We start from the raw sequence: 121,896 nt of genomic DNA on the forward strand, positions 1-121,896 counted from the left end.
TTGTAAAGCCGGGGCCTTTTGATGTCTGGAGCAGGCAGCCAGGCTGCTGGGATTTATGGCTTCCAAGGAGCAGGGGGAAAGGGAGAAATTTATGTTAGGAAAATGTGACTGTCATCTTCGTTTATCTCCCCAGTTTTGTAATGGAAAACAGGCATTTCACAAACACATCCCCACAGAACCCAGCGTGAAACGGTTCGGGGAGGCGAGCGCGTTAACTCCATAAATATTGATATTATTAATAATAATAATGTCAATAAAAACACCGCAATAAATCACACAGCAGCTGGGACATCCCATCCCCATGCACCTGGCAGGCTTGGAAAACAAACTGCAGCATCTCTTCCCATCCTTCCTGGTGTCTAGATCAATCAGAAAATCCTTGGATACTCCAGAGAACAAAGCCCCCCACTCAGTGCAGGAGCATCCCACAGGCAGCAAAGAAAGTGTGGAGCTCCACCAGGATGCTCCAGAGTTCAGGAGAGCCCATCCTGAAGGCAGGGATTACCTGGAATCCTGCAGCTGGAGCAGGCAGATAAGGAGAGCAGCTCAAGCTGAAGGAGTTAAGCCACAAAAATCAAAACGCTCCCATTTTGAGATGAAATCCACACAAATTTGCATTCCCACTCCATGAGTTTGTTTGCAGTGCTTGGCAGCTCATGGGGAATTTTGGATTTACAGCAGGACAGAGCAGAGATTCAGCTCCAGCCCCCCCAGCTCGGGAAAACCTGAATTAAGAGATCACCTACTGCAGCTGGTATCAAACAATCCCAATTCACCTCTGCTCCTGACCTTCCCACCCAGCCATTCCCAATATTCCCAGCATTTTCCAGGAGTTCCGATGGGAAGTTTTCCCCTACTCACCCTGGAGGAGGTGGTGGCACTGCTGCTCCGTGTCCTGCCCTGCACCCTGGGCAGGTTTTGATGTGCTTTTCCTGTGACAGGGAGCTGATTGCAGAGCTCTGGGATTACGTCTGCATCTCCAAATCTTTCTTTCTCAGCTGGAAAGTCTCAAGTTCCAAGCTGGGATTCCCTCTCCACCCCCTTTCTCCAGGAGTTAACCCTCCTTTTGCTGGAAGGGTCTGTCTGGTCAGCACCCACCAAAAGATCAGGGACAAAAGGAAGAGGGAAAGGGGGCATTTTAAGAGAAAAATCAGTGTTTTCTTGGGTGTTCTCTGCTTATTAACTCTGTGCTGTAGGAAAGCTCTTTTTAATTATGATATTTTTAATTCTGGACTTTCAGAAACCAGCCCCAAAAGATTAAAGGTTTCGAGGCTTTTTAAAATTGCTTTTATCTCAATTTTTTTTATTACACTGTTGATCAGTCCGTGGTTTTCCAGACAGAAATTTGCTGTCCCCCACAAACTAGGGGGACAAGAACCCATTGTTCCTCTGGTCAGAACCCAGTAAAAAGCACTTTTAGCCCAACTCAACCCTCCTACTTCATGTCAGCAAGACATTTATTTCCTCAATATTAGGAACAATTTCTTCCCCAGAAGGGTTGTCCAGCCCTGGCCTTGGCAGTGCTGGGGGGTGGTTGGACTTGATGGCCCTGAAGGTCTTTTCCATCCTGAATGATCCCTGATTCTCTAAATTTAGGATATTTCCTCCATTATTGGGTGATGATTTTTGGGACAGGGAGGGAACAGAGGGACAGAGCCTGCAAATGGATCCAGGGACTCTGGACTGTGTGGATCCAGGGGCATCCCTTGGGATCAGCCTTGCACACCCATCCCAGGCTGCCACACACACTATTCCTATTCCTATTCCTATTCCTATTCCTATTCCTATTCCTATTCCTATTCCTATTCCTATTCCTATTCCTATTCCCATTCCCATTCCTATTCCTATTCCTATTCCCATTCCTATTCCTATTCCCATTCCCATTCCTATTTCCATTCCTCTCCCAAGGCACCTGATGGCACCATGGGGCTGCATTTGGTGACACTTGGCAGTGGCAGAAGGGCCCTGAAGATGAGGAATTCTCCACTCCAGAGTTGTTTGGCCATTGCTGCTCCTCCTCCTCCTCCTCCTCCTCCTCCTCCTCCTCCTCCTCGTCCCCACACTGCCAATCCCTCTGCCTCAATTCCCACCTGGATCTCCCCTGCAGTTCCTTCCCTTCAGCCCAAACTGAGAAGCTTTTCCCCAGTTTTTCTTCCCAACAGCAAAACTCCACTAATGAGATTTTCAATTTAATTTTAACTGATGAATTTTCACATGGATTAAAGCTGCCCAGACCTGGACTTGGAGCCCAGAGCCTGAGGGACCTCAAATCCCAGGACACCTGGGCAGCACAGAGCTGGGATTGCAGCGGGATCGGAGCAGGGAATGACACAGGTGAATCCCAAAATAAAACCACAACCAGACACAAAAACCCCACCTCAAAATGTCCAACCACTTCCTATCAACGGATTTTATCAGTGCCAAGAGTGTTGTGTCTGCTCAAAGAAAGGATCAGCGTGGAAAACTGTCAATCCATGCAAAGATATTCCGAAGATTTTAAGGGAATATTCCTATAAACTCAATTTTCTGGCAGGAAAATTAAGACATTCCACTTTTTACAATATAAAAAATAAAAGGGAATCTTTCTTGTCGCTGAACTCTAGGTTTGCCGAGCTCTTTGCCACACAAGAAAACTTCCATGAAAACTCAGGGAAGTGTCAGAGGGGGACGTGTGGGGATGCAGAGTTTATTTTTGGAAAATCCTGAGGCAGAACCTGCCAGAGGAGCTGCTGCTTTCGTTCTAACGCTCAACTGAACGAAACTCCCAGGAATTTCAGGCAGAACCCAAACCAGATGTAATCCCCCCAGATGTTTACAGACTCCTTCAAAACCCAGCAAGGGATAAACAAAATGGGGAAGGGAAAAAAGATGGAAAATGCCCCGCAAGCCGCTCCCCTCCGCCTCGCCCCTGCCTACCTCCAGCGCTGCTGCTCCCGGGGTGAAGGAGGAAATTTGGGGAACTGTTTCGTGCCAGAAAAGGAGGAATTTCCCAGGAACCCCCTCCCTGGGCTGCAGAGAGGAGGGAAAGGCAACCTGAGCATGGAAAAGGAGGGAGGGATCCAACCAAAGCACCAAAGTGCTCCTCGCTTTTTTTGCCTCGCTTTTCCCTGGATTCCTCCCTCCTCCTCTTTTCTGAACATTTGGATTTTTTTTTTCTTTAATTTCTCCGCTGGTTTTGCTGAGGAGAGCAGGGAGCCCATTAGAGCAGGGGGATTAAGAGAGTTGAGGGAGGATTGAGTCATGCAGTGGCTGTAAAATCCCAGGAATTGTGCAAGGCAGATGGCCCCGAGGAGAGCGCGGGTTCCCGGACAAACCCCGGAACCCCCGAGGAGCTGGGAGCAGGAATTTGGGGAGAAAAGGCTCCAAAGCCGGACTTTGCTGTTCCACCCAAACTGGGACCAGCAGAATTCCCGGTGCCATCACCTGGGGGCTCCCAAAGGGAGGTTGGGTTCACTGCCACGTGGGAACTGCAGGGACAAATCTGGATTTTGGCTGAAAATGTTCCTAATTAGCATCAAAGCTGGGATCTCCAACTGGGGGACTTGGGGAGTGTTAAATCAGCCCAGTAAAACCATCTTTCCTGGGCATGAAATGAAGGGCTGAAATTGCTTTAGTTTTTCCTGATTAATGGAATTCAGAATGCAGCAGAGCATGGGGTTTATAAAAATAAATATTATAATAATATATATTAATATTGTTATTGATAACATTATTATATATTTATTATTATAAATATACAAAAAAGAAATAGCAATAGAAATATAAATAGAAATAGCAATAGAGCAATAGAAATAGAAATAGCAATAGAAATAGAAATAGCAATAGAATATAATAAATATAATAATAAAAATAAAACAAAAATGTAATAAAAATTAAAAGAAAACTATAAACATAAACATAAACATAACATAAACATAAACATAAACATAAACATAAACATAAATATAAATATAAATATAAATATAAATATAAATATAAATATAAATATAAATATGGTGCATATAAATATAAATATATGTTGTCTATACGGTGTATTAATATATAAATAAATATATATAGTATCCATGCTGCATATATAAAAATTAATATAGATATTGCATACATGGTGTGTATATATAAATTCTATACTATATATTATATATTGTACATATTTATATATAGAAATAAAGTTATATTTTATAGATGGTGCATATGAAAATAAATATACTTATATTTAATATGTAGTGTATATATTAAAATATTTTAAACATGAATCTATAGAAATAAATAGATAAATACATAGAGTTATGAAAAGAAATATAAATAAATATATATATATTTTATATATATTTATCTGAAGCATACCTTTCAGCCACCCAAGCAGAGCTGGACACCTCCCAGGTTTCTTCCTGCTTTTCCCAGCAAGGCAATGGCAAATGGAGAGTCCATCACCACCCAGGTTTTTGGTGTGTTTCAGCACCACTTTAACTTACAGAAAAAACCTGGAATAATCAACTTACTGGAAAATTGTATAAATCAAATAAATTATAATAGTTATATAAAATAAAAGGTCATCATAAACCTGATGGAGAGCTGGAACTGGGCAGTTTAATTAAACAACCAAAACACAGATTAAACAGAGGGACCAGATCTGCAGAACGTTTCCTGTTTGTTGATTAATTAAAAAATCCATATGATGAATAAAATAGGTAAAATATATAAAAGATATATTTTCTGCCCAAAAGATAAAATTTTATTATTTTTCACTATAAGACTTCTTTTCCTTTGCACAAAAAGGGAAAATTGAAAGGAAACAAAGAGGAGAAAACTCAGACAAGCAGAATTTTAAAAAGGAAAAAAAAGTTCACAAATGGGGAAAACCAGGTTTTTATCCATTTCCATAGATTTGTCACGATAAGGAACAAGATTTGATTGAAAATCACCTGGAGAAAGAGGAGAGTTGAGTTATCCCTGACAATGGCAAACAGCTCCTGCCCCATTGCAGCTCCAGCTCCAAATCTGCAGCGCTGGGATAATTGGGAATTCGGCAGGAGAACGGATTGCTAACAGGAGTTTGAGACCCCACAGTGGTTCAGGGTTGGGGTTTTTTGTAGGGATTGGTTTTCTCCCGGTGTTTTTCTACCATGGAATTGGGTAATAAAATCCAGGGCCACCAGAGGATCTCCACACAGCAGGAGCTCCACCACGGAGACGAGCACCAGAGCAGCTTTTTTATTTTTGGATGGAATTCTTTGCTTTACAGGCAAAGTGTCAATGCTGAAATGCCAGAAAATGCAGCTCACAAAGACATTCTCGTTTATTTGGGTCACAGGAGGGTGATGGTTTTTATAGATTTGTTTTGCAAGACAAAATACATAAAACTAACAGGGAAGAAAAAGCAGGAAAGAAATTCCCCACATCCCTCACTTTTCTCAGACTGATTTCTTGCTGTACAATCCATCAAACCAGAATATTTTGGCTTTAATCATGAAACCCTTAAGGATTCTTCTTTTCAGGCAGGATTCAAGATTAAATGATCTGAAGGGTCTTAATAATGGTCCACTGAGAGAATTTTAGTAAAAATCAGGATAAATGGTCGTGGCTTTAGTGAACTGAATATTAAAAATAACCACCAGGGCCAAGTGGAGCAACCAGAGGCTCTTTCCTCCCTCCAAAACCTGAACACCAAAATATTGCTCTCACCAAAACCATCCCAGGAAAACTGGGTTCTGCAAGGCATGAGATGAATTCCAGTAAAACAAGCAGCTGATCCAAGTGTAACCCCACAAGAAATGTCCTCTGGACAATCCTGGTCTCCATCTCTCCTGGACAGAAGCAGTGTGAGGAGGTAAAAACAGTGAAAATGAGGATGTTGGAAGGTTTGCTGAGGGAAAAAGAATGTTATTGGAAGAAAAGCAGAGACTGGGAGTAAGAGGAGATGTAAATTGAGTGTTTCTTGGGGATTTACTGAAAATTGTCTTCAAGGATGAACCACATCCGTGGTGAACCAACACCAACCCTCCCAAACTCAGAGCCAGGCAGGCCCTCAGGGCCCCCAGGAGCTCCTGCTTCCTTGTCTTCCAAAACTTCCAGCATTTCTTCCTGGTTTGTGGATGGTTTTGGTACCACCTCGAGGTGAAGGTGCCTTCACCCTGCTCAGAACCTCAGAGACATTCCCAGGAGGGAATCCATCCCTGAATTCTCATGTGGGCAATGATTTATTTGTAGGTGGCACAGCCTGGAAAACATATCCAGCATTCCTGGAGACATTTCCTGCCTGGACAGGGAGAGAAATCCAACATTCCTGGAGACATTTCCTGCTGGACAAGGAGATCAATCCAACATTCCTGGAGACATTTCCTGCCTGGACAGGGAGATCAGTCCAGCATTCCTGGAGACATTTCTTGCTGGACAAGGAGATCAGTCCAACATTCCTGGAGACATTTCCTGCCTGGACAGGGAGCTCCAACCCCCAGAGAGGGAGCAGGGACAGGGAATACTCACCAGAATCCCTCTCTCAGTGCTGAAGCCTCCTGAGCTCAACCTCCTCCTGAAGTTCAGCTGGAAAATGCAAAGAGGACAAAATTCTGAGTTCACAAACCAGAGGAATGGAGGGGAATTCCCAACTCTACCTGACAGGACACAGGGAATGGATTCCCACTGGGGGCAGGAATGGATATTGGGAGGAATGGGGAGGCCCTGGAATGGATTTCCCAGAGAAGCTGTGGCTGCTCCACCCCTGGAAGTGTCCAAGGCCAGGTTGGAATAACCTGGGATAGTGGAAGGTGTCCCTGCCTGTGGCAGGGGGTGGATTTGGATGATCCTTAAGGTCCCTTCCCACCCAAAGCATTCCATGCTTCCATGATTATTAAAATGTCCAGGCCTGAGTTTATTTTTAGGCCTCTCTTTGGGTGCCAAGCTCTTCAAAGTTCCCCCAGGCTGAGGAGCAGCACTGAAAAAGGAGCTGAAGAGCAGCCAAATTCCTGGCCTGCTGCAGACCCCGAGCTCCACAAGCTGTGGTTGTCTGCATTGTGCTTCTGTGGCAAGAAATATCCTAAAGAGAAGGAGGAATTTATAGAAAGTGTAACACTTACCAGGGACAACATTCCCAGAAGCTGGAGGTGCTTAACCCTTCCTTTGGTAACAAAAAAATAAAAATTCAAATTATCCTGGATTCCAACACGTGGGATTTGTGGCCATACCTCATTTATGGATTCATTAAATGCATTATGAGCCATATATTGGGAATGACTCTGTGGGAAATCAGCTGGAAATCAAATACAAAGCAACACGTCCCTCTCTTATTTTCCAAACTCTATTTTCCAAACCCTATTTTGCAAAACTTGCATCATTAAAATAACCAGGTGACAGCAAACAGGTTTCCTTTGCACTCAGGATTAGCAAACAGGACAATGGTGTTTTGTCAAAATCCATATTAAATTTCCCAGAACTTTCAGAGGAAAGGGGATTTCACCTGGATCTTGGATGTTGGGTTCAGATGGATGGATCCCACTCTGGGGAATTGCTGGACAAAGAAGGCAGGAGGAAGTGAAAGGGAGAGAGCTCGGAATTGTTCACATTACACAAAATTATTTCATAAATTCATTACATTTTGCACACTCAAAAACTCAAGTATCCCGTTTTTCTTGCACTGGGAATTTAGATAATAAAATGTTCTGGAATTTAGAAAATCAAATGTCAGAGATTGTGTTCTTCCTTAGAGGCTGAATGTGGATCCATCCCCAGCCCCTCCAGGACTCCTTTCCTGCCCAGCCAACCCAGACTCATTCCCAAGGCAGAGCAACTTAGAGCTGCACTATTCATAAATACACATTTATTTTTCATTAGAAATGCGTAATTACAGCATTTTTAAAGCATTTTCCCCTAGAAAAGTAGTTAAGCAACAGTACAAACAAAAGTGTTAGTCTTCTGCAAATACAGTTTTCATGACACTGAACAGAAAACACCAGCAAAAGGCCAAGACTTGCTGTCAAGGAATTTTTCCTTTTTTTAAATATTTTCCTTTTTTTTTGTTATAAACACCATAGCAAATTAAAAAAAAAGGCTGTTCCAACAGTGAAAAATATCTGAGCTCTGGAACTTTCCCTACGTGGCAAAGCAGGTACTGCAGGGCAGCAATACCCCAAACATCTGCAGACATTCCATTTTCACAGGAGGGACCAACGGGGTGGGCAGGGATGGAGTCTCACAGTTTGGATGCAGGAGAGTTCTTCCTCTCCCCACGAAAAATTTGTTTTGTCCTCTCTGAGTGGATTTAAGTGCAGCCCACGGGGTTTTGTTTGAAGGCCAGGACTTGGATTGGTGTCGCGATGCAGCTCTGACTGAAGTTGGAATTATCCCAGGTGTGGGTGAGCAGGGCAAGGCTGGAGGGTCTGAGGTCTGGGAGGTTTTTCCAGCCTTTCCCACTCCATTTCTGGCTGGAGTTCATTGCCAGCTCCCCAACATTCCACAATCCTCTCACTGGATTTGGATGGCTCCGTGTTCTATCTGCATTTCTGGCTGGATTGCTGATTGAAGGGAATCAGTGCCCTGCAAAGGGGAATGGGACAGCAGGAAATCAATCCAAAAGTGCTTTTTATTGGTGTAACCGAGAGAATAAAGTTCTTGTGAACACCAGTGGAAAAAATTCCAGAGCAAAATCCGCATGGATGTGGGCTCTGTGACAGTGGGAATGGGAACACACTCACAAAGGCACCAAAAATAACATCAAGAGTCTCCATGAAGCCTAATGAGGAAGCTGAAATAATGCAATTATGATAAACATCTACAAAACCATGAGTGGCACCAAGGCAATTATTCCCTCTCTCTTCTCAGGGAAAGAACCAGCTCCAAATAAAGGAAATAAATACAGAGTCTGGCACCAAAGTGAAGCTGTGGAAGGCTCATCCCACCAGAGAGGCTTTGGGAACAGGGAGCTGGAAAGGGCACCAAGGATGAGCATGGAAAAGACAGGAGGGAGTTCTGCAGTGCCAGAGCTGCTGGGGGTAAGGGCAGTGGTGGCTTTGTCCTTGGAATTTCCCAGCTGGAGCAGGATAGGGTCTAAAAATGCTGATTTTCCCCACTGCAGCCTTTCCCTGTTTAGGGTGAAGTCAGACCAGCAGGACTACAGCAGCTTTTCCTCAGGAAATTCTTCCTGCAGACCTGATTCCCCTCACTTCCCAAGGAAAACCAGGAAGAATTACGAGTGAGCACAACTGATTGAAACCTCCAAAGGAAAAATCCCTTTACAAACAAACTCACTGCCTACCAGGAACAACTGGGGAGGAAAAAATCCAAATTCCTGGGAGTCAGGAAAGCACCTGCAGAGCTGTGAGAGGAGCAGCATCCAGAACAGCTGCACTGGCCTGCACAGAGCCCCTCACACCCAAAAAAAATTCCCCTGCCAGCAGCCAACACAGCACGGATAGAATTCCAAGCCCAGGGCAAGGATTTCAGGATTTTTTCCCTCTGAACTCCCTCTCATTGCAGAGATCTGCCCTTGCTGGATTTTCCCTCACAAACACGTCTAAAGGATGCTCTGTGCAACAGCCTGGCCACAGAATTCTCTCTCTGACAGGATTTTGGTGATAAAAAAGCCTCATTTGAGGTCCTGCTTTGTGCTCCAGCCTTGAACCTGCCAAAAGATCCACAAGGGGGGAAAATCCACCAGAATTCCCAGCTTTTAGGTTTTGTTGCACAGTCCCAGCTTATTTATTATTCAAATTAAAACACCAGAAGTTCAAAATCCTAAAGTGCTGCTCCTAAATTCATTTATTTCCCTCTGCCTTGTTGCCAGTGATTGCATTTGGCTACAGGAATGTTTTCCCTGTTTAATTTGAAGGGTATTTTGTGTTTGCTTAAAAGTTCAATAAATTCATGCCAAGGAGCTGAATAAATCTGTGAGATTGCTAAATTGGATAGCACAAAAAATTTTAAATAATCCTCAAAGTTTTCTTTCCCATTTAGAGGAAAAGTGTGCTGAGTAAATAGAATTATCAAATATCAGCACAACAGCAACACCAAATATTGATCCAACCTCAGACCTGAAGGGATTGCAAGAATTTATATTTGGAATGATGGTGGGTTTTTTCCAAATCTAACAAAATTTACCACCAGCATTGCATCTGAGCACAGCATTTTAATCCAAATATTCTGTATTTCTAGACTTTGCAAACTGCTGTCAAAACATGAAAAGAAGCCAAGCAAAAATCATTCATGAATAGACTGAAAATACAAAATTGAAGTGGATTTTGCTCTGCTCCAGCTGAACTCAGAGCAGGAATTCATTTCAGGAAAAAAAAAAGGGCAGAAAACTGGTACCTTGTAGTGAGACATGAAATAAATCCACATTTGTGCCGTTTCTAACAGGGAATTGGCACAGAATCCAACCCAGGTGGAAAATAAATTCCGCTTTAATGAGCTTCGATTGATAAAGAGCTGCAAAATCCTTGGGAACCTCTCAGCACCTTGACAAAGAATCAGGTGGAAGTGTCAGTGCAGCCTCACTTGGATTTTCCCTTCCCTCAGAAAAGACTTTTCCTTTCAGATGAGAGATCCCTCTCCACAGGAAAATTCCATATTTTTATCCACAAAAAAAGCTCCTGAACGATGGATAAACTCAGAGCAGTGCAAACACCAAGTTGGTTTCTCCAGCTGCTTTCCAGATCCTCAGTTTTCACTTGGTGCAAAGCGAGGAAATATTTATGGCTGATTTGTTTTGGGGCTTGCCTGCTTTTCCTTTCCTGCCCTTTTGCTGTCCCATTCCTGCCCTGCTTTCCCTGGAAAGCTCTGGGCTTCACCACAGCCCAAAACCAACACGGTGCCAAGTGTCCCTGCAGAGGGAGCTCCTGGGGGCTGCTGCTCTTGAATTCTGCTCCAGAATTCCTTCCTGAGGAGGAATGATGAGGATGAGGAGGATGCACGAGGGGAAAGCCCATGGAGGGGAATCTGGGAATTCCCCGGGTTTGGAGAGGGGACAGCAGCATGAGGAACAGCTCTCACTGCCTGCTGTGCTCATCTGGGGTCATGGTCCTCGTGGGTCCTTCCCAGCTCAGGGTATCCCTGTTGTTCCTGGATTTATTAAATCAGTGATTTAATGGTGGATCCATCAAAACCAAGGCACAATCCCTGCAGAACACCCTCAGTGTCCAGAGCACTGTTAAAAATAAAATATTGACAAGGGCAGTGCCGAGGCAAAAAGAATTCCACAACCACTTGGAGAAGCCCACAGAGTGGGATTTTCAAAACCATGTGTGACCAAATTCAGAAAAACGTGTTCCAACTGTTTTAAATCAACTTTGTGGTGCTGTCACCAAAGCTTCAAGCTGATGACAGACTTTTTCTAGCCTCAGATTCACGGCTGTTCAAACTGATTAAAAACGACCAAAAAAACCCCAATAATTCCTCCTCAAGCAGAGAGGATCAAGTGTTCACTTCCAACTGGACTTTCTGTTGATCAAAACAACTGGAAAACTGCTGTCAGAACAGGAAGGACTTTTCTGAGGGAAACCTCAGCCTGAAAATACTTTCTGGCTGATTGCAGCCACGTTTTTGGTGCTGTCCTTTGTGAGGCTCTCAGCATTCAAGGACACACCAGTGACCAAAATAACTTCTCCAGAGGCACTGAGCAAGGACAGCAAAGCAGGAGCAGTCAAGGATCATTTCTACCTCCAAAAAAAAGATGTTTCTTATTATAGATGATGGGGTTTATGGTGTGGGAAGAGGGTGATGAGCTGCTTGTATTTGTGGGTAGATATAAAACCGAGAGGAGGAGGAGGAGGAGGAGGAGGAGGAGGAGGAGGAGGAGAAGGAGAAGGAGAAGGAGAAGGAGAAGGAGAAGGAGAAGGAGAAGGAGAAGGAGAAGGAGAAGGAGAAGGAGAAGGAGAAGGAGAAGGAGAAGGAGAAGGAGAAGGAGAAGGAGAAGGAGAAGGAGAAGGAGAAGGAGAAGGAGAAGGAGAAGGAGAAGGAGAAGGAGAAGGAGAAGGAGAAGGAGAAGGAGAAGGAGAAGGAGGAGAAGGAGAGGAAGGGCTGGCTCATACTTGGCTGGTGGCAGCGTGGTCTGTCACGGGGGTCAGCTGCACGTACTGCACCTGGATGTCGCTGCCCTGCAGCGGGGAGCCGTCCACGCCGCCGGCCGCGGGCTCGGCCGAGGCCACGGCGATCAGCTGAGCCCCCTGCAGCACCTGTGGGAGGGCAAGAGAGAGGTGAGAGCTGGAATGCCACCAAGGCAGGCTGGCAGAGATGTTTAAGTTTTAGTTTTTGTATTTTCAGACTCTGGACTGCATTGATACCTCACTCTAAACTCATATAAAGTGTCAGAGCTCTCCTCACAGCTCAGGCACACACAACAATCCTTTTCCAGCCCAGAACCAAGGACATCACTGCAGCTTCAGGCCAAAAAGTGCAAACAAAAAGGCCCAAAAAGTGCAAACAACAGGGAATGGAGGGGAGCAAACTGGGAGGATGGGACTGCATCAGCTGGAGCTGTGATTGGAGAATGACCCCCACATGGAAATGGACCAAATCTTATGAAAGTGTGAGAACTCATGACCCGCTGTCCATCTGGGTCCATCTTGGGTGCTGCCCTGGCTGGGCTGTTGTACTGCCCAAGATGTATTCTTTGAAGACCTTTTAATAAATATCTATTTTATTCCTTTAACTCTGTCCAGCTCCTATTCTAGGCATCAGAAGGAGCACAGAGGGCAACGGGTCCCAGCTCCCTGCCCAGCAGGGCTGGTGCCTTACGATTTTAGTTTTTGTACTTTTCAAATCCTGTACTGCATTAGTGCATGGCTCTGAATTCCGTATAAAATGTAGTTATTTGGGTCAGACCATCTCCCAGACCAGGAATACCCCATGAACCATCCAAACAAATCCAACCAGGAACACCCCATGAACCTCCAAACAAACAGAACCAGGAACACCCCATGAACCTCCAAACAAACAGAACCAGGAACACCCCATGAACCTCCAAATAAATCCAACCAGGAATCTCCAAACAAATCCAACCAGGAATCTCCAAACAAATCCAACCAGGAACACCCCATGAACCTCCAAACAAATCCAACCAGGAATCTCCAAACAAATCCAACCAGGAATCTCCAAACAAATCCAACCAGGAACACCCCATGAACCTCCAAACAAATCCAGATCCAACACCAAATCCCACTCAAGGAACCACAAGAGAAGCTGTCCCTCAGTCCCAGCTGCTCCCAGCAGGGTTTCCCACAAAACACGGAGCAGATGGATTCCCATACTGGATGCTCAGTGCATTTGGTCTTGTGGGATTGATAATTGTGTTAATTATGGAAAGTTAATTGGCACAGAGTGACAGATCCTGCTGTGAGTGTGATTCCATCAGGAATCACTGAGCAAGGTTTTCCTGCATGAACACCCAAATCCAAGCTATTCCTTCCCACAGCCAAGGCATTCATTACAGCAATGTTTATATCCCTATCAATAGGAAGGTGTAGATTTAGGAATTCCTAATTAACGCTGATGTTTATCCCATCTGCATTTGACTGGAGAAGACAACAAGTCCCTCACAGGCTTCAAACCCACAGAAAAACTGATCCATCTCAAAGCACTTAAAAACGGGCTTGGGATAAACTCATTTTAATTCCCTTCTTGAAACAAAAATCAGAATGAAATAAATGTATATAAAAAATAACAAGTCCCCCTTGCATTTCTTAAACCAGCCCCACATCCAGGTTTAATTTTTATGAGCCACAAATGAGGGATTTCTAAACATTTGAACACAATGAACAAAAGGAATCTTTCAAACCAAAAGAAGAGAACAAAGAGCAAAAAATAACATTGTTCACAAAGGTTCTGCTGACCAAAGGATGATTTCTCAGCTGATCTGAGGGTGGGTGGCCGTGGATGAGGGGGTGGACCTGAATTTCCCAGGGGAGCGTGGGAGGAAGAGGAGGTGACCTCCAGGAATGACCTCCAGGGTGTTGTCAGGATTTTATTGGGATCTTGGGTGTTCTGAGACATCACCAGCACCAAGCTGCTCCAGGATGCCCCAGGATGCTTTGAAGGGATAAGCAGAATTCTCTCATCCCACAGTATTAGTTTTGGAAGCACCTGAAGCTGTCAGGAACACCCCTTGTCCCACTGATCCCCTGCAGGTTTGAAATTAGGGTTTTTTTTCTCATTTATTTCTCAACTGGAAAATTCAGAAGGGTTGGGAGTGACTGAACAACCCCACGAGCAGAGTCCTGGAATAGTTTGGGTTGGAGCACGTGGGAGAGTGGAGGTGTCCCTGGCCATGACATGGGGTGACCCCAAGGTCCCTTCCAACCCAACCATTCCAGGACTCTGGGGTTCTCCCTGTGTCATCCCCCTGACCTGAATTTCTGCCTTTCTCTTCAGGTTCTTCCCTCTCCTCTCCCCCTTTTCCTCCCCTCTGTCATACTCTCTTCAAAGTCTTGGTGATTTGGGACATGAAAACAATTGATCTCCCAAATTTTTCTATTTTGACTCTTTTTCAGTGAGATATTTACCACAGAAAACATAATAAAATTAATATTAATAATGAAAACCAGCTACTTTCTCTGCTCTCTTTCTTTCCATGTCAAGTCCATTTTATCCCATAAAAATAATTCCCATTTAACACTGAACTGCCAAGGCATGAAAGGGAATTTTTCAAAAAATAATAAAAGAGAAGGAATTTTCTTTCAACTTCTTCCAAAATTATTCAAACATGGTTGAGATCCTATAACATTTTTCAAACCTGCTAAACCCCATTTTGAACCTTCTAAACCCCCTTTCTGAACCTTCTAAAATACATTTTAAACTTTCTAAACCCCATTTTTGAACCATTCTTGCTACTGTTGTGCACTCTTTTATTAATCTCATCAAGCACATATGTTTGTCTACCCATAAAAAGCTCAAAAGATATTTTGGGATTTTGGTGCCTTTTTTCCATTTATTTCCCCCATTTCTACAGCAGGAATGCAGTAAAAGGTGCTGTTTCTTTAAACCAAAGTGAGGTTTGGAATCCCAGAAGGAGTGGATGTTTCTGGAAGCTGAAAATGCTGGGACACTGATGGCCAAACACATTCAAATGACAAACACAGCTCCTCCAAATGATAAGAAGCTCTGCTGATAAGAGTTCTCTTCAAAAAGATAACTCCCTGTCCCTGATTCCTTTCAGTCTGAAACTTTTGGAGCCTTAAACTAAAACCATCTCCTGCATTTAATGCCAGCAAAACATTCATTTAGTGGCTCACATCCTCAAACATTCCACTCTGAAGGAAATGCAGGGTGGTGGGAGAAGGGCAGTGCAGAAAATCCCACTGCAAGAGCTTTCAGGTGCTTTATTCCCATTAATATCCCAATTAATTGCTCTGGCAATAAAAGTGTGTTGGGTTAAAGTAAAACAAAATAAAAAGCATCCACTGCTCTTAAAGTGAGGGAATTTCCTGAGCTGCTTCCTTGGAGACCTTCCCTTCCCCAACAACAGCTTGTACCTAAATTTGTTATTTCTTTCTGACATGAAATGTGCCGATATGAAAATAAATTCAGCATAAATCAAAGCAGTTGAGAGTGGAGGAACTGTCCCTGCTGTGCATTTCTGGGAGTGCTGAGTGGAACCCTGCAAAAAGTGACCTTAAATCTGTCAAAGCTTCATCAGGGAGCCCCCAGCAGAGCCATAGAACAGGGAGCACCTCCTGGAAATTCCCCAAAATCACAGGCATGGAAAAGGAAACTGATTTCAGCTCCACAGAGAGGGGAGAAACCAAAAGGAGAATCCCAGAGTGTGTTTTTAGCAGGGCATTATTGAATTGTGTAAGAAGAATAAACCATCCCAGCTCTGAGATTCCCTTCCTGTGCTGGAGAAACGTGGGAACACAACCTGCAGCCACCTAAATGTCCCCAAAATGTCCCTTTTCCTGCCTGCCATGGTCGGGGGAGTGAGAGGAGTGATGGCAAAGTGTGGCTTTGCTCTGATTTCTGGCAGGGATGGTTCAGGCCCTGAACAATGATGTCAAATGCATCAAATCCAAAGAGATTTCCACTGAAAATCCTCTTGAAACCAGCACACGTGCAAAGGTTAATTATAATTATAATTAATTGGCAGTTTGAGTGCAGATGGAATTTCAGTAGAAATGACTGGTTATGGAAACAGGAGTTACCTCATCTCATTCCCTGTATCAAATTCAAGGGGATTTTGGGAAGAGAGGAAATCTGGATGGTTCCTCTGACTCATCTCCTGCTCCGAGATCCTCCCAGGGAATTGTGCTCCAAGGGAAGCTCCTCAGGATGGCTCTGGAGTTACCTGAGGGCTCTTCCCAAACCAACCTGTGCTTCAGAGGGATGGAGCACCCTCTGACAAAGGGAAAGCCTGGGAGAACTGGGATTGTTCAGCTCGGAGAAGATTCAGGGTGACCAAACTGTGACCTTGCAGTGCCTGAAGGGGCCCCAAGAAAGATGGGGAGAGATCTGGATAAGGGATGGAGGGACAGGACACAGGGAATGGCTCCCAGTGTCACAGAATGGATGGGATATTGGGAAGGAATTCCTCCCTGTGAGGGTGGGGAGGTGCTGCAATGGAATTCCGAGAGAATTCCTGACTTCCCCATCCCTGGAAGCGTCCCCTGGACAGGGCTTGGAGCAACCTGGGATAGTGGAAGGTGTCCCATGGCAGGGGTGGATCTGGGTGAGCTTTAAGATCCCTCAGGAGTCTCCAAATCCACACAATTACAAGAATTTGTGAAGAAATGGGTCAGTGCCAGCAGCAAGCACAGCAAAACCCATGGAACTGCCTCCCAAAGGAAGAGTTTTCAGGAGTGGGCAGTTCCAGATCTCTAGGATAATTCACTGTTCTGAGCAACACTAAAGAAGCCTTTGGCTTAAATGTTTTTTGGGTTTTTTTTTTCCAGCAGAATGTTATTGTTGGGTTTTATTCAATGCACAACTGAGTAATGGCTGGATAATCCAGAGAAAAATACTCCAGAGTCAGGGAAATCTTCCTAAACTGGAGCTGCTGAGTGCAAGAGCTCAGGGAAGGAGTCAAAGACAAAGGGTGATGCAGACTCCTGCAAGGACCAGACTGGGAGAGGAGAGGTCATTCCAAGGAATAACTGAGGGTGACTCAAGCAGCATCTGCCTGGTGGGAAATGTGTGAGTGCCCCAGCCAAGAGGGAGAGGATCCCTCCTTCCTGAAGGAATGGCTCCCTTTCCATCCCAATGTGGCAAATCCCTGCTCATCTGAAAAATACAAACCTGGCTTGAAATGGCACCCTGCTCCCAAAGTCCTGCTGGGATTGGTTCTGCTAAAAACAAAAGGTCAGGAGAAATGCCGGGGTATTTTCAGCACTTCCCATGACATTCTGCTGAAGGCTTCAGGCAATTGCAGAAGGAAGAGCATCCAATCTTTTCCTAAATAAATTCAGGGGAGGATTTGGCCTCTCAGTGCTGCTGAGAAGCTCCATCCCCTCCAATGAGGCTGGCAGTAAATATGCCACTTAAGAAGAGTCTGAGCAGATCACCGAGGATCTCCCCAAATCCCACACAGCTGGGAGATGTCTGCTCCAATCCCTCACTCTGCCCTCAGAAGGGTCATTTCACTTCAATTCCAGAAACAAAAGAGATTTAGGGGGAGCTGCAAATGTTTACATCATAACTGGCAGTGGGGTTTTTTAAATAGAAGCAAAATAACATCTGAAAGTTTGGCTCTTGTTGCCAGAGTAACGAAACACTGCTCCTACTGTCCCCGACAGGATCCCATTAACCAGGAGAAATATGGATGGGGAAAACGAGCACGGAGACACAGAGAAGTTCTAGGATTGCACAGCTCAGGAAAAGGCCTGAGAAAATGAATTTTCTCCCTCCTCCACTTGAATTCGGGAATGATGTCACCAGCTGGAGTTCCATCCATCAGGATCAGAAGTTCGTGGTGGCTTCAAAGGAAAAGCAGGAGGAGGATGGAGGGAAAAACCAGAGTGAGGAGCCTGAGCTATAAATCAGGAGCTGGAGAAAGTTCTAAGCCGGTGCTTGTCAATTAAAGAGCACTTAAAGGAGCAAACAGTGCTCTGGAGAATTACCTGAATTACAATAATGAGTTTCTAACAGAAACTTGCACCAAAAAAAACCTGCTCTGGATATAATTAATGGAAAAAAATTCCCAAGGACAAGGAAAAGTGGAAACTTGACCCCAGTTAAAGAGCAGAGTCGGTCCCTCAGGGATTGTTCTCTTTAACAGCCCCACTCCTTGGGGAAGATGCTCCCTGGTTTCCTGCACAGGGAAGGAATGCAGGACCTGGAGCTGTCTGTTGTCTTTGGTTTTCCTTCCCCACCCAAATCTCGTGACAGGAGTGACAGAGCTCTACTGAACACGAGGAGTTCTCCGTGTTATGGAGGTATTTCCATGTGGAAGGGGAATATGAATCCCAGAGTTTCAGCTAAAAACAAACATATGGGGTTTGGAATGAAAACCATATGAGAGAACACCTGCACTTCTCCAAAGGCTCCTACAAAAGCTACAGGATAATGGTAGAAAAGGAATTAAAACACTCAACTCCAGCTCCAATCCTGGCTTTTATCTCCTAGGAAAGTTCATGTCCAAGGAGTCCAAAGGAACAGAAGTTTTATCTATTTTATTTCAATTACTGCACTGGGCAAGGTGAGTGTGGCTCTGGCAGTGACCAGAACTCGGAGCACATGGGCTGGATATTAAAAGTGATCCATCATCTCCCACCCCAGAAAAAATCATCTCTGATGTCCAAAGGCTTTTCCTGAAGAAAAGCAATTAGGAAAACTGATGGATTTCCTCCATGGAGGTGGATGTTGTTCCACGCAGCCGCTGCAGTTTTTAAAATATTGGGTTTTGATGGATTCAATAAGCTCAGAATCAGCACAAATCAGCACCCTCAGATTCCCAGCAGGGCTCACAGATAAGCCATGAATTATCTCTGTTTTCTCCACCTGAGGCCACATCATTTCTGCTGGAATTCCACAGGTGCTTTCCTTTTGCCAAGGCACTAAGTGGACAAATGTTTCCAATCCCCTGGACAAAAGCTTGGGAACTGGTGCTCTTTTCAGACCAAGCATTTGCAATGATGCAAATGTTCTTTTTCTAATTTCCAGCCATAAAACAGAAATGACTCCTCAGAGAGTGTCAGTTTGTTTGACTAAGTCATGTACTACAAGTTCTGAGGCTGCACATGATGCTCTCCCAATTTTGCAAATGAATTTGTGATTCCTTGAATTAATTTCCTCCTTTATGGACTCGTCTCAAGTTGAAGCCAGTAGCCTGACATGTAAGAATTGTACAAATCCTTCAAAAATGGGATTTGCCAATTACATTCCACATTGAGCCTGCAAATAAAATCCTTTTTCTGGAAGGGATTTTTTAAATTTAATTTTTTTTTTCTGCTTGCATGGAAAGCACTCCCAGAGAAATTTGGATTTTAAATTTGGATTTTAAATTTGGATTTTAAAGCTCTGTTTCAAACGGGAACAAAGAGGAATAAGAAGAGATTTGTTTATCCACTGCACTTCCTGCATCGCTTCGAAAACTGCATCGAGTCATTCTAAAGCCATTAGGTAACACATCCACCCTGTTCTGCTATAAATCATTAAAATCTCTTTGCTTTGGGGGTGGAAAACAATTGGCACGGGCGTGGAGTGCCTGTTCTCCCCCGTGGATTAAACTCCAACCATATGTGAGTTGTCAGGGCAGTTTTACCCTTGCCGGGGCTCTCGAGGTTCTGTGCTCTCCTCGCCCCTCTGTTTTTACCCTTTGTGTTCATTTTCCTCTCCAGCCACATCCAGGGGATGCAATTACAGGAACCAGAACATCTCTGAAGCCCTGGCTTTGCTGTAGAGCTCCAAGTTTCACCTACGTGGAGCTCCCAGCCATCCCTGGCCTGTGCTTGAACCTCACTCTCCCATCCAGCAAGAAATTTCTATTTTGCTACCAGCTGAGCCTCCAGGCCAGCCAAAGGTCTTTAATTCCCCTCTCCAGATTATATTTGCATACATGTTAAACTTTCCCAGCGTCATTTGCATGTTTGAAAAGGCATTTTGGAAGGCCCCTCCATTTGATTTTATTTTTCTTTCCTGGAGTGTGAGTTTGAAGCAGACATCAAGGAGAGCTCTGGACCCAGAAGTGTTGTTTGCTCCGAGTCCACATCTGCTTTTCCCCAAGCCATTGCCAGTTCTGGAGCTCACTTTAATACCCAGCTGGGATACTGTAAAACGAGGATAGAACCTCAAATAAAGGCTGGGAGCACATACTTGTGCTCAGGAATAGCTGTGTGCAGCCAGTTCAGCTTCACTCGTGTTCTACCCACTGAAATTTGGTCTCAGTGGAGGGAAAAGATGGGAAAATCCCACCCCAAAGCAGGTCCTGTGTGTGTGGTCACACGAGTGGAAGTGGAACTAAAGCTCACCAGAGCTGCATAAAATCCATTTTTAGAAGGTTAAAGTACTTATTTTTTACAATCAACCCCTCAGTTCTGAAAGCAAAAATGTGGTTTTATCCAAGCAGCGAACACAGAATGTTCCCTGGGCTGCTGGGAATCTTCTCCCTCCACAACTCCAAACTTTCCTCTAACCCGTGGGAAGTCTGGTAGGAAATTTTTTTAATTCTTAGACCACTCCAGCTATTGGAGTAGAGAGGGAAATGCTGGACAAAGAGAGCTGAATAAATGGATTAATTCTATATAAACCATCATTTCTGGCAGCTTTGGCGGCGCAAACATCCATCAGGAGTCGGGCAGCAATAAAAGTGATAACCTGATAAGGTTATCCCAAAAGCTGTGCAGAGGGAAGGAGCACAAGCTGTGGCTGACAGGGATTTGTGGGATGGGGAAGGAGTTTTGAGAGTGTCAGGGAAAGTTCTTCCTCCTCCCAGCCCATTAAGGGATGAATTATTTTGATTTAGATGAGCAGATTTTTCTTCACACATCCTCCAGTCTGAGCCTGACTGCGTCTGGCTGTTTGTGGAGATGAGGAAGGGCTCAAAATGGGTTCAGCATTGGAGGAAAAATCAAAACCCACCCACATTTGGCCTTGCTCGAGTCTGGGGCTGATACAAGCGAGAGAATTTCCAGCCCTCACATGGATCCAGACGCTCCCTGGGAGTGCAAAATGCCAAGATCCCATTAATGTAAGATTCCATCGAGCTCGTGCTCATAAAAAGCACTTTTTCATATCTAACACAGAACATGCTGGGGTCTTTTTTTCCTTAAAAATGCTGCAAAAAGTGTGGAAGTTCAGCAAAAGCAGCTCATGGGGAGACCCAGAATGACCCTGGGTCACTGAGCCCCCTCATGCTGAATTCCTCCAGGCAGCCCCCAATTCCCAGCTAAAAACAGCTAAGGAAATTCTGGGAATATTTCCCCCCTGAATTCCCAGCTCCTAAGGAAATTCTGGGAATATTTCCCCCCTGAATTCACAGCATCTAAGGAAATTCTGGGACTATTTCCCCACTAAATTCCCTAAGGAAATTCTGGGATTATTTCCCCCCTGAATTCACAGCTCCTAAGGAAATTCTGGGATTATTTCCCCCCTGAATGCTCAACTCCTAAGGAAATTCTGGGAATATTTCCCCCCTGAATTCACAGCTCCTAAGGAAATTCTGGGATTATTTCCCCCCTGAATACTCAACTCCTAAGGAAATTCTGGGAATATTTTCCCCCTGAATTCCCAGCTCCTAAGGAAATTCTGGGACCATTTCCCCCATAAATTCACAATTTCTGGCTAAACACGAGGTGTTTTTGCAGCCTGTTCTCCTCCTGGTACCAACATTTTCCTCTGGAGCAACCTGGGGCTGGATCCTGCCAGGATGGAACAGCCCCAACAACTCCAAACTCCATCCCTCAAAAATCACTCCCCAACGTCCCTCAAATCCAAGTTTCACACTTTTTAGGAGAAAGGAGAAATGGGATTTAAGGAGAAGGAGGCAATAAGTGCTATTTAAGCTTTTGTCATAACAAGGAGATAAAAGCACAGGAAAGAAAGGGATAAAAGACTCTCCAAGGAGATTTGCAGCTGACCAAGAATTCCCTCTGATCCTTTTATTTACCTACTTGGAGCTTTTTCCTGAATATATCGCTTAGCAATTGGATCACACAAAGCACAAAGAAAGCCACTGTACAGTAAATAAGCCACAGAGGAGATAAGGCATGAAACAGCACTGAAAAAGATCAATTTCAATTTTTTTTCTCTTTTTTTTATGCACAGTCAGATTAAAAATCTGCAGGAATTATCCATCCTAAAACTGGAAATAAATATTAAAGCACTGGACATGCCAGAGGATGGTTGGGCAGTGTTATAAGAAGAGCAATAAGAGTAGATAATTGGATTTCAAATGAGATTTTAAAATTCAAATGGTGGCACCCAGAACGGAGCAAAGAGCAAACAGGGGAACTTTTAAAAGGTTTGAGAGTCTCTGTGAGAAATTTCATGCTCCAAATCCATGGGAATAAAAATTTCTGCCTATTTTCAGCCTGGATGTGACTGATCAGGGGTTAATTCCAGTGCTGGAGTGTCCAGAGATGGAGCAGGAGCTGCTGGGATCCTGTCCCACCCTCCCGGAGCTGCTGCAGATCCCCCAAATCCACATTCCCACTGATCTGATGGGAACGATCCCCTGCCCCACCGGCAATCCCAAATCTGCGTTTGAGGGATCACTGAGCCTTTTCCCAAATCTGTATTTGAGGGATCACTGAGCCTTTTCCCAAATCTGTATTTGAGGGATCACTGATCCTTTTCCCAAATCTGTATTTGAGGGATCACTGATCCTTTTCCCAAATCTGTATTTGAGGGATCACTGATCCTTTTCCCAAATCTGTATTTGAGGGATCACTGAGCCTTTTCCCAAATCTGTATTTGAGGGATCACTGAGCCTTTTCCCAAATCTGTGTTTGAGGGATCACTGAGCCTTTTCCCAAATCTGTACTTGAGGGATCACTGAGCCTTTTCCCAAATCTGTATTTGAGGGATCACTGAACCTTTTCCCAAATCTGTATTTGAGGGATCACTGAGCCTTTTCCTTCTCTCAGGTAATTCTGAGGAGCTGATCAGACCCCAGGGAGTGGAGCTTGGTTTGCCCTGTGGAACAATCCCATTCCCAGTGTTCCCCCTGTGCTTTTCCCTGGTTTCCCTGCTGGAATTCCTGCAAATCCCGCTGGATGCACCCCCGGACTCTGCTGAACGCTGCGTTAACACATCCCAAATGTCAGGGGGCAATTCCAGGGAAAGCTCAGCGCTGTGGGGTGAGCTCGGTGCCACTCACAATGGGAATGATTTCATCTGAACCTCCTGACATTTCCCCTCTTTGTGCAGAATTTTCCATTTCTGCCATGCCCAGACCTGGGGACATTCCCAGGGTCCCCCCAGGGCCATTCCCACCTCGTTTACAAAGAGCTCCTTTGAGAGCTGGGGATGGATGCAGGCTTCGAACATTCCACATCCCACTCCATGCAAAAGCTGCTGCTGCTGACATTCCTGAAGGCATTTCTCAAGTGTTGGGCCACAGGGAAATGGTTATTGTACAAAATATATATTATTATGTAATACAAAAAGATGATTATTCTATTGTTATATATTACATATAATTTTATTTTTATTTTATATAGTATATATGTAATAATATAATATCTAGTACCTTAATATTAATTCTTAATTAATTCTGTTATGATTCTATATTCATAAATAATGAATTTATATTACTAAAATATAAAACAATAATATAATTTATTGTATAATATACCTGATAGAATAATATTCATTTCCTATAGAAATAATAGATAACAATGTTATATATAGGAGGATATGAATTTTTTTCTATGATGTAAGAAATTATAAGATATAATTTAATATACCATCTATATTATACAATAGAATGTTATTGTATGGATTTTATGGGAATTTTAATTAATAAGAAACCAGGAGAGAAAAACAGAGGGGTCTCTTTGCTCCTTCTGTACCTGACCCTGTGTTGGGAAGGAGTAAATCAGGAGTAAATTCCACCTGAGGTTTGCACCAATAATTAGCAAAGCTATAAATTAACAAGCTTATTATTACTAATAAACATTCCTTCTTCAGACCAATAAGTGCGAGGATTAAATTATAAAAAATCAATTTGACCTTGGAAAAACCCATCTGGAATTTCTGGATGTTTTTTACCAACAAGGGAAGTTTGGAATTATTTGGATGCTGCAAACAAAAGCCTGAAGGGCTCAGCTCTGAAGGGGAGGAAGGTGCACGTGGAAATACTTAATGTGGAGAAATCCCTACTAATTCTGCTCATGGCACAGGGAGAAATCTGGGAATGTTTCCACACAACACGTGGGAAGAGCGGAGCCCGGTGCTCACACGGATTGAAACTTCCCCGAGGAATCCAAGAGCGAGGATGAGAGCAGGGACAGAGACTCCACAAAAGGGATTAAGGGAGAAAATGAAAAGTTTGAAGGCGATCTTCAGGATAAAAATTCCAGTGGAATACAGAGCGCTCCAGGAAAAATAAAAATAAAACCTTGGAGACTGCACTGCCAAGCGCTGCCGTTCTGCAAACCCGGCACCCAAACCTCTTATTCCATGGCAAGGTAAATCCAGGCTTTCTAGCCAGGGGATGGGATTTCTGTCCTGATAAACAGCTGGGGAAATCCACAGATGTGATGTGCAGGAAAGATCAGTGTAAGATAATTCTGCAGGAGGGAGAATTCCAATTTATTTTTGGTGTGCCGGAGTCATTAAGGCTTAAAACAGAGGGGGGAAAGTTCTGTAGTGAGAAACAATTAAAATAATTGCAATAATTAAAAATGTGAGGAATTGCACTTAGCGCTAAAAGGAAATTATTAAGAAAAATAATTCATTTAAAAATTAAAATCCTTATTCCTGCACAAACTTAAATCACTTGAGCAGCAGCCAATAGTGCAGGGAAAGCAACGCTCTCCTTCCAAAGCTTCCACTGGAATAGCTGAGATATCCCGAGAAAATTCAAAATAAATCATATTTATCACCAGAGGGGCAAAAAAAGAAAGCAAACATCCATTTTATTGTTTTTCCTGCGGCTGGAAATGAGATTTGAGCCTGAAAAGAACAAACAATTGCGGGTTTTCTGTCTAAATCTGTTTGTTCGCTGCTTGGGAACTGGGGAAGGATTTTATCCAAGGAAAATAAAACCCTACCAAGCCAAAGGGTGAGGGAGCCTCGAGCCTGGGTGATGCTGAGGGTACAAATCATGTGCAATTCCCTGGAAATAAAGAAATTATTTCTTTTACAGGCCAACATTTCTCACGCTTATCCCACATTTTCAACATTTCTGGCCCCGATCCCGCTCCGAGCCGGAGCACAAGTGGATTTTGGCCACCAAGGAGTCAAGGGGAGCAGTGCCAGGCACCCTGGAGAGCCAAGGCAGGGTTAAAATCCTGATTTAGGATATTTGGGAAGGGTGGGCGATGTTGTTTTCAAGTTGAATTCGATAAAATCTCTCGTAGACCTCAAAAGCAGGAAGAAAAATGAGTAATAAGCTGTTAATTCCCTCGGTTTTTCCAAGTTTTCACTCTCTCAGTGTTAACAAAAGGGAATGGTTCCCAAATTTCTTTACTAAATTATTGGGAGTGTTGGTAACTTATGACTTTAAGTGCTAAAAAGATCAGATTAACAATTTTAGGGGATTTTTTTCCAACTGTGAAAGTCCTGTTTTCAAATCCCTTCCCAGCACTATTGGCAGGTTTTATCAAAAGCCAGGAATTTCCAACAAGGAATATTTCAGGGATTTTATCTCCCACCGCTGCCGTTATTTTTTTTATTTATGGGGTGGCAAAACGACCCCAAAATTTGTTGAAAACCGACAGGATTTTGAGATATCTGCCTAATGAGTGACTTAATTATTGAGTAATTCCATGGCTCCCACCCCTGCAATCCCAGGTAAATAAGAGGAACTGCCCAGACACGGAATGTTCCCGGGAAATGTCCAAGATTTGGGAAGCTGGCTCAGGATGAGCCGCGTGTTTGTGGAGACACGAGGCCGAGCAAGGACTTGGGGAAGGATCCCTCCGGGAGAAGCTGAGCTCAAGGAATGCTCAAAGGTTATGAAAGATTCCTTATGTAACGAATCCACCTGGATTTTTTAGGGAAAACGCTGAATTTTAAACGAATCTAAATGAGGGTGGTGGGGTTTTGTTTTCCTGAGCGATCCCGTGGAAATAAAGAATTTTGTGGGAAGCTGAGGAAACACCACAATGACAAATGCAAAGCAAATAAAACGAGAGGGGATTTCAAAGCCTTGAGCAGATATTCCAAAGGAAAGGAAAGACACTGAATCCCACTCCCAGAATTCCTTACAGGCAAAAATGAAGAGAAAGCTTTGAGGGGGAAATCTTCACACTGAAATTCCCTGTAAAACACTTGTTTCACTCAACCCCAGCAGCAGCAGGAGCAGGTTTGGCCAGTAATTGTCAGATAATTCTGATTCCCTGCATTCCTTGCACTTCCCTGTCAGGAAGGATCTGGCTCCGTTTAACCCAGACCTAACAAAGCCGAGTTTGCTTAACCCCGAAAGAGTTTAACCCTGACCTTTGGCCACCTGCTCCTTAAACTCCAAAGGTTTCCCTGTCCTTACTCCCTGGTTTTTTTTTAACCTCACCTCACACCTCACTAAACACTGCCAAGGTTTTACAGACTCTGTAATTCCCTAATTCCCTGCTCACGGGGCTTTATTGGGATTGTAACCTTTTCATGAGCTTGTAAATCCCGGCTGTGACAGAGCGAACAAAATCCGAGGATGAAGATATTCCATAGCTGTCGTGGAGATTTTTTTTTATAAAAACATTTTGAAGCATTTCTTTTTTAGCTGGAAACAAATTCCCCTTTTTTTTTTTTCTTTTCCATGCAGCTGTCAGCAACTGCTCAGTGTATTAAATATTCTGCTTTCAAGAAGCAAATGTTTCGAGTTGAGATATTGAGATTAAACCCAAAACTCATTAAAAGACACCCAGAGCTGACCTGGGGCTATCCCTGCTCTCATTTGGTTCTCACTTCAGAAGAGCTGCCAAGAATCCATGAAATATTTTTCAAAATCTTTGGACTTGGGTTGATCACGAAAGAGTTTTTCTCGAGGAGGTTCGAGCTCGCTGCAGCTTTAAGGAATTTGCACATCAAAAATCAATAGTAAAACCTCATCCATTAAAAGGGTACAAGGGGCATAAAAATCTGATTATTCAGCGTGGAAATTAAACACAGAAATCGTAAAACGCCAAATTTTCCACCACAAAAACCAAATCTGTTTGTTGTGTCAATTAAATTAAAAAGTTAAAATGGAGAAGTTAAAATTCAATTAGAAGTTTCCTGTTCGTTTTCACCAGAACAAAGGAGAATTTGTTCAGCTGAAATGGAACAGAGAAATCAAATCCATCCCAAAGATTTTGAGGGAAAAACTGTCACAAATACATCAAAATCCTTTGAGTGCCAAGTATTTGAACAGAGCCTGGAAAAGAGGAGCTGCCCTGGGAGCAGAGAGCTCCGAACCGAGGAAAGCTGAAAATCCCAAATTTCCCTGTAACTGACAGCTCGGGGATTTTGGAATTCTTTTTCCTGATCATTCCCTGCAAAGCAAAGTTTTTTCCTGATCATTCCCTGCTAATTGAAGAGAGGGGGGAAATGGGCACAGGGTTCAGAGCTCACTCTGTTCCTCAGGGAACGTGGGATCAGCAGTTGCCCCCAAAAGGGATCAGCAGTTTCCCCCAAAAGCAGAAACCTCCTGTGGCTCCTCCCTTGGGAAGAGCAGGATAAAACCCATTCAAAATCAGAGAAAACACCCAAAAACGTGGACAAAAAAAATCCAGAATTTCTCATTTCTTATCTTAGTTCCCCACTCCAGGGATTTTTATCCAGGATGAGTTTTTATGTCCTGGAATATTTCCTGTCCCCAGATTTTGCAGGATCCTGTGAACCTGAGTGCATCCAAATTTGGCAATTTTTGGGGAAAATAATCATTGTTCCCCCTACAAATCCAGATTTACAGTCACAGAACTGCATCAGGAAGCAACTTTAATTAAACAATTCCTCATTAATTGATTCACCCCTGGAATTATAATATTAGAATCTCACTTTAATGAGGAATATCTGTGATAATTCCTCAAGATTTTTTCCTTGAGGTTTGTTAAAATGCAAAAGGTGGAGTTAAAATCAGTAATGGAGTAAAAAAACATTCAGGGAGTAAAAATCATTAATGGAATAAAAATATCATTAATGGGATACACTCTAATTACTGTCTAACTGCAGATTTATGGATTTTAAATCCTGCAGCACTGAGCGAAAATAGTTCTGCTTTAAAACTGGCAATTTTATACTCCTTACACTGCACCTCAAATGCTCTTATTAAAAAGTTCCATAAAATGTAAATTTTCCATTCAGCTGAAAGCAAATCAATTTTGATCTGCTAATTATGATTATTTAATTTTTACCTGTAATGAATTTAAAAAAAACAAAACAAAAACCCAAAATCTGGGTTTGACACCAAAAATTTGACCCACAAGCCACAAGCTGTTCTCCTCTTTCAGATGCTCTTAAATTCTGTATATTTGGGAATATTATGTGACAAATCAGCACATGCACACCGCAATAGTTATTTAAATTAATCCTAAATGTTCCTGAAAAGCACAAAACTTTTACCTTAATGGAATTAATTCCACAGGAAAAAAAATAAATCACATTTTTAAAGCCAAAAGATCAGTTTTGCTTGCGGAATCCTTGCTTAATTATATTATTGTTGTTCAAACTTCATTTTTTATCCTCCTTGCCCTGCTCACAGCACCTGGTCTGTAAGAATTGCTATTATCTGTATTTGTAAAATGTTTACTATAATTTTTCCACAGTTTTTTTCCACTTTTTTTTCCACAAAATCCCTCCGGGAGCCAACACAGGAAGGTTTATCCAGCACTTTTCCATGTACTCCACAGCTTGATGAACAAAAACCCTTGTAAGAATAAAAGGGGTTTTTCTTTTGCTTGATTTGTCTCGTGGATTCTTCCCCCTTTTTAGAGGAGATTTGTAGGAAAAGCAAAAAAAGGGGGAAAAACTCCAAGCAGAGCCGATCTTCCCGTGCCAAGAAATCCCCTCCTCTCCCTCCCGGGGCTCTCCCAGCCTCGGGAGCTCTGTTTAGATAGGGAAAAATGAGCAACAAATGGTTCCATTTGTCAGAAAGGGGAAATATTTCCAATCCTCCACTTTTTCTATGGATAATGTGCATCCATATGGATTTCACTGGCTCGGCCAATTAGGACAAGTGGTTCAAGATGCTCCTTAATTTCTCTTTTGAAGAAAAACAATAATAAATTTGGGAGCCCTGATGTTGTCATATGAGCACATTTTGCCAATTTGAAGGATTTTCTCCCTCCTCCCAAATCCCAGGGAATTTCCCAGGGGTTTCATTCCTCTGGCTCCTGAGAGAAGGACAGAAGGGTTTTCAGGGAATATTTGGGGATGCTTGAAGGTTGAACTGATAAGGCAGCACGAGCTTGGCCTGGAGGGGGATTGAGGGATCCTGGCAGCTCCAGAGGGAAGCACAGGAAGGTGATCCCATCAAAACCCCATGGAAATCCCATGGAAATAAGGGCTGTGCTGCTCCAAATGCCGAACAAAAATTCCAGTGAAACACAATCCAGGGATTTGGACCTTGGAAAATGCAACCCCGATCTGACATGGAATCACAGAACTGCCAAGGCTGGAAAAGCCCTCCAAGATCATCAAATCCAACCATTCCCAGAGCTGCCAAGGGAATGGATGCACGACCCCAAATGCCACATCCACATGGCTTTAGATCCCTGCAGCAGTGGGGATCCCACCACTGCCCTGGGCAGGAATTTCCCCAATATCCAGCCTAAACATCCCCTCCAAGTTCCTCTCACCGTGTCCTCGTTCCCTGGGAGCAGAGCCCGATTCCCACCCGGCTCCAGGGAATTCAGGTCCCTCCTGAGCCTCCCTTTTCCCCAGGCTGAGCCCCCCCAGCTGCTCCTGGTGCTCCAAACCCTTCCCAGCTCTGTTCCCTCCACATCACACAACAAATACTGGATCTGACAATCAGTGACTCTGGAGCCCCTAAAGCAGAAAATACCAAGCAACTCAAATAATCCCCAAATCCTAAATTGGTTTAGTTTGGAAAAGCCCCTCCAAAGCCACGGAGTCCAACATTCCCAGCACTGCCAAGTCCCCAAGCTCTGCATCCACTTTGAAATCCCTGCAGGGATGAGCTTTGGAGCTGGAGCTGAAAACTCCAAGGTCTGATCCAGGTCCTGTCAAACTGATGGCAAAATTCCCGATTGTTTGAAAGGGAACAACACAAAATGAAAGCGTGGAGAGTGTGAGGAGCTGAAGTTCACCCCAAAAAAATAATTCAGCTGAGAAAATGAGGAGCAGGCACATGAGATAAGGCAGGGAAACACAAGATGCCCTTCCCAAAAGTTCTGTGGGAGTTCTGGAATTAAGGTAAAGATGGAAAGTTGTGCCCTGTCCAAGCCCTGAGCAGCTTTTGCAGCTTTTCCTGCAAATGTGCAACTCCATAGTCCTTAATTCTTTCATTCCTCCTCTGCCTCCTGGATCCCCAACTGCAGAGAACATTACTGGGAAAGCTGCAGTTAGAGATGAGTAAAGATAAAATACAGATACAAAATATCCACACAAAATCCTGGATATTTCCTTTTCCAGCTGCACTCCTGCAAAGAGTGAGCATCTATGGAATATTTGGTTGATTTTATACGGACTGAGCAAACGAAAGAATTGTGTGGTCCTTCTGATCTGCTGGAATTATAGTCAGAGATCCAAAAAATCCTGGGATACATATACATATACATAGGGATAAAATACAGAAATATGTATATATTTTTCCCTGTAAATGATATGTATATATATAAAAATACAAGAATAAAATATAGAGATAGATATAATTTTTTTCCCTATAAAATACAGGGGTATTTGTAAAAATATAGGGATAAACTCCATTAAAACCTTCAGCACTCTCACTCATAATTCAAGCGATTTTATTAAATGCAATCTAATCAGGTTCAAAAGTGAATTAAGAACTATAAATTAAATCCTCTGGGTTCTGTCAAATAGTGACCACACAGGGGTTTATTTGGTTTAAAATAACCCATAGAACTTTGTTAATATAGAGAAGTTTTTGGGAATATCCTTGCAGAGAGCAGCCCAAAAGAATCTCTGAAGGAGGGGTTTAGGAGAATTATGGAAGTTATTCCTGTTATTATTTACAATTTTTGGACTATGCTTTTAAAACATCACACAAATTTAATGTGTTCACATTTTCATGCATTTTTAACCTGCTCCAGTTTGTGCTGAGTGCTGGCAATGATAATTCAGTTTTTTGGATGTAACGCCCACCCAAATGCTCTGCACACACTTTCACTCTTTGCCCGTTATCCTTCACTCTCCCACATCACCAAAGGAGTCCCAACATCCTGAAAATTATACAAAACCCCACCTTTTTTTGTAATAAATCTGCCCTTCAGAGCATAACCCTAAAGGTTATTATAATCAATATCCTCTACTGATATTTTCCTCTCTAACTCAATTACATTCCCCTTTTAATTAGAAGCTTTATTGACTGGGTAGAGCAATGCCCTCTAATCCTCACTTCGGCTCTGTCCTTCTCTGGAATTTCCACAGAAAACTACTCCCAAGCTTTGGGAACACCCAAATCTCACTCTCAGTCTCAGGTCTGACTCTGTTCATGCCGCACATTCCCAACATCCAAACAGAACTCCTTGGTTATTCCCCTGGCTCTGGGGGAACGTTCCGGAATGTGGGGCTGATGCCAAAAACAGATCCAGGTCTGGACCCTCTGCTTGGGGAGAAATAATGGAAAATGTTCCCCAGACCCCGCTGGGACACCCTCGTTCCCTGCCTCATCTCTCACACCTCTGACATGTCAGGTTTAATAAAGGAGAAGGGAAAGGCAGGAGGGATTCTGGAAAGATTATAATTATAACTTAAATTTGTGATGTTTCCCCTTCATAACCAGAGAATTTGGTCACGTGCATTGTTATAAACCACAAATATCATCCCTCAGCTCCATAAATCATCATTAACAGAAAAGCACAATATACAGCAATAAATTAGCCCATGAATCCCAAATCCACTTTTTATTTAGCACAGGACAGCTTTTCAGGTGTTAAAGACAAAGCCAACCACGAGCCCCTGCAGCTCCTGTAGGAGCACAGCCTCTGCGTGGAGTTTGTGTTGGATTTTCCATTAATCCCCCTAAAATCCCTTCTCAAACACAGCTAAAGCCAAATGGGAGCCCCCTCTCCCTCACCTGGAAGCTTCCCGGAGTGAGTACCCCCAAATATCCATCATGTGCATCTCCACACTTTCAACAGGCTGAGAAATCACTGAAAATTTAATTAACAGAGGCATCGAGTGGTTCAGGTTTTCTTTTCTCTGTGGAAGCTGCTGCCTGTCCCCGATGAAGAATTGTTTTCAAGGAGATTCCTGAGCTCTGTTTCTTGTTTTAAGTACTTGTAGCTAAAGGCAGCAAGAAATAACTTAGGGAAATAAAATATTTACAGGAAAAGCTCACTGAAATATTGGTTTTATGGTTTCTATAAAGAAACATTTGGGTTTCGTTTCAATGGAAATTGGAATAAAACCTGCTGAAGTTTCTAATGCCTTGACCTACAGAAATAAACACCAATTAAAGTCACATGGCTAAAAAACCAGGAGCGAGTTATATATTTCACGGGGGTTTTAATTTAAATGTTTTTATCTAAATTCAAAATAAAAAGCCGAACATTCCCATTTCTCCCCCTCTTTGTTATCCGCATTTTCCAAAGAATCACTCAGTGGAAAAGATGAACGTTCTTCCAATGTCTCTCTTTTTTTCTGGTTAAACAAATTTTAAAGAACACAAGGTTAAAGTTGAAAGATGCCCCTGCTATTGCTGGCTGTGTGTTTGTGAGCTGTCTGAAAATACAGATCTGAAGTCTCGCTGTAAAAATGACCTTTCCTTTGGATAACTGCAAGAAAGATTTCCTTGGCAAGTCTTCTCACAGGGAAAAAAGCTTCACATATATGATTTTTTTCCATAAAAAGACCCAAATGAAATCAGAGATAACAGTATAGAAGTCTGTGTGCAGAAAAAATACAAGAATTTTGAAAATTAGAGACTGAAGGAAGAAAAATCACCACAGAAAAATTCAAGTTCCTTTAGGTCCCACATTTGCCTTTGTAGCAAGGTCTTATTCAAAGGCTGAACCCAGGGTCTTGGAAAAAAAAGAAAATAAACTACTTTGAAAAAAAAGGCAAAAAAACTACATAGAAAAAAACCTACTTAGCAACTTTGAAAACAGAAGATTTAAGGAAAAATAAAATCCCCACAGATAAATTGGAGTTCCTTTAGGTCCCACGTAGGCCCTTTTAGCAAGGCCTTGTTCAAAGACTGAACCCAAGACCTTCAAATAAAAGGAAAAAAACTATTTGGGGAGAAAAAAGAAAAAAAAAACTACATAGAAGAAGAAACCTACTCAACAATTTTGGGGGAAAAAAGGGTTAAGGAAAAAAAAATCAGCACAGATATATTGAAGTTCCTTTAGGTCCCACAAAGACCCTTTTAGCAAGGCCTTGTTTAAAGGGTGAATCCAGCACCTTTAAAAAAAAAAGGAAAAAAAAACTATTCTGAAAAAAACCACTCAACAATTTTGAAAACAAAAGATTTAAGGAAAAATAAAATCCCCACAGATAAATTGGAGTTCCTTTAGGTCCCACGTAGGCCCTTTGAGCAAAGTCTTGTTCAAAGACTGAACCCAAGACCTTCAAATAAAAGGGAAAAAAATATTTGGGGAGAAAAAAAAGAAAAAAAAAACTACATAGAAGAAGAAACCTACTCAACAATTTTTGGGGAAAAAAGGGTTAAGGAAAAAAAAATCAGCACAGATATATTGAAGTTCCTTTAGGTCCCACAAAGACCCTTTTAGCAAGGCCTTGTTTAAAGGGTGAATACAGCACCTTAAAAAAAAAAAAAGAAGGAAAAAATATTCTGAAAAAAACCACTGAACAATTTTGAAAACAGAAGATTTAAGGAAAAATAAAATCCCCACAGATAAATTGGAGTTCCTTTAGGTCCCACGTAGGCCCTTTGAGCAAAGCCTTGTTCAAAGGCTGAGCACAAGGCCTTGGTGACTCTGGATAAACTCCAAAGTTCATCTTTTCATTTGGTGCCAAGTTTGGAACCGTCAGTTCAGCAGAGCAGCCACACAAAGCCACAAAAATAAATCTTTAGCAGTTCTTTAGCACCCTGCTACTGTTATTCTGCCCTTGGAAATCCAGCTGCAAGCAAAGGATCTGAAACCCCCTGCGGCCATTACTTAATTAGGCCTTGAAATTTGGACATGAAACCAGGGCGGTTTTGGAGTATTTTGGATTTTGTCTCTGCACTGATGGTTCAGGCAAACAGGGATTTACATTGGGAACTTCCTTGGAGCTGGAAATGCAGGATTTTAAATGGAAAACTCACTGGCAAAACTTCTAACTCCCCAAATCCTTCCCTCTCACCAGAGTTCAAGCACAGGTTGAAAATCAGCCTGAAACTGCTGGGGCAAAGCTAGAGTTTGATTTATACAATATACATCATTTTTTTTAGCAAGTTCCTTGTTTTTAATCATCAATGCAAGACATTTTGAAGAGATTCAGTCCTAATTCTGTCTCAAAAGACCCTCAGCTGGTTCAGCTGGGGCCCAAAAATCAATTTTAGTTCAACTCCGTGTTTTATATTAACTGAATGAGGCAGAAAGTATCTATATCTTTTTAAATTCCTGTTTCAGTAAGTGCATGGGAGTAATTACAGACATGAGCTGAACTTAGGTCTCTTTCCTTGGAGTTCTGTGTCTCCTCACTTGGAATTCTGTCTCCGGCTCTGAGCTTGCACATCATCTGTCCATAGCTGCACTCATTATTTTACACACATCATTAAAATGTATTAATTACCCATTTTTATCTGCAAGGAAATAAAAGGCACTTCCAAAAACAATCCTCTTCCTCCAAAAGCTCACAGCCAGTGCTACAAAAACACACCCCAGCTCACAGCACGAGCATCTCTCGAGTCAAACAATGACTCCTTTTTCTTTTCTTGTGGAAGTGAATTTTGAAAAGCTGAACTCTCTGAGCAGATGGACCTAATTCCCCTCGAGTGATTTCACAAAATTAATTTCTATGGGGTGTTTTGAGTGATTTCCCTCCCCACTAAATAAGAAATGCCAGAAATCCGAATTTACACACAATTTAGCAGGCACAGAGTGTATCTGTTTAACAACTTAAAGGGGGGAAACAGTCATTGTTTCAGCTGTATCATATTTACTGGTGAAAAAGAGAATATGGTGAAGTAATTCACAATATTTTCACTTAAAATATACTGTTTGCAGAATGTTTTTCTTTGTGAATATAACTTAATACCAGTATAACTACAAGTTCTGCTGAGGATGGGAGTTAGATTTTCTGTGAGACAGCAAATCTTTAGTCCAAAACTCTGCATCAAAAATGTGAGGAGAAACACTTCAAGATTTTTAAATTGTCAGGAATTTTTTTAACCTTAACCCTCAGAAAAGCAGATCCCAGTGCAAGGCGATGCTGAACCCAAACCAATGCAGGAACATTAAAAAACATCCCAAAGGCAGGTGAAATTCATCCCCAACCAGCACAAGTGAATGTCACAACGATTTCCAAACTAATTCTGTAAATTCGTGGAAAAGAAACCAAGACCAGGTTTGTAATGTCAGCCTAAACCGATGTGAAAGGCTTGGGAAACAAGGAAATGCCATTTTGGAAAACAGAATTTAGTGTTATGCATATAAATAAATACGTGTCCAACTTTCAGCTTCTCAACCTTAGAAACAAACCAAAGAAAATAGAGGAATTGGCCCGGAGAAAAGCAGTGAAATAGATGAGAGACCTGCAAGCTCTCTCCTATGGAAGGGAGGTTGGGAATTTGAGGGGTTCCCGGGACAAGCAGGCACAGCGGGGCTGCAGTTGCTGCACGGCGGTGCCGAATAAAAACATCTCCTCACACCTCCCTGATTTAATTCAGCGTCGCAAGACACTTTTGAGCTTTGCTGCTTTGTTTGTGCAGCATGGGAAGCCTTTCCCAAATGCAAGGGGACATTTCTCAGCTCTGGCAGCACAGCTGGTTCGTGTATCCCCCAGAACTGCTCCGCTCTCAGATCCCAATTTCCACCGTGGCTCTCGCGCTCGCCCGAGCTACAAAAATCCCCTGGCTCCAAAATCCACAGCAGGAACCACCTGAGCAAGGTGGGCAGCTCAGGATGCAGGGGATGACAGAGCCAAACGGGAAAAACATGGATAAAGAGTGGAATATTCTTTAAATGAAGGCATTGAAACGACTGGAAAAGGCTCCCGGAACACTCAACTGTTCTGCGTTGCTGTTGCAAATTAAGAAAAATTCCAAAAGGAATTCGAGCAGCACGAAGATGAGTTTGGAAGTGAAAGGTTCCATTGTAGGATGGAAACCCACATCTAAGCACTGCCACTCAGTATTATTTAGAAGTGACCAAACCCCTGACGCTGATGCCACGGCGCTCTTCAGCACATGATGTCTGCTGACAGCTGAAGGGACTGACAGGAATATTAATGATAACCCACTAAAACCCAAATTAATCAACAAAAAGAACCCCCAAATTATTCATTTTGGTAAATGCTGAGGCTATTAAAAACTGCTAATATAGATTTCACAGCCTGCCAGATGAATTTATTGCCCCCGCAGCAAAAAACAACTGGGAGAACTGAGACTAAACCACAATTATTAAATATTAAAAAATAAACTCTTACCCCTTTCATGCTCTCCTCTATCTCAGGGTGTGATGCAGGAGCTAAACTAAGTGTAAGGAGGATTCCTCACTCTAAAATGGCTCATCCTGAACATTCCCCCTGAAATGTGAGCACCCTCTTCACGGCAATTCTCTATCTGCTGCTCAAATTTTCAGGCTGCTCCTTCCAAATCCATATTTCTCCCTGCATTACTGAGCAGAGCTGAACATTGTCACTGAAATAAAGCAGACCCAGCTGGAAACGCAGCTCCCACACAACTGAGACATTAAAGATTTAAACTTTCAGTCTTCAAAGCTGTTACACCAAGAGGACTCTCCTTGCAAAGTGGCTACAGGGGAAAATCTAATTTTCTAATCATTCTCTAAAAGAGAAAAAGATTAGAAAAATTACATCAAATTGAATAAAAATATTTCATTCCTCCTCTGTATTATGATTTTTTTTGCAGAAATATCTAAATAACACCTTTTCAAAGCCCATAACCCCCATATCTGACAAGTATCGATATCAGATAAAATCACAAAGTTCAATCTATGGGAAAAAAATCCCCTCTATTAGTAAAATCCATATAAAAAATAATAGAAAAATATTTTTAACACATCTGTTTGACATCAAGAAAAGAAAATTTCTCTTTCAAAATCCATTTACTGCTTAGACACAGCAGTAAAAGCCTGGTAGTAAATTAGAGAGTTTTTTTACGTAAGTCCATGGATTTTACCAATACACTCAAATCCTATTTCCACCCACGTGGGTTTAAAAACTTTTATGCACGATATTAATAAACAGGCAAATCCAAACAGAGACCATGTATTCAGTAAGGTATTTCTGCAAATTTCCTTTCATCTATTAACTTCTGGCTTGGTTTGGGATCATTCTTCAAAATAAAAAATGTAGTTATCAATGAAGAATGTTACCCAGAGAATGAATTACTTCAGGGATCAGGGAAACATTTGTTATTTTCTCATTTCTTAACAATAAAAAGCATCCAACCTGCTCTCTTCTTTGGCAGGAATTCATTGAAGCTTTGCAAAAATCAGCTTTAATAAGGGTATTGCCAAGGGTTCCTTTTTTTCCACGTAGGCTGTGGGATATTATTTTCCCCAAATAAAGGTTAACATGAAAAATCAGCTGTTTGGTAGATTTGGGGTTTAATGATGGACTGAACTCCAGCAATCTCTTTTTCCAGAATTCTGGAACAGGAGAATTCTCAGTTTTTCCATTCATGGGACAGGATGCTCTTTGCCCAGCTCGAGGGGGAGGTGGGGGGCTCTGCTGGGATCCATCACCCCCACATCTCATGGAACCCTTTACGGAATGCTTTGGCTTTGGGACCCCAAAGCTCAGCTCCTTCCAACCAGGACCTGCCTCATGTCTCACCAAGGGCTTGGCCACTCCTGACCTGAAACCACTGCTCCCAAACCCTCTGCTTATTATTAATTAACAGTGAATGGAATCAACTTCTTCAAGAGTCCTTCTGCAAAGACTGGGTCCTTCAATTAAGCCAAAATGAAGATTATGTTTATTGCTTTCTTAGCACCACCCCCACTTTTTTTTTCCATCTATATCAAGACCAATTTTAAATAAAAAACACAGAAAATATTGGTTAAAGCAAATTGTGTGGAATCATTCATGATTAAAACACAAGCACAGAAAAATCATGTATAAAAACAGCTTTTCTAGAAACCTTACAATTATTTTTGCCTTTTTTTCCCCTTTTCCTCCCCGATACTTTTCAGAAAACCTTTTCTGACACACCTGGTGTGTCCCAGTCCGTGGCAGTGAGTGCTGGAGAGTCAAGGGCCCGAGGATGGGAGCTGCAGTTGCTGGGGGAGCTGAACTCCGTGCCCTGCTGTGGGTGCCAGGTTTGCTGCCTGTGTTTGCTCTGTCCCACTGGATGCTTTCCTTGGCATCCCCACAGGTGAAGCTTTGGCAGCCAAACTCCATCCGGCTGCAAAAGCCTGAGCAGGCATTTGGATGTGGAAGAGAAGAGCTCTGAGTGCAGCTTTGGCTGGGATATTAAATTCAAAATCCTAAGAACCTCATAAAAGCCGAAAATAGCCTTATAAATATTTATAATTTATTCTTATTACACTTTATTTATTACTTCAGCAAGTCTGAAGCATGGAAAATTACACTGAAGCCATCGAGCTTAGCATTGACTGAAAGACTGTTTTTAACAGATAAACAAAAGGGCTCCTAAATAAATCCTGCAAAGTTCCCAATCCAAGACAAACAGGATCATTCTGATTTTAGGATGCTCCTGCAGAGCATTGTTGGGTGCTTTCATTGTTTTATGGGGTAGGAATAAATCTCTGCTGATGGGTTGTGGTTAAAAGCTGGGGCACTTCTGGGGAATCCACACACCAATCCTAAAAACATCCTTGTCCAGACGTGTAAAAACCTGGGAAGCCAACTGATTTTCCTGCTTTTGGAACTCCTGCTGGAGCTCCTGGGCTGTGCCACTGGTTTTCCAGTGGCAGCAAGGGTTTTCCTTGGCCCAAGGTGTGCCACAACCCAGAGCAGGCCGGGATTTGCTGGGTCTCCTTCTCTGCTGGCAGCTCCAGGGAGAACCTGGAGCTGCTCATGGAATACCCTGAGCTGGAAGGGAGTCACAGGGATAGCCGAGTCCAATCCTGGAGAATCCCAAAATTCCACACATCCCTTGAGCTCTGGTACCTGACCATTTCCTGGGCAGCTGTTCCAGTTTCCCTGAGGGAAGAACATTTTCCTAAAATCCAACCAATCCCTCCCTCAGGGAGGGAGGTTAATCCTGACAACTGAGGGACCAGAACTGGAATATCAGGATGCTTTTCCAGTCCTATAATTTATAATGTGGGACCTCAATGTAAATCCACGGAAGGAAGTTCTCTGCCACTTAAGTCTCCTTAACACAGAAATTTCCCCTAAATTGACACTGGAATTTGAACTGAAGGCAGATTTTGCCCTCTCACACCTTTTTGCTCCAGTAACTGTTTCAGGCTCTTCTTTTTGAACTGCTGGGAGAAAAGTGGATGGTGATGGTGTGCAGTGGAAAGTGAAACCCCCCTGGATTTACTGGAGCATGGAGAGGCCCTGGCACCCAGAGCAGCTGTGAATCCCTGGCAGTGTCCAAAGCCAGCTTGGACAGGCTTGGAGCCAGCTGGGACAGTGCAAGGTGGAATGGGATGAGCTTTAATACCCCTCCCAACCCAAACTGTTCTGTGATTCCATGATTTGAGTTCAAATGAAACTTCTGTTTGTCTCCTACCTGGAATTCTTTGCCCACAGGCAGTGTTATTATCCACTAAAAATGAAGCTGCTGCAATGAAACACAAATTGGCCAATAAATGAATAAATGGGATTAGAGAAAACATCAAGCTCCGACTTTTCCTCCCAGCCCCATGTATTTAACCTACATTCTTCAGGAAGGAAGAGGCCAGATACCAAACTGATTGTCTTTTTCTGTGGATCACCTCCACTCTGAACTTTTTTTCTCTTAGCCTCCTCCTAACCCTGCAATCCAATAATGATAAAATTCCAGAGATATTCTGGAGATGATCAGAACATTTAGCTGAAGTGCAGTGTTACAGATATGACATTTAAAATTGGGCCTGGAGCTGGCTGGACAGGCTCTAATATAATAAAAATAGCCTTTTCTTTCCCACATTTTACTATCTGCCTTTGTTTATGCAACCATTCAGCAAACCCAGCTGGATCACAGGCATTGTCATCAAAGAAACATTCTAGGTCAGCCAGAAGTGGATGCCAATTGTCTAAAAATAAATAGAGGCTTTGTCACTGGAGTATAATTTTAAGGCCCCTGTAATGAATAATGGAAGAGAAAATCTTTCCAAACAAGTGGGACACACAGATTTCCAGCAGAAAGATTTCACAGTTATTGTAAGCTCCAGATAACCTCATTTTTAGTTTATTTCAATAAAAGTGATACACAAAAATGGCTGGGATTGGTTTGAAATCCTGGAGGAGCTGCAGAATTCCCTGGAAAACGAGCCCAGCAGCACCTATCACACAGGCAGGGCTGAAATGCTGTGGGGAACCAATTTCCTCCGGGTCACCAAGTGGCAGGAGTGGGATCAGATTTCACAGTTCCCACTTCTTATCCTTGATAAAATGCACAAATTATTTCCTCTGAGCTAAAAGAAGAGACAAGATAAGCCCCCCTGGCTTTATCAGTGCAGCCTAATTGCTGAAGATCTTCAAGGAGCTGGAAGGAGCAGCTCCAGAAGCCCGAGATGTTGTAACAACGTGGCTCTGGAAATATATTCATTTAAAGAAAACACTTAGCTGAATTCCTTCAGGAAAGTTTGTAAAAGCTGCTTCCTCAATGGATAAATAGCAGAGTTTTCCAGCTGACTTTTGGCCAAGTCTCATCAGCAAAGACAGGATTTTGTCTCGAGTGCCTGACACGGAGGAGTAAAAGATTGTGTGGGGAAAATCATTGTAAACCTGTAAATCAAAGGGAAGTTTTGCTCTGTTTTCTTTGGTCTTTATGAATTCCTACATAGGATATTTCCTGATTTTTTCTACACAGCTCGAGGTGGCCTAAAAATGGGATGGTGCAGGGAAGCCACTTCCAAGGTTTGTCTGCAGTGGGGTTTGCACTGGGCAACCTGAGAGGCCAAAAAAACTGGGAGTAAATGGGGGAGCCACAGGAAATTCCCACTAAAAATGCCTGAGGGGCCAAAATCCCATTTATGCTTCCCTGGAACTTAGCTGGCACAGTACAACCTCCAGCTCACTTTTCACTGCTGCATAAAATCCAGGGATAATCCTATGGAGTGAAAAACTGGTTCTGGACACTCAGACAGAAAAAAACCCCACTCAAAAGTGGAATTCAGATGAACAATCTCCTGATTATTAACAGGGTCACATCACCAAACTTGAAGCACCAGGGAAGCCCAGAAATTTGGAGCAGAGCAGCATCAAGGTCCTTTCCAAAGTCAGAAATGTTAGCATTTCAGTTTTCCTATAAAATACCAGTTTTGCCCCCAAATTGCCAGAATGAATCCCACCTGGCAAAATGAATTCAGGGACAATAATCAGAGAATCATGAAATTGATAAGAGTGGAACAGACCAACCATCACCCAGCAGCACTAACCCTGTCCCAATGCCACATCCATGTTTTTTCCACACTTCCAGGGATGGGGAATCCTCCACTGCCCAGGGTTGCCCACAGAAGCTGCTTTACAACCTTCTCCACATGGAAATTTTCCTAAAATCCAAATTAAACCCCCACTCCCTGCCATAGGCTGCACATTGTGTGGGGTTCATGTTTTATATGTACATTTTGGACTGACTCAACTTTTAAACTGATAAAATATCACATATTAAGAAGCTCCACAATGCAGTAACAGCCTCCATTTTTATATTTTCTTTTTGTGACCACTTTTGGTGGCTGTTCTCCCTCAGACCATCAGTGAGGGGACTTTTCCTAAGTTACACTTTGCAGTGGCAGCAGAAGCAATTTTTGGCTTTGTGACCAACACTCCATGGATTATATGGCATTAAGGAATGGATTCCATCCCCAAGAACTATAAATCCAAGTCCTAAAACAACAAAATGTGTCAATAGTTCTCTTACAAATGGGAGTCACTAAATTGATTTTCACTGAACTGGTGAAAAACTCGTGGTTTTCACTTGTTCAGTGTTTTGAAATCATCAAGAGCAAACGTCCAAGGAATGACAGAGTAAGTGAGGAAGATGTGAGGGAATATAATCCAGTGCTTCAAGCAAAACCAGGGAGTGCTGAGTGCTCTGCTGAGCTAGAAACCCTTTTACGTTTTTAACATCTGATGTTACTGTGAAATATATTAAAAAGGCTGCTCTATCTCTTCAGAAGGAAATCCAACCACTTCCTAACCCTCCATAAGCTGCAGAAATTGTTTAAAATCTAAAGCAAACTATCCCAGACACAAATAATTTTCTTTTCTAATTGGCTGGAACTTTACTGCTCCTTAAAAAAAAACCCTCCTCCAAGTGCTCTAATTCCACAAATGTTACAACTCTGAGGTTTCAAAGCTTTCTCAAAGTGCTCACAGCTAAAAATAGTCCAGAAAAAAAACATTTCAAGGAGGCAGAAAAGAAAAGGAATAAAAGGTTTTTTTCGCACGTTGTTCTCATCAGGTCGGGTGCTGGTTTGCTATTAAAGTTATTCCAAGAAGGGAATGATTCCCTCTGAAATGCTGAGACATTTGTGGTGTCTCCCATCCTCACCCTGCCCGCTCCAATGAGGCTGCAGCAGCAGGAAGGAGAACCACAGGACTGACACGAACGTGGGGCCAGGGCTCCACCACAAACCCGCCTTTGTTTACTCGCTTGTGAAATCCTGCGTCTTCCAGCGCTGCTGGGCCTAATGAAGAAAATCTGCTCCACAGATAATTGTGGGGAAGACAATTCCTGACAAATATTGATGCACAAACACAGCCCTGGAGATGCAGGAGATAAAGGCTGTCCCGGGCTGCTCAGAGAGCAACCTCCCGGTGTTAATTGACACAAAACAAGGGGAAATATTCAGCAGCAGCTTGATCTCGTTAGAAGGAAGAAATGAAGGCTGAAGGCCTCCAGAAGTTCATCTTCTCCTCCTGAGGAGAGGCAGCGTAAAAAGCAGCAGCATAACACAGGTGGCAGGTTCTCCTGAATGAAAGGATCAGCTCAAGGGGAAATGGAAGGAGCTGGGCTTCGTGTGGTGGTTTGTGTGAGGTGGTTTGTGTTCCCTCAGTGCTCACACCACTGCTGGAGCGAGGGCTGGCCTGTCCAGCTGGCTCGCTGATGAAGGAAGCCTTTCCCAGCACCTTGCCCAGGCTCCAGCCCAGCTGTTCCAAGGCCTGAACATCACGTCCCCCCTCCAAGGCACAGCTGAGCAGCCCTTCCAGCAGCTTTCAGCTGAGCAGCCCTTCCAGCAGATTTCAGCCCTGACACCGACACAACACGGAATATTCACTGCGGCTTTTGTGGTTACGTTATTCCTGTTTGAGAAGGAAAATGTTCTGTGCCACTGCTGGAGCCATGAGGGGAAAAGGAGGCTCTTGGGGGGGATTTCTGCTCCCTAAAAATTCCTGCCAGGAGGGGACAGCCAGGGGGACAGGCTCTGGTCCAGTGAACAGGGACAGGAGGAGAGGGAGCGGCCCCAAGCTGGGCCAGGGCAGGCTCAGGTTGGACACCAGCAGGAATTTCTGCATGGATTTCTGCAAGGGCAGGGTTAGGTGGGATTTTGGGAAGGAATTGTTCTCTTTGAGGGTGGGCAGGCCCTGGAACAGGTGCCCAGGGCACCTGTGGCTGTCCCTGCATCCCTGGCAGTGCCCAAGGCCAGGCTGGAGCACACTGGGATGGTGGAAGGTGTCCCTGCCATGGCAGGGGTGGAATGAGATTAATTTTAAGGTCCCTTCCAACCCAATCATTCCACAAAACCCCAGGTTTCTACCTTAAATGAAATCTTTAGGCATTCCCAGGCCTGCTGAGCTCACACTGACACTGGAGAGCAGCAGAGCAGCTGCCTCGAGCCTCCTGCTGCAAGAGTTGGAAAGATTTTCCACAAGATCCCAACTCTGTGGTAGCTCTGGCAGCTCTGGAGGCCACGCTGGGCCTGGAGCTGGACAGGCTTTGCCTTTGTGGAGTTGGTTTTGATCAGGTTGTCATGGACTAAATTTAACTCTGCTCTTTGTTCCACTGAGCTCCTGGCAAAAGCTCCAGGAACAAGGGCTGCAAACATCCAGTGTCTCCCAGTTCTGTGCTGGAGCAGCAGTGAAAACAGCAATCTCCATATTCCACTGGGGTATCACCCATCTGCTGTGCTTGGCAGTACCAGCTCATGGCCAGGCCTCAGCTGGACTCTCCCAGTGCAGCACGGAAACTCTTCCCAGAGCTGCAGCACAGCCAAACCCTCCTCCCCCTTGTCACTGCACTGGTGAACAATTATTTTATACCAACTCCACACCCCAGTTCCTGATTCTATACCAACTCCACATCCCAGTTCCTGAGCTCTGGCTCCTGATTACACCGAGGTAAAATACAAAAAGGCAGAAATTTCAGACCATTCTGGTCCTGTCTCAGTCCTGGTGCTTCCTGTGTTTCATTGCCTTGAGGGGAGCAGGGTGAAGAATTTGTGGATTTATAATTATCCCACAAGTTATCTTTATCCCTCACATTCCTTGGCTGCGGATCCAGACATAGGAATCTCTTCTGCATCTCTCCCCTGTCTAGGCCAGCCCAGGAGTGGCAGCTACACCTCCAGGGTGACCTTTCTGCACCCTCTGCTGAGCTTCTGCAAAGGGCTTCCACACCCAACCCATGGGCTTGCTGCCTTCCATGGACATTTCTTCCTGGTTGCTTTTTGAAACTTTAAACTTGGGTTCTTTCCAAAGAGATTTCACACCTCTTTTGAACCCATGGAAAATCAGTTCTCCTTCCTTCCTGCTCCCTGCTTCCACTCCTTCCTCTGCCCCAGGCTCACCCCACTCCAGATCCCCTTTCCTTGTGCCTCCAGACCTCTCCCTGTGTCCCAAGCTGGACACCCTGGCTGGAAGCCCCACAGCACCTCCTGCCTCGCCCGTGGGGCCCTTCCCAGAGCACTGGCCATCATTCCAGAGCTTTATTTATCACTCCTCCCATCTGAGAGCACTTCCAAAATAGTGACAGCGCTGCTCAGGCTCAACAGAGATTTTTCTAACCCAACACTACAGATCCCAACAAACATGAACCCAGTCCAGAAATCCTTCTGGCAGCCCCAGCTGTCCCCCTGGGCTGTCCCTTGGCCATGGCTGCTCTGTGTGAGCAAAACCAGGCTGCAAAACTCAACAGGGCTTGAGCTGAGCTCCAATGAGAATCTGACAAAACTGTCTGGTTTCAAGTGATTAAAACACAAATAAAAATATAATTGTGCCTCTCAGGGGATGTTGTTGTGACCCTCCTCTCCTCGTGAGGAGGAAGAGCTGCTGGATTATTCAAAATGAAATATTTCACAGATCTATTTCTGCTCAGCTCCAGCTCTCTGATCCACGTGGTTTGTGGCTCCAGGTCTTTTTTCCTGGAATATTTGGAATTCCTCCTCAAGCCCAGCAGCCTTCCAGCACCTAAAGGGCCCTGAGAGAGTGGAGGGGGACTTGGACAAGGGCATGGAATGACAGGGTGAGGGAAAATGGATTTAAACTGAAAGAATGCAGGGCTAGATGGGATTTTAGGAAGGAATTCCTCCCTGGGAGGGTGGGGAGGGACTGGGATGGAATTCCCAGAGCAGCTGTGGCTGCCCCTGGATCCCTGGCAGTGCCCAAGGCCAGGCTGGACAGGGCTTGGAGCAGCCTGGGACAGTGGGAGGTGTCCCTGCCATGGCAGGGGTGGGATGGGATGAATTTTAAGGTCCCTTCCAGCTTAAACCATTCCATGATTCTGGAGCTGCAGCCACAGTTTTATCCCTAACCCAGTGCCTTGTTTGGATGGAAAATCCCTGTGTTTTAAAGAGCTTTTTGCTCCTGAGGCTCCTCCACGAGCTCGTTATCACAACCTAATCTCTCACCACAGAAACAATAAAAACCCTTCAGAACTGAAAAAACACTTGTGGAATTTTGATTTTGCTCAGTCCAGGGCTTCCTGTGATTTCAGCCACTTTTAGCACCTCCTGCCTCAGAGGGTAAAACTGCATCTCCTGGTGTTTCAGATGCTCCTGCAATGCAGCACTGCTCCCTTTTCTCTGACCCAATTTCCCAGTTACCTTCTCTTTTCTTTTAAAAGAAAATAAAATGCCTCAAGTGTGTCCAAAGCAGCAAGTCCTGCCCAGCCCTATTCCCTGGAGCTGGGCTCAGTCCATTCCTGTTTCAGCTTTCTCCTGTACCAAATTTTCACTCCAGTGCATGTTTCACATCCTCTGCTCTCCCACTGAGGATATCCCTCAATTTTCCTTCTTTGCCTTGGACCACATGGAATTCAGGCATCAATCAGATCCTTGAAAAATCACACGTGCACATTTGGGCTGGGCTTTTTTTAAATTGTATGTCCTGTTCCAAGTTGGCTTCACAAGAAAAACCCAAAATAACCTTCACCCTGTGTATTTTGTCCCAAAAATTTAGATTTTAAAAGTGCTGTCCCCCAAATATTTCACCTTGCTGGTGGAGAGGGGAAGCTGGAACAATGCAGATTTTTCCTGAATTAAAGATTTTGGAGCTCTCACGTTGCTCTCAAGTGAAGCTGTGGGAGAAGGACTGATTATAGAATATGACAGGGCTGATTTATGATGAAAAATGTGATCTTGATGAGGAAAATGACCTCAGATAATTCAGTGGAAACGCCACCAGCATGGGAATATCAAACCAGCACGGGAATATCAAACCAGCACGGGAATATCAAACCAGCACGGGAATATCAAAGCAGCACGTGGAAAATGAGCAGGAAAATCCCAGTGGCATCCTGGTGCTCCCTGATCTCTTTCCAACGTGGTGATTTTTACATGAGGTCACCATGTGAGATCACATCTGTGCTGCTGTGCCAGAACCTTTCTGGGATCAAAGGTTTTCCCTGGAATCACCACAGACAGGAGTTGCCCAAATCCCAGTGAATTTACAAAAAGCTGGGAGGTCTTTGGGAGCTGTCTCCTAAAAGTGGCACGAGCAGATTCCAAACCCAGCATGGCCAAGAATTTCCAGCTGAAAGCAGCAGGACTTCCAGCAGGAATTCCAGGAGGAATGGCAGGGAGGCAGGAGCCAGGCAGCCTTGGATGGGTAAAGAACACAGACCAGGGGAACCAAACCAACACAGAAAGATCCTTCAGGAGCCAAATTTTTCCTGGAGCAACTCAAGAAAAAAGATGCCAAAGACCCTCCTTAGGGAGAAACCAAGCCCTGATTAAACATATAGATGGATATTGTAAATAAAATGTAGGAGTGGAGGAAATCTGAGGTTTGACCTGAAAAGAGCAGCTCAGAAAGGTCAAAGAACGGGATAAAAATGAAGGGTTTATTCAAGCCCATTCTCAAAGCAGTTCTAGATAATCCTAAGAGCAGAAAATCAAATTTTTACCTGTTTTTTTACAGGAAAAACAACTCCAGCATCAAAATAATTCTAAACCAACTTGAAAATTTGAATGCAGAACAAGGTGCTCACACAGAATAAAATGCTGAAGTCCCAAAAAATCTGGGCAAAACCAAAGAACTGGCTTCTGTCAACCCAAAAAACTCTGTCAAATCTCAAACTCAAAGGTTCCTGCTGCCTGCCAGCACTGAGTCCAACCCCAAAAACAAACCCTGGGCTTTTTCTTTGGAATTCATCCCCAAAACCTCTTCTGTCCATAAATATCTATTTAAGTGTTACATATTTCCAGGATTTCCTAATGGAGGGAGCATCATTTGTATTGATCACTGACAAGGGCTGGGCTGAACTTGATGGTTTGAGTGCTTAGAAAATGTTTGTGTTCCGAAACATCCCAGCCAGAATCACCTCCCTTGCTGAGGAATGTGAATTCCTTGGGAATTCCAGGATCCCACTCTGTGCTAACCTCCAGCCTATTTAATTAATTGTCAAACTTTGCTCAGCGAGACAAAATATTTCTGTTTAATTTAGCAGCACACAGAGTCCTGACACCAAATATTCCCTTAAATTCTCCTTTTAATTCCATGCAGCACCTGTTTATTGGTCAGGAAAAACAGTGGGAATTGTTGCTCCCAATTTTTTCCTTTCAAAGGAAAAATTCTCCCAACAATTCTCCTCTTTGTTACACTCAGACCTTTGCACTGCCCACAACTGCAGAGACGAGGGGAAAAGTTGAATTTTAAAGCAATTTTCTCTAGGAATAGGTCACAAAATGCCAGGAGTGTTGCTGTTTTCCTGGGATTTTCATTCCAGCTGCACACAGCTGAGCAGGGCACACACCTGAGCCCACCTGCATCCCAGCTCCAAGGAGAAAATTGAGCACAGACCCTGAACACGAGCCTGGAAGGGCTGATTGCTGCCAGGATACTCTGGAGCAGATAATGTCAGATCAGCCATAAAATTTAATGGAGCATGGAGCCAAACACATCCCAGGCAGCTGCTCCCAAAGCCCTCCTCCTTTTTTTAGGATGATTCTGAAGCCAACTGGGTTTTTAATTATTTTTTAACGCTGAAAATAATTTTTCCTTTCATTTTTCCTCTCACAGAATATTTAATTCTGATCTATTTCAGGCTGGATATTGAAAAATAAATTACCTTTGTGGTTTTGCTACCATATTTCCCTACTTTTACTGCTGCCCAAAGAAGTTGAGGATGTCCCATCCTTAGAAGTGTCCAAGGCCAGGTTGGAAAAATCTGGGATAATGGAAAGTGTCCCGGCCCATGGCAGGGGTGGGACTCGATCTTTAAACCCCCTCATCCCAAACCATTCCAGGATTCCATGATATTGCAATTTTTTCCCCCCTGAAACAAATAACTTTCAAAATTAGAGGGGGAAAAAAGGAAGTCTGGGAATTTTTGTAGCTTTTGCTTTTTGCACTCTGCTGGGTCAAAAGGAACCCAGTGATTTTTAGTTCATTCAAACATTTTGTACCAATTTCTGCTTTAATCATCATTACAGGCAAAATGCAAACAGATGACAAAGCTATTTATCATTTTAATAAAATGTTTGCCTTGACACAGAAAACACCATCCCTCACAAAATCAACATTTGGAATTCATCTGGCATTTGAATGAATTCAGAAAAAATTCACAAGGAATGGCACTTCTTGTACTGACAGCAAGGTCTGCCTAATGAAGCCCAGCCCAATGGCTCAAGAATGTGACTTTTAAAGTCCTTTTCTTCATCAGCAGTGTTTGGAAATGTTTGGATTAAGGCTGATAGATGCCATGGATGCAGAATCATTGGAAAAATCAACTTCTGATTTATGTTTTCCCATCAAAGCAAAACAGATTTAAAGAGATCTTATTCACTTCCAGGGAATTATTTAAATATTATTGATTTTCTTTATGAATTTACTTCCCTTTTTTACACTTATGCATTACTCCAGAGTTAAAAGGATTTGAGTTTTTCATTAGAGGAAATTCTGAAGAGATAAACCCACAGATTTCCCTGGAAATGTCACTAATTTAAGGAGTGAAAACGAGGAATGTCAAAATCTCAGTATTGACAAAGTCTGGGAAGTTGGATCCCACTGTTGTAATTTGCTAATTGATATTTATCTGAGATAGGAGGCTGAAAGGAAAACCCTTCCTATTTGATACTTCAGGCAGGGAAAAAACAACCTAACAAGAAATACTTACAAAACAATCTGGCTGAGCCTGATTAATGGAACAGGAAATAAGATTAAAACTGTTAAAAACATGGAATGTTCACTCTGGAAAGCTCTGGCTCTGGAGGGCTGTCATTCCTTTTTCATTATCCAACTGTCATCAGTGAGACCAAGTTCTGCTCTTCTAAAGATCAGGGACAGAGGCTGAAAGAAATCAACTTTGACAGCAGACTCCAAATGGATTCCACTGGCTTCCCCTTAAAACGAACAAGGCATTACTCAACACATGGAAAATGAAAGGGTTTTATTTGTTCCATAAAATAACCCCACCTTGAATAAAAGCATCTTAACCTTTGAAAAGACTTCAAAGCAAAGCCTCTACATTAAATCTTCACAATGGAGCATCTCGAATGAAGACTTTTAGAACTGAAGGACCTTGAGAAACGTTCTGTAAAATGATATTTTCCAAAAGAACAGAAGAAAGTCAGGCCTTGACCTGAACTCAAAAGACCAAAAATCTCCCAACACAGTCCTAATAATTTAGGGGATTCCTAATAATTTCTAGGACTTTTCCTACAATCTCAGCATTTTCCCCTCCCAGCTCTCACACCCACTGCCTTTGGTGCATCCCAAACCCCATACAAACAGCACAGGACAGGCTGGGCTGGATTTCAGACAATCCCAGGATGGGTTGGGTTGGAAGGGACTTTAAAATCCACGTTGTTCCCACCCCTGCCATGGCAGGGACACCTTCCACCATGCCAGGCTGCTCCAAACCCCAGTGCCCAGCCTGGCCTTGGCACTGCCAGGGATGCAGGGGCAGCCACAGCTGCTCTGGGCACTGTGCCAGGGCCTGCCCACCTCCCAGGGAAGGATTTATCCCAAATATCCCACCTAAGCTGTCCTTCTTTTAGTTTGAAGCCATTCCCTGTGTCCTGCCACCCTGTCCCCTGTCCAGGTTCCCCTGGCACCTCTCCTGTGCCATGGCTGTGGGACGGGTCCCTCATGGGCAGTGCCACCTCTCCCACAACAGTCCCCTGGAAATTCAATAACCCCAACACTTCCTCCTGCTGAACTCACTCGTGCTGCTTAGCACAAACATTTAGCAACATTCCAGAGTGACAGATTTCAGGAATAAAAATAGTTATTAAAATTAAAAAAAAAAAAAATTAAATGAAAAGGCAATTTTTCAAAGAGATTCATTCAGTCAGGCCTGGTGGGAGCCCAGAGTTTGTCTCAAAGGCAAAGTGGCTGAAGCAGCTCTGCTTTTGCTTCCAGCCCGGGCAGGATCTGCTAGCTCTGAGTGGATAATTGATGGAGCAGGAGCCAATTAATCCCAGCAGACTGGGAACCAAACAGAGCAAGTTCAGCATTCCAAATCGTCACTCCACAAGAGGAATTCTGGTCACAGAGCACCAAAGAAATGGCTACAGAGGATGGTTTTCCAAGCAGGCTTTCCAAACGTCCCTCCCTGAATAAAGGAAACCTAGCCCAACTAATTAAAACAGCAGCTGAGAGCAGGAATTAAAAGTGGGCTGCTGAGGGGGGATTTTAATGTCTAAATCAAGGAGCAGCTCCTTTCTCCAAATTCCCTCCTCATTCCTTCCGAAAACAACTGAGGATCATCTTTAAGCATCTTAAAGTGCTCATCTGGTAGGGTTTTATTTAATAGATGTGCAAACCTAATCCCAAATTCAGGATCTTGGATCATCCTTCTTCAGTTTATCAGAATTCTGTAGATAACATTTATTTATTGCTCAGCTAGTTTGAAATATTTGAAGGATTCTGGAAAGTTGGCCTGGAAATGGAGTTGAACTACGTGAAGGATTAAATCTCTGAACACAAACAAAAGTCAATCACCTGTCAAATTTCACTGTATTTAACACTGCCCTGTTAAAAATCTCTGTAAATCACACAGGTCTGCTTTGAAAAAGAGAAACTGATCCTTCAGCTGGGGTTGATTTTTTTTAAGGGATGGTTTGGTGCCTGAAGTTGGCAAAAATGCACTTTTTTAACAGAGAGAAGATGAAAAAGAGGAGCCATTTCCCATTTTTAGTCACCACAGATTCCCAAAGCTGTGACCACCCCAAAATGCCATTTAACCCTGCCACACAAAATGTGGGAGCCCTGAACTCCCCAAGATTCCCTGTGGGAGTGGGAAGGGAGAGGGAATTTCCCCTGAGCTCCTTTTCTCCAGGTTAAAAATCCCCAAATCCCACCTGGCTTGGGATTGGGATATGAGCAGTGATTCCCAAGCAGGGAACTCTCCTGACACCCCAAATATTCCAAATAAATGAGACTGGAGCACAGGGATGGGATAAGGGAAATGTGGAGCACCAGGACAGGGCTGGCATCACGTGATGAGAAAAATCATAAATGAAGAGCAGGAAAAAAAAAATAAACAAAACAAAAAAGAAATGATTTCTCCAGATGAGCCCTGATAGCTTTGTGAGCACTGCCAGCCTACAAGCAGAGATTTTTATTAGCAACAGCTCTAATAAGAGGCAGCTTAGACCTCTGCCTCCTATCAAGGTGGAGAAAATGATTTTTCCTTATATTTAAAAGATTATCACTTCCTATCTCATCTCTTCTTATTAAGTTTACAGCAATATTAAAACAAGATTTGGGTGAATAAAGAACATAATATACTCCAAAATAGAGAAGGTATTCTTTGGAGCATTATAAATGCTCCTGTCTGCTTGAATGGAATTTTAATGGAACAAACCCACTTTCTCTGAGGAGAAAAATCAAAAAACAGGCAGAAAATATTCTCCTTGTCCAAAGGCTTCATTAAAAAATCTTGTTTTACAAGCACAGATCACTTGGAACTGAGGGACTATCAAAGAACTGCCTGTAACAGATTAACAAATCACCTCTGGTCATTCTTCCCAGCAGCCAGAAAATGGAAAGAAGTCATTGAGGGGGAGAAAAGAAATTCCTGTTTGATATCAAATGCAAATGAAAGCGGATTTTGGTGGTTCTCTGCGCATTTTGCTGCCTTTGATCAGAAAGGCAAAGAGAAAGGAGAGGTTTGTGAGGTGAGAGAGGGACTTGGGCCTGGGAGCTGGAAAAGCTGCTGCCATAAAGAGAAATCCTGGGAATGCTGCAGGGAGAGCTCAGCTCCAGCCCAGCCTCTGCCCCCAGCGCAGCCATTCTGCCATGGAGCAAAAATGGCATTTTAATGTAACCCCTGGGCTCTGTAACTACAGAAAATGGCTTTTCCCATCAAATTCCTGAAGGTTTTCCTCATTTTCTGTTTGGTTGGGTGTCACTGCAGGTCTGGTATTTGTGATGGAGTAAAGGAATTCTATCATTTATCACTAAATTATTAATAATAATTACAATATAATGAAATATAACTAAATAAAAATGAATAACAATCAAATAATAAAAATAAAATTACTAAAATAATAATGATTATAATAATGGTTTAAATGGTAATTAAATAAATAATAATAGTAGTAGTAATAATAACAGTAATAATAGTAATAATAGCAATAATAATAGCTGCTATTATTATTATTATTGCTATTATTATTATTATTATTATTATTATTACTACTACTATTATTATTATTGTTATTTAATGGGCCCAATTTGTTTCAGTTGTGGAGCTCACTTTTTATCCTTCTGGGCACTATTTTATTCTGTTTTAAGCTTCCAAATTAAGTGCAAGCTTTCTCCAAACCCATCCTAAATTCTGCACTGAAAGTACAAATTAATCAGGCATAAATCTGTGTTACATGCACTTATGTACATATAAATATTTTATTATACTTAATTTAAAGCCAGATTTAACAGAAATATTCCTGTTTTCCTTACAACATTCATTTTCCTGGAGATATTTTGGATGACTCTGATCACCAAGTCAGAGAATTTTCCCTCAAGCCTTTTGTAATCCTAAATTTTAGGACTGCTTTAAAAGAAAATTTCTCCATTTTCATTTGCTAAAATACTACTTCACCTAAAAATTAAGTTTTGAGAACTAAACAGGGTCAGTTTTGTGTTTTGGATTAATTACTCTGAGGGACAAAATGAGGAGAAGCTCTATGAACACCAAGTTAAAACGTTTATGCACAAAAATCCTCAAGAAAACCCAAAAAATCTTGCCTGTAAAATGCTTCTATTTATGTATAATTAAATATTTAAACAATTTTATTTATCCATAAATAGCGTTTCCATAAATACCCTGGGATTTCACAGGGAGTTTGCACAAAGCACAATTGTTCCCAAACTATTCTTTTCCTTTTTGCTCCTAAAACCAGGAGCAAATTCAGGACAATTTATTACAATTCCCGAAGAATTATCAGTTAAAAATACATTTTTTTCCAAAGCAATCAAGGAGTTTTTAAGCTCCAGCTGAGCTGCACTGAGTTTTTAATTGAATTTTTTTCTTGTAACAAGCATTTCTCCATGTGTGTTATTCCAGGAGCTGGAACTGGGAAAACCTTTTGGAATTCCACAGCAGCAGCAGGAGCACAGAATTTGCACAGCTCAATTCTCCCCCTCCAAATTCCCTCTCATTCCTTCAGAAAACAACTCAGCATCATTTAATGCTACTGCCCTCTGCTGCTCCTGGGCTGGGGAGAGGGAAAAAATCCCTCCCTTGCATTCATTTGTGACTGAGCAACTCAAATAAAGGATTGCAGTGTATTTAAATCGAGAATATTCCAATTAAATGAATTATATACAAATTAAATTTGTATATAATCTGTGCAAATTAAATTTGTGCAAGTTAAGAATTGCATTAGAAGGTTCTTGTCTTATTTTTGGATCATTTAAATAGCCATGTTTTAATAATATTTTAATATCTGGAAAAGAAGTCTCTGAGAATATTTATCCATCCTGGTAAATGAAATAAAGGTTAATTTTGAGAGATTTAAATTACTTCAAGGGAGTGCCAATGGAGCCCTGCTCCAGACTGGAATAAAAACATGGGAATAAACAGGTCTGGGAGTGGAAAACTTTGAATTAAAAAATTAACATTAACAACATTTAACATTGTTAAAAATTAACATTGATTGCTGGGATAATACATTCAGTTTGGGGTTCTATGTGGAGTTTTAGGATAATATATTCCATTTTGGGTAATATTGTATTATTGAAGTCATCAGAGGCAAAATGCAGGGCCAGAAAATGCAATTCCTGCTCCATCCAAGAAGTGTGGGATGGGATGGGATGGGATGGGATGGGATGGGATGGGATGGGATGGGATGGGATGGGATGGGATGGGATGGGATGGGATGGGATGGGATGGGATGGGATGGGATGGGATGGGATGGGATGGGATGGGGTGGGATGGGATGGGATGGGATGGGATTGATGGGATCCCCTCCCTCTCTCCAGAGCACCCCTTTCATTCCAGGCTCACCTGGGACACACTTGTGTCCACAATTCAGAAAATCCCAACTTTTTTTTTAGAAAAACAGATGGCAGAAGCAATCCTGCAGATTTATCTCCTCCCAAAGCTCTTTGCACTCTCTGGCTTTTTCCTGCCAGCCCCATCCTGGATTTTCCTGCTTTTTCCCACTCCCCTACAGTGAATTAAATGCTGCAATTGTCCCCAGTTTTTCTTTCCTGAGCAGAACAAATCGTTGGCTCTCCTTGAACACACACAATCCTATTTTAGGTTTTAAAGGACATCAACTTTTCCATTTAAGAGCCAGGCAATAATTAAAGACCATTTCCCCAGTGCCATTTAATTAATCCCTAAATTGGAGAAACACTGGCAGTGAGGGTCTATAACATGGAATGGCTAAAACACAGAATTAAGGAGTGGGAAACTCCTGGAATTGTTGTTTTTTATATCCCAGGTGTATCCCTGAGACACAGGACACACTGAACATCTCCTGGGATGATCAAAACTCCAAGGAAAAAAAGGATGGAGGTGGGGAAAGAAGCAGGGCAGGTAATCAGAGGAGACAAAAGTGAAAATTTCTGGTAATTCCTAAGGATAAAATGCAAAGATAAAAATGAGACATTCCCACTTTTCTGAGGTTTCAAGGCTCACTAATGTAAAGCTTTAATTATTTTTGCAGTTTGGGGTTTTTATTAAACGTGCACTGAAATCTGAGACTTCCAGCTAATAGAACACATGTGGAGGTAGACAGAGCTCCTCTGGAATGATTTCATTCATTCCATGCACAGGGATGCCAGAAAAACAAAATCTGAGCTCAGAGCAACCACCAGGACACAGAAGGCAGGATGGAGGAAAGCACAATCAGCAAAACTCTGCAGAAAAGCCAAGATTTGGTACCTGAGCACCTGAACCTTGGAGATTTCCCTGCTAACATCTCATCAAGGTTTGTGCTGTTTTCTGCCTCAGCTCCCAGGAACCTCCCAGGTTCCTGCTCTGTGAATATTTCACTTGGAACTGGGATGGAGAAGATGCAGCACCAAACCTGCACAGGAGAACACCCAGGCCCTGCTCTGTGCCCAGAAAATCCTGGAAAACAGCAATTTTTTGGGGAAATATTTTGTGGGAAATGGTCACAGGGAGCATTCAGCAGCCAGGCCCAGATTCAGTCTTCAGTGAGGATATATTTATTATTCAGCCACAGAAGCCCCACATATATTCCTGATTCTCCATATTCCTGATTTATCCAAATTAGGCTTCAAAAGATGCAGGAAAAAGCCTGGAAAATACCGGACAGGTGGGAAAACTGCAGGAGTTTCTTGGAGGAGTGACTGGAAGCTGCTGCTTTGTGCTGCATTTCCCTGCCCTCACCCCCCTCCTGGTGCCAAGGAAAAGGGATCAGTTCCACTCCCAGCCTTAAACCACCAGCAGGGTTTAGCTGAGCTGGTTTAACTCCTCCTGTTGGGCAGCTTTGGGGGCTCACAGGTCCCACACAGCAGCCCCAGAGCTCCCCTCTGTTCACCCCCTCCAGGGCTTCAGCTGCTGCTGAAGCTTTCAGTAATTAATGCCAAAAATCCCCAAAATATCTGCTTGCTCCTGGTTTTATTCCACTAAAAACACCAATTTCCCAGCCAATACTTCTGGAGGAGCTGAGGGCTCCTGGGAATGCTCCTGGTGATGCTCAAGGCACTGAAGTTCCTTCACACCAAAACACAGCTGAGTGAGCGAGGAAAAAGCAAAAACCCAGCACGTCATCCTTTGTTCTAACCAAAGTTTAAAAGCAGAGCTCAGAGCACAGATAGTTAAAAAATTCCCTAAAACCTGGATGTCAAAATGATTTCCCATCCACAGGTGTACAGCCAACAACCACTGAGGCAGGAGAGAGGTAATCCCAAATCTGAGTGATAATGCAGACAGATAACATCATTGAAATCCCAAAAAAGATCATTAATCATGGTTTTCTTCCCTTCTCACATCCATGACACAGCCCTGTGAATGCACAGACATGTGGACACACAAATATCCACAGGAATAGAAAATGCAAGGGGAAAATACTGCTGTGAGGTTTTAATTACAAATAAATTCAATTTAATCTACGTGCCACACTCAGACAGATACAAAACCACCCAGTGTTAAGGTGTAATTTGGACAGCAATATTTCACAGAGAAGGAAAAAACCCAATAAATACCAAAATAACATCTCAAAAAAATCACCTTCCCAAGATTCACTTCTGCAAAAGCACCTCTGATGCAGCCCTGAGCAAAGAACATTTCCAGGATTTATTTTCTTGTTGGAATCCAAATACTGCCAAGTTCAGAGTGCTGGGGGCTGCTCTGAGCCCCAAACCCTGCTGAGGGCAGAGCCTCCATCCCAGCAGAACCCCAAATGTCTCCCACTTTATTCAGATTCACCAGGAACCAAACAATTCCTCACACCCTGATTCAGTAATTATCAGAATGGACCTAAAAATTCCTTAAATATTTGCTTGCTCCTGTTTTTTAATCTGCTAAAAATAACCATAACTAAAATATTTCCCAGCAATGGAAACCCTGCTGAGGGCAGAGCCTCCATCCCAGCAGGACCCCAAATGTCTCCCAATTTATTCAGATTCACCAGGAACCAAACAATTCCTGTTGAATCCGACTTGCTTTGTTGACTGAAACTTTAATTCCATTCAAATATCTGCAAAACTCAGTTTTAAAACAGATATACCAACACAAAACATAATAATAATCACACTCTGATTCATGAGGCCTGGAAGCTTCTTGCAGGAGGATTTTTGTGCTCTGTTTTAGCAGAATTTTACATTTCAAGTGTGTCTGAGATCAAATGGGAGCAGTTCTGGGAATCCTGAGCTCAGTTCCATGGTCAGTGACTCCTCAGCCAAGGAAAAGCTGCTTTTCCTCACCTGCTGTTTGCAGGAACACCTCATAAAACCTCTCATCAACAAGAACAAGAGCAGATCTGCTTCCCTCAGGACAGCCATGCCGTGGAAAAGGATAAAATGTAAATAAAAAGAGTAATTGCTCAATAAATGTTGGGTTCCTGGGGACTGGGGAGAGCAGACAGGAACACCCTGGGCACTCTGTCCTCAACCAGCTCCTCCTTGCCCAAAGGAGGGAGAAAACAGAGGGAGAAAACATCCTGCAGGACTGCTGAACCAAGCTGAGCCAAATATGAAATATTCCCATCAGCTTTTATCCTTTTCCATGTTATTTCTTTCACCAGAGCAGGTTTGGCTCTTTAAAACAGGCACTAAAAATGGGGATTATCCCAATCTACATCAAGGAGCAAGGAAAATGCTGCTGGAAGCCAGTGCTGCTCCTACCTGCCCGTCCTGCCCCACGTGGACTTGGTGGATCTGCAGGTTTCCCTGGAAAAGGAGAGAAGGGACAATCAGCACGAGTTTGGGATTGCAAAAAGGGCAGAAAAATCTGTTTAATGAGAAGGAAATCTGTGAATTTAGGAATTCTGCTGAATATTCTTTAGGCAGTCCAGCTCAGCTCAGCCTCAACAGCAAGGACTTTTCCTACCCAGCATGTTTTGCTTTTAGAAGTTGTTGGATAATCTGGTTTTATGCAAAATTTTTCTGAGGTAAAACTTCTGGTTTTCCTTCTTTATATAAACCTGCAAATTGAAATCCAGCCCTATCCCAGATTTAGCAATCTAACACTTTTACAGGGTTGCCGAGCTATTTACTATTTGCTTTTTATTTATCCTCATTTCATACTGAAAACCAACACAGTTCTATTACAGGGATTACATCCATCATAATAATAATAATAAAAAAATCTCAATAAATCAAAGTATTTTAAGGTCCAAAGTCCAATCAGGAAATCTTTATGACATGAAGTTTTTATTCACATGCTCACAGATGTCTTTCCAAAAGTACACTTGGATTAAGGAAAGGCAGCTTCCCAAAAGAGCCTCGCAGTGAAACAGCACATTCTGGAGGACAAAATCCCCTTTTTTGTGCAGTTTCTCCTGCTGGCAGCTCCTCTCTCACTTGTGTACATTGTCATCAATTTAAAACCAGATGTTTTCATCTGTCAGGGACAAATGCAGCCTTTGAAAGTCCCCCAGACAAGAAGAGCCAAAGGATCCAGGCTGTGCTGGAACCTCAGGATCCAGTCCAGCAATCTCTGCTGAATCATCAGTTTTTAGTGGTTCTTTACCCAAAAACTCCCTCCGTTTTATGGCAGCACCACACTTTAGAGCCAGGATATTTTAATCCTTTCTTCTCCCTCTCAAGGCCTGACAGGCCCTTCAAAGGACAAGCCTTTAACTATAATATTTATAGAATTTTTATGATAATATTTATTCTCCAGTAGCTGCCTGTGTTAACAATATTCCTTCACAAAGTGGTTTTATGAGCTGTGATTTGGGTTCTTTGGACAGGGATTAAACCAAGCCAGGCAGATCCACTTCCCAGCGAGGGAAAAACCCTGACAGGGAGATGGGACAGATTCAAATTGTTGCCTGTATTAATGTTTAACCTGATTTTTCTATTCCTTCTGCATTTAAACAAAGTGCATGAGAAATCCAAGAACAGCAGTCAGGAGATTTTTAAATAACCAACAACTGCAGCAAATACACAGGGAAATCCACCTGGATTTGGGAACTGAGCCAAAATTGGAGGGTTTGGGATTGAATTTATCCATTTCCAGCTATCCATATCCATTTATCCATCCCAATCCACTGGACTATTTTTCTGGACAAAAATTAAGAAGTGCAAATACTGCAGTGCCACATAAACTGGTCAGGAATGGAGGGTAAATGCATCCTGGAATATTTCTTTATTAGATGGTGGCTGAAGGTTTCTCCAACTCCTGTTCAACCATTGAAGGCCCTGAGTGTTCTGACCACATTTAGTTCATCAACCTAAACAGAATAATTTCATTTTTAAGCACTGCAAGCACCTGGTTTCCTATTAAACTCTATCAGTACTGAATTTCCAAAGATCATCAGCCTTATGCAACAATTAACACACACTGAGCTGTTTTGGCTGGTGAGGGAGGGGAAAATAAATCAAAATAATAAAAATAAAATAAATATTAATAATAATAATGAAAAAGTACCCCCCAAGACCCCAGAGACAGAAGCAGCAGGCTCTAAAGCACATTTTCTGCTGGTTCCAGCCCATTTCTCATCTCCCCTCAGCCCTCAGGGTTCCCAGGAGCCCCCAGGCTTTGCTCACCTCGCTGTCCTGCGTGATCTGGACCTGCTCCCCCTGGGGCACCTGGGCTATGTGGAGATGGCCCTGTGGGATCCACAACAAAGAAAACACCAAGGAGCATCAGAGCAAAATCACAGCTCCAGGAAGCAGCTCCTGCCTGGCAGGCAGCAGAGTTTCATGGAGGGAAGTAAAACGTTCAATGAAACCATCGGGGAGCTTTAAAAACACAAAGTGCACCTGTGCTGCCCCAGCTCTGGATGGAAATAAAAGCACAGGGACTTGGACCAAAGACTGGTTCATGTCCACTTCAGGGGAAGGAAAACAGGCATCATCACCATCATCATCATCATCATCATCATCACCATCATCATCATCATATACCAATAATAACAATAACAACAATAATCTAAAATGTGTATTTTTCTATTGCCTTTTTGACTGGCACACCAAGCCTGGGGTTGACTTGCGTTGTTGACTGAAACATTAATTCAATTTAAATATCTGGAAAACTCAGTTTTAGAACAGATACACCAACAATAAATATCTCCAAGAGCGAGGTTTCCAATCTCATTTTTTCCTCGTTCACTGGAGCACAGACCACGCCAAGGACTCTCAGCTGCTGGGATCTGGCAGGAAATCATTAATTTGAGCAATTCCCCTGATTGATGTTGGTGACAATCTGCCCTGATGGTTTTTATCCTGTAATATTTGGAATTGCTGCCCATTCCCACCACTCTCCTGGTCCCATTTGCTGCCAGCAAGGAGAAGAGTGGCTGGAATTCCTCGTGCATCCTGCCCAGCCACTGTGATTTACCTGAGGGGAGATTGGATTCTAAATAACCTCCTGGAGGTTTTATAAAGCTTTGTGTTCATTTTAATATGCCTGCATGAGATGAAAGATAATCATTTGGAATTCTGTCAAAGGCCCCTCTGATTTTATAACACAAGAACAATTGCCTGTGATTTTCAAAGACACACAGATCCCTCTATTTCCAACAGTTTCATTTCCTTTGGAAGGAAACTGCCTATTTATAGGGAGAAAAACCACACTGAAAGTGTCCCTCTGACAATAGGGGCTGCAGAGAAAATTAGAGCACTGCCCAGCCCAGGGGGAGATTAAAATCACTTTGCCTCCTTCACATCAAACTCTCAGTGCTCCCAGGAAAAAGATGGAATGCTTAGAAGATCCATTTATAGCAGGTTTTTCCCTGGATTCCACAATTTGGAGGATAATTAATATGTCCAGGTCTTTTAATGAGGCAAGTTTTTATCACTTGCATTACAAACAAACCATCTGTTCTATTAAAGTCACGTATTTCTTGTCATTTTCTTTGCTATCTTGTCTTTTAAGACTTTTTTCAGTCACCAGTTAAATCTCACCCACAGATCCACAGGAAAATCCACTTTTAAAATCTAAATGTGATTCAAAGACAAAGAAATTCCCAGGATAATACTGAAAAGTTATGGCAAAATGAAGTGGAAAAGGAAGATTTCCACCCAGTTCCTGCACAAAGAGAATTATTTCACTGAGGACACTTCTTAAAAAGAATTTGAATTTCAAACAATCCTTGTAGTGCCCTGTGGGACACAGGAATTAAAGTGAAGGTGGTTTTTTTCAGAGTACACTAAAAGCACAGATAAAAGCCATCAGGCCTGAGTGGTGGTGGGAGTGTCAGGCTTAAAAAATGTCAATATTTAGAACTTTCACTGATAGACACACAGCTCAACAAACACACATGGGAAGGACTCAGCTCCCAGATGTTCAAAAGTGCCTGAGAGTGCAGAAAAACAAATAAATAAATGTGATTTTGTTGTGGAATCACACCAGAACTACCTCTGAAGCATAATTCACTACATAAACACAGCCAGGAAAAGGCTGATAATTCTCAATATAATAACCGAAGTGCACTGATTGTGCGAGGAAATCCTGCATGGCATTTTTTTGTTAAATAACTCAATTTATTATTTTTTTTCCATAAGCCTGCAGCTTTGGAGCAGAGTAGGAAAGGTGAGCACATACTACTTGCACTTGTCCATCCTCTCCGATCTGGTGGATCTGGACCTGCTGGGCGTTGGCCAGGGCGTAGTGCAGGGCCTGGGGCTGGTTCTGCTGCAGCTCGCTGGAGGCTGACACCGAGCTCTGCGAGCCCTCTGCAACAAAGACACCAAATTCTGATTTATTCCATGATAAAAGTGCTCCTCAAACCCCACGGCAGTCAAAGCCACGGGCACAGTCATCCAGCATTCCTGCTCCTGTGCATGGGGGATGTTTGCTCAGCCCCACAGAATTCCAAAGGCTGTGTGGTGTTTGTGAGCGTCCCAGGACCAGGGAAGAGATGAATCTCACTCCATGTTCTCAGAAGATTCTCTGAGAATTTATATTATATTATATTATATTATATTATATTATATTATATTATATTATATTATATTATATTATATTATAGTATATTATAGTATATTAGAGTATATTGTATATCATAGTATATTATATTACATTATGATATATTACATTATATTACATTACATTATATTACATTACATTATAGTATATCATATTGTAGTATACTATATTATATTAGAGTATATTGTAGCATAGTATATTATATTACATTATGATATATTATGTTATATTATGTTATGTTATATTACATTACATTATATTATATTACATTATGTTATATTACATTATATTATATTACATTATATTATATTATATCACATTACATTACATTATATTATATTATAGTATATGATATTGTAGTATATCATACCACAGTATATCATATCATAGTATAGTATAACATCATATTACAGTATATTATAATATATTGTAGTATAACATATCATATTACAGTATATTATAGTATAACATATCATATTACAGTATATTATAGTATATTATAGTATAACATATCATATTACAGTATATTATAGTATAACATATCATATTACAGTATATTATATACTAAAACGACACTAAACTCTAGAGAAAAGGATACATCAGAAGGTTTAACAGGAATGAATGATAAAAACCCGTGACTGACTCAGAGTCCAACACAGCCAGGTGTGATTGGTCATTAAGTAAATTTAATTGGTCATTAAGTAAAATTAATTCTCATGGAACCAATCAAAGATGCACCTGTTGGTAAACAGCCTCCAGCAAAGACAGGGGAAGAGAATCAGATCATTATTATTTACATTTTTCTCTGAGGATTCGAAGAAATCCTGGTGAAGGGATTTTTCAGAAAATATCACAGTGACACTCCTGATTTTAAAAAAAGCACTTTTTGGGATCTAAATCCCAGATTCTGCAGCTGGAAAAGTCCCATCAGAAACAAACCACAGAGCTTTCCTGAGGAATTCAATGGTTTTTGGTCACCTGAGAACAATTTCTGCCACCACCACCTCAAGGTCACCTTTAAAAACCCATCCCGTCTATTGTGGGAAATGAAATTTTTGTGAAAAATAATATTATTGCGAGAAATGAAATTAATATTATAATTATTTGTAACTATACTATAACTAATAATAATTTATATTTATATGTTAATATTTAATTATTACACTATTTCATTATTGATTGATCATTATTAAATTGTTATGCTAATTTATTGTTATTAATGCTATAAGTAATTATAAAGTAGTAATAATTTATCATTATAAATAAAGGGAATCTCCCAATTGTTTTCCAAGATCCATCCCCTACAATTCATACTGACACACGTGAGGGGTGGAATTGTATTTTTGAACCTCAAAATGACAGGTGGATTTCTTGATTTATTAAATTTGAGCAGAACTCACACTGCAGAGTGGAAATGCCCCTGAAAAGGGAACGTTGAACATAAAAAATGGGAGTTATCTTCATGAAACAGGGACAAAAACCACCAGGAAAGCCTCAGTGGGATTTCCAGAGGGTAAAAACTTGTAATGGACACATTATAGATCCAGTCTGAGGTTTTCCAGCTGCAGGGAAAGGATTCTTCTAAACAGAAGAGGCAAAAGGCAAGGAAAAATGACAGAAACCATTAATTTTTAATATCTCCACTAAATACTCCAAGATTTATTCTGCAAACACACTGTTAGTTCTGCAGGAATGAGCTTTATTCACTCAAATATTTTAATGGGAATGTTCTTTAATAAAATCAGCCATTTAAGGGGTTTTTTTTTCCTCCTGTCTGGAAATGTTTGGGCACAAAGATAATTTTGAGGTTTAGGTCTGAGCATGGGAACTCCAAACCACCAAGTTAATATTTATTTATTTGTTGAAAAGTTGGGTTGGTTGACAATTCAGGCAGCTCTGCTTCTGTGAAGGAGCTGGAACACAGAATTCCAGCCACAAATTTCCACAGGAACCAAGGCAAACACAACAAATCCACATTTTTTCTGCCTGTTGGGCACACCTTTAATCCCTCCCGTCTCAGCAGGTAACTGCAGAGCTTTTCTAATTCCTGAAATGCAGCCTTGGTGCTCCCTGTGCAATTCCAGCTTTTCCTGCTCTGGTGCAAAGTGGAATTTGCTGCACGGAATTCCAGGTGGGATTGAGGAATCCCAACTGGCTGAAGAGTGCTGAATATTGCAGAAAAACTGCCCAAACCAAATAAAAATGGCATTTTTAACCAAATAAATGATAAATGGAGTTTATCAACCAAATAAAATGGGATTTTTCTAACTGGGAACCATTGGATTTGTCATAGCCACTGGAAGAAATGGATATCCTGAAAAAATCCTCACCTGAGCCTCTTTCAGTTTTTCACCCATTTCTATTAATTTATTCCTAATACTTGATGCAATTCACTTCTGTATTTATTTTTTTATTTACAAATAGCATTTTGTTGGGATGACTGAGAAAATCCACTGCTATCATCTGCTCCTTCAGGGCTCCCAGCAGCATCCCTCAGGATTTTGTGGGACACATTCCCTCAGGATTTTTAGGAACAAATTTCCCTCAGGATTAAGACACATTCCCTCAGAATTTTGAGGGACAAATTGTCTCAGGATTTTGAAGGATAAATTCCCTCAGGGTTTTGAGGAACAAATTTCCCTCAGGATTTGTAAGACACATTCCCTCAGAATTTTGAGGGACAAATTCCCCCAGGATTCTGAAGGATAAATTCCCTCAGGGCTTGGTCTTTCCTTGGTGTTTCCCAGTTTTCCCCTATGGAATTCAACTGAGCTAAATTACAATTCATCTTCAGCCAAATCACAGTGTGCAAATACAGAATCCTTAATTTATAATATTTATTTTTAGATTAAGTTGTGATAAAAGATTATCAAAGAAATAAAACCTGCAGCAGAGAAATATGTATTTTTTATATATGTGTGATATTCACATACTGAAATGCATTTTTAACTGTAAGGCCCAGAAGTCTTGATTTTTAAATTACTTTTGGCTTCAGAGGACAGAAAGTATTGTGCTTTTTGGAGGTGCATGAGGAGCCACAGCCTGGATGGAATCACCCTGAACCTCTCCTATGGTCACCTGTAAATAGATTTAAATTTGGCTTCACTGCAACAACCAAAATTGGGGTTTTTTTACTCTGTTTTGTTGGAATTTTTTTTGATGGTTTTCTCTCTTAGGAAGAAAGAAGAGAGGGGATTCAGCCACATCTGAAAACAAAACATCCTTTCTGAGTCCTGCTTTCCCCCTCTTCATCTCGGAGCAGACAAAGGGAATATTTATCACTTTTATAAACATTGCCCACTACAAACAAACGCAGCCATGAGGAGCACAGGCAGCTTGGGGAGAGGAGCTGTCAGCAGTGAGAAATCCCTGGAAACCATCGAGCCTCGCTTTTCCTACTGGGATTCTTGGAGAAACCCTGGCAGGAGCAGCCACAGCTGAATTCCAGAATTTTCCACCAGTTCCCAAGGGACATCTGGGACATGAACCCTGCAGCATTCCCAAAGAACCTTCAAGGATATGTGGGTTTAATTCTCAGCTAAAATCACTTTTTAAGGCAGAATCTTTGGTGTTTTCTAATCTGTTCCTATTTACCCATTGAGGATTTTCATTTTCATGGAATTGTTAAGGGTGGAAAAGACCTTTAAGTTCATCAGGACCAGCACCACCACCATGGTCACCACCCACCACATCCCCAAGTGCCACATCCATGGGATTTCTGGGCACTTCCAGGGATGGAGACTCCACCACTGCCCTGGACAAACTATTCCAATGCTGGACAACCCTTTCCATGAAGGAATTCTTCCTGATTCCAACCTGAACTTCTCCTGGTGCAACTTTAAGAACATCTCCTCTCATCCTGCCCCTTGTTCCCTGGGAGAAGAAACAGATTCCACAGCAGGAGGGATTCCCACTTAGGAATTCTGGAATTCAAAATTGTTTCCTGGTGCCCAGCTCCACCCTCAGACCTCTCCTCACAAACAGGGATGAATCTCCTCGTTGTAGCCCCAGCAAGGGAAGGGTGGATGGATTAACCATCCCAAAACCCCAAAAAAGCAGGAAAAAACCATTCCAGAACAATGGAAATAAAGCTGTAAAGCATCACCTCCCCCTGCCTCAGCCCCAGTTGTGTGGAACAGCTTTGAAGATTTGGCTGCACATCCAGTTTTTAATGTGACACCTCAGCACAGGCCTAAATCTACACAGAAATCCCAAACTCAGGGAACTAATTAAAAATTCCAACATGGAAAATTGTGATAACAGCCTGAACAATCGGAAGAGAAATGAAAAGAAAGGAAGAAGGCACTTTTCAATTAATCCTCCTCCCAAACCCCTCATTTCCTACAGCATTCCCTGCACAGACTCCAACCTTTTCCAAAGGAATATCCAGTGAAATTATCATGGCAACCACATGGATGTTTCTGCTTGGGAAAAAACATGGGGAAGACACACCTTAGGTACTGAACTGTTGGCTCCAAGAGCAGAGCAAAGCACAGCAATCAACACCTCCCTTCCAAAAAAAGGCAATGGATTCAAGGAAACCACCAGGGAGAATCAGGAAAAGCAACTTCTGCCTGAATTTAACAGTCAGTTAAGTGCAGAAAAATCTTAATTAACATCTCTGGGGGGGAAGCACAAAGAAATTCCATTTGTGTTTTCCCACCAGGCTCCCCAGACATGATTTTCCCTGCAGGTTGATCCCTCTTGAACAGCAAATTCCAAAGCCTGGGAGGGTCTGTGGGCTCAGCCTCCTGCTCTGCTGTCATTTCCAGAGTTAATTTTGCCATGTGATGAACAGAGCAAAGAGGAAATCTGCTGTCACTTTTCACCACGCTCCAATGAAAGCCACGTGCTCCAGGAACTGTTAATCCCAACAGGCAGGAAAAGCCTCAAAGCTTTGGCATTTCCAGCAAGTGCAAGAGGAGTGACTTTGAACAACAATCCTGTTGTGATGCAAATAATTCAGCATTCTTAATTGTGTGTGCAATAAGTCATTAAAAAAATTAAAATCCCAAAGAAATGAGGTAGGAAGTGGCCTCTGGAGATGATCTAACCCAATGTCCTTCCTCAAACCATGGGCAACCAGAACTGGTGGCTTTGGGCTGCACCCAGGTGGATTTTGATGTCTCCAGGGATGGTGACAAGCTCTTCCTGTGCTCAATCATCCCCAAAATTCCTCAGAGCCAGGAAAAGCAAAGTCAGGGCACAGCTGAGTGAGTTTCAGGATGCCATATTTATGTTTTTTAAGTTAGGCAAATTAATTGCTGCTAAAAACAACTCTGAAAATCCCTGTTTTAGGGGAAGGGTTTCCGGCACTGCAGTGCCAGGATTTGGGAATACCTCAGGAAGTGTTCCAGGCTGGACAGGGCTTGGAGCAGCCTGGGATGTGGAAGGTCCCTGGAATGGGATGAGCTTTAAGGCCCTTCCCTCCCAGAGCAGGCTGGGATCCCATGGGATAACCACACCAAGAAACCAACCCAGACTCGTGATCCTACAGAGACAGGAATCCACTGGCTCTGAGTTTTACATCTCTACAGGTGTCTCCAAACCTCCAAAACAGCCTGAAGATGAATAATTTGAATAATAAATCTCAACACCACTCAAGGAGCACAGGCTAATGAGCACAGGCTGTAACATCCACCTACTGCTGCCTTTTTACCCTGAAATACTGATTGCTGAAAGACTGAAAGTAAAAATCCCATCAACATAGAGGGCTTATGGTTATCATTACATTGATTAGTTGTTTTAATTTGAGATTTTTGGATGGGATTCCCTGTTCCAGCACATAAAATTTTCCATTGAAAGCAGATTTTGTCATTCTTTGCATGAGATACAGTGGTTAGTGTTAACATGCAACCAAAAATTTTATGCAGGCAAATAAACTGACTTCCTTTTCTTTGGGCTGCCTTCCAAAGCCCTGGTTTTAATATCTAATGTACAAAAGTCCCAGAACACTGCTTTATATTAAAAGCATGAGCCAGAAATGTCCTCAGAGAACACTCCTGAGGTCAGGATTTTTCATTTGTTATCCAGGCCTCCATACCTAGATGGAAATATGGAATCACCTACAGCACATTTCATGTCTGCAGAGGAAAACACTTCAGGAACAGCATTTAGCACGTCCCACTGAATGGTGTGAACACACTGGGAAGGATTTAGTCACTTCATTCCTCCCAGGAACAACAACTGCAAGGATATTTGGACTTTCTCCTCAAAGAAGTGAGCGTGGTAAAAATACAAAATTACAGCACAAAGCTGCAGGAGCAGAATCCATGGGGGTGGACAGAAAGCAGGGTTAGGTGGATTTTGGGATGGAATTGTTCCCTGTGAGGGTGGGAAGGTTTCCAGAGAAGCTGTGGCTGCCTCTCAACCCCTGGAAATGCCCAAGGCCAGGCTGGAATAACCTGGGACAGTGGAAAGTGACCCTGCCCATGGCAGGGGTGGAATTAGATGAACTTCAAGTCCCTTCCACCCAAACCACTGCAGGATTCCACATTGTCAGCACCTCAGCAAAGCCAGGCAGCCAAATTAAAATTCACCTAGGAAACCAAGAGGGATTTATCTCTGGAGGGGAGGTTTGGGCTGTACCTGAGCCACTGTAGGAGGAGGATGAGGGGGTTCTCCTGGAGAAGCTCTTCACAGCCAGGCTCTGGCCTCGCTGCTTCCTCCTCCAGGCTGTCCTGCACTTGGAGTCGATGCTCTGCTTGATGCGGTACCAGTCCGACTCTGTGATGCCAAACTTGTAAAACAGGTGGCCTGGAATGATGGGAAAAGGAGAGAATTGTAAAAATACAGCAGAACATACCACAGAAATACCTTAGAGATGTACCTTAGAAATGCCATGGAATAGGACAGACATTGTGAGAGAGAGATGGAATAGGAACAAGTTTAAAAGGGTGGCATTACAGAAAAGACTGGATATTCTGGAGAAACAAAACTATGAAAAATGCATTGCAGCAGGACTCATGAGGGACAATTTGGTTTTAAGGCATTTGCAGTATGGTGTGGCAAAAGCTGATAGGCCAAGAAACACTTATAGTGTATTGTAATTAGGAAATATTTGACTTCTAATTGTGATGGTGTGAATTATAACATCTGTATTGTCTCACCCTTCTCACAAGACTGAAAATGGAATAAAAGTTTTGGAAACACCTCTCAGTTGCCCCATCTCTGGGTCAGAAAAGGGCTTAATCTGACAACAATAATCAACACCAACCTGTATTTTCCAGAAAACACAGAGAGGACACACTCAGTCCCACACACCAGGCTCTGCACCTGCACAAAGAGCCCCAAAGCTGAGCAGTGACAGGACTTCAGCAAAACTAATTCCAAAAGTCAGTGATTGTTCACCTGCACAGTTCTGGATGTTAAAATGCCAGCAGTGCATGGAATTTTATCACCTGCCCTGGGGCCTGTGGAAGCTGCACTGTTACAAACCAAGAGGAGGATCCAGCACTCCAGAGCCAAAGCTGGAGCAAGGATTACTCCTCACTGACAGTGCCCCACAGTAAGTCTGACTGTACAAAACTGCCTCCTGCTGAAGAAAGAAACTGCAGAAAAATCCATATAAAGAAAAAAAACCTGACTCTTTTCAAAATTGATCCAAATCCAGTAAACAACACAGCCCAAAATGAGGATCCTCTGCACAGCTGCTCCAGAATTCAGGCATTTTAAGAGCCTCAGGATGAACTTTGCAGCCCCTGGTGCTGAGTTGCCAAAGTGTTCCATAAACACAGTGAGGAGTGGCTTTAAAACTGGGAATTTAACTGGGAATGTTGTGCACTGTCAGCTTGAATTATTGCACACTTTCACCATTTCATTGGAGCTGCTGAGGGGTTTGGATTTTCCTAAAGCACCAGCACTGGAGAGCAAAAAACTCCAAGCCCCCACAGCTGCAGAATGAAAAAAAACTCAAAAAAACAACCTGAAAAATTCAATATTTGCCGATCTAAAAAAGAGGGAGATGGATTTTTATATGGAAAGGACAAAGGGAATGGCTTTAAACTGACAAAGAAAGGGGTAGGTGGGATATTGGGAAGGGATTTTTCCCTGTGAGGGTGGAGAGGGGCTGGGATGGAATTCCCAGAGCAGCTGTGGCTGCCCCTGGATCCCTGGGAGTGCCCAAGGCCAGGCTGGAGCACCCTGGGACAGGGCAGGAGTCTCTGCCCATGGCAGGGATGGAATTAAATGAACTTTAAGGTCCTTCCCACCCAAACCACTGCAGGATTCTCTGATTTAAACCCCCTAAATTCAACCAGAGCTCTCTGAACATTTAATATGTTTATACTCTAAACCTTCTGTGCTTCAAAATTCAGAGGTGAAACAGTGAACAAGCCAAGGCTGCCAGAGATGCTTTTACTCCACAGGGCAAAGCTTCAAGAATCTCTAAAATTCTCATTTTCCTTTCCCTACCCTGCACAGTAAAATAATCTTTTCCACTTTTCCACTTACTGGGCTTTCCATCTTCCTCTCAGATGGGCTCCTAATCCTGTGAAGGACTTGCTTAAGCTGTTGTATATAGAACCTAAAGAACAGGATATGGGCTGCTCCTGCAAGACAAATGATTTGAAGCCTGGAGCCACAAAATTCCAGGTTTGCACAAACTAAAAGCTCCACAGTTTCCTCTGCATTACAAATGAGCCCAGAGTCCTCAAAGCCTGAAATCTGCAGGCTCTAACAGAGCCAAGTGGAAAACTGGATCTCTTGTGGCATCATTTTTTAAAATAAAATTTATTTTTACAATGCTTTAATTATTTTTTGTAGGAGCAATTTGAAATAAAGGAGAGAACACACAGGAAGAAAACACTGGACTCCAAAATCTACTTCAAAAGTGCTTTGAAGTCCCCCAAGATTTCTCACTTTTAACTTACAGCAAGAAGTAAGAGAACTTTACAACCCTGGGTGGTGTCTCCAAACTGGGAAAGGAGGAAAATGGGCTGGAATTCCAATTTGCTGCTGTGCAAGTTTCCTTTCCATGGGTGTCAGCAAAAGCAGAGAACATTGTGGATTAACCCCTGAGCTCAGCCATTCCCAGAGCAAGAAATGCCCAGCAATGCTTGCAGGGGTGCCCAATAAACCCAGAATGTCTGAGCTCCTGCCCCAGCCTCAGCAGCCCCACAGGAAACACCAGCACGGGCTCGGGGTGGGTCTGGAGGAAAAAAGTCCATATTTCACTGATAACTGCATTTTAGTGACTTTCCTGGGGTGTTGGTGGCTGGGCTGAGACACAGAAAATCCCAGGGAAAAGCTGCCTGGCTGGGAGCTGGAGCTATTCCAGAGTCATCCATGGGATGTTCCAGGGTGCCACTGGATTGAATCCATGGGATGTTCCAGGGTGCCACTGGATTTAATCCGTGGGATGTTCCAGGATATTCCAGGGTGCCACTGGATTTAATCCATGGGATGTTCCAGGATATTCCAGGGTGCCACTGGATTGAATCCATGGGATGTTCCAGGGTGCCACTGGATTTAATCCGTGGGATGTTCCAGGATATTCCAGGGTGCCACTGGATTGAATCTGTGGGATATTCCAGGATATTCAGGGTGCCACTGGATTGAATCCATGGGATGTTCCAGGATATTCCAGGGTGCCACTGGATTGAATCCATGGGATGTTCCAGGGTGCCACTGGATTGAATCCATGGGATGTTCCAGGATATTCCAGGACTCCACTGGATTGAATCCATGGGATGTTCCAGGATATTCCAGGGTGCCACTGGATTGAATCCATGGGATGTTCCAGGTGCCACTGGATTTAATCCATGGGATGTTCCAGGGTGCCACTGGATTTAATCCATGGGATGTTCCAGGGTGCCACTGGATTGAATCCATGGGATGTTCCAGGTGCCACTGGATTTAATCCATGGGATGTTCCAGGGTGCCACTGGATTTAATCCATGGGATGTTCCAGGGTGCCACTGGATTTAATCCGTGGGATGTTCCAGGATATTCCAGGACTCCACTGGATTTAATCCATAGGATATTCCAGGATATTCCAAGACTCCACTGGATTTAATCTGTGGGATATTCCAGGATATTCCAGGGTGCCACTGGATTGAATCCATGGGATGTTCCAGGGTGCCACTGGATTTAATCTGTGGGATGTTCCAGGACTCCACTGGATTTAATCCATAGCATATTCCAGGGTGCCACTCAACTCAAAGGGAAATAAAAGTGGTATCAATTACTCAGGACAGGAGTCTCAGCTGCAGTGTGAGGAACAGGCTGAGCACCAGAGCTGGGACACAAAACATCCCCAAAAGTGCTTGACTGAGGGAAGGAAGGAAAACACCTTCAGAAAACTGAAAGGGAGGAGGTTTAGATGGGATTTTGGGAAAGAATTCCTGGCTGTGAGGGTGAGAGGCCCTGGCACAGGTGCCCAGAGAAGCTGTGGTGTCCCTGGATCCATGGAAGTGCCCAAGGCCAGGCTGGAATAACCTGGCATACTGGAAGGTTGGGATTGAACAAATTTTAAATCCCTTCATCCCAAGCCATTCCATGATTCTCCCTCCTGGTCACTAATCAGTGTGCTAAGGAATGGCCAGGAAATGCTGGCAGACACCACCAGCTCCACAGAGGGAACAGCTCCAGAGGAAACCATGGCAAACAGACAACAGCCTCACCAGGACAGGGGCAGACAGGGGGATTTTAGGCTACAGAGCTCTAAACCATCAGGAACAGATTTTCCAAGCCAGGCATCCTCATTTCTTTCCCTTAATTCATGAAATTCCCAGTTGCTGTCAGGGTGGCAAGCTGCTCCAGACAAGCAGTGCTGTTTGCAGAGATTTTTACCTCAACTGCAGACCTGGTCATGTGCAAACCAGGCCTGAAAAATTAACTCAAAAGCACAAAACTAATTGATAAAAACCCAAAATGAATTTCAGGTGTAAAATCTGTGCAGTCACTGTCACAATCTAAAATGTTGTTTTACAACCAGGTCCTTAGCAAGACATTTCCTACCAGGAAAAATCTCATCCTAAAGGCACTGGAGGAGTTTTTAAACAGATAAAAAGTTCCCATTGGCAGTAAAAGCATGATTTACCTGCAGAAAAGACAGAAATCCCCCAAACATGTGCACACAATAGCAGAAGTGGAGCGTGCTGACTGCTCCCTACCCACAAATGATTCCAGGCAGGAGAGCTCCCAGCTGCCTCATTCCCACACATCCCACACCCAACCCAGTCAGAAATCAGGATATTGGAGATGAGACCTCTCACTTGGAGAAATCCAGAGGAGAGAAAAGACAGGAATGCTCCAGGGAGAAGGGATTGGAGGGGTTTTTGGATCATTTACTCTCAAAAGCTGCATCAAACACTGACATTTTACACAGCACAGCATCCACGAGCCACAGAAGAGCACAGAAAAAATCCAGGCAGGAATATAAATCAGCACTTGGACCAAAAGACAATGATTTGGAAGATGGATGCCCATAAAAGAAGAGTAAAGTACAGGATTTAGATGATTTAAGACTGGCTGAGTGTGTTTTTAGTGATCTTTTCATGAATGGTGCCTCAAAAAAAAAGAGATGTCCTTGTTTTAAAACAATAAAAACCCAAAGTTTGCTTTTTTGGGGGGAGGAATCTCATTTCCTGAAGGAAGCTTTCCATAAAAAACACACCAGAGACTTACAAATAAGTCAGTGATTTCATAAATTGCAGGAGTTGGGGTGATTTATACAGACAGAGAGATGCTGGCTGCAGCTTGGGAGACAAAAAGGGCTGCAAAGAGAATTCAGGGAGCCACAGGGGAGAAAAGGGGAAATCAAGGATCAACATTCCAATCTCAGCAAGGAAAAGCTCAGGAAGAAAGCAAAAATCAGGAAAATTCAAGTCAGCTTTAAAAGGCAACAGGTGCAGCAGGGATCAGAGACAGGGAGACAGCTGGGGGAGTCCAATTAAAATTAAAAAGAGCAACACAAGCAGCTCTGAAATAAATCTTTCTGTGGTTCTTAAAGGAAATAAAAACTAGGAAATGCAAAGGAAAAATAAAGGCTTGGAAATACAAAGGAAAAAAAGATTTTATGTGGTACAAACACAGAGGTGGTGTCTGAAATGATTCAACACTTCGAAATTTTTGGAGGATCTGCTGTACAAAATAATGAGAGAAAGGGTTGGAGTTCCCTAAAAACCAAGATTAATTATAAACTAAGAAAATTCCAGGAAAACCATGTTCCTGGGGACGTAATCCTCTCTTTCTGAAAGGTCAGAAGTCAAGAACAAAAGACAAAACAATCCCCACAATCTGTAAAGAAATCAAATTAAGAACAAATTGAGGAGGAAGAGATCAAAACCAGACATGAAATATTCCATCCTCATCCCACATTCAGAACCAGCTCCTAAAAATCAAACTCCATGGCAGGAGTTTCATTGCACACTCTGAGTTTCTGCTGCTTCCCATTCTCCAGGAATCACAGATTTCCTTGGAAAATTCGAAGGTAAATCAGTATTTTTATGGACTTGGCAGAGTTAGGCTGAGGTGACCCAGAAATTCCTGCTGGTTTTGGTGCATTTGGGAAAGTGCAGCACAGAATCCAACAGCCACATGTATAAAATACAAATATATTTCTATTAAATACAGAATCCAAGCAGATTTGGGTCACTGCCCCTCCACTTTCCAACTCCCTCTAGTTTTTAAAACCTAAAGAAAAGCACTAGGATGGGGAATTTATCTTAAAGTGATCGACAGAGTCCTTTTAAATTGACAGGAACGTGATGGATCCTTCAAGAAAAAAAGCTCCTGCCTGCTCAGAGAGGAGAAGGGGCTGATTTTTTTTGGGGCTTTGGCTCCCAAAATTCATTTTTTCTCAGCAGGGTCATACATTTGGAGTCTTTTTGATTAAACCAAGAGCACATGACAGCAAAATCTGCTGCTCTAAACACGGAGGGAGCAGAGGAAAAGCTGAAGCACCTCTGGAATTCCCCCTTGAGCCTTCAGGCTTTGATTCTCCAAAGCCCCTGCAGGGCTTGCCCTGCCCATACTGAAATCATTGCAAAGCAGGAATTGTTTATTCCTCTGACAGCTGGGGGATGATCTCCACAGCTGAGAGGCACTTCCCCCTGCTCACTTTGGGATGTTTAGGTTTGGGATGCACGAGGGGAGGGATGCCAGAGCCTTGCAGGCTCCTCCAGTGTCACACGCCTGGAAAATCCATCCTGGCACCAAAAAATCCCTTTCCAGGACATTGCTGTGATCCACAACGTCCAAAAAGAGACAGGAGGAGCTGCTGGGAACTTGGGAAGAGGGAGGAGGGAAGCAAACTCAGCTACCAAGTCATTACTCTGCTCATCAATATTTATTTAGGATACATATCTAAGCAGTTCATCTTCAACAAGTCACAGATTCAGATGAGACATGAAAATTTAAGTTATTTTAAATGCTTTTGTTCTTCAAATTAAAAGAACTCTAATGGAAGTTTTAAAAATGGAAGATTAATATTAATTGGGATCTAGAGTCTCCAAATTCCACCACGGGATCCTGTTCCAGAGCAGGAGAGCTCCTCCACTCAGTCACACCTCAGCACCTCTCTGCAAAAGCAGCCAGGCTATTTTTACCTATTTTACAGTGAACAGAACCTGGTTTATTCTGATTTATGGAAGGAGCATCAGCATTCAAATATTGCCATCTAGTGGGGTGTCAAATTCCCAGTGTGGCAGGAAAAGATGGATTTTTATCTGCTCTGGGTTTGCTCCATGCCAGCTCCCCACAGGACACAGCGAGTGCCCTGAAAGATTCTGGAGCTGCAGGAGCAGGGAATGGGGGCAGGTGAATTAATTCATCCCTGCAGAATTAACTAATCCCTGCAGGAACAGAGTATTTGTGAAGTTCCTGGAATTCCACATGTTATAGAATTCCCAGAGGGATCCTTCAGTCCCTTTCCTGATGGTGACAGAACATCCACAGCTGTTTAATAACCTGAGTACAATTATTATAAATTAATCAAACAACCCCTACAAGCAAATAATTCTGGACCAAACAGAGGGTTTATAATCTGAAAAGAGAAAATTCTTCCTGTTCTCTGCTCCAGGTCCCACGTTACACCAGAGTGCTGACACTGGGCAAATGGCATTTGCTTCTAGTTTTTTCCATTTATTCCTATTTTATCTCCCATTTTTGAAAGCAAAGACAACAGCTGCAGCTTCCCAAAGAGCCCATCTTCAAACTTGCCTTTTTCTTCTTTATGCAGCCCTGAAAGAGCCCTCCCAGGCAGGAAAGCTGTGCCCAGCTCAGGCCTGTGCTCAGCAGTGCAGACCTGCACGCTTCAGCACGTACTCGAACCAGGGCTGGCCAAAAGGGACAAGCACGGAGGGAGGGATGCATGGATGGAAGGAGTGTGCAGACAGATGGTCCAAGTGACCTCATACGTTCATTTTCTGGTTTCTGGAGAGCCCAGCACTCACCAGTGCCTGACAGCACATCACACACGGTGCAGTTGCACACAGCAGTGGGGACTGACAGCCCCACCATGGCTTTGCCAAGAATGGAAAATTGAATTTCTCACTTGTCTAACGCAAGGACAACAAGAGAAGCGAGGAAGAGAGAGAAAACACACAATTTATTTTCTTTCCCCAAAATTGCTGCCTTTTTTTTTTCAGTTTATTAACAGGGCCTGGCCAGGAAAATAATTGAAATCAAGAGAAGTGCCCAGGAAAGAAGCAAACTGCAGGCAGCAGCGAGTTCCAGCTGAAAGCAAGGCCAGCACTGATGCCATGGATGAGAACTGTGGTGCTGAGATAAACTCAATGGGTTCTCCCATTATCTTCTTGCCTGGCCTCAAACGAGGTTATCAGTGCCCTGCATGTGGCAGCATTTAATTGATTCACAAAGCAGCAGCTCCGTGGAGCTGGAGCCAGGCTCGTGCAGCTCTGAGGGACACAACGCGGGAGAGCAGCAGCAGCACGAGGCCAACAGAAATTAAAGCTCTTCAGAGAGGAGAAAAGCCCAGCTGAAAGGATTTCTTTCATTTCTTGCTTTTTAAAGATGTGCTGAACTCTCAGACTTTGCTCCTGAGGAGGAGAGAGCTCCAGAGCTCTGCAGCCTCTGCCTGGCTTTGTCCCCAGCAGGTGACACCACTCGTGGCCTTCCCAGCCAAGGCAGCCCAGGGGGAGCAGAGCCCCTGGCAAGGCTCAGAGCCAGGCTGGGAGCAGCACAGAGCTCAGCAGGACCTGCCCAACTCCCCCAGTCTGCACAAGTGGGCAAAGTCAACCCTTCCACCTCAAATGAAACCTGTCCTCCCCCTGAGCCATGCTGGGGAGCAGGAGTGTCCCACAGGGTGATCTGAGCAACCTGGAGCAGGCAGGGCTGGAAAGGGCAGATCCCAGTCCCTCCCAAAGCAAACAGTTCCAGGCTGCTGGGATAACACCCCAGGAACAGCCTGCAGTCACTCCTTATTTCCCAAGAACTACAGCCCGTGGTATTTAACACTGGGAGAAGAAAATGTTGGCAAAAAGTATTTCCAGGGACCACAGGATTAGCTCATCCAGCAGACACAAACCACAGGACTCCTGTTCAGGCTACCAGGGCTGGGAAGAGGAGTTCTTATCCTATAGCCTGAGGAGCCCTGAGCTGGGGCCAGCACCCAGGGATCCTCAGGAAATTGCTGGGTTGAGCTCTGCCACTGCCCCAAACCTCCAGAGCACGGTGGCTGATTCCTGAGGGAGCTGGGGAGGCACTGGACCAACAATTAGCAATATCCCAATCACAGAAATCACCACTTGCTGCCGCTGCTGAAATGTTAAAGACACGGGACAAAATGCCAGCTTGGATCACTTTTCCTCAGGCTCTCCAGCAGTCTCCAGATGGAATCCAAGGCTTGGATGCACCTCTACCACTGCTGATGTTCAGCACTGTGGCATGTTGGTGTGACACTGCTAAACCATGGGATGTTATTCAATACCCTGACAGCCAGGGACTTGTGGGTTATTCAGAAATGAGACACAAGAAGCTCAAAATTATAAACAGGAAATGAAAGGAAGACAAAATATGCCAAAAAAGCATACAAATAATAAGAAGGAAATAAGAAAAAAAAGGAAAAATTGGTAGAGTTAATAAAAATGCAGTAATAAAAAACGCTTTTAGAAGTGAGAATGTGAAAGAATAGAAAATATTGATGACATTCTGTATTTATAGTGCATGTCCTCAGTAACTGCAATGTTTGTTTAGAGCACCTGAAGGAAACAGAAGCTGGAAAGAGATGATTTCCAGGGATCTGGAGGGACAGGACACAAGGGATGGCCTCCCACTGCCAGGGACAGGGTTAGGTGGCATTTTGAGAAGGAATCATTCCCTGGGAGGGGTGAAGAGGCCTGGAATGGATTCCCAGAGCAGCTGTGGCTGCCCTTGCATCCCTGGCAGTGCCCAAGGCCAGGCTGGACAGGGCTTGGAGCACCCTGGGACAGTGGGAGGTGTCCCTGCCATGGCAGGGGGTGGCACTGGATCTTTAAAATATAAATACAAATAATATAAATTACAAATGTAAATAATAACTATAACTATAAATATAAAGTGATTGGTGCACACAGCCCAAACCACTCCAGGATTCCACCATAAACATCTTAAAAAACAGCACCAGCCTGAAGTGTCCCACAAAACACCCTCTGGTGAGAAACATCTGAGCTCAGCTCATCCATGAGAACTTCCTGCCCTTCCTGCAGTATTTCCAAGCAGGATAATCCCCAAGAAGGACAGAAATGTGATCTATTTGCTGTTTATGCTGCTGTTATTAAGCTCAGGCTCCCTGTGACAAGCTGGAGCAGCAGTGCTGAGCTCCCCACACGTTCTCCACGCCACCAGTGGCAGCTCCAAGCTCCAAACCTGCCTGGGCTGTGGGCAGCAATATTTCTATTTCTCTTTCTCTCTCCATACATAAACTCATCCCACTGACATCAATTCCACAGCCAAATGTGGTTCCTATTAAGCAGCCGTGTGTGGGCTGCAGCTCCAGAGCTGGTGTGTGGATTTTTGGGAAGCAGAGCCAGTGCTTAATTCCATTTGGCCTCTGCTGAGGACACAAGTCCTTTCAGAGTGTATTAACATCTCTTTCAACTCCTGCAGTAGGAGAAGTGCTCCCATCCCTACTGCAAGAAATGTTTTATATAACAGGAGCACCAAGCTTTGATGAGGGATTTCTGCCTGTGCTGGGTTTTTGTGTCTTTAAAAGTGAAGTTATTTGGCATTTGAAGAAGAAAATGCATCATTCAGAGTTAAAAATCAGATTTTATCATTAGGTATTCTCAGCTAACATTGTGGTTTATGGTATTTAAAAGGCAGGGATGCATTCTGGATGAAATTAAAGGGAAATGGGAAAATTCACTCTCTGTGAGAGTGGAAACAGATGGGAAAATTCACCCAAATTTTTCAGCACAGTTTTCTCCCCCCTGTGAGCACTGGAGGGTTTGGGTGGGGGATTTAAGTTTTTCAGTTGTTTTTTTCTCAGCAACAATCCTGTCCCTAACAAGAGAGTTATTTCCATGTGCATAAATCATTCCCTGAGCACCAGATGCTGTCTGGAGCCAAAATAAGAATTTTTGGGTCCAATAACACAAGGACACAGGTTCCCCTTAATGCAATTCATGAATCTGGATCTCCTTCCTCCACCCAACCAGAAATTCTCCATTAAATGTGCAGGTTCTGATCTTCCATGCTCTTAGAATAATTAACCAGAACTGACAAATAAGTGGGAAAGTGATTGGTGAGAGTCTGCAAAAACCCATGTGCAGAGCAAGGGGCTTGCACAGAAATAATACACAAAGTTACACACAATAATATACAAAATATGTGTATATATAAATATCTATTATAAGTAACTAATCTTATTTTGTTTTCATGTAGTTACTTTGATTATTTTGAAGAATAAGAACTGCTGATAAATTTTCTTTTTTGAGCTTCAGAAATCCCCTCTCCAGTTTTTCCAGCATGCCATGGAAAATCATCTTTTCTATTAAACCATTTCTTATAACTGCAAAATTCTGAATTTGGGAATCTGTTTTTTCCAACTCGCTTGTGGAAATTGCTGTACAATCTCCAAAGAGCTAAACCTGTATTTTCTGTTAGGCAAAGAAAATTACAACTGAGGATGTTCTTGGATTGTATTTCACCAGCAGAAGTCTCCATTTTTAGCAGGGCTGAGGTAATGAGCTATTTAATGACAGAGATTGTGTTTAAATCATTCTGGTTTCTTGCCCAAAAGCTCTCCTCAATACCACTGCCACCCCACAAGCAAATTCCTACCACAAGTGAAAATTGAGACTTCCAAAGATAAACTTTCCTCTCCTCTTGTGGTAAGCCTTGTGCAGAGCATCAAGAATTTTTAATAAACACACATCTCTTCATTTTCTATACTTTCTGCATATTACACAAAATACTTTCTCTATTAAATACAGATTTACTTGGTGTTTTTCTTATAGGGAAAAAAAAAAAAGGATAGAATATCTTTCCACTGACAAACTGCAAGAAACTTGAAACGAAAGGAAAAATAAAATCCTTTCTATTTCCTTGGGCTCCTCTGGCTGTGATTGGCATAGGCCAGGCTGATGACATTGGATTTTTCATTTCTGCTCATATTAAGTCATCAAAGCATCATCTGCTCAGAGCAGAAGCAAATCCCACTGTGGGGACCAGCACTGAGGGGGTTCCCATGCCAGGGACACTCGGCTTTGGGGTGATTTTCTGGGAGAACACCTCAGGGATGAAAAGCAGATGTGTGTGGACTGGGAAAGGGGATTTGGGATGGCAGGGATGGAATCATGGCACACACAAACACTGAGCGTGGGCACAATCCCATCCTCAAGAGCTGAGTGCTCCACATTCCTCACCAGGCTGCTGAATCCAACTCCACTCCCACTTAATTACTCCCAGTGATGACACATGAGGTTATTAAGTGAAATCATCATTCCTGGACCACTGTTCTCACTGTTACATTTGCTGCTCCATCAAGTTCTTGTGTGTTTTCTTTGCTGGTTGCCACAGGATTCTTTGTCCTTGCTGGTAGCAAATCAACATTTCACTGCCCAAACCAGACTTTTCTAGCCAGATCCACACAGGGTTCTATTTTTTCCAGAAATCCCTAGTTTTTTATGGCCTGGCTCCCAAAAGAAAACAACACAGCAGCCAACAGCAGGAAGGAATGAAGTTGTTTCAGATACCTGGATCCCAAACCATGCTCATGCCACCAAAGTCAGACACTGATGGCTGCTCATGATCCCCTGCTCTCACATGTGTGCCATTCCAGACCTTCTCCAGCTGCAGGGATCATTTCCATAATCCAGTATTTTCATGGTCAGAATGCCTCACAGAAATGACATAATCCCCAGCTTGAGCACTTGGTCACATGGACACATTCCTTCCCCATGCTCACATTGGCAAACATCTCATCTTCCTCCACAACCAGTTACAAACTGACCCATGTGATTTGTGCTCTCAGATTTGAGGGATGGGAAAAGAACTGCCTGGGAATTGCTTTAACACTGGTACAAGATCCATTTCTTAGTATTTCTAAAAGTTTTTAACAAAAATCTATGTTTTAAAAGCAACATCACTGACACTGATGAGATCAGCAGACAAGAAGGCTTTGGAGATCAGCATTAATTTGAATTACCATCTCACTTAAAAATATATATTTAATGTGTTTGTATAAGAAGCCTGAAGTCTTCTACTTCAGGTAAATAATGAAGCAAAAATTGCCCTAATGCAGCCACCTGAGTGGGTTAGATTTGGTTTTCAATTTCCCCAAAAATAGCTTGAAAACCACTGGAAACAGCAGCAGACAAGAGGAACGTGTTTCCTGCCATCACCAAACACCATCCACATTCCCTTCCCTGTAGCCATCCCACGGGCACTTCTCTAAACATCACCCCAAACAATCCCTTGCTGACCTGCTCCTAAGCCTTACCTGGAGTTTCAAATTGCCAATTCCATACAAAACTCACCAGTAGAACAAATTATTCCCACTCCAGATCCACTGCTGACTACACAAAACATGAACATAAAGAATCTGGTAACAACAAGACCTCCTGGTTTATTAGAACCCCATTCAAGGATCACTCCTGGACCTGCCCAGACACCCCAACAATCCCAGCCTGTCCCTGGGAGCGCTGTCCAAACACTCCTGGAGCTCTGGCAGCCTCAGGGCCGTGCCCATTCCCTGATTCCAGTGCTCAACCAGCACCTGGCAGAAGAAGCTTCTCCCAAAATCCTGGTTATGCTAGTTTCTTGGAAATAAAGCACAGGGAACAGACTTGGCTGTCCTCAATGTATTCACTAGAAGTCGCCACAGCAGAACACGATGCTCACGTCCCGATTCCTCTTTTCATTTCAAACCAGTGGCTGTGCCTTTGTTCTATACAAAACCACATTTGATTCCTTTTAAATTAACAAATATCGTGCCTTTAACACAAAAAATATCAGTTCACAGCTCCGTAACAGCTTCAGTAATCCAAAGACTGGTGCATATGGAGCAGACAGAAATCCAACAGCGTCCTGCCATTCCTGCTGTGAATCCAGATTTTATGATCCTGAGATTGCCAAATTTTCCCATCACAATCTCAGTGAGTCTTTTGAAAAAAGATACATAAATGGGAAGTCAAAAACTACAGTTCAAGACCACGCTGGTCTGAGCACTTGAACAGTACCGAAATTTGTGTTACTAATTATTTCTGCAATATTTACTACACTCACAGCTGGCAGCTGTAAAGATGTCAGAATTCAGAATAAAAAACTGAGGAATTTCTGGTGAATACCCACTAACTGAAGTAAACCAGCCCTTCAGGATTTCTTCCTAAAAACCCTAAGCCTTCTTCATAAACAAAATCCACCAGAACAACCCACCACACATCAAACCCACTCTTAAAATCTCATTTAACACATCCCTTCCTGCCTTATCCACGCGCCAAACCCCCACGTTTCACTCACAGCGAATCCCGTAGATCATGAGAGGATCCAGCTGCTTCTTGCCGTGCTTGCCCTGGCCCGAGAGGTTGGAGATGGCCTGGATCTCCCTGTGGAAGAGGTAATCCAGCAGGGTGAGGGCCATCTTCTCGGCCGTGCGGCAGTTGGTGCTGATGTGCAGCATGTCGGCGGGCGTGATGGGGCAGCGCACCCGCATCTCGGGGTTGTTCTCGTCGCCCAGCCACGTCCCGTTGGGGTAATCCTCTGAAACACACATGGGCAAAGGCTGAGCAAGGAGGCAGGCTCAGGGCACAGCCAGGATTTTGATGGTTTGCATCATCTCCCCCACTTTGCTTCCTGGTGTCCATGGGCTTTCCCAGGGATCGCGATGGCGGCCACTGAGAGAAAGAAACTCAAATTCACCCCAGCAGTGACCAAAAGTTATTGTTGTTCATGTTCTGATCTACACAGCAAGTGGTGCAGGCAGCCCAGGTGTCCAGCCTGCTCTCAGAGATCTCTTTTTTTGAGAAACCACTCCAGACCCAGTGGAGACCCACCCCAGACCCTTCTTATCCACTAAAAACAAAAGTTACTGCAACTCTGGGATATTCTCAAAGCACAGCAAATTTCAAGCAGTCAGCAGCTTTGAACCTTGTTTTTCCCCAAACCCATGAGATTAAAGTAAGGCTAAGCAAGATTATAGATTTAGGAAATTATAATCAATAGTGAACACTAACCTGCTTAATCTTTTAGAAGGAGTACATCAAGCAATGACAATAATTTAGGGTGTAACCAGAGATCCCAAACATAATTTGGGTTTTTCTCATATTTACTGACTATATCATTTTCTAAATAATAGTTTCCCAAGGAACAGGCCCAGCAGAAGGATAATTACTCAATCACTAATCATCCTCCATCAGTACCATCAGTACTACAGCTATACCTACCTACACACACACTCTAATATATTAAGAAGCTTTTTTATTTCTTTCCCAGTTTCTCAGTGAAAAAAAAAAAGGAATACTAGGGATTTAATTAAATAAATTAATTAAATTCAAAGGAATCTTAGACCCTCACTTCAACTAACCTGTGCAGACAATGCCAAAAGTTGATGAATTCAAGACTAACCAGAAACTGGAACAGAGCTCAGGACCAACCCCACCTCAAGTGGAGGATGGAACACACAGCCAAGGATGAGTCTCCCATTCCAGACATAAACCAAACCTCCAGAATTCCTCACACTGCTAATAGGAGCTGGGTAGGAAACACTCCAGCAATATTTCAGTGTCCACTGACACGGACCATTTGGATTTGATTTCCATGTTTGCTCAACTGTGGAGTAAAACAAGGTTTGCTGACTGAGGGGTCACTCAGCCCTTCCACAGAGAGCTTTACAGTAATTTATTGTGAACAGTGTTCAGTTACAATTACATTAATGACTTTTCTTCCATGAAGTGATCTTAGAGCAGGGTTTTGTGATATAGACAAAGTCCCCAGCTCCTGGTTTCCATAACCCTTCCAGTCCCCAAAGGAGGTGACAGAGCTCAGGTCAAACAGCGTTTCCTTTTCACACCGAGCAGCACCCACAGCTTGCAGCATCTGGATTTCCATATCCTGCCCTAGGGTTTATCAGACTACAAGCCAGAAGAACTCAATAAAACAGAACATAAAAGCAACTCCAAACACTCCAAACTGCTTTTCCAGCACGACCTTTGGGTTGAGTCACCCCACATGTCAGGGCCGAGTTCTCAGCGCTGAGTAACGACAGGATGAGGCAAACGTTGGGTTGTGCAATCCTGATTTATCACTGCGAGCAGCAGATTATCAGCACGAGCACAGCCACACAACCAGGGAATGGCTTGGGCTGGAAGAGATCTTAAAATTCATCTCCTCCACCCCTGCCATGGCAGGGACACCTCCCACTGCTCCCACAGCCCTGTCCAGCCTGGCCCTGGGCACTGCCAGGGATGCAGGGGCAGCCACAGCTGCTCTGGGCACCCTGTGCCTCCCCACCCTCACAGGGAAGGATTTCTTCCTTATGTTCAGTAACTTGCAAGGAAAACTATTTATTGTTGACATATGTAGCAATTCATCCCTCAAATTTTTTTCCTGCTGAAATCAGAACTTCATGCCCTGTCCTGAATATATTTTTATACACTTGCAAATTGTTTGTATTTTTTTGACTTAATTGGATCCTTTCTTTTTTATCCTCAGCCAGGATAGGTCACACTGGCTGCTTTCTGCTCCCAGTACCAGGTGCCATCTGAAAAATAAAGTGGTTTGGATGAGCTGTGCCTTGTTTTGCATGCCACTGTGTCTGGCCTCACCACAAGTCTGGTTACCATTATCAGGGAAAACAACAGGCTGTTCCTCAAGATAAATGGACTGGGTTAGAAAAATTTGGGCAGATCTGGCGAAGCAAAAACATCTCTGGATCAATGTGTACGTTTTTCAAAGAAATTCTAGGAAGCCTGAATAAATTATCCTCCAGCCTATCACAGCCTTACTGCCTTACAGCTCACAGGATTGCTGTTGGATATAGGAATTTTTACTCCTTATGGAACACCTTTTGCCTGCAGACTTTTTTAACAAATGTTGTTAACCTACATGAACCAAAGATTCTGTTCAATTTGCAAAATCCTCTCTTTTTTCTGCTGGCACAGAGTCCAGAACATACTGTTTTTACCACATGCAACTGTTCTTTTATTGCTCCCAGCCTGGAAAAAAAGACATTATCTTGTTATTCTGACCTATGACCACAATCCCCCCACTAAATTATCTCTTGCATTTTCCTCCTCCTTTCAAACAGAAAGGGAATTTATTTTATAACCATTTTGCATTAAGCATGACTGAAGTTAACCATGAATCCACTGCAGCTCTGTGAGGACACAAAAGCTGAGTTATTCCTTATTTTAGATCAAAATCATTCCTGCCAGGCTGCCAACACATCTGGCACTTTGCAGGGAGCTAACACAGGACTGGCACCCAAAAATCTGGTGGAAAGAGGAAATCCAGGGCCAGTTCTGAGTGAGGCACAAACACCTTGAGCTCTGGTGTGGGGTGGAGGAGAATGGATAAGGAAGGAGAAAACAGATTGGGAATTGGATGGAAATCCCCTCTGAGCAATTAAATACATCAACACTACTGACTAAATCTGGATCACTGCAGTCTCCCAGCACCCAAATATCCTTCAATGCATGGGGAATGGTTCTTCAGGTGCATTATCAGGCTTTAGAGGTGAGATCTGGGTGGAATCTGGAGGGGCTGGGTTATTGAGTGCATGCACTGTAAAAGCCAGACTCCACCCCCCAGCACTGCACAGCCAGACCCTGATGCTGCTCCTTAAGGACTTCCAAAAACTCAGCCAGTGTGAGCTGGGGAGGAAGAGAACACTCAAAGAACACCCCTCCCTTCAGCTGAGTGAAGCACAACTGCTCACACTCACCTGGAGCTCAGCTCATCACACACCTTCTCATTCTGCCCTGTTTTTCTTTCTTTAATTAACTGAGGAAGAACTTCATTCCCTGGAGGGTGCAGAGCCCTGGCACAGCTGCCCAGGGACAATGTGGGGTGTCCCTCTCTGGAGACATCCCAAACCCACCTGGATGTGTCCCTGCCAGGGACTGGGTGATCTCCAGAGCTCCCTTCCAACCATTCCCTGATTCTGTGAATTTTCCTGAGGACCCTGCTGCCCTTGCAGGGGAAAGGAGCTTCCTTGCCCTTTTTTACACCAAATATCAGATCACCACAGAAGTGGCTCCTGATCATTTCTCTTCCCAGTGCAGAAAGCCCTGCCAGCTTTATCCAAGCTCCTCTCTGCACTCACAGTCCCATTCCCCCCACACCAATTTCTAGTTCCTCTCCATTGTTCTTTTTGCAACATCACAAAATTTGCCTTTATCTCCATTTTGCTGAACCCAGTTTGCTTCCCAGTGCTGGTTTTGACTCTTTTTTGCTGCATTTCTTTTCTCTCCCAGCACAGCTGACCATCCATCCCTGTGTGGGGACGTGCTGAGGGCTGCCACGCAAACGAGGAATTCTCTGGGAACAGGAGGAGCCAGTGTGGGGTCAGCAGCAAAAAAAGCCCTGTCAAGGGAACAAAAACCAGACAGGGCCTGCTCTGGACGTGCTCTCCCACCCAGGGAAGTGACAGACACTGAGCTGCTCCATTTTTCCATTGGGATAGGCTCCCCTGGTCTGACATGAGCCTGAAAGCAAAGCCAGGCTCTGCTCTAGCCCCAGGAGCTGTCAGTCATTCCTTTAAGGAAAACAAAAGGGAACACCTGCCCACAGAAATACTGGAATTAACATGTTCCATCACTCCAAGAAGTTGTGTTTATTTTACTCTCAAGGCTGGGTGCAAAGCTGGCAGTGGCAGCAAAAGACTGGTAGGTGCAGAGAGGCAGAAAGATTAATTCATCTTTAAAAAATTAAAATAAACCCCAAAAAAACAAATCCTAACTTAGAAAAATAAACCTCCATTTCTAGAGAAATTAAATAATGTTTTGGCTGATGTATAGAAGATTCAACATCAGCATCATGTGGAGGGTTGGAACGAGATGAGCTTCAAGGTCCTTTCCAAGCCAAACCATTCCATGATTCTGTGATCTTTTAATGAGCTCCTGTCAATTAGCAGAAGTTCACAGGGCAGTGATTAATTGGCAGAGACTCCAAAGCACTGACTTTATTAATTAAAAATCATTAAGTCTGTGGAAGAGAGGGACAACCAGGCTGTAACTTCATCTCCAGATGCAGCAGTGGGATTGAAAGCTGTGCTAAAAGAAAGGTTAAAGAGCTTTAAAGTCACATTCAGCAAAACCTCCTCCAGCACAAAATGCAGCTCAGACACTGGGAATTCTGCCTGAGGAACAACACACACGGCCTGGGCACAGAGCTGGAGTTTTTCACTGGACTGTTCTTGTGGGGGGGAAAGAAAGGTTTCATTTCCTTGTGAATATCAAAGAAAAATCAGAATCATGGAATGGTTTGGGTGGGAAGGGACATTGGAGATTATCCAGTTCCAGCCTTGACACCTTCCACCATCCCAGGGTGCTCCAAGCCCCATCCAACCTGGCCTGGGACACACTGAGCAGCCACAGTAAATCACATTTACTGATTTTTTGTGAGTCTTCTCTGGGAGATCCATTCTGGGGCCTCCCCAACCTCACAGGAAGGAATTCCTTCCCAGTATCCCACCTAACCCTGCCCTGTTTCAGTTCAAACCCAGAAGAATCTCGTGCTCCAGGTAAATATTCCAGAGCACACAAAGGATGTGGCTGAAGGAGACCCAGTCCCAGCTCACTCCCTGTGGATCCAGGACCAGGGGATATTTTGGGAACAGCCCACAGGTTCTTCAGCCTCAGCACAACACCAGTGAGGTCACTTGTTTGTTGAGAATAAGGCTCAGTTTTGGTGAAATCCAAGAGAGATTCCCTTACTTTATGACTCATGGAAGGATGCAATCAGATAAAAAGTTCAGATAAAAAAAGATACAGAAAAAATTCAGAAAATTAAAACCCATGGACTCAAAGAGCTTTTTAAAACATTGGAAAATGTGTCTCACATCAGAAAATCAGATTTCTAATGTGGATTTTGCCCTTTTTTCCTTGTTTAATATATCTTTGTTATATTTGGGTGGAGGTGGGCCAGCATTAACTCCAAATATCCCTGTGGCAGACACCTGCAAGAAACTTGTTCATCTGCTGGCTCCCAATAATTGGAAAAAACCCCAAAGCAATTCAATTATTATAATTTTCTCTGGCTTTCACAAGTCCTCATCAGTGTCTCCACATCAGCAGCACATCATTGTGTTTTAGGGTACAAAAGGTTCACTCCTGCTCTGCTCCAGCTCCTCTCAGTGTCTGTGCCTGTCCTGAGGAGCTTGGCAGGAAACAGCTCCAAGTGCTCATCCCACGGCTGAGATCTGAGCCTGCCTGAGCTGGAAAATCCTGTGCACAGATAAGTCTGGGACACAGAGCTGCTTGGATTCCCATTTGGAAAGCAAATCCTGAGTGCTGGTTAATGCTGCCATTATCAAATGACTGCTTCAGATGCCAAGTTGAGGAGACAAGACGTGACTGAGGAGTGTTCTCTGGAATAAACATCAGTCATCCCTTAATTAACACCCAGTCTCCCCTTATCTGCTCCAAAAATACATGGTCACATTTCCAGCTTGAGAAATGGGAGGGACAGGACACAGGGAATGGTTTCACTCCAGGGTTACATGGGATATTGGGAAGGAATTCCTCCCTGGGAGTGGGGGGAGGCCCTGGAATGGATTTCCCAGAGAAGCTGAGGCTGCCCCATCCCTGGCAGTGTCCAAGGCCAGGCTGGACAGGGCTTGGAGCACCCTGGGACAGTGGGAGGTGTCAGGGGTGGCACTGGATGGGTTTAAGGTCCCTTCCCATCCAAACCATTCCATGATTCCATGTCTTCTATGAAGGCCCAAAGAATTGATTCACAAATGAAGTTCTGTGCAAGGAGGACACTAAAGACCAGCTGCAGCATTCAGAATCTTCAGAACTTTAAAAATGCACAAGAACTCTGCAAAGCACAGGAAAAGAGTCTCAAAAGAACTGAACAGAGCAAACTTTTCCTTCTCTTACCACCCTGAAGGTGCAAGGGCAGTGTGTGAAAACTGAAAAGGAAAAGAACATTGGGCCATCACATCCATCCCATGCAACCATTATAAAATAAACCATTACAAAAGAAACCTTTATAAAATAAACCACTATAAAAGAAATGCCCTCATGTTTAGTGTATAACACTTAATGGCTCTCCTGCTCCAAAAGTGTGAAACTAAAAAACTGTGAAACTGTGCTCTTTGTTCTGCACATAACACTAAACTGTACAAAGCTCATTGTTTTTAAGCCTAATTAGAATGTTCACAATTAAATAAATGCACTGCTGTGTTTGAAGTGAGAAGATGCTGCACTCCAAAACTCCCAGTAAGAACACAAGTGTGCCAAAATTAACTGGATTTTAAAAAACACATGGGTTGAAGTCACAGTGTTCAGTCAGCAAAAAAAACCAGCCTTGTTCTACAGCATTACTGTAACTGGGCTCAAAGCTTCTGAATCATTATTTTTCAGGGATAGAAAGGCAGTAACACTGATTTTTAAATGATCACAATTACATGAAAGCCAGCAGAGAGCAAAGAGTGCCTTTGTAGAAATCCATTCCCTAAATGCTGGAAATGTCCACAGCTCAATGTCAGACAAACCCAACTCTAAGCACAGGTCAGTTGTGCTTTCCAGAGCCAGGATGACAGAGTGGAGCTGTCCTGAACACCTGGTGTCTGGTCTCAGTCCTGGGCTGGGATCTCATCCAGGTTTTACCTCTGCACACCTCAGAGTCACCTGGAATTCTGCCCCAGCTGATGAAAGCCAAGGGCTGCTGTGACTTGGCCTCTCCCTGCACACCAGCCCTGTTATTCTGCATCTCTTCCTTTATTAATAATTGAATTTGTGCCACCCTGCAGGTGAAGTCACTTAGCAATTCCCTCCTGTGCAAGGGCAGGTGGAGGGGGGTCACTGATCTGATCCTCAAAGCATTCATCAATCTCAGAGATTTTGAATGGATGAGTGTTCCAGAGGTCTGAGGGAAATCAGATGTGCAGACATTAATGGATTAGGTGTTTCTTCAGAATTTACATGCACATCAATGGGTCACACATCATGTTTGTCTGTGCAAATCTGTGCCAGACCAAGGCAGAAAGGGAATTACACAACAAACACCCTCCTGATGCTGGCAGCTTTGCTCCTGGCACAGCTGACAGAACACTAAAAATTCTGGAATCACTGAGGCTGGAAAAAAAACTCCAGGATCAGAGTCCAAGCTGTGCCCAGTCCCCACCTTGTCCCCAGCCCTGAGCACCGAGTGCCACCTCAGGAATTCCTGGGACACATCCAGGGATGGGCATTCCAACCCTCCTTGGGCAGTTCCAATTCCTGAGCCCCCTTTCCATGGGGAAATTCCTGCTGCTGTCCACCCTGAGCTGCCCTGGCCCAGCCTGAGGCCGTTCCCTCTGCTCCTGTCCCTGTTCCCTGGAGCAGAGCCCGACCCCCTGGCCGGACTCTTGTACTGCCCAAGGTGCATCCTTTAAAGGCCTTTTAAAAAATCCCTACTTTATTCCTTTAACACTGTCCAGCCTCTGTTCTAGGCCGCCTCTCAGGGCATCACTGGTTTCTCAAGACACCTTAAGGCTCTGCGGCCTCACACGACGAGGCCTTCAGGATGTGAGGCCTAACGCAACACCAGGACTGTGCTAAATTATCACACCTAAGGAATTACAAATATGCACACAAAGAGTACAGATGATACATGAAATGTACATTAAAAAAAAGGCAAAATCTCCCCTTGGCACCCCACGTACCTTCGGAGTTGAGGGTGATGAGGGTGACGTTGTTGCCGATGCTCTGGCTGCCCACCTGGCCGCTGTTGGACACCGAGTCGCTGGCCTCGGAGCCGCTCTCGCCGTCCTCGTTGTGGCTGTCGTCGTGCCCGGGCACCTTCACCACGATGGTGTTCTGCCGGCGGCCCGGCACCGCGCTGCGGGCAAGGAACACGGGTCACCTTGAGGGAACAGCCCTCAGCAGGAACGGGAGCATGGAACACCCAAATTCCAGCGGCAGGTCAGCTCGTGGCCTTGCACGTCATTGTGAGGGCCAGCACTGGTCTCCTCCAGAGAACAGCCCTCGGCAGGAACATGAGCATGGATTACCCAAATTCCAATGTCCTTTGGTTCAGCCTGTGGCCCTGCACGTCTTTGTGAGGGCCAACACTGGTTTCCTGCAGAGAACAGCCCTCAGCAGGAACAAGAGCATGGAACACCCAAATTTCAGTGTCAGGTCAGCTCATGGCCTTGCACGTCTTTGTGAGGGCCAATACAGGTCACCTCAAGGGAACAGCCCTCAGAAGGAACGTGAACATGGAATATCCCAATTCCAGAGTTACCAAGTTCAGCTCATGGCCCTGCACATTATTGTGAGGGCCAACACAGGTCACCACAGGTTGTGAGGGCCAACACAGGTCAAGGATTATCCAAATTCCAGCAAATTCAGCTCATGGCCCTGCATGGCATTGTGAGGGCCAACACAGGTCACCTCAAGGGAACAGCCCCTCAGAAGGAACGTGAACATGGAATATCCAAATTCCAATGTCCTTTGGTTCAGCTCATGGCCCTGCACATCATTGTGAGGGCCAAATAAATGTGCTGTATAAAATGGACTCCTTTAAACCACTCTACTCCTGCAGAACCATACAGCAAAATAAAAATCACACTGTGGGCAAGGAACACAGGTCACCTGAAGAGAAAAGCCCCTCAGCAGGAGTGTAAGCAAGGAATATCCAAATTCCAGCATCACCAAGTTCAGCTTGTGGGCCTGCACATCACTGTGAGGGAATTAAAAGTGCTAATCACAAAATAAATGTGTTGGATAAAATCAGCTCCTTTAAACCACTCTGCTCCTGTGGAACTGGGAGCTATCCAGCAGAATAAAAAATCACACACAATCACCAGGCTGGAAGAGACCAACCCATGCCCTACCGCCACCTCAACTAAACCATGGCACCCAGAGCCACATCCAGGCTTTTTTAAACACACCCAGGGATGGTGACTCCACCACCTCCTCAGGCAGATGATTCCAGTGCTTTATCACTCTTTCAGTAAAATACTTTCTCCTAACATCCAACCTAAATTTCCCTTTGTGCAGGTTAAGACTGTGCCCTTTGGGTCACATGTAGCAGAAGGAATAAAAAATCTTAGGTATCAACTTGCTACATCTGCCTCAATGGAAAAGTCTAGGCCCCGTGCACAAAACAAAAGAAACATCCAAGTAACTTATAAAAATATATTAATTACGACCATTTTCCACCCAGAATCCCCAGGTCTGCTTGTTTAAAATTCACTTTAGATACTCCAAGTTTTCCTTGGACTGCATATTCCTCCTTCAGCTGGTTAAATACAGGATTCTGGCGTGCTCCCAAGGGATTATGCCTCTGTGCAAAAATCCACAGCTACGGGAAACCCTTTTTTAACTGAACACAGAGATAATCCCAGCTCCTCCAGGATGCTCTCTCCCATCAAGAGGGAAGCAAGAGAATCTATCCAAGCCCAGGTTCAATCTTTTCATTATTACCTCAAGGATTCCTCGTTTTTCCCTTCAAATTGAAGGGGAAAACTGGCCTTTGAAACTGGCCCTGCCCAGGGAGGGAAGGAGGGAGCACTCCAGGGAATGGCACTCACTTGCTGAGGATGTTCTCCAGGGAATCTGCTGCTCTGCTCAGCGGCTCCTCCTGCCCCACCATCTTGGCCACGATGGAGTTCTGCCGGTCGTTGTTGAGGATCACCGTGGTCTGAGGGACAACACTGCAAAAAAAATAATCACAGAGGGAACGGGAATGTAAAGGAGCAAAGCTTATAAATCATCCATGAAGAGGGTTTTGGTTTAAGTAATCCAGGGAGGGTCTGGGCCTCGTCCCTCTCGCTGACGCCGGCAATCCATCGAGGCTGACACCTGCACCACCTCCAGCACTCTGATTTCTCCAGAGGATGGATGGCTCCTATGGAATTATAGAAAAGTCCACGACCCCTGGGGAAGCAATAAGGAATTCATCAATTCAGGACACACAGGGGGAAGTGTGTAAATCACAGCTCCACCAAATTCTTTCTGGGAGAATGTGAGTGTTTGCAGAGGTATTGTGGGCAATTTACATGGTAATGCACCAGTTTCAGTAGGATAATTCCTGGGAAAAGAGAATTTGAAAGGATTTATTGCAAAAGTGGATGATGAGCATGGTTAAAAGGGCATGTGTTGTCCTCCAGGGTGGGCAGATGAGCAGCACAAGAAGCATCAGAGCAAACAGGACCAGACTGTAACTGAATAAAAACAAGACTAAACTACTTCTTGTGTGCATTTCACACATTAAAAAACCTAAATCCAAACACCAAAATCATTTCATGTGTGAGAAACCAGAAAAAGCTTTTCTTATCACTCCTGATGACCATGAAGAAGGAAAACTTGAGACAGGCTAAGTCTACACTGGAGTGCAAAAGGAAATATGAAACAAACAGCTGTCTCCACATGCAGATGGGCACCTCATCTGTTTGCAGGGATTATTCCCATTGCTGCCACACCACACTCAATATTCCCAGGTGTGGATTTGAGACTTAAAGTGTTCCTGCTGGGCTCAGGGAGAACTGAGGGAGACAAATGTTGGTTTAGCTCCCCTTTGCTCTCCCCACAGTAAACAGCTCGTTCTTGTTGTCGCTGCTCCAACATCCCAAACGTGACTGGGGGTCATTTATTTTCCCCTGGCTAATTGCTGAAACACAAATTAAGCCAATCTGGTGACAGCAAGTGCGTTTCCTGCAGCTGCAGCAGAGCACTCACTTGAACATTCTCGTGTCTGTGTAAATTATCCATCATCAAGGAAAGATAAGGCCCTGTCATGGAGCTGAGGATGAATGGATCCCAATTTTGGCACAAACAAAATGCTTGACCCCGGATTTTTTGGCTCCAAAAGCCCCAGGCTGCAATGCCCTGCCTCCCCCTGCCAGGGCCTGCATGTGCTGCTGAAGACAGCTGGGGTTCCTCAGGGAACCCAGGCACCCCTGGGCAGAGCTGGGAGATTTTGGCTCATCCCAGGCAAGGGCAGACTCTGCCAGAGCCCCTCGTGTGCACTGGAGCTCAGATTTCAGAAACAAATGGGGGTTTCTGTTGCTTTCCTGTTATTCTCTGGAGAATCAGGATTTAAGGCACTCCCAGTCACCTGTTCAAGGGGAAAAACCCATAAATTTTTATTTTTGAAAAAAAGACAATTTCTATCTCTTTTCTCTGCACCAAACATTTAAAAACCCACCCAAACACTTGATAAAACAGGGAGATGTGGCAGTGCTGGCAGCTCCCAGGCCAGCAGCATCGTGTGTGTGCTCATTACATTCCCAAATTATCCAAACAGCTGCCTGCAAGTTCTCACATCCCAGTTGAAAATGTTCAAGTATTTTACACTTCCTTTCAGACACTGTTCTTTATCAGCATCTCCCTTGCAATCACTTCTGAAGGCCTGTTTAAAATGTCACTTACCAAAGCTTCTTTTTAATGAAGACTCTGAATAATTAATTTCAACTGGAGAGATAAATGCAATAAAATTACATTTAGAAAGTCCTTAGCATTGTGCTCTTATTAAGTTTGTATCTGAAGAAAAAAATAAAAGCCTTAGCACTAAAAATTGGCATAAAATAAGGAATTGGGGGGGGGGTTGCTTTGCTTTAGGAATGTTCATTTTTATGGAGTTGCTTGAAATTCTTCCTGATGTCCAACCTGGACCTCCCCAGGAGCAGCTTGAGGCTGCTCCCCCTCATCCTGTCCCTGCTCCCTGGGAGCAGAGCCCAATTTCCACCTGGCTGCACCCTCCTGGCAGGGACTTGTGGAGGGTGATAAAGCATTTGCTTCCCTGTGAGATATTGCAGTCCCTGTTTTCAGATTTAGTTAGAAATCTGATGAATAGACACTAAATAAAAAATGGAATTCTACATAAAATCAAAGTATTGGGCCAAGCTGACAAAAGACCATTAAAATTCATTACAGCCAAGTGCATCCTTGGATCATTCCAATTCCTTTCTTCAATCTCTCCACCTCTGCTGAAGATGAAACAGCTTTAACCATTCCTTCTGTACTAAAACACAGAGAACACAAAGGAGGAGGAGGAGGAGGAAAGCTTTGGATATTCCCTCAGACCCCAATGGAAGCAATTTTGAGTGCTGCCAGTACTCAAGGGGAAGATGGAAGGAAAATATTCCAGGGGTCAGGGGGAGTTTCACAGACCCAGAGTGGCTGCACAGGCCCCAGAACTTTCCATTTGTGCTCACATATTCTTTTCCCCACAAGCATTAAGACTTGGAGAGACTGGAGCAGCAATTTGCCTCTTCTTGGACACAACTCTCTCAAAAAAATTTAAATGCATGCAACCTGCAGATATTTGGGAATTTTTTAATGCAGTTTACTGAATAAGCTGTCAAATTACAGGTGAAAATATTCCTAAAAAATAAACATGCCAACCAGTGATTGCGTATTCAGCCTCTGATTTTATTTTTTTTTTTTTTAATACAAAAGGCCAGTCTATATTTTGCATAAGGAAATTGCTGCCAAAGGTCATTTTCAGTATGGAAAATGTGTGAGTCAGATCTGATCATTCATCTTAAAGGCTGGGGTTCCATTGCCAATAACCTGCCAATCACCCAGAGTGCAGCCAGAGACAGAAAAGAACTTCTGGCAATGCCAGGACCATCCTCTCCCCCTCTTCCCAGCTGAGCTTTCCATTTGGAGAGAAAGAAAAATCAAGGCAGAAGGAATGAACTGACATTTCTCTTTTCCATGAGGATCAAAAGTGTTTCTCTAAAAAACTGCAAATGACTAGGAGTGAGATTTGCAGGCAGGTTCTTCCCTTTGTCCTCACTCCCATGGAGCAGCTCATGGAGAAGCATTAATGGGAAGAGGAGCTGCAATTCCTGCTGGAAAACTCTCCAGCCTAAAGGAAAGCCAAGCTGGAAAAGAGCCCTTGAACTCTGGAATTTCCCAGTTTAAACTAAAATTTAAATGTACAGTTCATGTGTGGAGGAATATCACAATTATCCCTAGCAGGGAGAAAATCTAAATATAACAAATATTGTTGTACAATGTGCTGGTTTCCTTATTTTATCCCTGGTTTATCTTTCACTAACACTCATGTCCATCCTTAACAACAGCCCCTTTTTACATCTTTTCATCATTATTTAGGAAGATAATGTCCCAATGCTCCTTCCTCCTGATGGCCACCTGCTTCCTTTGCCTGCTGCTGGCAGAGTTAAGGATCCCTATCCAAAAAGGAGAGAGAGAAGCCACGCAGGATCTGCCACTGCAGCAAAGCCACAAACTGGCACAGAATCCCTGAAATGGCTTTGGGGTGATGCCCCCAAATGAACAAACCTGTCAAGAAGCACACTGTGCACAGGCACCTCAACAATTCCAATTTAAATTCCCAAATTCGTGGTCCAGGCACAGGCAGTTGCCAAAAAAGCAGCAGAGGCATCCATCATTTCAGTGAGCTGAGGATTAAAAATTCTCTTTGGATTCTGGACATCCCCCAGAGCAGACACCCCAGGAGCAGGACAAGCCAAAATCCACCAGGCAGGGCTGGAAAAACTCCTGGAGCTGAGAGCTGGGAGGCCTGGGAGCAATTTAGAATGAAAGATAAAGCAAATGATGCTTTATCCAAACAATTTAAACACACTCAACATAGAATTTTCAACTCAACTCAGTACAAATCCGAGATTTTCCAAGTTACAAAATCCATCTTTAGCTACAGAGGAGCCTCTGGTTGGCTGGAGGCAGGAAAACATCAATTACCAGCTTTAAGATTAATTTAATTTTTTTAAAAAAATAATTTTAATCCAATTTTTAAAGCTGTTAAACTCTCCTGGGGATTATTGTGCTCTGAGAAAAGCTGAACACACCTGGAGGACCAAATTCCAAAATGACAACATCCATTTCCAAGGAGTTCATCAACTCAAACCCTCCTGTTCCCAATTCCTCCAGGGATTTTCCACCACCTTGATGGGGACACTAATTATTTTAGATCTTGGTTTAAAGAAAATACAACAAAAATCTCTCATTTTGAACACTGCTGAAACCATAAAAATTAAGTGTGGTGACACAGGGTACAAAGAGCGTTTTGCCTCTAAGAAATACACAAAACAAGGAAAAATAGCAAAAAAAAGGAAAAAACCCTCCAAGAAAACTTTTTAAAAATAGCAAAAAAGCACAATAAAGAGGGGAAAAAATAGAAAAATAATTTTTAAAATTAAAAAAAAAATCAGAAAAAAACTTTTTAAAATAGAAAAAAAAGGAAGAGGGAAAAAAATTGGGGAAAAACCCATCCAAGCAACATGTGACATAACCAGGACTGAAAAATGCTAGAAATTACATTAATTATCAATCTCCTACTTTTGATTATGGCCAAGAAAAGGCCGGGTCATGCCATAAGCAGCAGGTCAATACCACCCTTTTTGAAGATAAATGTACTCATAAAAATACAACAGCAGAGATATCTTGTTTTCAGGCAGTCTGGGAAGAAATTTACAGTTATTACCCTTCTTTGAGCCTTAACTTCCTGAGCCAGATAAGGAGCAGCACTGCAGCACGTGGAGATTGTGCTCACTGGGAAATGAGGCAGCTGCCCTGATCCTCAGCAGGTTCCAGCAGAGAAATTATTGATTAAAATCGAAATTCTGGATGTTTAGAAAACACAGTTTCAATCAGGAGGGAAGACTTGGAATCCTTCATTATACAATTAGTTATTTTGAGATGATTTTCCTGATTTTCTGACAAATTCTGGTATCAGCAGAAGCCTGATTTAAGCACTGAATTAAATTTAGATTTAAGCACTAAAATCTTGGGGGTGGAGGAGGCAGTGCTCCATAATTAATATTTTGAAATCTATAAATTGGATTTCAAGATATTAATTACAGGAAGTGAAGCCTCACAGATCACCAGGTAACAAATAAATACAATATCAGATTCCTGTAAATACCCCTGAGTCCTTTCTGGGGAGTTTGTAAATAATTCCCACCAGGTAATTCTGCTTTTCCAAGTTCCCAGCCTGCTCTATGCCCTTGCCACCACCACAGACATTTTCCAGCCATTCCAAGGATGCTTGGAATGAAATTAGGGATTAAATCTTAAATTTCCAGATTCCCTGAGGGCACCCTAAAGAAATCCTGCTCTTCCCTTGGTATGAAAAACACAATTTCAGGAGTTATTGGGAGCAGATTTCCTGCTCGTGGAACAAAGAGATGGAGCTCAAGATATGCAAAAATGTACAGTTCCTAAAAAAGGGGGGGAAATGCTGTTTGGAAAAGCATTCCAAGGGGTTTTAGGGGTTTTTAGAGGTGGAAATGCAGCAGTTAAGTGGCAGCTGCTGCCAAGGAAAGCAGATGGAACAGGGGCTCCAACCTCAGCGAGATCTGGGAGAGGTTCTGGAGCCACCAAGGGTGCAAAGACCTCCAGGATCAGCAATTCCAACCTTTCGGGGTGGCTCATCCTCGGGAATCCCTCCCTTCCATCCTGCTTCAAGTAAAACTGGAGCCCTCCAAACCCTCTGAAAGAAATAAATTATTTCTTTTTTCAAACTTGAGTGCTTTAAATTACTAAATTTCAATTATTATACGATTTGCCAAAAGCAAGACTTATAGTTTTTTTATTTTTTAAAAAGAATTACTGGTATTTTAAACTGCTCTAAAGTGGGACACAAATTATCCTGGGACACCACTAAATCCCTAAATTTCCAAACCTTGTTCCTTTAATCACTAATTGATTCCCTGGAATCAATTAGTGATTCCTTGCTCTCCTCTTCATTCATTTTCTTGCACTGGCAGAATTAACTCCCCATCCTACAGGAAAAGTTTCCAGGTCTGCCTTTACTGCTGGATTTTCAAATTCCCAGTGATTATACCATTCAAAATATTTAAATTCTGCCAGGCTGGAGCCCAAAAGGATAAATAAGGCTTTTCTGCCCCCTTCTGTTTATTGTCTGCTTGATAAATTAAATATATTTTGTGTAACACAGGCTTTCACAACCCAGTGCTCTTCTTCACACTGATAAAGATTTGTAGAATTTCACTACAGAAATTCCCATTTTCCAACATCCATGAGGTAAAAACCTGCCCACTTTTATTAAATATAATAATTTTTAATTGTTTAGGCAGAAAACAAAATTGAGCCCTACAAAGGCACTTGGCCTGAACCAAATTCCACTTCCTGCACCTTTCCATTTATTCCTGGAATAATAATAATAGATTATATATATATATAATTATTATATAGTAGTAATGTTAATATTGTTAATATAGTCAGTGTTATGTATTTAATAATAATAATAATGATAATAATAATAATAATAATAATAATCCTGGCTGTGCTCATGGAGCCATGGAATTCAGTGTTCTGCTTTCCCTGGAATTCATCTCATCGATGGGATTTGGCAAGCTTAACCCACATTTTAATGTGTTATAATTGATTTTAAATGTTCTTAGACAGTAATTAGAGTGGGAAATGCCCCCCTAATCTGTGCCTAAACCCAAATCCTGTTTGATTCCCATGTATTTCTCTTTTTTTCCCTTCCCAGAAACCCTTACAATGAAAGGATGTTGATTTTAAATGGAACCAAAAGGATTCCCTGAGGTCCCTGACCCAAAGCAAGTGTTTCAGCTGAGTGGCAATAAATAAACTGTTTATCCACTGTGGCTAAGAGTGAACAGCAATCCTGCAAACCTCCCAAACCAAAGGGTTTCACATTTATCCTGAGCTAAGTTAACACAGAAAATGCCCAATTTCCTAGCAAAAAAGTAAAATATCACACCTGGTAACTCATCTGAAACCTGAAGGAGCTTTAGGATGTAAAATCTGATTTTCAGAGTGAATTCTCTTTAAGAATTCAAAACCACCTCTTTGTAAAAGTTCATTTTGGTGGTTTAAGCCTGACAGGCACATTTGAAACAGCACCAGTGCAATTAAAAAGATCCAAACCACATTTTTCCATCCTTTCCTCAGCCCTAAATCATCAGCTGCTACTTGCTCAGCTCTCAGTTGAATTATTGGACTCTCAGAAATGATATTTCATCAGAAACCATTAACTTTAGAAAAACTGCAGTGGGGAGAAGGAATCCACAGTTCAACTCTTGGTCAGCCTGAAAAGTTTTATAAATTAATTCCACGCCATCCGTGCAGGAATTATTGAACTCTGCAAAACCCAGCTGAAAGGATGATGGTAAATTGTTGGTTTTGGTCCATATCTGACCTTTCCCTCTCCCCTGAAACGCTGCAAGTCAGACATTGCCTCCCAATTTATCAGCAAATTCCTGGGCTCCCAATATCTGAGTGCAACGCTCCTGGAATGTGAAATTCCACAAGAGCTCTGCTGTGGGATCTGATTAATGCAAGATGCCACTGCCTGCTAATCCTAGGGGAATTTGGAATTCATAAACATCCCAGCCCTTATTTTCAATAATCAACTTATTTTCAATAATCAACTTGTGTCATTGATAAATCAACCAGATCACAGAAATCTTCTCCATGAAACCCACGTGGGCAGGAAGGCAAAATAAAATTGAACCTCAAGAGGTTGAGGCTGACAAGTTTTGTTGACAAATGAGGAGATTTTAGAAAGCACTGTCATGTTTTCCAAGGAATTAAAGATGTCAAGTTTTGGGAGGCTTTTTTTTTTTTTTTTTAATTCCACAGCCAAAGAAACAACAGAACTCTGGATAAAGAAAGAGGAGCTGACAGATAATCTAACAATGCCTTTATTTCACTGGTTCTGTTTATAAACTCAATTTTTGAATGCAGGACAGAACTGTAATTTTCAGAGAAACTTCTCTACTACACCTCAAGGAGGAATTTGGGGTTTTCACCACACATCCCAAGGCACAATTCCTGCAGGCTGAAACACTGCTCAGTGCTGACACGAAGGTGACAAACACTGACTTCCTTCATGTACAAAACCACAGAAAGTACAAATTCACAAACTCAGCCTGAAAACAGAGTGTTCATACACAAATGATGTCTGGAAACCCCTTTGATCTCTTTATCAGAACTGAAAACAGGGGACTCAAGAGGCTGGAAAAGCAACACTTTTGTGACCCAATTCATGAAATTATGAAAAACCATTCAAATTCTCACCCCCTAAACTGAAATTTCACTTTATCAAATTATTTAATTCAAAAATATCCAAATTTTGCTTCCACTTCTTCTGTACTCTTTAAAAATCTTGTGGTTCCAAACAGAATTTTTTAATTGATGAAGTGTTAATGATGATTTTCTCATTGTCAATATTGACTCTCTTTCCCCACTGGGAGTGTAACCAAAATGAAGGTGGTGAGAACAGACCCCAAACAATTGTGCCATTTTCCTGCAGCCCCTTCCTCCTCAATCCTTCAGGAAAACACCCCCAGAATTCCACCTGGGAGAATCCCAGCTGGGACCCCAGAACTCAAATATTCCAAAAAATTGTTTGCAATTATTTATGGAATTCCAAACAAACGTTTGCTCCAGAGACTGCTGACAGCCAGGGGAAGGTTGGAATTCCTCCATCCCATTCCTCCATCCCAGCAAGGACAAAAGTCCAGCTGTGCTCGTGTCCAGGCCTCCCAAAATTCACTGTTTGCACATTTGCTGCTGAGTGGAGCCCCAGGAAAGGCCAAGGAGAAACAAACCTGGATTGCTGCAGAATTCCAAATCAAACCCTGCCAGCTCACCCCGAATTTCTGACTCTGACTCCCCTCAGCCCCAGGCACTGCTGAGTTGTCTCCAGGGCTGAATCAGCTTCCAGGGAAATGTTTTTCCAGGCTGATTCATGGACCTGCACCTTGAAAAGAAACCTTTCACCCTGCCTGATCCTCTGCTCCTCAATCCATGCTTTGTTCCCAAATAAATCAATTAAAATCTTCCTGCAAATTCAGGGTCTTCAGAAGCAATTCCAAGAAGGAACAATTAGCTCTTAAATTGAGTTAAAACCGGCAAAAATCCTGAAGGTTCCCAATGTTAATTTATTTATCACTGAGTGAAATAAAAGGATATAAAGTGGTTTACATCTCCTAATGAGTTATAATATCAACTGCAGTGAACACAGGGAAGAGACTCAGCAGCCACTGCTCACTGATAAGGGCTGAGGAATTATTATTTCTTCTAAAAGTCTGGATTAGCATAGTGGGATAGTTTATTATAATCAGTAAAAATCCTCCTGATAAAAATGCAATTAGGTTGGCCAAGGGGTTTGTAACTCACAGACAGAATAAATATATAGATATATATAAATTTAAAAAATAGAATTCCAGCTATTTTAGGGTTTATACACCAATACCTTGATTATATTTCTTTAGGTTTGTTTGTTTTCCTAAAGGTTTTATGCAGGAGCAATAGTATTTTTACTAAATTTAGAACAGTCCCCCTACAATTCATTCCACACCACATTCTCTGCTTTACAACCTCATTTAAGATCATTTCAACTCTCAATTTTGCATTATTTGACCCCAAACCCACTTTTAAACAAGGAAACAATGAGAGAACCACAGCTCTGGAATTTGGGGGATGTGGAGCCAAGGAAGCTTTGCCAAATGGCACATTGCAAAGGGGGTGGCCAAGTCTTGTTCTCCAAATTCAATTAAACTGTTCTCCTGATTAAATTCAATGGTAAAACAAACATTTCAGTGATCCACACCTACGAAAATACAGCACATTCAAACATCCCATCTGGTACAAAATTGCATCTGAGGATTAATTAGCCACATTAATTAGCTGATGTTCAACCCCCAATGAGTTTTGTTCAAGGACACCAGGATGGATTTTGTCTCATTAATTGAGTGCAATTAATCTACAGTTCCATTTACTACTGTCCCACTCTCATTAAAGACAAAAATATAAATGTTTTTATCTCTATACTTGTTGTCAATTAACCACAAATGTGTATGGAACAGAAACAGATGCTTGTGGTCTCTATTTCACCTGTAGCAAAAAAATGGGTCCAGAAAACACCTGAGCTCCATTTACCTCTGGATTTCCTCCTTTTACCTCTGGATTTCCTCCTTTTACCTCTGGATTTCCTCCATTTACAGCTGAACACCTCCAGCCTGGCCTTGGGCACTTCCAGGGGTGTCACGGCACAATTTCAGAATGATTTAAGCATTCCCCCATACCAGTATGACCATAGCTCACCAGAAGGGTTCAGGTGCCTGCCCCTAGAGTGTGACATCCTGTCCCTTCAGAAGGCTGCCAGCATCTGCTCCTGCTGTCCTGCAGCCCAGCCTTTCATCCCCTCACGTTCATGCCCTGTGTGCCCTCTGCTCCTGGGCACCCCTGGGCACTCCTGGCTCGCTGCTGCCAGTGCTGCTCACAGCTGTGCCCTGGGATGGGGCTGGGCCAGCCCCATCCATCACCCAAGCTCTGCCCACACAGGGGCAGCCACAGCTCCTCTGGGAATCTGTGCCAGGGCCTCCCATCCTCCCAGGGCACAATTCCTTCCCAGTATCCCAGCTAGCCCTGCCCTCTGCCAGTGGAGCCATTCCCTCTGTCCTGTCCCTCCAACTCGTGTCCAAAGTCCTTCTCCATCTTTCCTGCAGCTCTTTCAGGTCCTGCAAGGCCACAGGGAGGTCACCCCAAAGCTTCTCCTCTCCTCTGCAGGTGAACATTCCCAGCTCTGCCAGCTTTCTGCTCCATCCTCTGCTCATCCTGGTGCCTCCTCTGGGCTCTGTCCAGCAGCTCCAGGTCCCTGCTGTGCTGGGGCAGCTCTGCAGGTGGGGTCTCACCTGAGGGGCAGAATCAAGGCCAGCCCCCCACCCACCAGCACCCCCAGCTCATGGATTCCCACAGGCCCAATTCTCAGCCAGGATCCCAAGGTATTTACTGGATTTATTCCCATTTTTTTTTCCAAGAGCTGCTCTCCTGCCAGTGCAGCATCATATTCCCAGACAGCCTTTAACAACCACAACTTTTGGTTACAGCAGCAAACCCAGCACGAGTTTGGTGGCAGGAGGAGGAGAAGGAGGCTGAGAATCCCATTCCTGTGGAGAATCTGAAAATCCCTAACCCAAACTTATGGGAAGCTCTGCCTTCTGTGATGGATGGAGAAGAGGGAAGGGCACAGAAGGTACAATGGAACAGCCTTTAATTGGAAACAATCAACAAGTGATAAAGGGATTTAAGGATAAAAGACAGGGAATTCAGGAAAACATTCTGTCCCTGTGCAAATGGAGTGTCCCCAGTGCCAAATTCAACATCCAGCCCTATTTTCTCTTGAGTCCCACAGGCCACAGTCTGCTCCAGAACAAAAAGCCCTCAGTGCTCTCCTGGCATCACACCTCTGATAATGTGCAACTTCAGACCAACAGCAACAAATATTTGGGGCAGAGATTCCTGCTTTCTTCAAGACTTCCATCTAAATGATGGTCAGACTGGCTGAGGAGCTGTCAGCAAAAATCTGTAACCTAAACCAAAAGATGAAGCACTATCAACAGCCAGGACAGACTTCTGATGGTTGCAGAGATTTAAAAACAAATCAAACCAAACCAAGCAGCTCAGGTCTGACAAATTCCTTCAGAAACTCAAACTAGTACAATTTACAGAGGAAAGCATTCACTGAGCATGAATTAATAGGGTCCCACAGGGGCCGTGGGTTCCTGAAAAGGTTTCTGAAGCCTTTTGTGCACAAACCAGAGCAAAAAGTTCAGCTCGTGCACAAGAAGTTGAAGATCTCTAAATTAACAAGAAAAAAATTCAGCCCAGATTTCAAGAAGGTTCTTGAAGAAACAATTATTGAGAAAAGAGTATTTAGCAAAAGCCCTGGTGTAAAACTCTGGTTGCTTCCTCTGTGATCCAAGTCCTTATTGCATGTACTTTGTTTCTGTTATTACACAATGCAGCCATAATTTATCTTTTCAGTGTACGAAGCCCTCAGAAGCTCAGGTAAAAGCAGACACAGCACCTGCTTAAAAGAAAAATTAAATGCCTGCACACCTTTGTAATGGAGAGTAAAAAGTAGTTATTCAGAGCACTATGAAGTGTTTTCCAGCTATAAAAAAATGAAAAAGGAGGAAGTGTTGGAGAAAAGAGTCTTTTGTTAAGCAGATTTCTCTGGCTGGGATCACCTCGATGATAAGATGACAGACACATCAAGATTTAGGTATTTAAAACCACATTAGGGGAGTGAGACACAAAGGGACTGCAGGTCAAGCCTGCTCTTTCAGCAAAGTGCATTAGATTATTCAACAGATTTTCCATCTCCAGCTTCTAACTCCAAAATAAGCACAGATATTTTTCTAGCAGGATTCTTTAGCAAACAAGCTCATAAAACACAGTCCATTGTACTTCTGGTGAAGAGAAGTAAAATGAGAAGCAATTAGAATGATGATGAACTCATTAAGTCAAAACAGCTATAAATAAAAGCAGAGCAAGTCTCAAAAACCTGTCTGAAAGAGCTGCTGAGGCTTTTCCAGGGGATGGATGAAGGAGTCTGGTTTAAGTCAGGATGAAAAGTGGGGAGAGCTGCAAACTGTCCCTGGACCAGTGTCTGCTTCTGAGCAACACCACCAAACTGCTACAAAAATTACCCTCAACAAGAAAAATGAACTCTACCTCCACCAGCAGCCTCTTGCCAGCTGCAGAGGGAGGAGGAAACGGCCAGCTCCTGGATTTGGGGTTTTTAGGGCAGTGGGCAGTGCTGTGTCCTTACCATCGGACTTTATTGCAGGTCTGGGTGGCGCCCAGCGGGGACCCGGCCACCATGGGCACCTGGATGGGGCTGTGCTGCTTGTTCATCACCAGGTCCAGCTTCTCCTCCAGGGATTTGCAGGTGGCCTCCAGGGCCAGCAGCTTGGCCTCGATGCTGTCCAGCCTCAGGCATATGGTCTGGTTGATGGAGTACAGGAACGACTGGGGAGGGAGAAGAAGCCGCGTTGAGTGCTCCCAGTTTATCCCCACTCCTGAGGAAGCTCCGGGGAAACGTGACTGGGCAGCAATCCTAAAGGAACTCACAGCCTGTCTAGTGACAAAATCCACCCCTGATGACATCCAGGAGCGTTTCAGCAGGCTCACATTCTTCCAGATCTTTATTTGGGAGCCAAAAGCAGCCCAGCCAAAGCCATTTTCACCTAAGCACTTTGTCAGGATGATTTCATCCACTGCAAAATCATTTCTAATGGCTTGCCAAAGCCTTGCAGTCCACATGTGAAAACAAAAGGATTATAAATCTCTGGATGCATCCTCCTGGATAAAGTTAGCAAGTTTTTTTCCTGCCCAAACAGATAAATTGCAGTGGAAATTGTATCAACACAAAAAATCTCGGAGACAATTAATGTCAGTCACTTCAGCTTCCTGCTGAACAGCAAATCAAGAAAAGCAAATAAATAAAATCTGTTTTGCTAAGCAATCTTTTTGAAAAGAAAACATATTCCACTTGGGTTCTCCTGGGAAAGCAGGCCATTAGAGGGAAGAGCTGCTCTCTGTGTGCTTTGCAAACAGCAGCTGTGCCATCTTGTGGCCCTGCAGTCACTGAGCACCCCAAACCCCTCCTCCACACAGCTCCAGCTCCTGGGATCACCCCAAAAATACAGAACTACACAGGACAGTGTCTGTGGCACTGAAATACTCATCAGGTACTCACACTCCAGGGCAAAAACCAACCCTAAAGCACAGCAGGGTGACGTCTGAGCTCCTGAGCCAGAATGAAATGTGAATTATCTATCAGGAGAATGCTGTTAGCTTCAAATAATAACTTCAAACGTGCTGAAAGTATCTACAAATTGTAACACAAATACATCCTCAAGTTCAACTTTTTGGTCAACTTTAATCAAAAAATGTCCCAATACTGAAGTTTTGGGACAGTGGAATTAATTCTGGTGATATTTATATTGCATTTGAAATTCTTGCTACTAATTCTACACTGGAAAATTAGACAATTATCCAGATTTTAAAATTTATGCCCAAAAATGCACAAGTACCTACCAGAATAGTTCCAGTATTACGTATAAACAGTTTATTTTATATTATTGTAATAACTTCCCCTAAATTGAATTGGTATTAAAATGAAATAATGCCCAGGAAGGAGCATGAAATAACCTTGATAGAGGGATCCTGGCAGTTGATTTCTATCCTCTGACGTTTCAGGGCAGGTTCCACATCATCATCTGCCACCTCATGGTTCTCCAACACAACTGCAAAGGAAAAAAAAACATTGCCAGAGTTTAGAGCTTGAGGGGACAAAGCTCAAATTAAAAACACAGTAAGTGGAGAACACAAAAGCATGTAAATTTAATTAAGATACTTAATGTGCTCTTTGACACTTGCTCAGGGTTTCTCTCATATCTGACAGTGGTGATGGGACCAGGTTTGAGTTGGACTGGCAGGTCCCAGCTTCTTCTCCAACTCTTTGGGATCATTTCTGAGTAACTTTTCCATTTTGTATCAGAAAAGCAGTTTTTTGGCCCACGTCTCTCACTTCCATTACTGTTCTCACTTGCAATAGCCACAGAGGACCAACACCTCAATATATTTTCACTCAGGAAGTCAATTTCTGAGCAAGTGATATCCAAATATTTGCTTTCAGAAGTGTTTTTCAATTTGACTGTCCAAAATATTTTAATAATGGATGAGACAAAGTGTCTTACACATAAAACAATTTCTAATGGATGGGGAACAGTTCCCATTGGAGGAAACGCCTAAACCTTGGAAAAAAACAAGACTGCAGGAATATTTCATTGTTTTTGGGGTTAGTCTATCCCTGCACAAAAGAAACAAACAGGCAATAAAGCCTTTAAGAGAAAAGTAAAATAAAATAAAAAAATAATCTGATCTAAAGGGTTTGGAGATACACAAGTGAAGCTCTGGAAATCATAGGACATGGGGTTCAAAAGCACCTTTTGGAACAAAACCCTGGTTTGTACTTTAAAGAAAAGCTCAGCAGTGATTTCCAGTTAATGGGCACTGCTGGAAGTCTCTTCCTACCTGGATTATCAGGAGTCAGGTCCTCCACAGCAATCTGAACCACATCTGCCAAATCCTGCTCTGACATCATTCAGAACCTGCAGCAAAACCCCTCAGGCACCACTGCAGCTCCCCAGGGCAGAGCTGGCCCAGGCATGCACTCCTGCAAAACAGCAAGGACAGGGTTAATATTTGTGAAACATCTCAGACAGCATCAAGGCCTTCCGTTTTTCATTCTCTTTTTATCAAAAATTCAGTTCTCAGAGAAATGACCAAGCTACAAAGGGATTAAGGAGCTCAGCTCCTGCAGCTCCCCCAGGAGGAATCTCCCTGCCCCAGGAGCTGAAGCTTTCCTTGCTCTCCCTGCACATTCCCAGGGAGAAGGAGAACTTTCAGGTTCACACTCTCACAGCTCACAAAGCTCCACTCCACACCAGAGCCTTGCTCGCCTGGAATTCTCAGCCCAGGTTATTTATTAGTGTTTTAAAGAGAAACCTTCAACTTGTAAAATTGAAATAGAATCACTGCAGTCTCTCCTAGCTGTGCTTTCTCCCATTTTACAAAGGGCTGGACAAAGAACACCAACAGATCAGTGGATTTTTTTTTTCCTTTTTTAACCTGACGTAAAAAACACTGGAGAGATAAATGGAGATTTACTGATGGAAATGATAATTCATCCATTAACACGGACATGGAATCAAATCCAACTATGCACAATGATTTTCCTCTTCCACTTGAGCCCAAGAAATCCATCAGGCCAGACATGGAGAGGATAAATTTTTAGGAGAGCAACACAACCCAGAGAAGGATTGTGAGGAGGCCTCCCCACATCTCCAAACTGTTTACCCAAAATACCAGCACTGCCAGCACTGAGTCACTTGAAATTCTGCTCATGGTGAAAGACTTTTGGGCCAGCACAGAGCGTGGCAGCAAGCCCAAAAAGCCTGGCAGTCCTTCCGTGCTTGTGGATGCCATTTTGGCAAGTGAAATTTGCCATTTCTGAGAAGTCCTGGTGCCCAGCCAGGCTGAGCAGAACAAAGCAGCTGTGCTGTTCCATCCTGTCACACAGGAGAGCCCTGCCCTCGGCTTCAGGGGACACAGCCACCACTGCAAGCACTAAAAAAGGCCAAATTAGAACAAATTAGAATGTTAAAAAGCTTATTATTTACAGGAGTCACTGTAATTTACTTGGTTATGACAGGACTCACTGATGCTGCACAAGTTGCATTGAAACCACTCACAACAACAAATTTCTCCTCTGAAGGAATTGCAATAATTGTATTACAATTAAATTGTAATAAATGTATAAATCCACTTGAATACTTCACATATTTAGCACAAAAAATCCTGAGTTTGAAGGGACCCAAATGGATCATCCAACCCCTGGCCCTGCACAGACAACTCAACGATCCAACCATGTGCATTCAAAATTAAATTTAAAAAATCACTCAATTCAACCTTTTTTCAAATTATTTCCTGTTTCCAGCACTAACTGTCCAACTTTCAGGGGCCATAGGCTGAAAGTGTTCATCTTCACCTCAGGAATACCCAAATATTCTGTCCCAGAGCCTCGAAACAAGGGCACAACCACCAACCTACAAGTGGCAGAGCAGCTACAGCACCCACAGAGAAATGTGTGTTCATAACACCAGTATTTACTTCCATTTAAATTAATTTTATTCCAATTTCACTAAGTCAGACACAACTTGGAAGAAATCAGCCACAATTCTGCCTTTCCAAAGCCAGGACAAAATTCCCTTCTGCTGCCATCCTGGATCAAAACATAAAGGGGAAATAAATAAATGCAAACAAAATGACAAATTAATTTGTTATGAAGCCTGGGGATTAGGAAAGCAACATCCAAGGAAGCTGCAGCCACTGCAGTTCTCACACCTTGAATAAAGATTCCCTCTCCATTCACCATTTCCATTTCTAACAGTAAATTTTACCAGTGGGCTGACCTTGCTTTAGAACCAAGGGGGAAAGCCTGATAAAATTCAACATGATGAGAGTTAGAGGAGTTTATCAGCTTCCAAAAGCTTCAGTCAACAAATTCAGAGTAACTTTGCCATGATGGTTTCCATGTACTTTACTCAGTGAAGTATTTACCAGCGTTTCCTCACGTAAAACACTCTTTTTCTTGAAATTTGCTCTATATTCCCCCTTTTTTCCACCTCCTGTCTGAAACTCTAGTCCCCATTAAATCTAAATTAAGTGTATGTACATTGGCACCAAGCCACCAGTGCTGAACTATTCCCAGGAACAAATTTTCAGTTATAAAAAAGAAATATTAACAGAAAGCCAGGAAGCTGGGGATAAAGCACAGCAGGGCCAAGGAACGTGCCCACTTCTCCTCCCCAAGCAGCACATGGAAGTTGGATCAACACAGGAATATTTTATGGTCACTTTGCCCCTGTCTGGGAGAGGGGATGGGGAGGAAGGTTCTACCAGGCAGTGGAAAATATTCCATTAAAGGAGTTCCTGGCCAGCCAGGCTCACACCAATTCCAGCCCAGTGCTTTTTGGTGGATCTGTGCTGCACTTTTGGATTCTCCCAGAGAATTCCAGGGGCTCCTCCAACTCTGAAAGTGAGGAACAGGTTATGGTGTGTCCTGGAGGGGTTTCTTCCCCCTCCATTCCCATTCCCTGGGTGCCTCCAAAGGGACCAGCCTGGATCCATGAGGTTCCACAGGGCCCTTGGGTCACTACAACCCCTGGAGCTCCAGGCTGGAAAGCTGGGAAGGGACTGGGGATGCTGGGAACAGGGGCTGGACAGGAGCCCAGGTGTGCCAGGTGGGCAGGAGGCCACTGGCACCTGGCTGGCAGCAGCCCTGGCATGGCCACAGCCCCAGGGCAGGGACTGTCCCCTGTGCTGGGCACGGCTGAGGCCACACCGGGGTTCTGGTCAGGCTTGGGCAGCTCCAAGAGAGACCTGGAGGGGCTGGAGCGTGTCCAGGGAAGGGAATGGAGCTGGGAAGGGAATGGAGAATCCTGAGGGAGCTGGGAAGGGAATGGAGAATCCTGAGGGAGCTGGGAAGGGGATGGAGAGTCCTGAGGGAGCTGGGAAGGGAATGGAGAGTCCTGAGGGAGCTGGGAAGGGCTGGAGAATCCTGAGAGAGCTGGGAAGGGGATGGAGAGTCCTGAGGGAGCTGGGAAGGGGATGGAGAATCCTGAGGGAGCTGGGAAGGGAATGGAGAGTCCTGAGGGAGCTGGGAAGGGAATGGAGAGTCCTGAGGGAGCTGGGAAGGGAATGGAGAGTCCTGAGGGAGCTGGGAAGGGAATGGAGAATCCTGAGGGAGCTGGGAAGGGAATGGAGAGTCCTGAGGGAGCTGGGAAGGGAATGGAGAGTCCTGAGGGAGCTGAGGGGGCTCAGCCTGGAGAAAAGGAGCTCAGGGGGCTCTGCTGGCTCTGCACAGCTCCTGCCAGGAGGGGACAGGAACAGGGACAGGAGCAGAGGGAACGGCCTCAGGCTGGGCCAGGGCAGCTCAGGGTGGACAGCAGCAGGAGTTTCCCCATGGAAAGGGGCTCAGGGATTGGAGCTGCCCAGGGAGGGTTGGAGTGCCCATCCCTGGAGGTGCCCAGGAATTCCTGAGGCGGCACTCAGAGCTCTGGGCTGGGGACTGGGCACAGCTGGGTGATCCCAGAGCTCCTTCCCACCCTCAATAACCAATTCTGTGAAATCCCAGCTTCCCCAAACGTTTCTAACCCCTCAGGGCTCTTGCAGCCCATTACCAGAGCAGCTCTTCCACTGTCCCCCCTTTCCCCACCCCAGACCCCACTTTGTTCCTCTGATCCAGTAATCCCAGCAGACTCCTGCTGGATAAATGAAACTGCAACTAAAAATTATCTCATTTTCCCTCAAAAATGGGAGCAAAAACCTTGAGCATCCCTGTAAGCACTTGCCTGGAAGCAAGGCTCCAGTACTGGAATACTCAATAAAACTCATCACAGACAACTAGAGATATAAATTTAAAGCTGATTAGATAAATTACATTAAATATCTCTGCCAATACTCTTACTCAGAATTGATACACTTAATACAGAATTCAATCAGCTTTTGTTTAATTAAGTAAATTAATATTTGTAAGCAACTAAATTAAATTCACCTGAATTCCAGATTAGCTTTTCCACACACAAGTTTAATGTAATTTAATTAATCTATTTTAAAACATTAATTCCAAATAATTCTTCTGAGCAGCCCCTTGTAAACAAAGCTATTTACTGAACTATCTGATGGCTTTCCCTGGTCACGGGGCAGCATTCCAAAGTGGATAATCAAACCCATCCAATGCCTTGTTAACACAGGAGAACATGCACAAACCAGAAACCTTCTCTCATATTAATTAGCCAGGGTAAACATCATCTTAAAAAAAAACCCAAACACATTCCAAAGCTCTGCTTGGAGTGTGGAATTGCACTGCCCTGGCTGGAGCAGCTGAGCTCTCTTGGACATTTCCCAGTGCTATTGATAAATGAAAAACCTTCCCTCAGATTCCAACTTGCAATGTGGCAAATGTTCCTGTGGGAAAAGCTGGGAAATGCCATTTCCCTCTGCCCAACCCAAGAGCCTCAAAGTTCTTCCTCTTCATTCCACTCTTCCTTCTCATTGATTAAAGGCAAGGCTGAAATATGGAATTTCTGTTCCAAAAATCTTCATCCAACCACATTTGGAACCATGGAATTGTTGGGTGGGAAGGGACCTCGAGGATCATCCCATTCCACCCCAGGGACCCCTCCCACAGTCCCAGGCTGCTCCCAGCCCTGTCCAGCCTGGCCTTGGGCACTCCAGGGATCCAGGGCAGCCACAGCTGCTCTGGGAAATCCACCCCAGCCTCATTCCTTCCCAATATTCCATCTCTCCCTGCCCCTGTCCATGGAAAACCATTCCCTTCATATTAATTTAATTAATTAATTGAGCCCAGCAGCCCATATTTCTGAGCCAAAGGTCCTTATCCTGCAAAAGCTCTGGTTTAGTGAGACTTTCCAAGGTTTTCCACAGCAGGTGAACACAAAGGCCAGCCCAGTGAGAGGAATCAACCCAGCACAGGCCAGGGCTGATCTCCAGGAGCAGGGAAACGACCTCAGGCTGCACAGGGATTATGGCATAGACATCATCCACGCTCTCCAGGGAAGATGCAGAGGACAAAATACTCATTAATTCGGTTTTTACTGAAACCCCTGAGGTCTCATCCCTGCAGGGAAACAGCCCAGAGGGGCACTGAGCTGTCTCTGGACATGGAATGATCCCCACTTCACCCCACCTGGGAAGCAAACCTTGGAATCCCAGCAAAGCAGCAGCCCAAGAACAGGACAGGACTGTCCCTGGGAAGGTCTCCAGAAGAGGAATCCCCCTCTGGAGGCTGCAAACCCCTGGCACAGCTGTGACCCCTCTGGAGGGTCCTGAGGAACAACCCCTGGAGCAGCTCCAAGGACACAACTGGGAACACTGGGATATTTCCACACGTGAGGTTATTCCCGGGAGTTACAAAGCTCAGGACACAACAATTCTCATTTCAGTCTCTCTGTGACTTGCACCAATTCTCTAACCCAGAGCCTGGCTCTTCCTCCATGATAAAATCACCTTGGTTGGCAGCTGGAACGGAGCCTTCCTGCACCAATTCCCAAAAAAGCCACAGCAGTGCAAACGTAACACAATAAAAATCAACAATTTAAGAGCATGCAGGGCTCAAAGCTCCATAAATCCAAGAGCCTCCTTTGAGCCCCAGCTCTCTGCAGCCCATCACAATGTGAATTAAAACTCATTTCAGGAGGAAGAGATCAGATTTACACTTCCTTCTTACTGCCCAAAACTACAAATGAGAATATTTTTTCTTAGCATCTGTTTGGCTGTCACCCTTATCCTCAATCCACCTTAAAAGGCAAGGAAAAACGTATTTCAATTGAATTTCATAGTGAAACCACACAAACATTTCAGTTCAACAGCTTAAAAATGAGTGTAATAGTAGACAAGCAGCTTTGATTTGGCCAAAGATCAGGAAAAATGTCTGTTTTCCAAAAAAAAAAGAGACAAGAATATTCCCTATCTGGGAAAACCAGGACACCAGCCACAACATTCTGGAGATGGATATACCAAATAAATATCACTCCTAGAGGTATTATGGTGAGGGACTCCAGTGCAAGTGGTAAAATTCAGCTAGCAACCAAAAAAAAGGAAACAGTTTTTCCAGGAATAAAGGAGCTGGAAACATTTTGGAGTAGAAAACCTCCCAGGGAAGCAGAAATTCTCAAGTATTACCACGAAAGCTGCCATTATTATTGTTGGTTTATTGTTTTGCTTTTAGAAATATTTGCTTTTTAGGGTTTTTTTTCGTTCTACCTGGTACAAGGCGCTGTTTTGCTTGGATGTCTTTTCCCACCTGGCACCAGCCCTAACACAACACCCAACAAACAACCCAGGAATGCTTTCCCTGCTTCCCAGGCACGAGGAACAGCAGTGGGTGGTCACACAAAGCAGCAATTCCAGCCCAAATTCCCTGTGGATCTCGTACAAACCCTGCTGCCATGTGCCAGCCCCCCCTGGCACTGCCTGCACGGGATTATCCCCCAGGAGCCGGGCAGGAAATGTTCACACGTGTCCCAGCTCTGCTTCCAGGTGCCCGCACACACACAGAGCCTGAATTCAATTTACAGCCATTTCATCCCCTTGAACTCTGCAGCACAACCCGGGCAAGGAGCTGAGTGTTTGCAGAGCTGGAATTCTGGATCCTGGTGGGATCATTCCCGACAGGGATCGTTCACACCAGGCACAGTTTGTAGGGTTTGCTGAAAAGCAGCAAATGTGAGAGCAGAGCTGCCCCGACAGCAAATCCCGTCCCGTTGTTTTCTTGTTTTCAGCCACTAGATGGAGGATTTTTATTGGGAACAGCTCCAAAAATCCTGCAGGGACTTCCAGGGCAGGTTTAGGTGGAGATCAGGGAAAGGTTCTTCCCCCAGAGGTGCTGGCACTGCCCAGGCTCCCAGGGAATGGGCACAGCCCCGGGGCTGCCAGAGCTCCGGGAGAGGCTGGACAGCGCTGCCAGGGATGCCCAGGGTGGGAATTTGGGAATGCCCTGGACTGGAGGAACCCTGTGGGTCCTTCCAGCTCAGGCCATTCCATTATTCCAGGAAATCCAAAATTCCAGAATTAGTTTAAAGCACCTTCCACCAGCCCAGGCTGCTCCCAGCCCCAGTGTCCAGCCTGGCCGTGGGCAGTGCCAGGGATCCAGGGGCAGCCACAATTCCCTGGGAGTCTGTGCCAGGGCTCCCCTCCACAGGCAGGAATTCATTCCCAATATCCCACTTATCCCTCCTTCTCTAGGGCCATCCTCTCTTGGCCTGGCAGCTTACCTTTAGCAACAAAAGAGAATTATAATAATAATTTATAGTTTTTCCTCGTTTTTTCCTAATATGTGCACTGCTAGTCCTCAATACACTGGAAAAAGTTTCTGATTTGGCAATTCCAGAGGAGACAAGGACAGCCCCCAGTGCTGGCACAGGCTGCTGCTACTACAAAAAAGCAGGAAAGCCAACATCAAATACAACCTGCTCACTCCAAAGTCTTCTAATGGATTTTCCTGCTGCAGGCATCAAGGAAAAAAACCTTCCAGCTGCCAAACCAGACCTTAGCACTGCTGTATGACACAGAGATAGCAGGATTTCCCAATTCTTGGCAAAAAAATTAATGAAAACAAACTGAAGAGCATCATTTCAGTAGGAAAACACAAAACGAGCAGTTCTTCAAAATGTGAATTGTTTTCATAGGATTATTGAGGGTGGGAAAGAGCTCTGGGATGGTGGAGCTCACCCAGCTGTGCCCATCCCCACCCTGTCCCCAGCCCAGAGCACTCAGTGCCACCCCAGGAATTCCTGGGACACCTCCAGGGATGGGCACTGCAAACTTCAATCCCTGACCCCCTTTCCATGGGGAAATTCCTGCTGTGCCCACCCTGAGCTGCCCTGGCCCAGCCTGAGGCCGTGCCCTCTGCTCCTGTCCCTGTCCCCTGGAGCAGAGCCCGACCCCAAATCCCGGCTCCAAATTTTGAGTTTTCATGTACACCACCTGCTCCTGGCTTGGCAGCTCCCCTCCCTGAAGTTAAAAGGCAAATCCCAACTGAATTCAGCTTTAAACTCCCCAAAGCTCCAGCTCAGAGGGTGCCAGAGAGGATCAGGTTGGTCTGAGGAGCAGGGATGGGAACTCCCCCCTGCCATCAATTCCCTCCACTCTTCTCCATGGTAAAACTCAGATTTTCAGAGGTTTGAACTGAATATATTCTTCCCTTAAGTGCTCCAAGTCAGGGGTTACAAACAGGAAGCAACATCAAATGATTCTGTTCAACAGACACCACCACAAATTATTTTATTTCAAGTCCCACGTACCGAGGGTGTGATGAAGTTAAACCTTTTGTATGTTTTTCAGTCTAACTGGTTGCAAAATTCACTATTTTCCAGCACCTTTAAAAACCTAAACCTGCAAGGAAACAAGTGCTTTATGTGACTGTGAAGACATTTTATTCCTTTTATTTTACTTGGGAAAGAAAAAAAAAAATAAAAAAAGGTGATGATTAGCCTTTCAATGATATGGATAAGAAAGAAAATAAGGTTATTTCAACTGTCAATAACTAAATATCAAGTCTTAAACTAAAGGAAATCAACCTGTGACCAAAATTTTATTGGCAAAGTTCTGCATACAAAGACATTTTGTGGTTTTAATTCCAACCACTGGCTTTGCTCTGTCTCCTCCTACAAGTGGCTCAATCCCAGCAACTCCAACTCCAGGGCTCCTTCAGGGAAAGAGATGAAAACCCTGGAAATTCTAACAAAAAGAAGGAAACCCCTGGAATTCTGACACATTAAAGGAAAACCCTGGATTGCTGAAAAAATGAAGGAAAACCCTGGAATTCTGGCACATTAAAGGAAAACCCTGGATTGCTGAAAAATGAAGGAAAACCCTAGAATTCTGAAAAAAAATGAAGGAAACCCCTGGAATTCTGGCACATTAAAGCCCTGTGTTGTTCCTGCACCTAGCAAGCTTTACAAGATGAGGGGGAAGCTCAAGAGAAAAACCAGAGGCAAACTCGAGCCCTGGCAAACAGGAGCCTCTCCCTGGAGTTCCCTGGGTGTGAATCCCACCCCAACTCCCTCCCAAGCCGAGGTAAAGCCACCATCAGCAGCTCTGAGCTCATTCTCCTCACCTGACCACCCAAAATTGCAGAAAAGGGAAGGTAAAAGCAGCACGGGCAGGAAAGGAGCCTTTTCCAAACTGAGTTCTTGGAGCAGGTGCCTCTGGAAGCTGCAGCTGTGAGCAGTGCTAATTAGCACCACACCCCTAATGGTTTTATTAAATTACTCTGGATGTTATTAATCAATTAGTCCTTTAAAAGAACCTTAATCAGCACCTGCTCTGGAACCACACAACTTTCACATGGCTGGGTGACTCAGAAAACCCAGCTGTAGAAAAGATGATAAATGGAAAAAGCAAAGTTCTAAAATGTTTGTGTCCTCTGGAGAAGATGGAATGTTTCCCAAATCCAACCTCCATCTTTTTATTCTCTCAATAAATTAATTAATCTTTCTTCCTAACATCTATTACTGAAAATGGAACTGCTTCCATTTAATGATGGGAAAAATCAAAGTCTTGTTATTCTGGTGCATTTCTATAAACAACTACTTAATATATATACAAACATATATGCAAAAACTTCCTAACAGGGAAAACTCTCTGTTTCAAGAGTCACTGCTATGAAATTCAAGCACTTTTTTTGTTTGATGTTTCAAAATCTGGGTTGAAATATTTGAAGTTATACTAATATCAGGTTTGCCTCTTGGTATCAACAGGGCACCACACCTCAGATAACCTCACAGAGAAGGCAAGAAAGCACCAAAAAACACTCCAAAATACCATTTTAAAGCTGCTTCCACCAAAGCAATCTCTCAGTTGCTAATAAGCCTTGTTTACTTCAAAAAGTCTTCCCTGGAGAGCTCCAAAAATAAACTGATCCATAAACTATCTGTGCCATAGCAGGATAAAATTACTATATTTGGTGAAGTACACAACTTGCCACTGTGGATGGATTTAAAAATAAAACAAAAAAAAAAAAAGAGGGGGGGTGGGAAAGAAAAAGGAGGCAACACTTGAATTGCAAATAAGGGTATAGGGATACCGAGTGTGTTGAGAGAATCCTGGAATAGTCTGGGTGGGAAAGGACCTTAAAGCTGATCTCGTTCCACCCCCATCCATGGGCAGGGACACCTTCCACCATCCCAGGCTGCTCCAAGCCCCGTCCAGCCCGGCCTTGGCGCTGCCAGGGATGCAGGGGCAGCTCCAGGGAAAGCTGTGCCAGAGCCTCAGCACCCGCACAGGGAAGAATTCCTTCTCAACCTCCCCTGGAAAGCGCTCAATGTCAAACAGCCGGCGGGAAGGAGGAGGACAGAAGGCACCAAGCCTGCTATGGATGCGGGATCCCTGTCAGGCACTGCAGGAGCACGCACGGGGCTGGTCCCTGTCCCTGTCCGGCCCCTGCTGCACCAGGGAGGAGCGCTCCCAGCCCAGCCCGAGCCTCCAAACGCATCCCGGGGGCACGCCGGGACACCGAGCCCGGCACCGGGCAGCGGGGCAGCGCCAAACCTGTGGGTGGAAGGGACACGAGGGCTCATCCCGTTCCACCCCTGCCGTGGCACGGACACCTTCCACCATCCCAGGCTGCTGCGAGCCCTGTCCACCTGGCCTCGGGCACTGCCAGGGATGCAGGGGCAGCCGCAGCGGGCACGCCGTGCCAGGGCCTCAGCGTCCTCACGGGGAGCGCTTCCTCCCCGACCTCGAACCACGGGCGACCCCCGTGAGGGCGGCGGGGGGCAGGCGGAGGGGGGCGCGCGGCCCCCCCGCCCTCGGCCGCTCCCTCCCGGCCGGCTCGCGGCCCGGGGAGCCCGGCGGGGGCGCGGTGTGTGCTCGGTGTCGCCCGTGCGGGGCCGTGCGGGCGGCCGGGGGGCGGCCGCGCAGCCGAGGCTCCCGCCCGCGGGGCGCCGCGTTACCGTGTGAGGCGGGCGCCGAGTTCTCGTGGTGTTTTGTGCGGCGGCTGCGATAATGGCGTCCTTCCTCGCGAGAGATCCGGCCCGGGGGGCCCCCCGCGCACGCGCACGCGCCGCGCCCGCGCGCGCGCGCCGCGCCCCCGCCCTTCCCCGCCGAGGCGCCGCAAAGCGGGGAGCGGACTACGAGTCCCAGAGGGCAGCGCGCGCGCCCCCGCAGGAGCACGCCGGGACCTGTAGTACGCGCGGGTGGCGCGGGGCGTGACGGGAAGTGTAGTCAGGGAATCACGGAATCGCAGGATCGCTGAGGGTGGGAAAGAGCTCCGGGATCATCGAGTCCCGCCTGTGCCCCATCCCCACCTTGTCCCCAGCCCAGAGCTCTGAGTGCCGCCTCAGGAATTCCTAGGACACCTCCAGGGATGGGCACTCCAACCCTCCCTGGGCAGCTCCAATCCCTGACCCCCCTTTCCATGGGGAAATTCCTGCTGCTGTCCACCCTGAGCTTGCCCTGGCCCAGCCTGAGGCCGTTCCCTCTGCTCCTGTCCCTGTTCCCTGTCCCCTCCTGGCAGGAGCTGTGCAGAGCCAGCAGAGCCCCCTGAGCTCCTTTTCCCCAGGCTGAGCCCCCTCAGCTCCCTCAGGATTCTCCATCCCCTTCCCAGCTCCCTCAGGACTCTCCATTCCTTTCCCAGCTCCCTCAGGATTCTCCAGCCCCTTCCCAGCTCCCTCAGGATTCTCCATTCCCTTCCCAGCTCCCTCAGGATTCCCCAGCCCTTCCCAGCTCCCTCAGGATTCTCCAGCCCCTTCCCAGCTCCCTCAGGATTCTCCAGCCCCTTCCCAGCTCCCTCAGGATTCTCCAGCCCCTTCCCAGCTCCGTTCCCTTCCCTGGACGTGCTCCAGCCCCGCAGTGTCCACAGAACTCGGCCAGCAGAGCTGGCACATTAAACAGGAATCCGCACCTCCAAATTCATTCACACCTTTCACATCATCTGCTCCTTCCATCAGATTCCTCCCGCCCCGACAGCTCCCGGGTGCGGAGCTGGGATGAGCTGGATGTCACCGTGGTGCTCAGGACAGAAATGTGAGCTGGGTGTCACCGTGGTGCTCAGGACAGAAATGTCACCTTGCCCAGAGCACGCTGAGCAGCAGGCAGAAGTGGGAATTTGCTAAATTGGCTCATCAGCCTCGCTCCTCTGTCACTCCTGTGTGTGCCGTGAGAACAGCAGGGCTGGGCGAAGGTGGGGAACGCGCCGTGAACCTTCTGGGGATGATAAAAATATGCAAAAAGCCCCAAAAAAGAAGCACGGAGGAAGCGTACGCAAATGGCTCTGAAAAAGGACAAAGATTTGACGGTTTTATGTCTTTATATAGCACAGTGTTGCCCAATAAAGACCAACCACACTTCACTTTTCAGCTTCACCACAGCCAGCAGCGACTTTCTGCATTAAAACATTCCTTAAATAAGACAAATAAAAATTCCTAAATAAGATGCCTGGTGGGGTTCTCCAGTCCATGTCCCACAGCTGAATCCCCTCTGGCTCAGCTGTAAGTGGTTCTCCAGACACCTGCAGGCCTGGTGTGC

At 43.9% G+C, this 121,896-nt stretch overlaps 1 protein-coding gene across 3 annotated transcripts; it reads right to left on the reverse strand.

Annotated features, from left to right (window-relative positions):
* Nucleotides 1-7,796: 7,796 nt before the first annotated feature.
* Nucleotides 7,797-120,458, reverse strand: BANP (BTG3 associated nuclear protein). 3 transcript variants are annotated; one of them, XM_064386286.1, is made up of 13 exons: nt 120,324-120,458; nt 109,318-109,459; nt 108,433-108,527; nt 107,048-107,247; nt 94,035-94,157; nt 92,163-92,338; nt 83,813-84,052; nt 69,497-69,664; nt 62,525-62,655; nt 60,526-60,588; nt 58,657-58,701; nt 12,018-12,161; nt 7,797-8,529 (listed from the first exon to the last, which is right to left on the reverse strand). In XM_064386286.1, the coding sequence occupies exons 2-13, from the start codon at nt 109,385-109,387 to the stop codon at nt 8,458-8,460; spliced, it is 1,527 nt and encodes a 508-aa protein (XP_064242356.1). In that variant the 5' UTR covers nt 109,388-109,459; nt 120,324-120,458; the 3' UTR covers nt 7,797-8,457. The 3 variants fall into 3 exon arrangements, with proteins under 3 accessions (XP_064242356.1, XP_064242354.1, XP_064242355.1); XM_064386284.1 differs by having other exon boundaries at nt 60,526-60,597; XM_064386285.1 differs by lacking the exon at nt 120,324-120,458 and adding an exon at nt 117,672-120,284 and having other exon boundaries at nt 60,526-60,597.
* Nucleotides 120,459-121,896: the final 1,438 nt, after the last annotated feature.

This window comes from Passer domesticus, chromosome 12, assembly GCF_036417665.1.
Source record: "Passer domesticus isolate bPasDom1 chromosome 12, bPasDom1.hap1, whole genome shotgun sequence".
In the NCBI taxonomy this organism is placed as follows: Eukaryota; Metazoa; Chordata; class Aves; order Passeriformes; family Passeridae; genus Passer; species Passer domesticus.

Excerpts from the sequence above, each read along its gene's own strand:
- BANP (XM_064386284.1), bottom strand. The coding sequence starts at position 109,387 with ATGATGTCAGAGCAGGATTTGGCAGATGTGGTTCAGATTGCTGTGGAG. Across the intron at positions 94,158-107,047 it reads ACCTGCAATAAAGTCCGATG|TGTTGTCCCTCAGACCACGG; the intron begins GTAAGGACACAG and ends TTTTTTTTGCAG. Across the intron at positions 84,053-92,162 it reads CATCACCCTCAACTCCGAAG|AGGATTACCCCAACGGGACG; the intron begins GTACGTGGGGTG and ends TGTGTGTTTCAG.